Source organism: Microcebus murinus, chromosome 10, assembly GCF_040939455.1.
Source record: "Microcebus murinus isolate Inina chromosome 10, M.murinus_Inina_mat1.0, whole genome shotgun sequence".
NCBI classification, from domain to species: domain Eukaryota; kingdom Metazoa; phylum Chordata; class Mammalia; order Primates; family Cheirogaleidae; genus Microcebus; species Microcebus murinus.
In genome coordinates, this window is record NC_134113.1 from 67,234,521 (window position 1) to 67,356,416 (window position 121,896).

The following is a 121,896-nucleotide window of genomic DNA, read 5'->3' on the forward strand; positions in this document are numbered from 1 at the left end:
GTACAGATCTTTCCACATTCTCTTTTAGATATCATACAATGTTATATATGCTCAGTACCAACTTCGCAGGTAGGTCTAAAAGTTGTTGGCTTTTTCTTTTCAGTAACTTTACTAATATCATTCTTAAGTGGCCAATTCAGTAACTATACTAGGTTCAGTCATTAACTAAAGATAAAAGGTGAAGTCATTTTGTGTACTGAAACTGGTGGAGCAGTAAACAGGAAGCACCACACCCAAAGAACTGCAAGAACCGGACCATGAGGGTTTCCAGTACTGGGGCGGGGTGGCTAGGATATCCCTGATCTTGGGTGAGCAAGGGTTGAAAGGGTAGCGTTAGGGAAAGTTGTGGTATTCATAAATTCCTGCTAAGAAATTTAGAACTTTTATTTAAAATTACAGTTAGATAGGTGTTTCAGGAGAATATGTTCTTCACAAAGAGAAATATGCCATTTGGGATCAAAACACATTTGATGCACTGTCAAGGCCACAGAATCACCAAATCTCAGAAGGGGAGGAGATCTTGTATGTCAGTCAACCTGACTTTCTTTCTAGTCAGGCTTACTACAAGCAACAGGTGACATCCAGCCTCTGCTAAACATTTCCTCTGAAGGGAAGTGTATTAATTCAAGAAGTTGCCCGGGACTTAGTTAGGACTGTAGACTTTCTGATACTGAGCATATATACATCTCCGTGTGGTTTTAGCCTGTTGGCCCAATCTCTGATCCAGGGGAAAAAAGCAGAACATGTTCTTCTCTTTTCGGACCACGGACCATCTCACACTTCTCTAGATCATTGTCCTCTTAAAATGTGATGAAAACAGAGATGTAGGGTCAAAACGCAGATGGGATCTTGTGCAAAGCCTTGGTTAAGTACAGAACTCTGGCAAACATAAAAACAGAAGTGAGCAGGTTCAAGGAGGTATCATGACAAAGTGTGTGTTAAGAGTAGCCAATAAGCTGGCAATTTCTTGAGAACCATTCTTAGGAGATGGATGGCCCAGCCTCCGACTCAATTCAACAATATTGATTGCATCTCCAATCTGCCTAGGGCCCTGATGATACAGACACAGGCCTGTCTTCAAGGAGCTCATAGTCTAGGGAGGGCCCATTCTAACGGCCCCTCACCTCAGCTCTCACCTGGACAGTTCTCAGTGACTTACTGTGTGACCAAAACCATCATTCCTGAGAGCTTGCGTTCTTGCCCTTTTGAGACTGGGGGTTGCTACATATGTTCATACACAGTTACAGTGGGGCAACGGAGTACCAGGAGGTGCCCAAGAGGATCACACAGGTTCCACATAAATTCTTCCCTGGCCCCATGTGCAAGCATAGCCCTACCTCCTCCTGCTGACAAGCATCTGCTCCTGCTGCCACAGTGCTGACTCTTCTTCTCACCTGCTGGTCCTTAGACACACGAGTCCACAGTGTCCTGGCAATAGCTGAAGCTTTTGATTCAGTATTCCCTTTGGAGACCAGGACCTCCAACTCTGCAGAGCCCAGCGTGTAAGGATGGGAAGCACAAAGCCCCGAGTGGGTCATTGGGAGTGATGGTGAGTAGGGCCACTCCTGCTGCCATCCCTTGGTTCCCAGACCCACGTACTCTTTCTGTGGGAAACACAGCATCGTAGAGACATCTTTGATTTATGCATATTCCTCATCCCAAGGACTGGCACCTCATATTTGCATAATGTGGCCTCTGAGCTGGTACATTAGCTGTCTTTAGGACGTTCTATTGCATCTGATTGCTTCTGGATGGTGTGATACATGGTATAACCGGTGGATCCCATGGTTATAGGTCCCCTCCTTGCACCTCCTTTGTTATAAGTGGGTCTCCTGGTCAGGTGCTGTGTTCCATGCTTGTGGATCAGGCATTTTATAAGACCCTAGAAAGTGATGCTGGGTAAGGTTCTTTGGCCAGAAAGGCAAACACCTATGTGAACCTGTCTCTTTTGAGGATGAACCAATTCTAGGATGCTCAATGCAGTAGACTTGCCAAAAAGTGACCAGCTGTCTTTCTCAAGGATTAGTTGAGGGCTCATTGTCAGTCTCTTTTGCTGACAGTTGGACATTCAAAAGTCAGCATTCACTAAATCAGCCTTGATAAGTGAGAGTTCGCACTGTTGGGACCACAGACAGACTCCATTTCTGCCACTGTGGTTGCTCCATTCATGTGCCCCAGTTGTGTGTGTGTGGGGGGGCATGGCTGTTGATAAAGGCTGGCTAATGTCACCTGGCTAAGTCATTTTGCCTACTTGTTTGATCATTTCCATGGCAGATGCGTTCTGGTAGCTTTCGACATGTGAAATAGAATCTTCATACTCCATGCCCATTCCTGTTTGTCCAGCCACATGCCTCTGTTCCTACTTTATGACTGGTGGATCTGACAGAACTCAGTCATAAGGGACACTTCAGGGGTGTGGTTACTTGCTGCACCATGGTCAAGCATTCTCTCTCCGCCAGAGCTCAGTAAGATTCAAGCAAGAGGCTGGCATACCTCCAGGAATCAAGGCAATTTAGATCTTATGGCCAATGGTCCTTGAAATGGCTGAGTATTCCCCTTTCCCTAGTTTACAGTTACCAAAGTAAATGGCCAAAGGTCCCTTTGAGGAATGGCTGCAAGACTTATTACAGTACATATTTACTGCAGTGTTTCCAGATGCTTCCTCCTAGGAACCCCACCACCTCTTCAGTCAATGGGTTCTGGATCTGAAAATTGGCTCAATCGTGGAAACTTTGAAGGGATTGTAGCTTTCCCTGGAGTGACCACTCAGCCTCCTGCTGCTCCATCCCTGACTTCTGCACCCTCCTGGCCACCCATCACTTTTGCCCCTGTGGGCACGACGCTCTGTCAACTATCTCACAACCCCCTGAGGTCAAGCCCCTTGGCTGCCCCTCTGACCTTGCTAACCATTATCGTCATTGAGGCCTCCTGGCTCCTGACACTTAAGCACCACCCACTAGTCTCTATTAGTCTGGGGGCTTCATCATCCCCATGGGTATTAACAAGCCCAGTTCTGTCACGGTCACTTCTGCCATCGGCCCTGACCTGCAGAGGAGGGCCACCACCAAACTCCTAGTGATGCCAGTGCCACTCTGAAGTCCTGAGGGTTTTGGTGAATGGCGTCCCCGCTGGATCTTTGTAAGTCCATTTGCCCCAGATCCTTTATTTTTTCCTCTACCATTTGCCAGGCCAACTCAAGCATTTCTACTTTTCTGCATTGCCTGTCATTTCTCCAGGCCTCTAAGAGCCACCTTAGCAGCAAGTTTGGCTCATCCTCTTTGGTCCTTATCAGGGTGTTCAATCCTATGTCTGAACAAAAGTGTCCCCTAGTCAATAAGTCCTGCTTTCCTAGTCTTACATTCTAGCCTCCTTGATCAAGTGCTTTCAGATCTGATTCTAAGGCTATCCCCTGGCTCCTGCTGGTACACACTAGCTAGTTCTTTTTTTTTTTTTTTTTCTTTTTGAGACAGATTTTTGCTTTGTTGCCCAGGCTAGAGTGAGTGCCATGGCCTCAGCTTAGCTCACAGCAACCTCAAACTCTTGGGCTCAAGCCATCCTGCTGCGTCAGCCTCCCAAGTAACTGGGACTACCGGCATGCACCACCATGCCTGGCTCATTTTTTCTACATATATATTAGTTGACCAATTAATTTCTTTCTATTTATAGTAGAGACGGGGTCTTGCTCTTGCTCAGGCTGGTTTCAAACTCCTGACCTTGAGCGATCCTCCCGCCTCGGCCTCCCAGAGTGCTAGGATTTCAGGCGTGAGCCACCGTGCCCAGCTGCTAGCTAGTTCTAACAGGTCGCTGGATATAGAATCTCTTTCCTCCCTATCAGGTCCAGCACATTCCCATCTTGATCATATTTGGTTTAGTTATTGGCCCGGCAGCCAATAGAAGAGTCAGAGGTAAGAGGCTGGGCACGGTGGCTCGGGCCTGTAATCCTACCACTTTGGGAGGCCAAGGCAGGAGGATCCTTTGAGGCCAGGAGTGTGAGTTGGAGGCAGCTCCTGAGAAGGTGTCTGTCTGGCTGGGGGAAGATCTCTGCTGTGTCTTCTACCATGGTGAAAGTGCTAGCTCTTACCATGAAATGGTGGGCCAGCCCTGCAAGCTTGTAGGGTTCAGGGGATCTGCCAAGCCAACATTCTGAAGGGCATCCCTTCAAGTGTCCCCATCCTATCTCAGAGTCCCAGATTTCTCCAAATAGGGACCTGACCTTAGCCTAGCAGACTTACCTTAGCCGAGCACGTAAACATCTCTGGAGCTCTATGACTTTATCAGATCCTCAGTCTGCTGCTGTGTCACTTTTTCCACTGCAGGAGATAAAGGCCTCTTTGTAAGCTACCAAAGAGGTTCTCTGGCTCTCATACTTAGTCTTTACTGCTTGTTATCCCTTCATAGGGCATCCATGCAACTTAGCAGTAGCCAGCCAACTCTGCTCTCCTTGTACCCATTTCCTCCATATCTCTAATGGCTGGAACACTACACCTGCCATAGCATTCTCTTCCACCAAGACCTTTGCCCAGGTCGCCATTGGTGAAATCTTTTTTTTTTTTTTTTTTTTTTTTACAGTCGATTCCATGGTGCCACTAACACATTGGTGAAATCTTTAGCAATTGTTCCATCACCTTGTCACGGGGACTATCCCTGCCCTGCATCCTACTCAGAATAGCATGCTCTAAGCCTCCTGGGCAATGAGTGAGCCCAGTGTCCAAATCCTGTCTCACCTCTTGTTTTCTCAGACCACTGCTGGTACCACTGGGTTAGTTCAAGCTCTTTGAGAAGCAGTAGCTAAGATGGGATTAAGCGTGCAAGAAATTTATGGGGGGAACACTGTGAAAGGTAAGGGGGCGGAAGCCAGAGGAGGTAGGGAGAGCCTTCAGACTCAGGACAGGCCTGACCCCTGGCTGAGGGGGAGGAGGGAAGGGGGTGATAGGAGAGTCTCACGCTGTAGTCACAAGAAGGGTTCAGCCTGGCTGATGGGGAGTCCTTAAGCCAAAGTCGCTCAGGAATTCTGCATTTTGTAGGCGTGGGCCTGCATTAGGACCCCCTCCTTGCTCAGCATTGGCTAGGAGTATCCCACAGGAAGGGTGGTTTCCAAGGGAGCGTCTGGGTGGGTGGAGAAGGTCTGCAGCCAGGGCCATCACTCAACCACGCTCCATAGCAGGGGAGCTGAGGGATGCGTGTTCACGGCCGCAACTTCCCACCACGTCCCCTAAAGCCTACTTACATCATTACTGTTTGTGTATCTTGTGAGTCATAGAATAAGGAGGCTGGATCTAACCTCAGAGATGATCTCATCTAATGTCTTCCTTTTAAAGATGAAGTAAGAGAGACTTGGAAATTCTAAATAAACTTTCCCAAGGTACACGCATGTGGAATCGGAACTTTGTTACTTCGTGTGAAGGTATTCCACGCTTAACAGCACATTCCTGGCCGAAGGGACTAGATGCCAGTAGTCCCCCATCGCCACCCCCACCCCCGCATGGTGACAAACCAAAATCGCTCCCCCAACCCTATTGCTAAAAGCTCCCTGGAGGCTGTAAAGTCCCAAGTAGTTACCACTGAACAGCTCATTGACATCAGAGTCAGAATCACGCCCAGATAAGCCCCCCCGTGTAATGCACGTCCCTAACCTCAAGAGAACCATGAAAACACAAAATGCCTCAGGAAGCCTCAACCATCCTGACTTCAGAGTGGTCTGCACCGTGATCGCATTAGTCTTGCGTATCTAAGCTCCTCGGCAGCCTGGTTAGGAGAACCATCGCAGGCGGTTCTGTCACAGTGCAGATTGCCTCCTGGTACCTACCTCCACCTGAGCAAATGAACGCACCCTGACACCAAACTGTTGCCCTTCTAGCCTTCCTCACACCGCTCCTCGCACCCCTACCCCATCTTCCCCTTCTAAATGACACCTCTCTGCAGCTGCTTGCTCGCACTAAAAGCCCTGGAACCTTGCTGCAGTCTTCTTTTGTTCTTACCCCCCACATCCAATCCATGAGCCAATCCAGTTGGCTCTGGCTCCAAAATCTAACCAAGGTCTCCTCCTCTCCATGTCCACGGCCACTGTCTCGTCCAAGGCCACCGTCTCTCGCCCGCACCACCGGAACAGCCTCGAGTCTGTGTTCCCTGCTGCCTTGACACACAGCAGAGAATATTTTTTAAAATGTAAATCAGATTACATCACACACCTGTTTAAACCCTTACTTCCCCTAAAATAAAGTACTTTCTTTACCAAGCCTGACAAGGCCCTGCGTGATCTAGCCCTGCCTCCCTCACGGATCTGGGCTCATACCACTGCTGCACTCGGGCACTGTTTACCAGCTCTGCTCACTCCTGCCTTGTCCCTTAAACATGCCACGCTCAGCCCTGAGGTCTTTTGCTGTTCACTCTGGCTGGAATGTTCTCCCAAATTCTCTCTCAGTTGGCTTCTTTTTTTTTTTTTTTTTTTTTTTTTTTGAGGCAGCGTCTCACTTTGTTGCCCAGGCTAGAGTGAGTGCCATGGTGTCAGCCTAGCTCACAGCAACCTCAAACTCCTGGGCTCAAGTAATCCTGTTGCCTTAGCCTCCCGGGTAGCTGGGACTACAGGCATGCACCACCATGCCCAGCTAATTTTTTCTATATATATTAGTTGGCCAATTAATTTCTTTCTATTTATAGTAGAGACGGGGTCTCGCTCTTGCTCAGGCTGGTTTCGAACTCCTGACCTCGAGCAATCCACCCGCCTCGGCCTCCCAGAGTGCTAGGATTACAGGCGTGAGCCACCACGCCCGGCCTCAGTTGGCTTCTTGATTCACGTCTTATTTCAAATGACATCTCTCAATGAGGACTTCTCTGCCAGCTCAACTAAAGCAGCTCTCACCCCACAACATCCTCTAACATATTATATACCCTGTTTTATGTTCTGTTTTTGTTTTGGATTTTTTGTTTGTTTTTTAGAGACAAGTTCTCGCTCTGTCACCCAGGCTGGAGTACAGGGGTGGGATCATAGCTCACTGCAGCCTCGCTCGAACTCCTGGGCTCAAGCAATCCTCCAGCATCAGCCTCCCAACTAGCTAAGAATACAGGCAAATGCCACCACACTGGGTTAATTTTTTATTTTTATTTTTTAATTTTTGTAGAGACAGCATCTTGTTATACTGCCCATGAACTCCTAGCCCTAAGGGATCCTCTGCCTCAGCCTCCCAAAGTGCTGGGATTATAGGCATGAGCCATCACACCTAGCCTGTTTTACTTTCTTCATGTCACTTACCATTATCCAACATTGTTTTCTTAATTTCTTGTCTCCCTCATCTAGAATACAAGTTTCATCAGAGAAGGGGCTATGTCTATTTTGGTCATGGCCCCACCCCTAACACCTATCCCAGCCTGGCACAGAGTGGGTGCTCAAACATAAGTGTTCAATGAAGCCAGGCATGGTGGCATACACCTATAGTCCCAGTTCTTCAGACATCTGAGGCAAGAGAATCTCTTGAGTCCTGGAGTTCAAGGCCAGCCTGGGCAACATAGCAAGACTCTGTCTCTAAAAAATAAAAATAAATGTTTAAAATATGTTAAATGAATGAGTAGTACCTTTGATGTACATCATCTCTTTATATCTAATGTCATTGCAGGTTTTGATTGTTGACTTAGATCTTTTGGCTTTCAATATACAGCATGCCAGATGCTGGTGGTGTTTTTTTCATGCACTATCAATTTTAAGTATTGACTTTAACTTTCTACCGATAGACAGTATTTGCTGTTTGACAATGGAGTATGTATAATTTCAAAAAAGAGTCTTTCTAAACAAAAAACTGAGAGGCTTTGGCACTCTGATAACTACTATCTTAATCTATTGGATTGCGGGCTGATTCTTCTTTGTTAAACCCCTAAATTCAGTAAATGCTTCTTCTCCCCATCACATTTCTACAAGCTGCCATCTCTAACAGAGGAACAAACATGATCTTCGACAAAACAGTTTGGTTATGTCTTAACACTTTTTGCATAAATTTTTAACAGCCTCAAAGTAAGCTCTGCATAGATAAGTAGTAGATGGTAAACTACAAGTATATTGGGAGCCATAAATAAAAGTCTGGTCCATGAATAGAGAAAAAGTTCTTGCTTCAATTTGCAGACTATGTTAGGAAGGCACTGGGGGGACATCTTTTTGCACCAATTACCAAAGAGTCTTGCCAATAGAACTCTATCCAGAATAAGAGATGAGGGAAGCTTTTCTAAGAATGCTAGCCATTCTAGACATTTCTGCTTTTTTTTTTTCCTCCAAGGAATGTAAACCATCTTGTTTTACATTTTTTTATTTTATCATTTAATCCATTTGCATGGAACTGTTGCAAAGCATTTGAAAAACACATTCCAAAGCAGAATTCATTGGAAGCAATGCCATTGGCTTCAAAATTTGCTGTCTCTCAGTGACTTGCACCTAGTAGGCACTTGGTAAATACACTAAACAGACCCAGGAAATGGAAAGGGTCCTGACAAAAGACAGAGTTCCCATTTGCAATGACCGAGTCCTGAGGCTTGTTGCTAAAATGATCAAGACTATACTTGAAAAGGGAGGGGGCTGAGACGGGAGTGAATGCATCCTAAAATGACCACACTGAGAGGTCTAAACAAATATGAATTTGGGGTTCCCCACATGGGCATTCAGGAATTTTCTCTGACAGAGACTAAGAGACCACAGGCTGTCACCGACAGAGGCCACAGTGAGACTTAACTTAAAGGGCAGGTTTCCTGCTGATGAAGAAGGCATCTACTTTTCTAACATTCTATATGCATTGCGTCTGCAAAATAGAAACGATCATGCGTGCCTATCCCTATCTCCCCTAAGGGAGACTCTTGAAACTCGGAGGTGGTGTTTTCATTGTTGCCAGGTGGGGACCGAGGGCAAAAAGCAGTTGTTCGAGTGATTAGGTGCAGATTAAGCACAGCTTTATGGGCCGAGGCTGAGACCTTGAATCCTATCCTTTGGCAGATCAGCCAAGGCTGCAGTTCACGGAGGGCAGGGATAATTGATTCTCTTGCTACAGGCTGAAGGAGTCAAGGAGCAGCTGGGGTTCGCAACTGTTGGGGCAGATCGATTTCAAAAGAGGCCTAGTTAGAGGAAACCTGTTGTAGGGACCAGGCTAGGAGACAAAGGCGTGGGTGATCACAGCAATGCCCCGTGGGAGGAACCTGGGTGACATTTTGTCTGAACCTAAGAGGGTGATAGTCACACCCTGGCTCTTGGCTCTGCCTTTATCAGTTGCAGCTACAGAAGCAGCTCTCTTGCCTGAGCAAGTGCAGACACAACGAAATGGAAGGAATCTCCTCCCCATGGTCACAAACAAGCATTTTGAGAGGACACTATCAGCACTCACTAAAGCCAGCTTCTCCTACGTTCCTTTCCCCAGCCTCCCTTGTGTTCAGTGTGGCCAGGTGACTGAGTTCCAGCCAATGAAATGTGAGTGGAAGGGCTGTAGGCCACTCTCATGATTGTCCCCCCAAAACCTTCCAGGCACAATCATCACTCTCACTCCACTGGCTGAATGGAGGTGATTTGGGGAAGTTGAGGCACGGTGGGGCTATGGAATGGAAGGACCCTGGGCCCTGAATGACTGCACCCCCACATTGGGCTATGGCATGACCACTAGGCTTTGGGGGTTCCCTATGCCAGTTAAGGTGCCCAGAATAAAACACTTTTGGAACAGCAACTGCGAAAACCCCAATCCTGGAAAGAGTCCCACAGAGTCTCACTGAGGGAGCTGCTGGCCTGGGAGAGGTGGCTCCACACACCAGAGCTGCCTCTGCAAACGCTGGCACTGCCGGGCTGCGGGCTCCGCCTCCGCCCCTGCTGCCTGGGTGCACCGTGGAGGAGGCAGCTCTGCGCCCGGAGGGGTGGGGCTGCTGCTCTTGCTCTAACTCGGGCTGGGCGCTGGAAGGGAGTCCTCGCATGGACTCCCCTGCCTTTCCCCTCACACCCCGAGGCGTGTACCTGTGTCTGTGTTTGCTTGTGTGTGTGTGGTTTTTTTTTAACTTTTGTGTGTGTGGTACGATTTATATATCAGAAATTTCCTGCTTCGACCATTTGCTTGTTTTTCTTCTTTCTATTACAACAGAGGGCCTCAGGCCTCGGTAAGGATCAGTCACCCCCATTCAAGTAGAGTGGGGCCACTTTCCACAGCTACCTCTCCTCATGTCCCTGCACGTGGTCTGGTGGCCATGCCTTCTTCTTCCTCCTTCTCTTTTTTCAGAACAGCCTCTGGACCCCACCAGAGCAGGCGCTGTAGAGGGGCACCCCCCATCTGTTCGGGGGCCCACTCTCCTGAAAACGCCACGAGGTATCTTGTTCTCATTCGTCCACCAGCACCAGCCCTAAGGTGTAAGGAGCCTTTTCTGAGTTCAGTTTTAACTGCCATCCCCTCACTCAAGTAGCCAGGTCAGTTAGGGGGTCTCAAAGTGGCATAAGAGAAGAGTTGGTGAGGACTAGGCTTTGCTCCCAGAAGAGGTTTGGGCCGGGGCAGGTGTTTAGTGATCCTACCCGGTCAAGTGTTCAGTGATCCAGATATACAAATGTGTATGTACATGGCAGCTTCTCTCTTGCCTCTCCCCTGCTGCTATCCTCTTCTGCCAAAATTACTCTCACTCTTGATTCCCCCTTCTAGAAAACTACCCTTTGCTGTTGCTACTGGAGCCTCTAGAGCAGGCGTCCTCAAAGTACGGCCCGCAGGCCACATGTGGGTGTTTTTGCCCATTTGTTTTTTTACTTCAAAATAAGATATGTGCAGTGTGCATAGGAATTTGTTCATAGTTTTGTTTAAACTATAGTCCAGCCCTCCAACGGTCTGAGGGACAGTGAACTGGCCCCTGTTTAAAAAGTTTGAGGACCCCTGCTCAAGAGGCTCTAGAGTTAGAGTTGGCACAAATTAGCAAACGCCACCCCCTCTGGCAGACACAGCCCTGCCCTGGAGCCCCTGTTTGGCTGGTGGAGGGCAGGCTTAGCCTCCCTCCAGCTGCTTTGTGCAGTGCACAAACTGCACACCCGTGGCGCCGGCCCCCTTCCCAGATGGCTGTTGAAGCCTCCCCACCATGTCACCATGAGTTACTGCCAGTTCCTCCCACCTCTGTCTCATCACTGTCCCCTCGGGGCTCTAAGGCACAGACTTGGGGATCTTAGGATGATCGGAGGCGATATTTAATTATACTGTGCCAAATGGGATTCTGTGGACTGATCCAGGAACACGAGTATCTTAATATTATTGCTCCTGGGAGGAAATGTGTTCCTAGGTCTCAAACAACCAATCTACAAGTATGTCTTTAGGGGACAACTTGCCCATTAAAAATACAGGGCCTGCCCAGAATGTGTTTGACTTCCCTCTCCTCGCCCCTCAGGCTTGGGAACATCTGTAGCTCACTCTAACTCTGGCCTCGGCTGGCTCACATTTGACCTTGGCTCTCCCAGACTTCGCCCTACAAGCTTTAGAGAGTAGATTTCTGGATGTGGCACTTCCTTTGAAACCTGACCCCCAGCAGAGGATGTGTCTTTGTAAATGATTGATTTAATTAAAAAGCAGGCAGATGCTGATTATATGTATTTATTCTCTTGGAGTGCTTATTTCGGTCGCGTCCTAAAACTGATGTTTAGTGGCTGGTGGATGAGGAGGACAGATGTTTTAGCTTGGCCTTCTCTCCTTTATATTCCTCATCTGGGTGTAATAATAATAATACTATCAAGGGATAAACAAAGCTAAACTCAACACCATCACTTGACCTTATTTCTGATTTAGGGATTCTCCCTGCAACCATGCGATTTGAGGAGAAGGCTGTCTCTGAACTGTGTTTTGAATTTTAATATCTTTTCATACTGGCCTCTTTCTTTGTCAAACCGTGATGTATGCAGCTGGCTTAACTTGCTGACTAGAAAACTGAAATATACTTCTATCCAGCAGCCAGAAACAAACAGAAAAATTGTCTTTCTCAGAGCCATTTAGCTGCCTGCATTTCCCCCTAACCCCATGCCCTCTGTTGTAGATGAACAACCCCCACAAGAATCCAAGCTGCTTTTGTATTGATGTCGGTCATGGTATTTCTGGTGTACCATTGAAAACGTGAGGGTTCTGTCATTCCAGCGTGGTTTGTCACAGCCCCGAGAAGTGTTCTGCCCTGCTCCAGATGATGAACTTGAGACACTTCTTAACCTTGGGGGGTGGTTCTCAAGTCATCTGACAAACCAAATTTCGGGTTAAAAAGTATCTAGAAAGGCCGGACATGGTGGCTCACGCCTATGATCCTGGCACTCTGGGAGGCCGAGGTGGGTGGATCGTTTGAGCTCAGGAGTTCAAGACCAGCCTGAGCAACAGCGAGGCTCCGTCCCTACTAAAAATAGAAAGAAATTAATCAGCCAACTAAAAAAAAATCTATATATAAAAAAATTAGCCAGACATGGTGGCGCATGCCTGTAGTTCCAGCTACTCGGGAGGCTGAGGCAGGAGGATCGTTTGAGCCCAAGAGTTTGAGGTTGCTGTGAGCTAGGCTGACGCCATGGCACTCTAGCCCGGGCAACAGAGTGAGACTCTGTCTCAAAAAAAAAAAAGTATCTAGAAAACCTAGCTCAAGGTTATGTCCTTTAGACTCTGCCTGTTTCCTGGTTCCTTAGAAGCCAACCAATCAACACGGCTTCAAGGAATTGGCAGTGACTTCATCTGGAAGCATTTTCCTGAACCATGTAAATATTTGTGCCTCGAGAGACTCTCTGACTTCAGAACGGCTCACATACCTCATGGACACTGCAAGGGGAGACCAAATTTTACCAAATTTTGAATTCCGACCACAGAAATAACCCACCGCAGGAGGGGTGCATAAGAATAGAGAAGCAGGGTGAGCGTGAAACAGGCAGCACGTGAAAGTCAGCCTTCCAGATATTGACCCACTTGTGGAAGTGGCCCCTGGGGAACGTTGTTAAGAATGACAGTTTGTCCTTGAGCTGTCCTGCCTGCTCTGTGCTTCACAATGACATGCTGCAGACGCAGGGCCCTGACTCCCTGGACAAAGAGGCAGGGGCTGTCGGGTTTTTGAGGCATGAGCTTCGGAGAACTGCGAGGCCACTGGCGACAGGAAATGAGCACATTCTCCTTGAGCCCACGCCAGGGGACACAGCCTTGAAGCCTGATTGTCACAGCCCGGCAGTGGAGGAGAAAGTGAGTTCAGTGAGTTCCGTCTGGAGGATCCACCGGGCTGGGCTGAGGCTTCAGCATAAATGAGCTTCCTGATCATTCAGCACTCTCCTCTGCACTTTCTTTTCTTTAAAGACACCTGTGGTTTTTGGCTGCCACGAAGGTGGCGGGGAAGCCAAGCTTGGCAGCCGCCTCTAGTCTGGCACGAACAGCATCATACCAGTCATTTCCAGTAATTATCTCTCCATCGCAGTGGTTCTGTGGAGACATTCGTGACACTTTCTTTGTGCAGTTCCATACATTTAAATGGGAAGATGGATTCTGCCCATACAGTCTCCCTGATCTCTTCCCGGTTCCCGAGTGCTTGGCCAGCCCAGCTATAAATGGCCCCATACGCAAACCAAGGCGTGCTGGCAAGGACAGGGGGCAAGCAGGGATTTCTGAGATTCTGCTGGTGCTAGAACCATTCACTTTATTCTTCCTAACAGAGGGCAAAGATCCTGCCACCAACTGTGGAATTCCTAGGTTATGACATTTATAGGCTTCTCTTTACCTTGGATTAGGCCCAGTTCCCCTGTTAACTTCTCCTGTGGTCCCAGGAACTTTTCCTTCATGGTGTCAATCACAGTTTGTAATTGTAGATTTGTGTGTTTATTTATTTTATGTCTTCTTCCCATTAGATTGTGCTATGGGCTGAATTGTGTCCCCCCAAAATTCATACGTTGAAACCCTAAGCCTCCCGATGTAATGGTGTTTGGAGATGGGGCCTTCGGGACATAATTAGGGTTAGATGAGGTCACAGGGGTGAGGGCTTCATGATGGGATTAGTGTCCTTGTAAAATGAGATACCAGAGAGCTTGCTCTGGCTTCCACAGTCTCTCCCCCTCTCCCTCTGCCATGTGAGGACACAGTGATAAGGTGGCCTTCTGTGAGCCAGAGGAAAGCCCTTACCTGAACCTGACCCTGTGGGTTCCCTGATCTTGGACCCTGATCTTCCAGCCTCCAGAGCTGTGAGACAATAATTTCTGTTGTTTAAGCCACCCAATGTATGGTGTTTTAGCAAGACCCTATCTCTAAAAAAGTTAATAAATCAATAAATATATCAGACCGGGCGCAGTGGCTCACACCTGTACTCCTAGCACTCTGGGAGGCCAAGGCTGGCGGATCACTCCAGGTCAGGAGTTCAAGACCAGCCTGAGCAAGAGCGAGACCCCGTCTCTACTAAAAATAGAAACAAATTAATTAGCCAACTAAAAATATATAGAAAAATTAGCCTGGCGTGGTGGCGCATGCCTGTAGTCCCAGCTACTTTAGAGGCTGAGGCAGAAGGATTGCTTGAGCCCAGGAGTTTGAGGTTGCTGTGAGCGAGGCTGTTACCATGGCACTCTAGCCCAGGCAACAGAGTGAGACTCTGTCTCAATAAATAAATAAAGTTAAAAATCATGAAGAGATATCAGTACACACTCACTGGAAGGCTAAAGTTAAAAAGACTGAAAAGATCAAGTGATGACAAGCATATGAAGTAACTGGAACTCTCATATACTGCTGGTGGGAATATAAATTAGCACAACTACTTTGAAAAACTGACAGTATCTACTAAAGGTGAACATGTGCATGTACTATATAACCCATTACCTCCACCCCTAGATACATACTAAGCAGGTAAGCATATGTTCATCAAAAATAAAAGACAAGAATATTGATAATGACATAATTCATAATAGCCAAAAACTTGTAACAACCTGGATGTTTATCAGTACTCAAATGGATAAGTAAATTGTGCTAGCATCATACAATGGAATACTATACAGCAATAAAAATAAATGAACAAGGCTGGGCGCGGTGGCTCATGCCAGTAATCCTAGCACTCTGGGAGGCTGAGGCGGGCAGATCACGTGAGGTCAGGAGTTTTAAACCAGCCTGAGCAAGAGAGAGACCCCATATCTCCTAAAAAATGGAAACAAATTAATTGGCCAACTAAAAATATATAGAAAAAATTAGCCGTGCATGGTGGCACATGCCTGTAGTCCCAGCTACTTGGGAGGCTGAGGCAGGAGAATTGCTTGAGTCCAGGAGTCTGAGGTTGCTGTGAGCTAGGCTGATGCCACAGCACTCTAGCCCAGGCAACAGAGTGAGACTCTGTCTCATAAATAAATAAAAAATGAACAGCTACACTGAACAATATGGACAAACCTGAGTGCTGAGTCATAGAAGCAGACTCAAAAGAACACATACCATATGATTCCATTTATATAACGTTTGAAACCAGGCAAGACAAATCTATGCTGTTAGAAGTCTAGGAAGTGGTTTCCTTTGGGGAGGAAAGAAGGAATTGTGACTGAGGGAGGAGCTGAGTGGCTAGATTCTGCCAATGTTCTATTTTTTTTTTTACTTTAAAATATGAAGGGGGTACAAGTGTTTTTGTTATAAAGATAACTTGTATTAATATAATGCTGAAGTCAGGGCTTTTAGTGTCCCTGTCACCAAATAGTGTTCATTGTACCTGATGGGTAATATTTATCCCTCACCCCCTCCTGCCCTTCCCCTTTCCAGTGTTCTATTTTTTAGTCTAGGTGGTTACCTGCATGTGCTTCTTTTGTGATGTTGTATTGAGCTGTACACTTAAGAGTTATGCACTTTTATGTAACTTTAATTAAAAGTCTTCTGATTTGAGTTGCTGGGACTATACTCAGGGGAATACCAAAATCTAAATGACTAAAGATTGCCCACCTCAACCTATCACTGTGGCAATGAGAATATTTTGACTGATTTTGGACAAGCCTTCTTCAACAAGGTGCTGTTGCATTTTGAGAAGACAATTCTGCATTGTGCGACTGTCCCACACCTTCCCCAGGTCCCCAAGCACTAAATATGCCAGTAGACCCCTACCTCCCATTTTCCAATATCCTCTGGGGACATTCTGCTGTGTTTGGAAACAGTTCCTTTGGACTAATCTCAACCAATATTCTGAGCTGGGGGCAAACCCACCAAAGCCACAAATCTGCTACATAATAAGGAGGTGCAGAATGGCTCTGGGGAGAAAACCACTAAGGCCACTGCACACCTATGAAAAAAAATGGGGCCAAGAAAACCACCAATCACTCCCTTCTGTCTACCTCTATTCTTTCATTTCTTTAAAAGGAAATTCAATCTTCTGAGTAATGTAGTGTGTTCAGTCAGTGAAAATACTGATTTAATTGCTTTGATTGTAAGAAGTAGGTAGATAGAAAATTGGTAAGCTGGCAAGCTTTTCCCTTTTTGCAAGATAGCCTAGCATCTTAAATGCCCATGAACTCACTTTTGCTCACATAAAAAAGGGAGTCAATTTGACACACATGCTTTTACGAAAGTATAAGTAACTCCTGAAAACAAAATTAGATGACTTAAAACAGACAGTGCTTAGTAGTATCTTCACACAGTGGTCTAAGATTCGGCCTCAAGGATGACCTTGATGATGAAGTATAGGAACGATATCATGCAAAGTAAAGGACACAGGATGCACAGGGACATGCACACTATAATAGCAACTATAGAAAATATGAAACCTAAGGTATGAAACTATTAGAACTCTAGAGGAAAAAGTTGCAAACACTCTCCTAGACATCGGCCTGGGCAAAGAGTTTATGAAGAAGTCCCCAAAGGCAATCACAGCAGCAATAAAAATAAATAAATGGGACGTGATCAAACTACAAAGCTTCTGCACAGCCAAAGAAATAGTCATGAAAGTAAACAGATAACCTACAGAATGGGAGAAAATTTTTGCATCCTATACATCCGATAAGGGACTGATAACTAGAATATACTTAGAACTCACGAAAATCAGGAAGAAAAAATCAAATAACCCCATTAAAAAGTGGGCAAAGGACTTGAACAGAAACTTTTCTAAAGAAGACAGAAGAATGGCCAACAAACATATGAAAAAATGCTCAACATCTCTAATCATCAGGGAAATGCAAATCAAAACCACAATGAGATATCACTTAACCCCAGTGAGAATGGCCTTTATCAAAAAATCTCCAAACAATAAATGCTGGCGTGGTTGCGGAGAGAGAGGAACACTCCTACACTGCTGGTGGGACTGCAAACTAGTTCAACCTCTGTGGAAAGCAATATGGAGATACCTTAAAGCGATACAAGTGAATCTACCATTTGATCCAGCAATCCCATTGCTGGGCATCTACCCAAATGATCCAGTGACACTCTACAAAAAAGACACCTGCACTCGAATGTTTATAGCAGCACAATTCATAATTGCAAGGCTGTGGAAACAGCCCAAGTGCCCATCAATCCAAGAATGGATTAATAAAATGTGGTATATGTATACCATGGAGTACTATTCAGCTCTAAGAAACAATGGTGATATAGCACATCTTATATTTTCCTGGTTAGAGCTGGAACCCATACTACTAAGTGAAGTATCCCAAGAATGGAAAAACAAGCACCAGATATATTCTCCAGCAAACTGGTATTAACTGAGTAGCACCTAAGTGGACACATAGGTACTACAGTAATAGGGTATTGGGCAGGTGGGAGGGGGGAGGGGGGTGGGTACATACATACATAATGAGTGAGATGTGCACCATCTGGGGGATGGTCATGATGGAGACTCAGACTTTTGGGGGGAGGGGGGAAATGGGCATTTATTGAAACCTTAAAATCTGTACCCCCATAATATGCCGAAATAAAAAATAAAAAAATAAAAAAAAAAAAGAAAAAAAAAAAAGAAAATATGAGTGCATCTGACCAAGGACTGAAAAGTGTTTTGCAAAAATACAAAATAGATGTCTAGAGTGATTTTTTTTTCTCAAAAATTCTTCCATGATTGTTACATGAATGACAAACTAAAAAAGAAGGGAAAGACTCTCATCCCTTTGAGAAATCCCATCTTCTCCACAAATGTACCATAGGTTGTTAAGCTCTACTGTGATGAGGTTCTTGAAAGAAGACTACCATGCCCCATTAGGGTTGTTATGTCAGGAATTCTGGTTTCTATTTCCAGCCCTGCTGACAGACTGATCATGGGCCTCATGCATGTCCTTTAAGCTTTTCCCATCTTTGAAGCTGGGAGCAATTCCACTTGCTGCTGCCATTTATTGCTGTAATGTTTTAAAGATTAATGAGGTGCATTTACTGCCCATGATGTTCATTAGGCATTTCAGGTGATTGACTTTCTTTGAGAAATCAGTGTTGTTTGTGAAGCAGAAAAAAAGAGTAGGAGTGCTGTCATGTTATTTTATTGAATTCCTTCAACCAACACTTATTATTAGGCACCTACTGTGTGCAAGACATTGGATTCAGAGTTATACGTCTATGCAAAGATGTGTAAATCATGGTTTCTGATTTCAAGGAACTTACAGTCAGGTAATGATAAAAATATCTAAAGTTTACTGAGGATTTTACAATGCAACAGGCACTATGCTAAGTGCTTTATGAACATTAATTTATTTAATTCCAACAACATCCCAGGGAAGTAGAGGCTATTATTATCATTTTAAGAGATAAGTAAATTGAAGCTGTGAGAGGCTAAATAAGTACCCAAGGTCAACATCAAATGACCTCATCCCTATGGGTGCCTGACAGAAAAATCCGTGCTTTTGGCCACTGTCATGTACTATCTCCCAAACATCAGCTAAACTGAGAAGCAACTGCCTCCTTCAGCCGGCTTGCAATTAATACGCTCAATTAATAAACCCTGTAAATAGTCTGGGTGTGGTGGCTCACGCCTGTAATCCTAGCACTCTGGGAGGCTGAGGCAGGCGGATTGCTAGAGGTCAGGAGTTCCAAACCAGCCTGAGCAAGAGCAAGACCCCGTCACTACTATAAATAGAAAGAAATTAATTGGCCAACTGTCCCGGCCCGCGGGACCTTCTGTTACTGGCGGGGGTCAAGGGGGACCTTGCCTGAAAGAGATGGGCGAGAGAAAGGAACGAGACCAAGCAAAGGGTTGTCAAGGTCTGCTTTACTTAGATTCTTAGTAGGTTTTATAAGCATACAGAAACAAGGAAGTAGAAACAAAAAATGCAGTGGGGTGACGGTGAGTCTTGGGTTTGGGCTAATCAGCCCCAATCAGTATCTTATCGGTATCGAGGTTTGTGACTGATTACTCGACCCCAACCTGGCAGGTGGTTGAGAACAATTGCAGTTAGCACACCCTGGAGCATTTTGGAACGCATTCTTTTTGGAGCTATAGCTGGAGGGTGGGGTGTTGTTTTTGTCCTAGGAATTTTTCTAGGGCGAGGCCCGTGCGTAGGACAAGTCATAGGGGAGTTGAGGGTCTTTGAGGGTCCTTGCCTCTAACATCTCCCCCTCTCTTTATTAACATGAGGGAGATTTATATAGGTTGGTGGAGAGCCTGTCTTAGGCTACTCGATGGGCTTCCGCGACCAGCACCCCAAATATAAGATTGGGCGATAAACGTGAAGGTGAGGCCTCTGTCTTAGGCTATGTAGGTGGCATCCAGCTCCGGCACTTCTGATTATGAAGTGTGCCCCCGGGCATGGACCTACAATATTCCCGTCATGGAGTCACCTCACTGTCGGCGGGGTGTGCATCTGGTACACGGCATCACGATAATCCCGTCATGGGTGTCTCCACAGCTTTTGGAACCAACTGCGTTCCATGTCTGCGGCAAGGTCTGAGAAATTTAGACCTTCAGTGGGTGTGTTGGGAGACTCTTCATGGAGGTCTTCTCTGGAGCCTCTTAGTTCTAGCCGTTGGTAAAACACGGAGACCGATTTTTGTGTGGCTGCGTCTACCTGTGACTTGACAAAATCAGTTAGTTTTTTGAATGCCCAAGGCCCAAAGGTGAGGAGCAACAGAAAACCTACAAGCGGCCCTAAGACACTGGGAAGCAATGTGGATAGCCAGGGGGATGTAGAAAACCAATTTTGATACCATGCCTCACTTTGTTCTCTCTGTTTTTTTCTATCTTCTAGGCTCTAACTCTCTCAATGCTATCTTCTACCAGACCTGTTTTGTCTGCGTAAAAGCAACATTCTTCCTTAAGTGCTGCGCACAAACCTCCCTCTTGGAGGAACACTAAGTCTAGACCTCTTCTATTTTGCAACACTACCTCAGAAAGCGAAGCAAGGGATTCTTTGAGATATTTTAGGCCCTGCTGTAGCTCTCGGAGGTGGTTATCGATGGCAGCAGAGAGCTGCAGGTACTGCTGGTTGGAGGTGACTAGAGAGGCTATGCCTGTTCCAGCCACTGTGGCACCAAGGCCTAGAACAACTGCGAGTGTTATGGCCGTGATGGGCTCTCTCTTTTCTCAGGGCATTGTGGTGCCACGCTCCCAAAATATAAGCAATTCGTCAGCAGGACGTATAGTGAGTCTGGGGAAGAGCATGACTAACACGCAATATTCTCTATGCTCAAGGAACGTTGCAGTGACCACATACGGGGTAAGGCCGGAAGAACAAGCAAAATAAGAGGTGTTAGATGCCTGAATATACTGAAAAGTGGAGTTGACAGTAATTGACTGATTGCATATTTTCTCTAAGGGTGCGGGAGGGAGCATTTTTGGGCCAAGAAGGCAAAGGCCTAGGCCTGTGACTTGGCTGAGTGTCAGGCCATCATGGGTTTCTAGGCCCCATCTGAGTTTGCTGGTGTCGTTAGTAAATAATAGTTTACCAAATGTAGCGACACCCTCATAGAAGGGAGGCCGGGGGGAGTAGCATACCCAACACTCCTGATATTCTGAATTATTGGCCTCTCTGATGGTCCTGACAGAGGCATTAACTAAGGTGAGAATTAGTTCTGCAGAGGAGGGGGGCCCCTCGGGCAGGGTAGGTCGGTATAGGGAGGTGCTAAACGGAAAAGGGGACACAGCTGGGGAGGAGGGTAGGGCTGTTGGCCACGCCTTGAGGCAATACTCGCCATTGGAAGCGCGGAGAGGGTCCTATACAGTTTACTACCGGGAGACTGAACGCGAAGCGTTTGCAGTCATCTGAGTGCAATGGTATGGAGAAGAAGCAGTCTTTTAGGTCAATGACTATCTTATAGTAGCCTTTGGAGATAGCTACGGACGAAGGCAAACCAGGCTGGAGTGCCCGCATGGGAACCATTGTTTGGTTAACAGCCCGTAAATCTTGTAGCAGCCGCCATTTGCCAGTCCTTTTTTGGATGACGAAAATGGGGGTGTTCCATGGTGAAGTAGAGGGCTCTATGTGTCTGGCAGCTAATTGTTCCTGCACTAACGCTGTAGCTGTGGCTAGTTTGTTACACGGGAGGGGCCACTGATTGATCCAGACAGGGGAGTCACTTTTCCAAGTGATTTTATCTGCCTGAAGTGCAGGGGGATCAATGGCCCTTACGAAAAATGGTCTTTGAACCCTAGTCCTGATCTGTCTGACTTAGGGAGGGTGGTCAAGGCTGCTCTTAGTCCCTGACCCTCTTTGCCTAAACCCTGTAATCCCTGTTTAAGCATTTAACAGGTAGGCTCGGGACTATGAAGGGTTGAGTGGTACCTCTGTTTCCCTCAGGGTCTTCCCATGTTAAAATTTTTGAGCTCTGGAGAGTATTTTTAGACTGTCCTATACCTTGTAAGTGCATAAGGGAGGGCTGCAGTGGCCATGAATCAGGCCAGGCGTCTTGGGCAATAACCGTGGAATCGGTGCCTGAATCAAGAAGGCCCTCAAAAAGTTTACCATCTAATTTTAGCCGCAGGGTGGGCCGTTCCTTGGTGATAGCTTGGACCCAATAGAGATCAGAAGAGCCAGGGCAAGAAGCACCTCGGTTAGAGGCGATGGCTGGGAAGGATGTATTAAGGGGCAAGGGTAATGCCTGAGCTAAGCGCTGTCCCTTGGAGACTCACACAGGGCCGGTAAGCGCACTGGCTAAGATGTTAATTTCCCCGGTAAAGTCACTATCTACTATGGAGGGGTGGACTATGAGCCCTGCAAGAGTGGAGGAGGCTCAGCCCAGAATAAAAAAGAACATATTAGCCGGTGGAGGTCCAAATGAGCCAGTGGGCAAAATTTGAACACCATCCTCAGGTCTTAATATTGTGTCGGAGGAGGCACACAAGTCCACTCCTGCGCTCCCTGTGGTTGCTCGGAGAAGTCTACAGTCTGAGGGCTCTCTTGTCGGCTGTTCCCTGAGGCCGACTGAAATTGAATAGGACGGGGGACCCGGGGCTGGCCCCTCAGGCCGTTTCCCGAAAGGGGGGGCAAGGGGTTTCCAAAGACATCAGTCTTGGAGTGGCACTGATTGGCCCAATGCTTTCCCCTCTTACAGCGAGGACAGAGGGAGGGGGGCTGGGCTGGCCTGCCTGGCGGCTCACTGAGGTTAGGGGCAGCAGAGGAGACGGCTAGGGGGCACTGCCTCGCAAAGTGCCCTCGTTGACCGCATTTAAAGCAGTCCCTCTGTGCAGCGGTCCCTTGGATGGCGGCCCCAACCACAAGCTGCACGGCCTGCGATACCTTATGGGCGAAGGGGTCAACATCATTACACATTCTAATCATGTCATTAAGGTCTTTATTTTTGAGTTTGCCCCTGAGGATGGCCCTACAGGTGCTGTTGGCATTTTCATAGGCTAATTGTTTAATAAGCCTATTATTCTCATCCTCGTGTCCGAGGGTTCGTTCAGCAGACTCTAAAAGCCTGCCCACAAATTCACTAAAACCCTCTTGAGCTCCCTGGGTGATTTTTGTCAGGGGAGTAAGGACAGATCCCGTAGAGGGAAGTGTTCGCCAAGCGCCGAAGGCGGCTGCGGCGGTCTGAGACAAAAGTCCAATTGGGAGTCTCCTTTGGCGCTGTTCAGTGGCAAATTTCCCTTGTCCGCTAAGCTTTTCAAGGGTCCAAGATGCAGAATTGGGGTTTTTTAAAATTATTAGCAGCCGTGATCTGGCAGCGGTCGAGAAAGTCCAAGAGAGGAACTGCCCGCGAGAAAGGACCGCCTGTCTGTATCCTCATTATCTGAATCTTGGGGCAGGGACTGGCTCGAAGAAGGGGCGGCAAGGTCTCCTCGCCTATTAGACCGGGTAACTACTGGGAATGCTAGGGTTTTATGGGAGGACTTTAAGGATTTCTTATTTAAGTTGGCATATGATTGGGCGGTCTCATGATGTGGGTGGCTAATGAAAACCGAATCTTTAAGTGTATCTTGGAGGGAGGACAAGTCATTGGAAAGCTGGGCAAACTCTTTTTGAAGTTGTAAGACATCCTTTAATTGCGTAACCCTTTGACTTAAGTCTTTTTTGGCACGCAAAAGCAAGGGCATTGTAAGGGGAGGCATGAATGAAGGTGCGCAAATCTGGGGCGAGTAAGGAGGCGGCCATTCGGGATTGTGATATCGGGCCACTTCCTCTCCGAGGGTTGCCTCTTCTCCGGGGTTGAGAGACTCTCGGAGGGGTTGTTTCTTGAACACCGGGTAATTAAATGCATGAGGGGCTGTACCCTCGGGTAAGGGAGGATAGAGGGTCTTGGTGTCTGGCCTACTAATTGGGGGCTCGTCCCTAGATGTCTGGAGCTCAGCCAAGGGGTCCTGAGGGGGCATATTAATACAAACTGAGGGGCAAGGGGAAGGGCATGTTAGTCCCTCAAGATTATTAGGAGAAGCTGGCCCTTCGGCCGTCTTTAAAGACGTTCTCAAAGCAGACCCCGACACAGGTCGGAGGGAGAATTCTGCTACTGAGAGCAGCTGCTTTTTATTGGGGTCTGAATCTGCTCCCTCAACAATATCTCTGATTAGTCCCCAGTACGAGAAAACGAATACAGGGACGGCATCTGGGCCCTGATTCAGAAGTAAATTGTTTAAATCTCTGCCTACCTTTTGCCACTTGCGTGGGTGAATCTCAGGTCCACCAACAATAAACCAAGGACAAGCACGATCAATGAACACAAAAAACTTTACTAGATCCTTTTTCTTAACTCTAATTCCTCTCTCTCTGAGTGAGGCCTTGAGATCCTTGATAAAAATGGCCTCTTTAGACAATGAATGGCCCATCTTGATGGGGTGACAATGTAAAAATTTACTCACCAGACCGTCGACTCTGTGAGCGGCAGAACGAGGGTCTCTGTAGGGTTTCCTTCTGCCGAAGAGCGCACGGCAGCGTCACCCGACAAAGGTCCGTACCTCCGGCCCCACGTTGGGCGCCACTTGTCCCGGCCCGCGGGACCTTCTGTTACTGGAGGGGGTCAAGGGGGACCTTGCCTGAAAGAGATGGGCGAGAGAAAGGAACGAGACCAAGCAAAGGGTTGTCAAGGTCTGCTTTACTTAGATTCTTAGTAGGTTTTATAAGCATACAGAAACAAGGAAGTAGGAACAAAAAATGCAGTGGGGTGACGGTGAGTCTTGGGTTTGGGCTAATCAGCCCCAATCAGTATCTTATCTGTATCGAGGTTTGTGACTGATTACTCGACCCCAACCTGGCAGGTGGTTGGGAACAATTGCAGTTAGCACACCCTGGAGCATTTTGGAACGCATTCTTTTCAGAGCTATAGCTGGAGGGTGGGGTGTTGTTTTTGTCCTAGGAATTTTTCTAGGGCGAGGCCCGTGCGTAGGACAAGTCATAGGGGAGTTGAGGGTCTTTGAGGGTCCTTGCCTCTAACAGCCAACTAATATATATATATATAAAATTAGCTGGGCATGGTGGCACATGCCTATAGTCCCAGCTACTCGGGAGGCTGAGGCAGCAGGATTGCTTGAGCCCAGGAGTTTGAGGTTGCTGTGAGCTAGGCTGACGCCATGGCACTCACTCTAGCCTAGGCAACAAGCGAGACTCTGTCTCAAAAAAAAAAAAAAAAAAAAAAAAAAATAGGCCGAGCGCGGTGGCTCACGCTTGTAATCCTAGCACTCTGGGAGGCCGAGGCGGGCGGATTGCTCAAGGTCAGGAGTTCAAAACCAGCCTGAGCGAGACCCCGTCTCTACTATAAAAATAGAAATCAATTGGCCAACTAATATATATATATAAAAAGTTAGCCGGGCATGGTGGCTCGTGCCTGTAGTCCCAGCAACTCGGGAGGCTGAGGCAGTAGGATTGCTTGAGCCCAGGAGTTTGAGGTTGCTGTGAGCTAGGCTGACGCCACGGCACTCACTCTAGCCTAGGCAAGAAAGCGAGACTCTGTCTCAAAAAAAAAAAAAATAAATAAATAAATAAATAAACCCTGTAAATAATGTCTTTGGGGTTACCAGTAGAACCTACTAGTCACACAACTACATCCGGAAGCCTGCACCCCTACTCAGCTTCTAAGAGTTTCTAATAGGGCAGGAGTTGTCAGTTAATCTAGGCATAGAAATCATCATATCTTGGTTACAATTAAGTGTTTTAAATATCTATTGGCTATGCTGAGAATAGGGTAAAAACTAGGTCTAATTTGTGTTCTGATCCTTCTGATCTATGCCCCATTTAGGTCCCATGGAGTCATATGGGACTCAAGTTTGGAAAGAACCTTCAAAGGGTATTTCTGGTCCAATTGATTTTTCACACTTTGCATTACAACCCATTAGTGGATTGTGAAATCCGTGAACTGAGTTATAACAAGCATTTTAAAAAATAGAATGGACTAAAACTATACATGTTAAAGGTATCATTTAGCAAAACTTCTGTTTTAATTGTTATGTTTATTTTCTAGGGCTACCATAACAAAAGTACCACAAACTGGGTGGGTGCAAAGAACAGGAATTTATTCTCTCACAATTCTGGAGGCTGGAAGCCTCAAATCACAGTGTCTGTAAGGGGATGTTGCTTCTGTAACTCTGGTAGGATCCTCCTTGCCTCTTCCTAGCTTCCGATGGTGGCCTGCGGTCCTTGGCGTTCCGCGGCTTGCAGCTGCATCAGTCCATGTGTCTTTTTGTCACACAGTATTCTTTTTCTGTGTGTGTCCATGTCCAAAGTTCCCTCTTCCACAAAGACCACATCAGTCATACTGGATTGGGGCCCATCCTAGTGACCTCATCATAACTTGTTTATATCTGCAAAGATCCTATTTCCAAATTAAGCTCCATTCACAAGTACCAGGGGTTAGGACTTCGACATATCTTTTGCCTGGGGGGAGGGTTCGCCCCATTGAACCCATAAGATATATATACATATACACATACTCAACATACGTATACATATATATGTATATTTACACATAGATGTAAAACCTATGTATTGAGTCACAGTGTAAAATGTGTTTAATATTAGTTGTGGTTTAAAAAAGAGAGAGAGGGCCAGGTGAGGTGGCTCACGCCTGTGATCCTAGCTCTCTGGGAGGCCGAGGCGGGTAGATCATGTGAGATCAGGAGTTCAAGGCCAACCTGAGCAAGTGTGAGACCCCATCTCTACTTAAAAAAATAGAAAGAAATTAACTGGCCAGCTAAAAATATATAGAAAAAAAATTAGCTGTGCATGGTGGCACATGCCTGTGGTCCCAGCTACTAGGGAGGCTGAGGCAGGAGGATCGCTTGAGCCCAGGAGGTTGAGGTCACCAGCCTGTGAACCAGGCTGACTCCACGGCACTGTAGCCCAGGCAACAGAGTGAGAACTCTGTTCAAAAAAAAAATAAAAATAAGAAAATAAAAAACAAGAGAGAGAGCTTATAAATACTGGTTTAATCTAATCACCTGTCCAATTCTTGACTTCTTTCTCTAATAACTTAACAATAGTCATTCTGTATAGACTGAGCCAACTGACAAGCAGCTATCTCTATAGATACTCCATGGCCCCATGGACAATTCTTGACAATTCTTTTTTTTTTTTTTCCAAACAAGTCAGTTGTCTGATATTGACAATTCTTGGACTCTTTTTGAGCCAGAGTCTCACTCTGTTGCCCAGGCTAGAGTGCCATGGCATCAGCCTAGCTCACAGCAACCTCAAACTCCTGGGCTCAAGCGATCTTTCTGCCTCAGCCTCCTGAGTAGCTGGGACTACAGGCATGCGCCACCATGCCCAGCTAATTTTTTTCTATATATTTTTAGTTGGTCAATTCATTTCTTTCTATTTTTAGTAGAGACGGGGTCTCACTCTTGCTCAGGCTGGTTTCAAACTCCTGACCTTGAGCGATCCTCTGGCCTTGGCCTCCCAGAGAGCTAGGATTCCAGGCGTGAGCCCCGGCACCCGGCCTCCATGGACAATTCTGACCGTTGGCAGGGCTTTTATCAGGGAACAATTAATTAGGACTGTATGCATAGCTCACAAGAGATCTAACCAAGTATCTTAAACTATCAGGTTAGTTTTTTATTAATAGCAGCAGTGGTTACAGGTAAATGCTCTTTTGGAACAAAATATAATACAACTTGAAAGTAGTCATACCTGGTGATGGAAATGAGGTTTTTTTTTTAATTTATAGGCTTTTTTTTTTTGAGCAGAATCTCCCTCTGTCACCTTGGCTAGAGTGCCATGGCATCATCACAGCTCACTGCAACCTCAAACTCCTGGGCTCAAGTGATCTTCCTGCCTCAGCCTCCCGAGGAGCTGGGGCTACAAGCATGCACCACCATATCCAGCTAATTATTTCTATTTTTAGTAGAGACAGGGTCTCAATCTTGCTCAGGCTGGTCTTGAACTCCTGAGTTTAAACGATCCTCCTGCCTTGGTCTCCCATAGTGCTAGGATTACAGGCTTGAGCCACCACGTCCGGCCTAAGTTACAGGCAAATTTTAAGTGTTACATATAATGAAGACCTCATTGCCAAAACCCAAAGAAGGATGCATAATTTTGCTGTTTGTTTTTGTTTTAATCTGAAAGCCTTTCAAAAGAGATCAAGATATTTAGGCAGGCGCAGTGGCTTATGTCTGTAATCACAGCACTGTGGGAGGTGGGAGGATTGCTTGAGCCCAGGGTTCGAGACCAGCCTGGACAGCATAGGGAGACCTTGTCTCTACCAAAATTTAGCCAGGTAGGGTGGTGTACACCTGTAATCCCAGCTACTCAGGAAGCTGAGGCAGGAGGATCACTTGAGCCCAGGAGTTGGAGGTGGCAGTGAACTATAATGACACCATTGCACTCTAGCTGGAGCAACAGAGCGAGACCCTGTCTCTGAAAAAAAAAAAAAAAGAAAGAGAGATCAAGATTTTTTTTATTGTAGAAGACAGAAAAATGAACAAGGTCAAAGAGCCCCCAACCAATAGATCAGAGTTCATTGTAAAATCATGAAACCTTGCCCTTCTAGATCTCCTAGTACATTGCCTCCACCCCGCCCAGCTCTCTGAAATTTGCCAAGTTTTCCTTCTCTACTCAGAAACTTTGCTGCTAGCACCAGCCTGCTCATGCTAGTGAGAACATTTTCTCCTCAAAATATTTATTAGATTTATCTGTAGGTGATTGCCAAATAAATCATAGTTCCTGTTTTTACATTGAAAAGCTTTACTTTTTTCATCATAGAAGATAATTTAGAGCTGGAAAGACACTTTAGGTAACTGAACCCTTTTCTGTTGTCTCCAAGACATTCGGATTGGAAACAAAGCCATCAATCACAACCTGTTACTCTGCAGAGATTCTCTGAGGCGGGACTTTGAGGGGCACGGGAGAGGCGCATCTTAGAATGAGAAAAGTCGTGGTGTCCGAAAAACATTTCGTTCTGAAACAGCCTCCCTCCCAACACCCACCTTTGAGCTGACTTAGGATTCAGTAGCACCTAGTGTGCTTCTTGAAGGAGGAATCAGGCCTGGGGTAATTCATAGCTCCTGGCTGTTTTGGCTTCACACCATATGAGAGACATGGAGGGTTGAGCCAGAGTTCTGATTTGGCTGTTACTGATTTTCCCACAATTTTGGACAATTTGTATGTCCATTTATTTTCTTACTCACACATGGAAAGGCTAGAAGTGTAGAAGGAGCTTTAATACACTACTTATTTTGAAGTGCCTTATCAGTGCTTGTGCACAGTGGCATAAACCTGCAAGACAAGCATCTCTCACCCCTGGAGAGATCTTCCCTAACCCCCCACCCCCACCCCTGGTCTCTACCCAACGCAATGGGAGGTCCCTGAGGAAGCTACACATGGTACAAAATATTGAGGCTTTGTCCCAGAGTAGAAACAAAATGATCTCCACCCTCTGACACAGTTAATATAGCTGCTTTGTTTGGTGTCTTTCTGAAATTAAAAGGAATCTCCTTTTCTATTCACTGTTAATGGGGTGACAAGCTCAAGTGCTCCATGTCAGGTAAGAGAAGTCAGATTAGTGTTTCATATAAAATCGACATTTTAGTCATTCACATGATTTTTGCTGGCACCAGGCACAACCTGGTTGCAACCTCTCTGCCTCAATTTCCCTCCAACTCCTCCATCCTATCAATCCGCACTGGATTAGAAGAAACCAAGGATCCTGGCGGTGGAGTTTACTGTACTTCTTGTCCCCCAATCATGTCCACTTCCTGTTTTCTTTTAGAGCTCACTGGCAAGATCTTGTTTTACATGACAAATATGGTGTGGCTTTATCTGTGCTGTCAATTTCTGATCAATTTACATTTTAATCTGTCGGCCAATATTCCAGGCACTAATGTTAGTGAAATGTAGCTGCACAGCTCTTGCCCAGAAACGGTGGTGCCCGCCAATTAAGACCGTATATTCAGGCAGCTGATTGCAGACACTGACCTTGAGCTATGTTCCCTGTGCTATAATCCAAACCATCTGCCCTCAACAACAATTAAAACCTTCAGATCTCTCAGGCGTTTCCTTCCTCTGATTATAACTTACGAGTTGCAGCAAAACTCAGAAAGAGTTAGAAAGAGTTGGCTGGCTTTGGTGCCAGCTTGATTTCTGCAGAGCAGTTCTAAACAGAGAAATCTCCCCTTTATGGAATAGCTCTTTCCTCAGCTGAAATGCAAGTACTTAGCATCTAACAAACCCTGAACATTTAATATTCTGATTCTCTTTTTTGCCCATAGGGAAAGAGGGACCTTCTGTTTGCAGGGCCAGGGGCAGGTAAAAGTATGAGATAAAGTTTGTCCTAGGGATCTTCTCTCTCTCCTGTTTCTCACACCTCCCTCTCTGCCTCTCTTACCCACTTTACATACCATCGGAGAGGTCGTGCTGCCTTCTACTAAAGAGGTCCAGACTAAAAACAGCAAAAGAAAGTCAATGTTCCATTCCTTACCTCCTTTCTCTCCCCTCAAAAATCACACATCTTCATAATTGTGACCTTTCCTATAAATACAATAAATACAATACTTACAATAAATACATTCAGCCACAGTGTCCAAGAAGGATATAACTGTCACCCTGGGGAGGTGGAGGTGAGGAGTGGTGAGGGAAAGTCCTTACAGAGAATGGAAGTCTACAGGAAAGCACCCAACCCTTAGCAAATCCCTGGGGAGAGTGAAGGTTTGGTTGGCTGAAGCACAGCAGGTCACATTATACCTGCAAGTTTGTTCTCAGGAGCTTTCTGGAAAAGCACAGAGGATTCTTTGAACTCAGGCTCTTCAGCAGGATGGAGGCTGCCAACCTCACCCTAGGGACACCAATGGAGATTTCTTGGGTGACCACTGAAAAATCCAAAACCATAAAGATTTCTCTCCCTGATTGCGCACCAGGCTGGGGAGAGAACTCTGGGGATGTATTGTGTTTTCTTAAGCACTAAGATTTGACAGAATAACTCCTAACTCAGATGCCAGTAAGTGAGGAAGGAGAAAAATGAGAAGTTTCTTTCCCCAGTCTTCCATCCACACTCTTACTGAGTTTTGCTAGACAGGTCTTTAACAACAGTCAGGGTAGGCAGCGTCTACAAAAACTTTAACGTTCACTCGATCCTCTTTAGAATCTTATGAACTAAGCATTTTCATTCTCTTAGAAAATTAGAAAGTGAAAATCTCCCATAAATTCACTCTCCAGAGATAATCACTGATTTACATTACAAGTCATATTATTATCCTCATTTTGCAGATGAGAAAACTAAGATCAAAAATAGTAAAATAATTTTCCCAAAGCCACACAGCTAATAAGTTATATGTTCTAGCTCCAAATTCATATGTTCTTTGAAGTCCATATTTTCCATATTTCCATATTCTCTTCCCCCCTTTTTTTGTGGAGTGGTAGTAGTTGTGTGTGCATGTGGGTTTTAAAATGTTCTTTTTTTAAGGCCGGGCACGGTGGCTCACACCTGTAATCCTAGCATTCTGGGAGGCTGAGGTGGGCAGATTGCTCGAGGTCAGGAGTTCGAAACCAGCCTGAGCAAGAGCGAGACCCCGTCTCTACTATAAACAGAAAGAAATTAATTGGCTGACTAATATATATAGAAAAAATTAGCCGGGCATGGTGGTGCATGCCTGTAGTCCCAGCTACTCGGGAGGCTGAGGCAGCAGGATTGCTTGAGCTCCAGGAGTTTGAGGTGGCTGTGAGCTAGACTGACGCCACAGCACTCACTCTAGCCTGGGCAACAAAGCGAGACTCTGTCTCAAAAAAATAAATATAAAATATATAAAAAATAAATATATAGACCAGGCATGGTGGCTCACGCCTATAATCCTAGCTCTCTGGGAGGCCAAGGTGGGCAGATTGCTCGAGGTCAGGAGTTCAAAACCAGCCTGAGCAAGAGTGAGACCCCGTCTCTACTATAAATAGAAATAAATTAATTGGCCAACTAATATATATAGAAAAAATTTTCCCCAAGGAAACTGGTGGCTAGTAGTTCAAGAACAAAATTAGTGTGCTGTTTTATCTATAAGACCATTATGCTGCCTGGCTAGAGTATTTCCAAGTAGAATGTAAAATACATCATTTAATTTAAAAGGCCTTCCTTTTGATAGTGGGTCCCCATCCACAGGCTCAACATGTCTGAAGCCTCGTGGTGTCACAGTATTCCTCTCCTTTTCACTTGTGGGCTCAGGGACAGATGCACCCGTATAGAGAGTGGTATTTGGTTGGTATTTGCCAGGCTGTTGAGCTTCCACAGGTGTGGCTTCTATACCAGGATGCAAGGTCCTGTTGGTCTTTATGATTCCAACCCCTTCCAACAAGTAGCTGCTTGAAGAAAATAGAAACTGTAGCAGTTCTATTTTTGTTTCTAATAAAAATACTGCAACATAGACAATAGTACCTCAAGGCACATTTTTTTCAAGATCATGCTAGTTGGTGGGTTAATGATATTAACTAAATGAACACCACCCCCTAGCTGCATCTTTAGGTTTCCATATTTATCAAAATATATTTATTTACTAAATTAGCACATCAGGAAAGAGCAAGTTATTCCAAGTTTTGCTCACATGGTGACTGAGAATAAGGAGAGGGAAAAGAGGGAAAATGCCATAAGGTAATATTTCTTTGCCTTTGGGCTTTTGCTGCTGTGATAAATGGAAGATTATAAAAATGAATCATTGAATTCTCCAGCCAACTGTACATTTTGTAGGCCATTCTGCATGGCACAGAGTTGCTAGGAGCTGGATATAAACACTATTAATAATATTCATTATTGTTGTAGATTACAATCTGGCATAGAAAAGACTTCAAAATATTTTTTCTTATCATAAATATATACAATAAATAAAAATATTTATTATAGAAGATTTAGTAAATGTAGAAAAACACTAAAATAATATTCATGAACATTATGGTGTATTTCCATCTATCATTTTTTTCTATGCATAAATTATCTTTAAACAAAATTAGGATATTTTATATTTAGTTTTGGATCCTATTTTTTGACTTAAGATTAAGTCATGAACACCTCTGCATGACTTTAAATGGTTTTAAACACGATCCTTTTAATGTCTATATAATATAAACATGTAAAAATCATGTTTATATAACTTTTAATGTAGTTGAATATTTTTAATGGAGTCAAAATGCATACCTTCTATTCCTATAATTTTTTACATAATTTCTTTTTTGTTTATAATTTTCAAAGAGCTGTTATGACCCAATTATAAGAAAACCTGAAGGAAGAAATAAGAAATCATTACACTACCTTTTGAAAACTCATAAAAAATAATACCAAATGTGCTACATAAATCAAAGAACAAGGCTAATGTGGGAATTTAAGTTGGAAGCCAATTCTCTTTTTTACATTAAAAATGTCAGGTTAACCAAGTAGTTAAAGATGATACTTGACGATTAAAGACTAAAGCTAGCCTTCCCACATGCTAGTATTTCTTCCACAAACATAAGCATAATTTTAAAACATTTAGATGTGCTGTTTAAAATCAACAACTTTTTTTACATAAAGTAAAAGTTTCAAGACTTAAGCTTGTTTGCCCAGTAACAATATGTTCTGTGACTATTTGATGAACATTAACTTAGCTCAATTCTTCTCTATAGGAAGGAATGGGGCCAAAAAACAGTACAAACACAGTAGAACCACTGCGTTCTACCATAATTACTTTGGAGACACCAGCCCATGAACCTGACTTTCAAATAAAGGGGAAAATACACTCTTCCTTTCACAGTCATGTTGAAAAAGGAAAAAGATGAACACACATACACACACACACACAAAGGTTTTTAACTAGTCCTAGACTATCTATTACATATGAAATCTAGGGTTTAAAAGTGATCCTTCTAATACATAAACTATTTAACCAGAGTGCTGGAATAAAAGCTAAATGTTATGAATTCAAATCTCATTTCTTGATGTTACTTTTCTCTATAGTGTGTATATGATAGATGATAGCCAAGTACCAACTATCAACTATGAACTGACTGCCAGGTTGGCTGAAAGGAAACCTGAGTTTTATCATCAGTTCAACTATGATCATGGACCCAACACTTAACTTCTCCAAGACTCAGTTTCTCATCTGTGAAGTGGCAGTAATTACAGACCCTTTAGATGGAGATAAGATAACTACCTACGTGAGAAAGTGCCATAAGCATTTAAAAATGCATCGCGCAAGACACATCAAGCTATTATTATTATACCCCTGTTATTTAATTTCTCCAAGTAGAAATACAACTATTAATTGAAATACATCTCAATGACACAGTGAAGTTTCACCTTTAAGATTTTTAAAGAGCTTTGAAGATGAAAGGATGCTAAGAAATTTTTTCACATGAATTTCTGATACCACCTGAATTTGTGTTGAATGGCATGAGGGGATAGTGATTGGGTTCCAGGGCAGTTACTAAAAATGAATATCTTCTGCCTCTTTTAAAACTTTGTATCATAGGCCGGGTGCAGGTGCATTGGCTCAGATCTGTAATCCTAGCACTCTGGGAGGCCAAGGCGGGCGGATCGCTAAAGGTCAGGAGTTCGAAACCAGCCTGAGCAAGAGTGACACCCTGTCTCTATTGAAAAAAAAAAAAATAGAAAGAATTGGCCAACTAAAAATATATATATATAAAAAAAATTAGCTGGGCATGGTGGCACATGCCTATAGTCCCATCTACTTGAGAGGCTGAGGCAGGAGATTCACTTGAGCCCAGGAGTTTGAGGTTGCTGAGCTATGCTGATGCCACAGCACTCTGGCCCTAGCAACAAAGTGAGACTCTGTCTCAAAAAATAAAATAAAATAAAAAAATAATAGTACAGCCATAACCTTGACCATGAGGCATTTTTTTTTTTTTTTTTTTTTTTTTGAGACAGAGTCTCACTTTGTTGCCCAGGCTAGAGTGAGTGCCGTGGCGTCAGCCTGGCTCACAGCAACCTCAATCTCCGGGGCTCAGCGATCCTACGGCCTCAGCCTCCCGAGTAGCTGGGACTACAGGCATGCGCCACCATGCCCGGCTAATTTTTTGTATATATATTTTTAGTTGGTCAATTAATTTATTTCTATTTTTGGTAGAGATGGGGTCTCGCTCAGGCTGGTTTCGAACTCCTGACCTTGAGCAATCCGCCTGCCTCGGCCTCCCAAAGTGCTAGGATTACAGGCGTGAGCCACGACGCCTGGCCGACCATGAGGCATTTTATATTTTTGTCAGTGTCTTTGAGATTGTTTCCCACAAGAGGAATCCATATGTCATTTTGCTAGATACTGCTGGGTTATCCTCTCTTGAAATTGTACCATTTTGCATTCCAAACAACCATATGTGAGAATGCCTGTTTCCCTGCAAGCTCAGTAATAATGTTGTCTAATTTGGGGATTTTTGCAAATTTGATAGGAAAGAAGTATTATCTCCCAATACTTTTTATTTGCATTTTTATGTGAGTGAGATTGAGGATATTTTTGTATGTTTGGGATCTATTTTCATTTAATTTTCCATAAACTATCTGACCTTACCTTTTACCCATTTTTCTATTGGGTCATTGCTCTTCTTGATGTTTGGGAGTGTTACGTGGATTGTGGATATTTGCTGTTTGTAACACAAGAGACAAAGAGCAAATACCTTTTCCTAGTTTGTTAATTACCTTCCCCCATTTGAAAAATTAAGGTGCATGTCAAAACTTGTTGAACTGTGCACTAAAAAGGGTAAATTCTATTGTATATAAACTATACATGTATCTTAATTTTACATGGTGTAACCCACCGTGACCACAATCAAGAGTAGATCAGTTCCTGTCATTTGCCTTTTGAGTCTCCTATTGTGTTCTATTTTGCCATGAAGTTATGTTTTTTTTTTTTAGCTACTACAGCCATGATTTAATGAAAACAGGTTCTTTCAACAAATAATCTCATAATTCTCTTCTATGTTTTAAACAAACAGATCACAGCCTGAATGTATATTCTACCTGTGGATGTGAGCACACATTGTTATAAGTATTATAAATGCATGTTTTTCTATTAAAGAAACCTTTAAATTTAAATTTAGAAAATCCTACAGCAAAGCTGAATAGGATTGTTCTTTTTTATTTAATGGGTTATGGGGTAAGCAGTAGGTTAAGGCAGCAAACAAAAAGGAATGTGTCAGCCTCTAAAAGACTTTTGGTAGTTTCGATATTTCCAACATGCTACTGTATGGAATCAGAGTATGCCATCCCAAAATACGCCACCTAAGTATAAGGATGATTTTTGAGCCAAAGGTAACTGAGGAACAGCAGACTCAGGAAAAGCTCTAAAAACAGAGCTTAAATCTCCCATTTGCAAAGAAGATTTACATTTATAAAGGAAATTTCCATTTGTAAAGATGTCCTCTCTGGTACTAGAAAGAAGAGAATGACTCCACACACACACACACACACACACACACACACACACACCTCTTATCTTCTGAGATGACTTGAATCGGCATAACAAATCTTACCAAACAATCCTTATATACCATACATTTCCTAGTCACTGTCCCACAATCAACTTCCCTCCTACTCCTAGAAGTCCAAAACAGCCTTCTCCATAATTTGTTAAAATAGTAATATGATTCCTGGAGAATATCTGCCTCTTTATGCTTTTGTTCTTTTTCTGTGAAGCTCCTATATGCATATGTAATAGCCCTTCTTCTCCTGTTAATATGTCTTTTGTCAGTTTAATTGGTAGGGTCCCTCCACCCACCTCCCAGAACCTAAGAGGGTAGAGGGAAATGTTTCTTCCTCCTCTACTCTATCCACCTCACAGGAAGCTATAGTGGGAGATTGAATTTGGTTTGATTGTTTTTGAACGATTAGCCAAGTTCCAGGATTTGGAGTTACATTTCCCAATGCCCTGCAATCACTCATCCTCTGTATTCACTTGAGTCCCTCGCTAAACCACAAGAAGTTTCACAACGGTCAGAGCTTGTTTGTCTGCTCCTTTTCAGCGGGTGTTACAACACACCCTCCTCTCCCCAACACTCTTCCTGTCATGCCCTGACTCAGGTAGTTCCCAAATTCCTTGCTGTGGAAGTCTTAACTCCTCAATTTATCTTTTAAGACCTTGGCCTTCACCTATCTGGTCAACTTTTCTCAATTTGAAGTATTTGATTCCGCCTGCTTGAGTTTTTGCTAGTGACCTTTCTTCTCCCTGAACTTTCTATTCTCTTCCTCTCAACTTTCTCCTCCAAGATTCAAAACTAGGCCGGGCGTGGTGGCTCATGCCTGTAATCCTAGCTCTCTGGGAGGCCGAGGCGGGTGGATCACTGGAGGTCAGGAAAACAGCCTGAGCAAGAGCAAGACCCCCGTCTCTACTAATAATAAAAAGAAATTAATTGGCCAACTAAAAATATATAGAAAAAATTAGCCAGGCATGGTGGTGCATGCCTATAGTCCCAGCTACTCAGGAGGCTGAGGCAGAAGGATGGCTTGAGCCCAGGAGTTTGAGGTTGCTGTGAGCTAGGCTGACGCCATGGCACTCTAGCCAGGGCAACAGCGAGACTCTGTCTCAAAAAAAAAAAGACTCAAAACTAAATTCCACTTCCTTTGAAGGCTTTCCTGACCAAATCTTATCACATTCTTCTGACCTTTATCTTATTTTTTTTTTTTTTTTTTTTTAGGGAAACTATATTTTATGTATAGAAATACTGATGGCATATATTAACAAAATATTTTACATGTAGGAAAGGATATAAGATAATTTTTTAAAGCATGAAATACAGTATATTCAAATGTGTTGGCAATGCCTATCAAATTTCAAATATGCCAAGAGTATATATAAATTAAGGAAAAGAAATATTTAAGTATACACTCTACATGGTAAAAACAAAAACCAAAGACCTGGTTAAAAATATCTATGAACCTCTAGTGTATAACCTTAAACCATTAGTGTATCATAAAAGAAAAACTGATCTTGAAGTAAAATTTAGGGCAGGCTTATTTTAGACTCCACTGCCTTTGTAGAAAAATGTAAAGTGGAATAATAAGAAAAATATTAAATGAAAATATGTATACGATCATTCCCATGTTCCTACCCTTATCCTAGCATTGTTGTTCTGGTGCATCAATCCTGAGTACTCTAACTTTTGATTTATAATGATATTCCTTCAGATATAATTTCATAGAAGAAGGAATTGGAAGGGCATCAATGCCATCGTAAGTTGTACAGTTACAAATAACTGTTCTGCATATATGCTGCAGGGAAAAGGGGAAAGTCCGAATTAAAGGAGTGGATAGAAGTGGTTCGAAGAACATACAAGCGCTCGGGTCCTTATAATGTTCTAGAAGCCCAGTAATATCAGGAGAATGGAAGACACTGACCTTTATCTTATATTTTAACACATTCTTCATAGATTTATTGATCAGCTAACCAGAGTCTGTCATTATTATGTAATTGTTCCATGGAGTATATTTTTCTCATCAAGTGATTATAAACATGGGGTATGATTTTCTCATCAACGAAATTACAAATTTGTAGAGGGCAGAAACCTATCTTACTACTCTTCTTTTATGTCTTATCCAGCTTCCATGGTTGCTACCCATATAGTAAGGTCTCAGTACTTAATGTAGTGAAAGAAAAGGATATCTTACAGCACTGACACAGCAAGGCAGGGAACAAGGGATAACAATTGCTGAGCTATGTCCATTAGCGATTCTCCTCTTCTTTGATATGGACAATTTATGCTGCCCAGTTTAGCCGTCCCTAAGGCCTCCATAGAAATTCTGAAGCCACCTTTAGATTTCTATTTGTATTTAGTAAGAAGGATCAATATCTCCCTAGAATGCTTTTCTTGAACAGAAAAGCATTTCTATTTACCTAAAGCTGTTGTCATAAGACACAGATTTCAAAGTCAGATATGGTCATCAGATCTCTGCCTTGTGTTTGTGACAAACGGCCTACATCAACCGCACTATTTCTTTCCTTCCTGCATTTCCCAACTCTGCAGAGATTAGTTAAATCTTAAGCAAAAATTTCAAAAAATGTCCTTTTATTCTTCCTAGGTTACAAAATGAATATGTCTGCAGAGGGGACACCACCTGAGAAGTGGTGGTGATTCCTCACGTTGAGGATAGCATTCAAAATAAGGAGTTGAGATCTGAAAGCTCTTAGCAGAAAGCCCAGGTTTGGCATGGGGACTTAAATTAGTTGGAAGAATTGATCAAAATAAATGTTAGAAAGTTCAATGTCCCAGTCAACTGAATAAAAATAATCTTTTCTTTCACTTAAAAACCTCCAATAGCAAATATCTGTCACACAAACACACTCTCCTATAACACATTTTAGAGTAATTTACTGCAAGTCATTTGTGGCTGACAAAGCTTTCTGGTTGTTCTCTGAGGCAGCCTGACTCTAGGCTCCCTCTAGGTCAGCTGGGCCCTGAAGGCAGTGTAGAGCAGTGGGTAGCACAGTGATTAGGAAGGGGGACTTGGGAGCTGAGACTGCTTTGCCACTTGCAGCTGTTAACTTCTACTCCACACTTCCCTTGCCTCAGGGGAAAGTGAGGGGTGTTAGGAGGATTCAATGAGTTCATACAGAGTGTCAGGGCTCAGAAAGCAAAACCTCAAAATGAAAGCCTCAGAAGCAGCCTCAGAAGCAAAAGTTTTACCCTGACCTCCTGCTTGTCCGTCTCTCAGTCCCATTCTCTAGAATCCTTCTTTCCTAAGGCGGGTCTTAGAAACCACAACTCCTTTTCCCCAAAGCCTGCCATAGAATCTAAAAATATTACTCTAACTTTCCCTCTGCCTTTCTGTGTAAAAGCTGGCCATAAAGAAATTATCTGACCTACTTTGTTGGATTGTAGGTGATAAGACCCCCATTCCAGAAAGGATCCTGCCCCATACTGGAAGGAAGGAATGCGGGCTCATAGAGGCCAAGAAGAATCTAGAGAGACAGGCCTTGCTGGACTTCCCCATTCTGTCTATTTTTTTTTTGAGACAGAGTCTCACTTTGTTGCCCAGGCTAGAGTGAGTTCCGAGGCGTCAGCCTAGCTCACAGCAACCTCAAACTCCTGGGCTCAAGCAATCCTACTGCCTCAGCCTCCCAAGTAGCTGGGACTACAGGCACGCGCCACAATGCGTGGCTAATTTTTCTATATATATTAGTTGGCCAATTAATTTCTTTCTATTTATAGTAGAGACGGGTCTCGCTCTTGCTCAGGCTGGTTTCGAACTCCTGACCTCGAACAATCTGCCCGCCTCGGCCTCCCAGAGTGCTAGGATTACAGGCCTGAGCCACTGCGCCCGGCCCATTCTGTCTATTAACATTATTAGATGGTACCTATTTCATCCAATCATATTTCCACATGGCTATCCATACTCTGTTCAACCTAAGCATAAAAATGGACAATTTCCCCTGTATCTTTAGGTCTTCATTCTGAAGGATCCTGTTTATGCATGTTAAATAAATTTGTATGCCTTTTCTCCAATTAATCTGCCTTTTTAGAGTCGATTTTTCAGCAAACCTTCAGAGAGCCAAGGGGAACTCTCCTCTTGTCCTTTATAAGACCAACACTCAGAATAGCACCTGGTATACAGTAAGAGCGCAATAAATGTTCAGTGAATTAATTTTTTCCTTGTCTGAGGGGTCTTCTTAGAAATAATATCCCAGAAATTAAAAAAACCACAGCAAATGTTTCAGTTTTTTTCCCTCCATGGTATTTCTTTCATTGGACATGAATAAACTAGTACTTTAATGAGGGCAAACAAAGTGTGTTTACTCAGTAGAATTCCCAACTATTTGAGGAACAACCCACCTAATTAAGTTTTAGTTTCAAATGCCCTTTGGGATTCCTGTCTCTTTGCCAAAAAGATCAAAATGTTAATTTTGTTGTTGTTGTATGTCCTCATTTGGGGGAAGCTAGAATTCTCCACTGCTTTCATTCAGCCTATATGCATCCATCTTTTTAGCGTGGCTTAAATCATAAGAATAAAATTTTAACTGTGACCTACATGTAGATAATAGTAAGTGGAAATTACCAATAAACACCTTAGACCCAGTGGTTTTGTGTGGTATTGGATTTTTTAAAAATTTATGAAGCTACAACTTAAATTTTTAACTATTCTTACTATCTTTAGTTTCTCAATCTTAAACTGATTTTTGCTCTGAAATATTTCTGCTCTTTTTCTGTTTAGATTTCTAGGGGAAAATAAATTTTTAGATATAGAAGTGCTATATTTTTTTCCTTTCTTCACAATCTTTTCTTAATACTACTGTAACCCTCAAAACACCAAAATCAAGATCATATTAGATTTGTATTCACCAAGGCCTTATTGAAACTATTGTAATAGTTATTTCCATTTTAAAATAAAGTATTTTTCACAAAATTGTTAGTGAGAGTGGGCTTTACTACCATGACTTAAGTTTTCAGAAATTTTAGGTCTGAGGCCTCTTACTCTTATTCCATAATCTATGCATTGATGAAGCTCCTTGTAGTATTAAAATGAAATTGTTTAAAAAACTCCAATTATCATCTGCCCTTCAGTTTCTTTTTACTATAAAACTAATAAATATTCTACACATACAAAAATACAGATAAATCTATTTAAAAAACTACATTTTCAATACTCAGATAAAATATACATTATAATTTTGCCATATTTGCTTTAGCCTTTTTCTTTTCTTTTTCCCCTTAAAGGTTAGTCAAATGAAGCAGTGGTTGTGGAGAAGGAAACTTTTTCTTTTTGTGTTTTTTTTTTGAGACAGAGTCTCACTTTGTTGCCCAGGCTAGGAGTGAGTGCCGTGGCGTCAGCCCAGCTCACAGCAACCTCAATCTCCTGGGCTCAAGCGATCCTCCTGCCTCGGCCTCCCGAGTAGCTGGGACTACAGGAATGTGCCACCATGCCCGGCTCATTTTTTCTATATATATTAGTTGGCCAATTAATTCCTTTCTATTTATAGTAGAGACGGGTCTCGCTCTTGCTCAGGCTGGTTTTGAACTCCTGACCTCGAGCAATCCACCTGCCTCGGCCTCCCAGAGTGCTAGGATTACAGGCGTGAGCCACCGCGCCCGGCCAACTTTTTCTTTTTAAAGATGTAAAATGTCAACTGCATACAGTGGCACACACCTGCTACTCAGGAAGCTGAGCCTAGGAGTTCAAGGCCAGCCTGGGCAACATAGGGAGATACAGTCTCTAAAAAAAGGAAAGAAAGAAAAGAAAGAAAGAAAGAAAGAAAGAAAGAAAGAAAGAAAGAAAGAAAGAAAGAAAGAAAGAAAGAAAGAAAGCAAGCCAGCCTCATGACAAAATAAAGACTGTTCCCTATTTTTCTTCTTCCTTCATTCTCCCAAATTAGAGGTGTAGCTCTCCCTTCTCTTCGTTTTGTTTCTTTATCTTTTAAAGGTGATGAGTAATTGTCACTTGATGAGAGTTAATATTAATGTCAAAGGCTTTGAGGGTCTGAGAAGATACTATGATTAGGTATTATAATGATCAAAGACTTTTTCATCAGATATGTAATTTCCCTTGGCCAGTTCTAGCACAGTAATGAGGTAATGCAGAAGCCTATGATGAAATTTACTTGGACACAGCCATTTAACTATGGGATTCATCTTGGAGTATTCACACCAGCTCGTGTCCCTTGGACAAAATATTTCAGCTCATTCCAGTAGGTCCTAGATATGTTGGATTGGCAAATCTAGTGACAGGAAAAACCATTTGTTGTTCTCCTCCACCTTGTCCTATAAACCTGGGTAACTTCCAGGTTCACAGGTAGCATATAATTTCCATGGTTATTGAGGATGTGCCCAAGCATGGAAATACTATCCTTATATGTAATCATATTAATATTAGCTAACACTAATGACCTTTTATGTGTCAGGCATAGTGTTTTACATGCCTTATTTTATTTAATCCCAGTAAGAATCCTACAAGGTGAGTATATGCTATTATTCGCCATTTTCCAGACATAGAATTGAGGTTTAACTAGATTAGATAATTTGTTGTGGATCACACCATCTTAGCTCACAGTTGAACATAAGCCGTCTGATTTCCTTTTTTTTTTTTTTTTTGAGACAAAGTCTCACTCTGTTGCCTGGGCTAGAGTACCATGGCGTCAGCCTAGCTCACAGCAACCTCAAACTCCTGGGCTCAAGCGATCCTTCTGCCTCAGCCTCCCGAGTAGCTGGGACTACAGGCATGTGCCATGCCCGGCTAATTGTTCTATATATTTTTAGTTGGCCAATTAATTTCTTTCTATTTTTAGTAGAGACGGGGGTCTCACTCTTGCTCAGGCTGGTTTCAAACTCCTGACCTTGAGCGATCCACCCGCCTGGGCCTCCCAGAGTACTATGATTACACGAGTGAGCCACCGGGCCTGGCCAGATTTTACCAATGTTGACGGAGAAGAACAGAACATGGCAGAAAGATGACTCTTCCAGCAGGAAAACACGATGATGGGAACATAGCTGTTAGGATGATAAGAGCTGATTCAACTGGCTTAAACAATAAAGAAAATAGATTGTTTCACATAACAAGCCGTCCTAATTAGGGCAGCTTTGAAGTTGGTTAATTCAAAGACCTATGGAGTCTCCTTTTATCGTTCTGCTTTGCCACATCTGCGTGGTACCAGTTTGTCCATAACATGGCTACAGAATTCCCAGGTACCACATCCAGGCACGCAAACTCCAGTGGAGGAGGAGATGGTCTTTTTTTGTGGGTCTCTTTTCAAGATAAGGAACGTTTTCCCAAAAGCTACCTAACCAACTTTCTCTCTCGTCTCAATGGCCGGGTCCATGAGCCCTGTCCACGCATAAAGCAATCCTTGGCAAGGGGCATGGGACCACCACAACTGACTCTGAACATCAGGCCTTACCCCCGAGCTGAGATTGGACCTCTTTCCCTCAGGGAGGGATTCTTGAACTAAAGTCCTTGTTTAATTAACAAGGAAGAAGTATGCAAAGGATGCTAAGTACGCAACAAAGTCTAATATTTAGGGCAAGAAAGACTAATATTTACTTGGCCCTATTATATGCCTAGGACTTTACATGGATTCTCTCACTTAACCCTTACAGTAAGCCCAAGAGAATAAAATGAAGACTTTGTTATCCCCATTTTACTGATGATGAACTAGAGGCCCAGAGAAGCTAATTAAATTGCTAAAAGTCACTGAAAAGTCAGTGACAGTGTTATCATACGAATTCAGGTCTGCCTGACCTCCAAGAACATGCTTTTTCCATATCGCACAGGTACCAAGGTAATAGTTGTCTGTCAATGTCACCTTTTTATAAATCTCTCTGATAAATTATCTTAGTTCCTGGCACATCTTAAGAATATTACCTATCATTCTAATTACACAAATGTAATCCTATTATGCATGCTGTTTCATGACCTGCTTTAAGAAATATTTGCCAACCTCATGAGTTAAAAATGGGCCTCATTGTTTTCCTTTGCCTGAGTTTTCATAAGCCTTAACAATCTATTCTCCACCCAGCAACCAAAGAGATCCTTTAAAAGGGTAGGTCAAATATTGTCATTCTTTTGCTCAAAATCTCCTGTGGTTTCTCATCTCAGAGTAAAAACCAAAGGTAAAGTCCATATAAATTGCTTTCAAGGGACTATAGCAACAGTAACCTCTCTGTTCCTCTTACCTTTCTGATGGAAATTCCTACTACTCTCCCCTCCACTTGCCCACTTCAGAAACACTGCCTTCTTTGGTTTTCTTTGAGCATGCCAAGCATACTCCTGCCTCAGGGCCTTTGCACTTGCTGTTCTTTCTGCCCGAAGTGCTTTTCCCACAGATATCTGCATGACCAGCTCCCTCATCTCGTATACATCATTGCTCAGATGTGATCTCAGAGACACTTTCAATAATCAGTCTATGTAAAACATTCTTTATCTTTCTTCCATGATTTATGTGAGAGTACTTATTATCTTCTAAAATACTGTACAATTCCCTTATTCATTTTGACTGCCTCCCTCCAACACCTAAGAAACTATAAGCTCCATTAGAATAAGGGTTTTTGTCTGTTTTGTCCAGGTATCCTTTGTGCTGAGGTATCCTTTGTGCTGAGATCAGTATCTGGCAGATAGTGTGTGCTCAATAAATATTTGTTGACTGAGTGAATGTTTTAATATATGCATGACTGATAACTTATTTGTATTTCTACTTTTATGAACTGCTTGTCATGTCCTCTGCTTATTTTTCTATTAGGTGTTCAAAATTTTTATTGATTTGTATGAGTTCCTTATATTTTGTGTGTATCAGCCCTGTCATTTATATTACAAACATTTCCCCCAGTTTTTTCCTTGTCTTTTAACATTTTATATATGTGTGTGTGGTAAAACTATTTAAATTTTTACATAGTCAAATCTAGAAATCTTTTCTTTTGTGATGTGTGTTATCTTTATTAAGACAAGTTGACAAAAGATAAATTTTACTTCTAAATGTATTTAGTCATAGGGTGAGCTGTGTTTAAAATTTTCTTTACATTTATTATATTTGTGTTTCTACTATTAGTGGATTTGGATATATAGTATTAATACTTAAAGAATATAATTAAACTTTTTTTTTTGAGACAGAGTCTCACTTTGATGCCCAGGCTAAAGTGAGTGCCGTGGTGTCAGCCTAGCTCACAGCAACCTGAAACTCCTGGGCTCAAGCGATCCTTCTGCCTCAGCCTCCCGAGTAGCTGGGACTACAGGCATGCGCCACCATGCCCGGCTAATTTTTTCTATATATTTTTTTAGTTGGTCAATTAATTTCTTTCTATTTTTAGTAGAGGTGGGGTCTCGCTCAGGTTGGTTTTGAACTCCTGACCTAGAGCAATCCGCCTGCCTCGGCCTCCCAGAGTGCTAGGATTATAGGCGTGGAGCCACCGCGCCCGGCCTAATTAAACTTTTTGATTGATAGTAACATATATAGAATCATTTTAGTCATGATCATTTATCTGGTGAACAAGAAGGATTAACATGTTATTAAAGCCTTCCTTTTATATTAATTTAAGGGAAATAATTTGATATACATGATAATTAAAAAATTAAAAAATTATGTACATGTTTATAATATTTGCATATATGTATGCACTTCAGCCTGGGTGACAAAGCAAGACCCTGTCTCTTAAAAAACAAGTTTTAAATATACTTCCCATTTGATATAGAAGTAAAAGATTACTAGGCTATCAATCTAAATCACTGGAATCTTGTATTATGGGACTATTTATGGTGATAGAGCCCATTTATAAATTCAATTGTGTGTTTGACAATAAGTCCTTTCAAAATTGAACTTGGTTGCATATATTTTATTTTATTTATTCCACCCCCTTCCCTGAATTTTAAATGTTAAAAATGCCAGTTGCTTATGACATTTTGAGTTTTTACGAATATTATTTTCACCAGCCAAGTTTTAAATTCATAATATATTTTTTAAAAATGCTATCAGAGATCGGGCATAGTGGTACCTGTAATCCCAGCTACTTTGGAGGCTGAGTTGGGAGGACTGCTTGAGCCCATGAGTTCAAGACAAGCCTGGGCAACATAGGGAAACCTCTTGTCTTTAAAAACAAAAACAATGAGAAAAATATAGAAATATGATTATTATTCTGCTTTTAGGAAACAAAATGCCAATTCTTCCTTCTTTTACTTATAGTTTTTGCTTTTTGTTGCTTAAAAGCAGTGTTTCTACTTCATTATTCAATCATGCCTTTTTATTATGACTGATTCTGATGGTGCTGACAGATATAAAATTAATTCAGTCCTTTGGAGCTAAAAAATACAACTATGAAAAAATTGTTTTTATGGTATAGTCACTGCAGGGTGGGGACTTGGGGCCACATGTGGTCTTCTGGATCCTTGAGTTCAGCCTTTTGACTGAATCTAAATTTTATAGAACAAATCCTTTTAATAAAGGGATTTTGTTCTGTGAAATTTGGAACCTGTCAAGGGGCCACACTTGGGGATCTAGAAGGCCACAGGTTCTCCACCCCTGCATGGATCATAAAACATTTTAATGTATTTTTCCTCAAAATATTCAGAAACTTTAAAATAATTTGTTCTGGGTGAGATTATTTCCCACTTTCCACAATAAAACAAATTATTTTAATTCTTTAACCTATACATTACTCTAAAATTGGAATGTTTAATAAGGACTGTGTTAATGAAATATAATATTTGAATAATGAAATAATGAAAACTATATAAGAAAAATCTTTCATAAAGTAAGTAAATTGTCCTACTCCCTTACATTAGGTTATGGGCATGGCACACACAAGGGGTCAGCTTAAGCTGGGCAAAACAATATGGAGTTAGAATTCCAGGCTTCCTTTTTTTTTTTTTTTTTTTTTTTGAGACAGAGTCTCGCTTTGTTGCCCAGGCTAGAGTGAGTGCCTTGGAGTCAGCCTAGCTCACAGCAGCCTCAAACTCCTGGGCTCAAGCAATCCTCCTGTCTCAGCCTCCCGAGTAGCTGGGACTACAGGCATGTGCCACCATGCCCGGCTAATTTTTTCTATGTATATTAGTCAGCCAATTAATTCCTTTCTATTTATAGTAGAGACGGGGGTCTCGCTCTTGCTCAGGCTGGTTTGGAACTCCTGACCTCAAGCAATCCGCCCGCCTAGGCCTCCCAGGCTTCCTATTATTCAGTAGCTGTGTGGCTGGGAAGAGGCCTTTAATGTTATAGGACCTTTAAAATGGGCTGTAACTCTAAGGTCTGCCTTCTGGAGTTGTGACTCACTCGGAGTAATATATTATTTTGCCAGCTGGATGTGTAAGCCTGAACAGGTTTACAAGCCTTCTTTCTGCAAGAGGATAGAAGGATGACTCACTCACAAGCCAATTCTTCTCTTTCCCCCCCCTGGTCATCTCTGGTTCAGTTCTCCCTCCCACTAGTCCACAAACGGGCATGGCTGACCAGGACCAAGCAGAGAATCAGGAAGGGGATGTGACAACATTCATGTCAGCAGAAGGCAGGGCTGAGTGGTCCCAGCCACTTCACCCCCACACAGCTGGCTGCTACCTTCCTCCCTCTCAGCCTGGGAGGCTGCTCTAGTGTAAAGCCCGCATAAAATAGTACCACAGGGAGGGGGGCATGGGCAATACATGGAACCTTAACACGTGTACCCCCATAATACACTAAAAAAATAGTTCTACGCCTCACAGAGTTGCTCTGAGGATTGAGGGAGATCTCGTAAGAAAGTTTAGCTATAACAGGTGAAATTTTTCTCTTTTCTAACCTTTCCCTTCCTCTCCTAATGAAACCTCTGCTGAAGCCTGCTCACCAGCTGAAGCAGTGCCGAAGCTTCAAAACAACTTCTCAGTCAAGATCTATGCAAGCAAATCAGTACCATTTAAATCATTCCAATGACACCAAGGTGTAAAAGACTGGTACCCACAGACGGCTTATAAAAGAGGATTAGCTGACTGGAAGGATTTATGGAAACTTTGGTACGTGGGTGAACAGGATTCCCTGGTCCCCTGACCCCACCATTTAAGCCATTCCTTGTGAGTGACCGTACAAAGCCGACTGTGGACAGGGGCATTCATTAAGCACGTTTAATTAACAAGTACTGTATTAATGAGACTGGTCTGTAGCTATAGCACCAGTTCGCCCCCCTTGTGCAGTAAGCGGCGTCTAAGATCATAAGGACACTTGCCGTCCTTATTTGGGAATGAGCCCTCGCTAGAGAGAAGGGGGCAAGGGTAAGACCGGAGCTCAAATGAATGACCAGAAAGGAAGTTTTCATTCGAATAGACTTAACCCAGTTGCTACCTCCCCACCCATCTCGGCTAACTTTTAACGCTCCAGGAGGGGCGGGCTGCGGGGGGCTCCGGGCGGGGCGTTACGTCTGCAGGCCGCCCGCGGGCCTGGGGGCCTCTCGGCCGGGCAACCCCCACCGCCCCCGACAGGACCCCGGGAGGGGCGGGGAGGGCGGGGACCGCGGAGAAAGCTCCCAGCTCCGCTCCCGCCCGCTCCCAAACTCGAGCTAGCGGAGCAGGGGGAGGGCGGACGGATCGCAGAGGAATTTGCAGTTTCCGGGAGGCTGGGGAAGCGACCCCGAGCACGGCCCCACCAGGACGCAGCCCTCCAACACGGCTTTCCGGGTTCCGCAACTCCGCGAGGACAGACCGCGCGCCAGCCAGGGGGTGGCGGCGCCTCCCCCACCTGCGGCCCCGCGGGGAGGGGCTCAGCCGGGCCGGCGGGCCGGGGCGGGGCCGCGGGAGGCGGGGTCGCGGGCGCACACGGGCCGGGCCGGGCCGGGCAGGGAGGCGGCGGGCGGGGCCCGGACGGCCGGGTTGAGCGGCGGCCGCAGCTGCAGCAGGACGGCCCGCCGGCGGCTCAGAGCCGCACGCCGGGAACCTCGCGGGGCGGGCGGGCGCGGCACCCCTGCCTGGCCGCCTGCGCCCCGGGGAGGCCGCCCGCGCGCGACGGGGCCAGCAGCATGAGCAGCGGCTACAGCAGCCTGGAGGAGGACGCCGAGGACTTCTTCTTTACCGCCAGGACCTCCTTCTTCAGGAGAGCGCCCCAGGGCAAGCCCCGCGCTGGCCAGCAAGTGAGTAGCACGCGGCGGGCGCTGCAGCCTGCGCCCCAGAGCTCCGGGGGTCCCGCCGCCCGGGCCCCGACGCTGCGTGTCTCGGCGGGGCGCTGCGGGGATGCTCGTCGGGGAGGAGGAGGGGGCCGAGCTGTGGCTTCTGCTTTTTTTGGGTCCCGGGAACGTGCCTGGAGCTAGTGCATGTGGGCGTGGGGCTTTCTGAGCGAGGGAAGGAGGAGGAAGGGCGGGGAGGCTGAGGGCCGGCTCCTGCCTTCCGCGCCAGATGGCCTCTGCTGCTCCGCCTCGGGCCGCCGGCTGCGGGGAGCAGTTCTGAGCGCCAGCAGGCGTCCCCGGGCCACTCCCCGCGTTTCCCCCTTGGCGCCCCGCGGGGTCAACGGTCGGGTCCTCGCGCCCGGCCTCCCCGGTAGTCGGCTCAGTGGCCTGTGGCCCCCTGAGTGGTTCGGGCGCCATATGATGTCGGGGTGGCAGCGATGACCTGGCCTCCCCGCTTCCCGGCCCGGGCGCTCTGGAGGGGAAGGGGCGCCGGGGGCCACGGGCCCGACCGTAGTAGGCGCTCGCTAAAACCGAGTGGTTGCGGGATTCACGGCTGCGCGTTTCCTGTACAGTTGAGGTGCCCAAATGTTTTGCAAACAAGCTCCAGTGCTGGGTAAAATACTAGTCGGCGGGGACGAACCTTTAGCCGGTTTCTTCCTTTTTTGGAGGTAGCACGCCGTGGGAAGCACGGCTTGAGAAAAGCTGGGAAGGGAACTTGTGCCAGTTTCGCCGACCCGACCCGGGCAGAGTGTTTGAGGGAGGCCTTCCCGCAGCGGCGCGCGTCGGCGGGGCGAAGTCTGGCCCCCTGGCCCGGGAGCCGCACCGGGGAGCCGGGCCAAGCCGGCCACGCTCACATCAGATTACCCAGGGCTGTAATGGAACAAATTTGCTGCTCTTAGAAAACAACAGGCGCGCACCAAACATTTCTTATCAGACTTTATCCTGGAGACCAGAAGGAAGAAAAATCGTTCAGGGGATGAATGATGAGATTTTGTGTGTGTGAGTGGTAATCTGTCAGGGTGTCCTTGCCAGACCTCTTAAGATTAACCATTTCTGAGGTAAAATTTCTAAGATTCTGGAGTTCTTCTAGTCTTTTCATCCTCTTAAGTCCCAAACCAGAAGGGGGAGAGGGGATGGTGAAGGGTAAACTGAAGTCAAGTGCCATTATTCAGTAGCCACAGTTAATCTTGAGTGAAGTCCTGGTGCAGGAGTTGTCCAGTCTGTATTGTGTTGAAGGCTTAAAGCCGCCCTATTTACTAGTCACTTTGGGGGATCTCTTATTTTCAATAGAATGTGCTCTTATGGCTTGAGGTGTCTCTGAAGTTTGGAAGTCGTAAATACCTCTTCACCCCCGCCCCCATCACTTATGGGAAAATTGCATTTCCCTGCGCTTTTTTCACTTTTCTTTTCTTTCTTTCTTGGACTTCCCTTTTTTTTCCTTCTCCACTTGTATTTTCTCTTTCCATCTATGTTGCTGTTACCATGTGATGTGAAACTCGTCTGTTTCCAGAGGTGTCTACTAATGTACAGAAAACTTGCTGGTTTTTGGATTCTCTAGGTGTAAGATGCTCCTTCACAAGAGCCAAAGTATCCAAATTGGAATTGTATGAGAATCCTTCAATGCTTTAAAAAGTAAAGACATCATTTGTTTTCTAGGTTTATTCACATATAGTGTCTCTATGTTATGTGCATTAATTTATGTAGTATTCATTTAGAATGTATGTATTATACTCATGTACTATTGCTTATTTAGCATTTAGAACTAATCTAACATTAATGTATATTTTCAAGTGTTGTGTTAGAAATCAGGACAGTCAGACATAGTTCCTTGCCTGAAGAGTTGTATTCTGAAGCTTTATTGCCTATATATTTCTCCTTCTAATATAACACATGTAAGGTGCTGAGTTATGAGAGTTATTTGCCAGGTGGAGAAAGTGTTCTAAATTCTGAATTTTAGCGGGCATTTTCATTTATTTAAAGAAATGATGTTGAGTGTTTACAATTCTTTTTTTTTTTTTTTGTTTTTTTTTTTTTGAGACAGAGTGTCACTCTGTTGCTCAGACTAGAGTGCCATGGCGTCAGCTTAGCTCACAGCAACCTTAAACTCCTGGGCTCAAGCAATCCTTCTGCCTCAGCCTCCCAAGTAGCTGGGACTACAGGCATGCATCACCATGCCTGGCTAATTTTTTCTGTATATATTTTTTAGTTGTCCAGCTAATTTTCTTTCTATTTTTAGTAGAGACGGGGTCTCGCTTTTGCTCAGGCTGGTCTTGAACTCCTGAGCTCAAACCATTCACCTGCCTTGGCCTCCCAGAGTGCTAGGATTACAGGCGTGAGCCACCATGCCTGGCCTATAAATCTTGATAATATTTGCGAACTAAGTAAAACTTATCATAACTAAGTAGTATTAAAAAACTAAGTAGTAGTATATAAAAACTAAGTAAAACTTATCATAAATGTAAAAGCAAACCACTATTAATATAGGACATTTTTTACCCAAGGTTAGTAAGCCTTGTTTTCTTCATTTTATTATGCTGATTGTAAGAACAGGGTAAGCACTTCTGACATACAGTGTAGTAGTAGTGAAATTTATCTTTTCTCTAGAGAGGTGGAAATAGAGGTGTTGCCATAAGGATAATAGTGATTTTTGTTTTCTTTTGATATTGTAACACCCAATAGAAAAGCTAGGAAAATGAGATTTCTAGGACTCTTGAAAATATCCGGAGAAATCAAAGTGTTTGTAGTTCATGCAGGATGGGGAAAAAGGGGCTGGGGGAGGACTAGATATTTCTTTCTTCTCTTGCCAGACAAGGGAACATAGCCCAACTTCTTTTCATCCTCCACAATAACAAAAACCTTATAGATATAAAGGTTTATTTTGTACCCTGTTCTCTTTCTGGGGAAAAAAAAAAGGAGGAAAAGGGTTAAAAACCTGCATAAGGGATGTAAAGGGAATGGACATATGGCCTTTTTGTGGCAGTTTGAATGTCATGTGTATTACGGTATCGCCAGGGCCTGGACCAGTACCTGACACACAGTAATTGCCCAATGAATACTAGTTGAATGAATGAATGCTTTCCTGGTTTGATAATAATTCGACTTTTCTTTCTTTCCTTTCTTTTCTTTTCTTTCTTTCCTTCCTTCCTTTCCTTTCTTTCTTTTTTTTTTCTTTTCCTTTCTTTCTTTCGATGGGTCTCGTTCTGTCTCCCAGGCTGGAGTGCAGTAGTGCCATTGTAGCTCATAGCAGCCTGGAACTCTTCGGTTTAAGCAATCCTCCCTCCTCAGCCTCTGGAGTAGCTGAGATTATAGGCATATGCCACCATTGCCCAGCTCTTTTTTTTTTTTTTTAAGAGATGGGGTCTTACTGTGTTGCCCAGGCTGGTCTCAAACTCCTGGCCTCAAGTGATTGATTTTCCTGCCTCAGCCTCCCAAGGTGCTGGGTTTATAGGCACACACCACCATACTTGGCCAATAATTGGATCTTTACAGTTTTCAAATATATCATATCTTACAATTCTCCCAAGAACCGTCTAAAGCATTAACCTAATGAAAGGTGAGTTCTTGTTTAGTGATTGTCTACGCCCCACACTTAGCAGGAAGGCTGGAACTCGGGTTTTCTGACTCAGATTCCATTCTCCTTTTTGTTACTTCTCAGCTATAAAAATAATTTTAAAATTCCATTTTCCATTTGCAAATATGGACATCTATAATTTAGGAGTTTCTTAAAATTTCACCTCCCTGAAATGCATATATTGTCATTACAGCATTCATAATTCATGTTTGTGGAATTACTGTGTTTCAAAGGATCTACCTAATTGTTCTGCCAGAAATGTAGACAGTTCTGTAATTCAGAATTTGCCTTTTTTGATTTCCCAACAAAATCAAATTACCTGTAAATACAGGATACATTCAGATTGCCAAAGAGTACAAATGTCCTAAAATTATAGAGCATGTCTTCTCACTTCTTAGCTACGGTGATTACTTTTCTTCCTGAGCCTTTGGCAGTTAATAGGAATAAGGATATGAGACACTGTTTTCGCTTTAGAGATAGAATAGACAAAGAAGTCTTGAAAAACTTGAAAATGTCTTCTGAATCACCCACACTTTTTAAAATCTTAAAGCCTGTGTGACTCCAAACAACAGGCTTCAAATTCTCCCTTTGGGTTTTCTCTTTATTGTTTAGATATTTTTGTGGCTCTTTATTTGGTTGTATCTTATTGCTAGAATCAACGGTAATGAGTTGTATTTTTTTATTTGCATTTCCATTAGAAGTTTTGAAGGCAGATCACTGGGGTAAAAGAATAATAGCGGTTTATAACATCAAAGGTATTTTGGTTATATTAGCTTTTTATACTAATGTTTAATCCCCATAATATTGGATATAAACATTCCCATCAGCCATTTTGACTAGTGCAAGGTGATTTGTACATCTTGTCTGCATGTCTGATAGATTCTTTTCTTACACAGTATTAATCCATTGGAATCTTGTGTTTGTGTGAGCAAAACTCACAAAGGCATATTCCTTTAACTGAATTTCAGAAGAAAATTAGTCTCCAGTCTTCTGTAATCTCATATATGAGCAATACACTCGTTATTCCGTTTCTTCTTCTGGCTAACTTGCAAGATTTGGAATTATTTGGATAGCAGTGACACAAAACATTTTTGAAAAGAAAGGCTAAAAATATCCAATAATGTGGTTATTCTGTTTAGACTTCCTTTGGCAGTCAGTGCATGTCATACTGTTAACATTCTTTTTCTGGGAGAAAAAAACTCAAGCTGACCAAATGCTTTCTAGTTTGGCCTGATCACCAGCTCTTAGCCCTGGGCACAGCCCTTGCTTCCCCCACCAACCCAGCGTAAATAGCTGTGTTTCCATCAAGGCCCCAGTTTGAGACTCGCTTTTCACTCCTAATTTGGCCCAAGGCCATTAGCTAGCAGTCCCTCTTCCAAAGGGATGGTGAAAAGACAAAGTAGGATGTATGATAGATGCATGCAAAAGAGCTTCTCTTATGTGACATGTCTTGGAAAACTTTGCCTGTTTGCATCCTCATCTCACTGAAGAGCTTCATTGCTTAGCAGGACATTTTTATTCTCATGGTAAGCAAGCATTACTGATATTACAAGGCCCAGCTTGTTGTTTACCCTCTGATGTAATGGTCTTTATTTTTATTTATTTTTGTAATAGCCTTTAGATAATAGTGTATCACTGGGACTGTAGTCATATTAGCCTTCTCTCAATTCCTTTCAGGATGCAAGTTTTTTCCCCATCTCAGAACTGTGGCCTGGAGTTACTTCCCTCCATTCTCCTTCATATATCAATGTAAATGTCATCTTCTCAGAGAACCACCAATCTGAAATAGGCACCCCTCCCCTCTTAAAGCCCTCAGTTCCTTCTGTTTATAGCAAAAATTATAATTTGTTATATTTTGTTTAATGAGGACAGACATTAGCATGTTAAACTAGCACATAAAATAAATGCCTGAGTTTTAATAGGTGCTTTACTGAATGAAAGCCTCATTTTGGATGGATGTCTCAGTATCTGGTACTTTTAGTTTTTTGTTATATATATATATATATATATATATATATATATATATATATATATGTATATACACACGTATACACAGTTTCTTTCCTTCCTTCCTTCCTCCCCTCCCCTCCCCTCCCCTCCCCTCCCCTCCCCTCCCTCTCCCCCCTCTTTCTTTCTTTCTTTCTTTCTTTCTTTCTTTCTTTCTTTCTTTCTTTCTTTCTTTCTTTCTTTCTTTCTTCCTTTCTTCCTTTCTTCCTTTCTTCCTTTCTTCCTTTCTTCCTTTCTTTCCTTTCTTTCCTTTCTTTCCTTTCTTTCCTTTCTTTCCTTTCTTTCCTTTCTTTCCTTTCTTTCTTCTTTTTAAGTGATAAGGTCTCACTTTGTCACCAGGCTGGAATGCAGTGGTGTGATCATAGATCACTGCAGCCTCCAACTCCTGAGATCTAGTAATCCTCCACCCTCAACTTCTTGAGTAGCTAGGACTATAGGTTTGCACCACCATGCCCAGATAATTTAAAAAAAAAAATTTTGTAGAGACAGGGTCTATGTTGCTTAGGCTGGTCTCGAACTCCTGGCTTTAAGCAATCTTCCTACCTTGGCCTCCCAGAGTGCTGGGATTACAGGCATGAGGCACTGTACTGCACCAAGTCCCATTTTCCAAGCTAGATCATAGCCTTCACAACATCTTACAGGTAATAATCATTTAAAATTGGATCATACTGGTAATATCTGTTGTTACGAGTTTGGCATAACTCAGTTTGTGTATTTTCCCCTTCATTTAAGAAAGCTCATCATTTATTCACTTATCCATTTTGTTGATTGCCTATTATCTGCCAGACACTGTTCTATGCTCTGTGGATAGGGCTATGAACAAAACAAAGCCCCTGGCCTCATTCAGTAATATTTTTAAAAAGCTTACCCAATAGACAAAATATCTCTTTAATTTTCCTTTAAAGGGTTTGTTTCTTTATTGTATTTAAGGAACTTTGAACTGTTGATGGTTTTTTAGGAACACATCTATTGTGTAAAATGTGGTAAAGCCATGCATCTATTGAGATGAAAATGTTTGATATGTAAGTGTATCCCTGTAAAACAATTATAATTTCTTTATTGCCGTCTCTGCTAAAATATAGCCCATTTCTCTAGCATAAACTCAGAGGGTAAAAAATAAATAAATAAATAAAATGTAGCCCATTTAGTCATTGGTAGATGACTGCCTTCCAACAGAAACATAATCATCTTCAAGGATAGAAAATGCATCAAACGCCGGGCGTGGTGGATCACGCCTGTAATCCTAGCATTCTGGGAGGCCGAGGTGGGCGGATTGCTCGAGGTCAGGAGTTCAAAGCCAGGAGTTCACTTGAGCCAGGAGATTGAGGTTGCTGTGAGCTAGGCTGATGCCATGGCACTCTAGCCTGGGCAACAAAGTGAGACTCTGTCTCAAAAAAAAAAAAAAAGAAAATGCATCAAACCAATTTAATAACTCTCATGAAAGTTAACCAGAAAATTTTCAAATCTGGTTTATTTTCCAGGTCCCCCCCCCCTTTTTTTGAAGGTATGGAGGGGATCTCAGGGTCTCACTATATTGGTCAGGCTGGAGTACAGTGGCTATTCATAGGCATGCTCATAGTGCACTACAGCCTCTAGCTCCTGGGCTCAGGTGATCCTCTGGCCTCAGCCTCCTGAGTAGTCCAGATTTTTCTTAATAACTTAACAGTTCTGATGTGGCTAGCAGTACTAGTCAATGGCTTTCATTTGCTTGTTAATTTTTTTAATGGAAAGGGCCAGATAATGCTCTAAGAAGGATATCAGAGCCCATAAAAATGATTACATTTTGAAATATATGTAAAAATATTACAGTTGGTTTTGAGATAGAAGTGACCATCCTAAAGATGTTCTGTCTATCCATAATTAAAGTGAAAAAATAAAAAAGAAGAAAAATAAAATAGTTAATATTATAAAATTATAAATTTCATTTTTAAATTCTTAATTATATAGTTGTCACTAGCCACATGTAGTTATTGAACACTCAAAATGTAGCTAGTCTGAGTTCAGATGTACTGTAAGTGTAAAATATATGCTGGATTTTTAAGACCTAACTACAGAAGAAAGAAAGAATGTAAAATATATGACACTAATTTAAAAATACCAATTATGTGTTGAAATGGTAACATTTTAGATATATAGGGTTAAATAAAATTAATTTTACCTATTTATTTATTTATTTATTTATTTATTTATTTATTTATTTATTTTGAGACAGAGTCTCACTTGTTGACCAGGCTAGAGTGAGTGCCGTGGCATCAGCCTAGCTCACAGCAACCTCAAACTCCTGGGCTCAAGCAATCCTTCTGCCTCAGCCTCCCGAGTAGCTGGGACTAAGGGCATGCGTCACCATACCCGGCTAATTTTCTATATATATTAGTTGGCCAATTAATTTCTTTCTATTTATAGTAGAGACGGGGTCTTGCTCTTGCTCAGGCTGGTTTCGAACTCCTGACCTCGAGCAATCCGGCCCGCCTCAGCCTCCCAGAGTGCTAGGATTACAGGCGTGAGCCACCGCGCCCGGCTTCCTATTTATTTTTTAACATAGCTATTAGAAAAGTTAAAATTATACACATGGCTTGCATTATGTTTCTGTTGAACAATGCTGCTTGCTACACAGAGCAGGTAGTCCTTGCCAAGCCTTTGAATCTCCATTGACTTGGTGGCTGCAGATGGATGGATTGAGGGGGGGGTGTCAGGCAGGCAGGCTAGAAAGATGTGTGTGTGTGTGTGTGTGTGAAGAGGAACTTGCCCTTTACTGTTGGGAATCTTTTCTTCTTAGCCTATCTTGGGTCACACATACCAGCACTTAAAGGTTGTGAAATTTGTGTGGGGAACTTCCCTCTTTCACATGTGGGCCAATAGGATAAATCTGACCTAATGGCATTGTCAGTGCAATTCTACCTTCAGTTTACAGAGAGAATCGGGCTCATACTTCATAGATTATTAAAACAGCAAGCTTAATACGCATTTTATAGACTGTAATTGCTAACTGCTGCTACATGGTTCAGTCAGCTAAGAATAATTTAGTAATTATATATTGCAGCACTCAGTTCTCTCTCCAGATGCTAAACAAAGTGAGATAATTAGAGGAGGAAAAGGATAAATTTGGGAATTGGAGACCAGAAGAATAGATCTAGAAGATCTTAGCTTCAACAGATTTAGAAGATAATCAACAAAGTGTTCACTTGAAATTAGTACAGGTTGAGTGTGTATGTATGCGTGGGTGTGTCTTAAGATTGATGAGGGTAGTTTTCTTCATTTCTCAAGTATTTATTGAATATTAGCAATGTGCTAGGCTAGGTGCTAGGGATTCGGTGGTGAACAAAAGATATTGAAATCTGCCCTCATGGAATTTGGTGTTCTGTATAGGTTCATCTGAGTTTGATTACTCTAGATATCTTATATAAGTGAAATCATACAGTATTTGTCTTTCTGTGACTGGCTTAGTTTACTTAGCATAATGTCCTCAAGATTTATCCATTTTGTAGCATGTGTCAAACTTTCCTTTTTAAGGCTGAATAATGTGCGTGTGTGTGTGTGTGTGTGTATCACTCTTTATTCATCCTTCCATGGACATTTGGGTTGCTTCTACCTTTTGGCTATTGTTAATAATGCTGCTATGAACGTGAGTGTACAAGTACCTTTTAGAGACCTTTCTTAGAATCATTTGGGATATATAAGCAGAAGTGGTTTGCTGGATCCCATGGTAATTCTATTTTTGATTTTTTTAAGGAATACTGTACTGACAAATTTGAATCTCGTATTTAAACCTAGAATTATGGGATACTGTTGCATGATTTCAGCTATTATTCTGATGTCTACATCGTATTTTATTGAATAGGCATCATCCCCCAAATATTGGAAAATTTGGATGTTTCTAATTTTTGCTACTATAAATAACACTCTAGTGAACATCTTGAGCAGAAAACCTTTTCAATTATGGATTAATTTTTTAGGGTAGATATACAAAAATGGAATTTTACTGATTATGAAGGTGTGACCATTTTTGTGGCTCTAGTTACATATTGCCAATTTATGTCTATACTTTTAATCAGTTTCATCATACTTCCATTGGATATAGTTGTTAAAATAAAGAAGAAAACTTCAATGAGTAAATTCACCTCTTATTTAATTTGCATTCTTTTCTTTTAATCAACAGTGAATTCAATATTTTTCTACACTTCTAAGTAGATTTTCCTCTGTGTGAGAATTATTCATGCATGGCCTTTGACCATTTGTCTATTAGGTGGAAGTCTTGAGAGAGCACTGCTCTTGAGTCCTATGCATATTTAACTGGGTAGATGGTTCTCCTTTTTTGTGGTCAGCCGAACTTCATGTTATTTTTTGACTTGCACTGTTTGTACCAAAGGGACATTACATACTCTGGCATTTTGAAATACTTCAGAATATGTTTCAGGCTGACATCACTGAAACTCAGCAAAATGCTTTGCTTGTTAGTCCTGTAGTTACAGCATAGGAAAGGCATTCCTAATACAGCATCACCGTGAATAAACGGTGGAATACAGAGGGTGGGGAATTGGATGGTGTGTCTTTTATTAATCATGTAAAATAAAAAAGGGTGACTGGAAGTTCCTGTTTATCTTTGAATTTCAGTAAATTTAGGGCCAGTTTTCTAACTGCTCTGGTAGAGTTCAGGGGGAACCTAACTTTTATCTCATAAATACACTAGGTATTGAAGAAGAACAGTAGGACAAACTGCTAGAAACCCCACCCACCAAGAGAATTTATGCTGTTTACTTATAGGCTTATCGTCTTTTGTTGAAAAATTACAGTTAGGAAAGAATCTGGCATTAACATCTACTTTAAGCTTTGTTGGTGCCTTTGTAGAAATTGTTGCTTATTATTATTCTTATACTCATTAACTTCTAATTTGCCTGGTTTAATTTTTTTCTTCTTTCAGAATATTTTTGTCAAGTGAATTTTTTAAAAAGATGTGAAGACTTATTTCTGACTTTATGATAAATTATGAACCCTCCTTAATATTCACATTCTTTGTTTTTATTTTTTTAAATAGGATCTTTCTGTGTTGCCCAGGCTAGAGTGCAATGTGGTGGGATTCATAGCTCACTGCAGCCTTGAACTTGTGGGCTCAAGCAATCCTTCTGCCTTGGCCTCCTGAGTGGCATCCTGCCTATAGACACGTACCGCCACACCTGGTTAATTTTTCTTATTTTTTGTAGAGATGGGGGTCTTGCTGTGTTCCTGAGGCTTATCTTAACTCCTGGCCTCCCAAAGTGCTGGGATTGCAGACCTAACCCACTGTGCCCAAACAAGCTTACTCTGAAGATTTCCCACAAATGCTTGTTTTGAGGAATCTTTTTTGACATTTTGCCAGCAATATCATAGAAATTGATGTGTACGTGATATTGTTCTCAAACAGCAAGACAAAAACAAAAGGTTTTATGAAATTAGAAAACAATATAGATAAATGTATTACACAGGAGGAAAAGTACCAATACTTTTAACTACCAATACTTTTAGCATTCCTTAGTGTTTTACAGTTAATGGAGCATTTCAAGGGAATTAAAATTCAGTTGATTTTATTGGACTTTAATGCCAGTGAAACTTTGAGATGAGGAATCAACAAGTTTTGTCTACTTAGTCCATAAGCAGCTGCAGGTTTCATGGCATGTAAGAGGTAGATTCAGGGGTACTTTGACTGCAGTGAGTAATTTCCTAGCTACGGGAAAATGTAAACATTATGTAGATGGTTTAAAGAAACAATAATATTTTATCCATTTAAGGTCTGTTTCTGTTTGCTTAAACAGGCTTGTGGATTGCTTTTTTCTTGCCAGTATTCCTTTGGTGGGAAGGTACTGCCCTTCTAGATCTTTGTGAAGTTGAAAATTGCTTTCTTACTTTTCCTGTGACCAGCTTTCTTACTTTCATGTGGCACAGTCGGTTAGCGTGAGTGAGGTGCTACTGCCTGGCTGAGGTTAGATCCTTGGCTGTCCTTTTGGTCTCTGCTAGAAATTTGTTCTATGAACTGTACCCAGATAGGTATTCCTGACATTTGAGAGACAGGATTTGGACTGGTCATATAGGGGAAGGAGTACCTCTCAAAAAGGCAAACCTAGCACCAATATCAGCAAGTTAACTTAAAATTCGTTCCTAATAGGTGTAGCTCTGTTACATTTTTTAAAAATTAACGTTACATCTGATCTTCTTCAGTTGAGGTGAGGGCTACAACTTAATTAATATTGGAAAAGGAGGGGGATTAGGTTTTGTTAGGGGCTTAAAGGATGTGTGTATTCTTAATTTCTTCATTGATTAATTGTAAACAGCTATGTAGGGCAGCCTTAGTTTAAATCAGTGGTAGATATGTTATTTTGGGCAAGTCATTGTACCTCTTTAAGCCTAGTTTCCTCTGCTGTAAACTAGCTGCGTGTCTGGCAGGTAATATGCTTTAATAAATGTTAACAATGGTTATTTTTAAAAGATCCTACTATCTATGAACATATACCTCTTTTCATGTGAGGGGAGTATGCCATCTGGAGAACTGACTGTGGTTGAGAGATTTTTAAGTATACTAATGCATAGACCAGCTAAAGAAAGATGGCGGGAAATTAGGTGTGTCTCTTTGGCTTTACTAACCAAAATGAATTGGGAGTCTCAGTATAATTGATCTGGAAGGAGCTTCAGTCATTCCTGGAGGCTTAATTTTTTTTTTTTTTTTTTTAACTACTTGCCATATCACTGTGGTGCCTTTGTTTTCAGGTAAAGGAACTGACGAAGCCTGAGGCCACCTAATCACAAATCTTTACCAACTTCTTTTCCCTTTAAAGCAAGCTGCCCCAGTTGAAAAATAGTGGTCAGGCATATGAAAGTGTGGTTCTTTTTGCCCAAGAGTTTATGTGTAAGTTAATGCATTGTACACTGGGTTTTTTTTGTTTTTTTTTTTTAATTTTTAACTTCCTCTTCTCTTCGTCTCTTATCTGCCTCTGACCACAGGATCTTGGCTGTTGAGTTCTGCTCACTGCTCACTTGACCCAGTGACAAATCCTGCGTCTTCCTGGGGGCTTTCCTTTTTCCTCCAGATGGTCTTGTGCTCATTGTTTAGGGACTTAGTCACTGTCTTCTTCCTAGTTTTCTTGAGATCCAATCAAATAAGGAGATACATGCAAACTTTACAACATGCTGCTGCTGCCCTTAGAGTCCAGTTCCACGTGCTGTGGCCGGGTTCCCAGCCCCTCCCATCTCCCACCCACAGTGTCTGTCCCAGCTCCGAGGGATTTCAGGGTTGCTGGATGCTTCCACAGTTGTGAAACAAGCTTGCTTATGCTTGAATGCAGGCATTAAAAAAGCTCAGTGAGTCATGTGATCTGTTTGGCCAACTCTTCAGAGTTCATTTATACTCTATAAACTGGTATGAGGTTTGGAATCTGGTGGGAAACCTCTTCCTGTGGGCCAGATAAGCCTTCTGGGCAGCTTCCCCTTGGTTTGACTGTGTGTTTTGCTATTGTGAGTATTTTTAATAGCCTTTTAAAATTTTTAATTTGAACTGTAGTGTTATTTATATATTCTTATATAAATAATACTGTCATTATCTAGTTAATTCATATAAAAGGGTTGGAATAGTACCTGGCATATAAGTACATGTTCAATAAAGATGAACTTATTTCTGATGGTATTAAAATTATTAATTAAAACAATTGGGTAGGAATTTTTACTAAGGAAATACGGTTTAGTAGAAAGGGCTGGGGATCTAGAATTGGGAGACTCTTAGTTTTGGATCTGTCACTTACCACGCTGTGGGAGTTAGAGCAGGTTCCTTAATTAACTTCCTTGAGTATCAGCTTCTTAAACTTTAAGACAGGTACTGTGGAGAGGTTAAATGAGAAATGTGTGGGGAAAGTATTCCTAGGTTATAAATTGTCACATATGGACAGGTGCGATAGCTCATACCTGTAATCCCAGCATTTTGGGGGGCCAAGGCAGGAGCATCTCTTGAGGCCAAAAGTTCAAAACCAGCTTGGGAAACACAGTGAGATGCTGTCTCTAAAAATAAAAATAAAAAACAAATCAAAAGTTTGTTATATAATCATAAGCATGACAGCATCACAGGTATGTTTAGAGACTAATGTAAAATTGTTTTCTACTTTTAATCCTGTTGCATTTAAATTGATTATAAATTCTCAGCCTATTGTGGTGTTGGAGGTGATGCTTGATAAATAGTTGTTGAAAGTGAATTTATTCCCCTGTCTCTTCTTCACCTGTTTTTATCCGTGAAGTGGTGATTTGTGTTTGGGGATTTGAAAAATTGATATCTAAGCATCAAGTTTAAATTACTTTATGAATCGATTGTTGTGTTGACAAAGCACTCTGATGCTTTGGAGAAAGGTGACATTCCAGCTCATTGTTGGTTGCATCAGGGAACTTGAATAAATTTTGTTTGAAGTATTCTAGATTATCCAATCTGTGAGCTTCACAAGGGCAGACCACATCTCTAGTTCACCATGATATTTTCAGCACTAGCTTGGTACTTGGCACAGGTGATAGAGGGGGCCACGTTTGATATTTGTTAATTGACCACGCCTGGTTTTCATTTGATCAGATTTATAATCAAGAAAAAGGCAGTTGAGTGAAGGCAGTGAAACAGGTTTCTTTTGGTTTCCAGGGAGTAATAATGAAACAATGGTAATAGCTTCTGTATTCATGTGGAATTAAGGTATGTAGGTGAAATAGCAGGTATATTGGGCCGGGGTTATGGAGACCTGAGACTTAGGCCTAGTCCCTTATTAATTAGCAGAGGTAACTTTGGGAGAGACGCTTAAGCACATTTGGCTTCAGTTTCTTCCTTAAAAGCCCTGTCCAGTTCTGTGACAAATGATTAATTTATTCTGGAGCTGAATTACTGATTGGAAGGAAAGTAACATTGGTAAGACTTGACAGGGATTCAGGAATGTATTGAGATACCAAATGAATTAGTTTAGACACAGCTGTATTATTGAGTCATATCTGCTTGAGTGGGGAGAACCCAAGTGAATTGGTGTTTAAGAAATGAGTAGATCACTTTCCAAATCCTATTAAAAAGAAAAAAAAAAAAAAAAAAAAAAAAAAAAAAGAAATGAGTAGAATATGTAGAATTCTTTCTTTTCCAAAAGAGGGGGCCATGGGTGATATATTTAATTCATCCATACATAGTGCCAACAAGAATGGGTTTCATGCAAGCCAAAAGGAACACTTAATTGTTCTGAACTTTGCATATTGCAGGGTTTATAAGTACTGCATCAAGAACTATTTAAGAAAGAGTCCCCCAGCAGTGTCACATTTATCAAAGCCTGGGCAGGAGGAATGTATGAGAATCATTTGCTTACTGAAAATACTAGGACAGTAGGGGTTGTTTAGACACTATGCTTCCTCTAAGGGTCAGTACTTGTGGATTGATGCACATTTGGGAGTAAGGAAGTATGTTCATTTCCTTTGGATGGTTTAGTTTTTTCATTTGCTTCTAATGTCTTCTTTATTCCAACTGGTCTGCACATACTCTTTTTGGTAAATGTTCCCAGTAAACTTCTTTTGTGAAGTTTTCAAGTTAAATTCTATTATAAAATGCCATAGTCTATTGTCTAATATGACATATCCAAACATGAGGCTTCCAGAGACTTCTGTTACCCCTTGCACATACTGTCTAGAGTTGCCTTACCCAGCATCTCCATTCACTAGTTCGAGAATACCCTGTTCAAGGCTCATTTCTCATAATGTTTTGTCCTCTGATTGCTACAGTTTTACTTAAGTATTGCCTTCCTGAAGAATGAAAACTCTTGAAGACCAGAGACTTTTGCCTTTAGGGGCATGTCAAATGATTCATGAGTGTGATGATTAACTTGATTCATTCTTGAGTTATCATCTTTCCAGAGGAGAATTATATTTCATTTGGGCACTTTATTTACAACATTTCTTCTCATGTTTCTAACTTCGTATTTACTTCAGGGGGTATTTTAACAAGACCCTATGGAGAAAAGTGGTTCTTTAAAATTGGACTTTTAAACATTTAAGGGATTATTGATATTTGGAATGATGTAACTCCAAAAGAATAAACTAGATAGAATAGTTCCTTTTAACCTGAAGAGTCTGACATTCCCTGCTGTTCTTCTAGCTAGAAAGACTATGCTTAGGCCGGGCGCAGGCGCTGTGGCTCACGCCTGTAATCCTAGCACTCTGGGAGGCCGAGGCAGGCGGATTGCTCGAGGTCAGGAGTTCTAAACCACCCTGAGCAAGAGCGAGACCCCGTCTCTACTATAAATAGAAACAAATTAATTGGCCAACTAATATATATAGAAAAAATTAGCCGGGCATGGTGGCGCATGCCTGTAGTCCCAGCTACTGGGGAGGCTGAGGCAGGAGGATTGCTTGAGCCCAGCAGTTTGAGGTTGCTGTGAGCTAGGCTGACGCCATGGCACTCACTCTAGCCTGGGCAACAAAGCAAGACTCTGTCTAAAAAAAAAAAAAAAAGACTATGCTTAAATGCATGATTTTTTTTTTTTTTTTTTTTTAAGAGACAGTGTCTTGCTCTGTCACGCAGGCTGTAGTACAGTGGCATGATCTTAGCTTACTGTAACCTCGAACTCCTGGGCTCAAGTGATTCTCCTGCCTTGGCCTCCCAAATTTTTGTTTTTAGCTATGAAAATCATAAAAAGTTATTTTTCTAGCAACTCCTGCTCTTTTCATTAAACACATCCTACTATTTCTGGAATTTTGTGGTATATTTTGGATGTGTGATGTGGTAATGTGAAGAGATGGATGACTTAGGTACCTGCTCATATTTTGTATTTGTTTTAATTTGAAAAGTTGGTCTTTGAAAATGAATATCATATAAAAATGGTTTATCTGAACTAAAAGATTGTTAGCATTTTGTGGTAAGTAAAAGCACCAAATTTCCAGATCCTAAATGTTGCAGTTATGAAACATTTGAAGAATCTCTGAATTTACATATAGGCATGCCATTCATTTAGGTACTTGTTGATTTTTTGTTTTTTTTTTTTTTTTTTTTTGTTTTTTGAGACAGAGTCTCGCTTTGTTGCCCAGGCTAGAGTGAGTGCCGTGGCATCAGCCTAGCTCACAGCAACCTCAAACTCCTGGGCTCAAGTGATCCTTCTGCCTCAGCCTCCCGGGTAGCTGGGACTACAGGCATGCGCCACCATGCCCGGCTAATTTTTTTTATATATATATCAGTTGGCCAATTAATTTCTTTCTATTTATAGTAGAGACGGGGTCTCGCTCTTGCTCAGGCTGGTTTTGAACTCCTGACCTTGAGCAATCCGCCCGCCTCGGCCTCCCAAGAGCTAGGATTACAGGCGTGAGCCACAGCGCCCGGCCGGTACTTGTTGATTTTTAACAATTTTCATCATCAAAGGGAAAATGTGGGCTGAACTACAGAAGTAATAGATTCCGTTATATGTATAATTTATGTCAACAAAAAATGATAGAAATATGAAGTTAAAAAGCTGCTTATGAATACTGAACTGTCCTTTCTACTCTCAGGATATGTGATATCCAATCATGTGTCCATCTCAGGAGTAAGTTCTAGCCAGTCCCCAGCTGCCAGTTAGTTGTTAAGTTGGAGTGAAGGCAGTGAGAGTGGGGATAAAGTGGAGGAGGGGCTGGGTTGGAGATACTAGTGAATTAGGAGGATTTAGTAACACAGAAGGTGGGCATAGGGGTGGTGAGGGAGTGAACTGTGGGTTTCTGATTTGGGTGCTTGGGAAGATGATGCTAGCTAGCAGTCACTCGCCAAGAAAGGAAATAAGAAGAAAGATCAGATTTAGGAGGGAGGGGACATTCAGGCTATGAATGTGTGGCAGACACCAGGCAGTCAGTAATCTTTGAATGAATAAATCTGGGCTCGTTTCTTGTCAAGAAGGTAGACCTGATCTACAGGGAGAGCTTTGGGATTTGTTGAAGCCATGGGCTTCAAGAACAAAGCCTTTGTCATGGGATAAGTGCTGCAGAAAAGTCAAGAAGGACTGGTGTTGAGCCATTAGCAGGTTTCTGGAGACCTTGAGGAGAGTCTTTTCAGTGAGCCGAAAGTGCAGTGGAGGAATGAATGAATAGTACAGCGGAAATGAGGAAGCTGAGTGTAGGCTGCTCTTCCGTGAGGCTTGGCTGGCAAGGAAGGGGCAGTGTGTAATACAAGGAGGAGGCCACAGGTCAAGGAAGGTGGTAGGGTTGTTGTCATCATTTTTGTTTATTTTTAGTTGAGAGCCACTAGAATGGAAAGCCAGGCTGAGTGTCAGGAGAGTGAGGATACAGGTGGACGGAGGGAGTTGTTGAAAGAAGTATCTGCATTTGCACTGGAAAGGGTGGCATTTGGACTCCAGCTGAAAGAGGACTGCTTAGAAAGAAGACAGCTCCTTTGTGGTTGGGCAGAGGGGGCATTCAGTCTGGAAATGTGTATATGATACAAGAAGGGGGTGATAGGAGTTTGAGTTGGTGGCACATGGGTATTGGTGGAGGAGGTGGGCATGCCCGTGGTGGGGGGTGCTTGGAGAGAAAGCCACAAAGGCACCAGGTAGAAGGTGTAGTGCTGGGGTATCTGGAGAACCAGCTGATGCTGTGGCTGGAGCAGAGGGGTGACACCCCTTGGGTGTGGTGGGAAACTAGGGTGGAAAGGGAGGATTGGTAGACTCCAAAGGTCCTTGCTTGCCAGCTGGAGGACTTGAGATTTTATTTTCTGAGTAAGGAGGAGCCATTTAAGGAGAAGTAAAGTGGTCAGACCTATGATTTTAAAACCAACAGCAGTTTATGGCAGAATTGAGGGGTTGGGGAGAGAGAGAGAGGCAGGGATACTGTTTGGGAGGCTATTGCAGTAACCTGGGTAAAGGTAATTAGGGCTAGAAATGGGGTAGTTGCAATGGGAGAGATGAGGTAAGGATTGCAGAAGCTGAGTTGGCATGTTGGCACCTGATTAGCCAGGTTGGGGCAAGGGACGGAAGGAGAGAAAGGAGAGGAAGAAGGAAAAAGGCAGCTGAGAGGATGGCCATGCCACTGTGGAAATAGGGAGCACAGGAGGAAGAGAAGCAGGTTTTAGTGAGATGGTAAAACAGTTCGGTTTTAGGCCATACACTGAACATTTGTGTAACTTCCAGCTGGCAACCAGAATTAGGATCTGAAGCTCAGGACAGACCTCAGATCTCATGGAAGCGTGAGATCATCACTGGATTTGGAAGTGGTTAAGATTTATTTGAAGGAACAAGAGAAAAGTAAATCTTGATGAAGATATGGACTAGAAGAATAAACTTTGCAGACCATTTTGAGTATATTTTTAACTTTCTTAGAAAAAGCCGTTGATGTCAGAATGTAGTCATATCCCCCAAATAGCTCAAAATTAACATGATAAAAATAAGTTAGAAAATAAATTTAAGAAGTTTCAATAGAAATGCTGTTTTCTTGATCAGGCTCTGAGCTTTCTCTTATCAGGTTAAAATCTGTTTCTGCCATTATTTTATTTATTTTATTTTTTTATTTTAAGAGACTGCAGAAGACTGATAGGGACTAGCTGGTTGTATTTTTGAAAAGTCTTTGAAGATGAAACATTTTGAGTATGGTGACATTGCATTTTATTCCCTGGTTTTGACACCAATGGATGGGTACCTAATTATTAGATACTCAAATGCAATGTCTAGGGGATGGATTAAAAATCTATCTCTTTGGGGGGAAATAGGCTGATTACAATATATCTTACTTAGCTAAATAATGATTTGTAGGGCCTTGCTTTGGATTGGCCATAAAATCTACATTTTTCTGCTTTCCTTCCCAAAGTGTATCAAAAAATAATACTGCTATTCTGTGGAAATGTTAATTAAACAGAGTAAATTCTTTAAATCTTCTGGAGTTTCCAACAATGTGGTGAATGTTCTAGAATTTGTGTAGGCATGTGTAATTTGGTTTGTTCTCCCCAACCCATGCTACTTTCTGTTGAACTAAGGGAACTTCAAAAAGTTCATGGAAAAATGGAATTAAAAGATAAAGATAAAAAACAGGAACTTTATTTCTTAACATAAGCTCCATCAAGTTCTAGACACTCTTGTAAGCAATGATATCAGCCATTTGGTCTATCCTTAAAGAACTGAGGGGCCTGGGAGTTTAACCACATCGATGCAGTCTTTTTATATTATTAACTGAAGAAAAATGGATGCCCTTCACAGATTTTTTAAGATTAGGAAGCAAAAAGAAGTCAGAAGGAACCAAATCAGGACTGTAAGTAGGATGCCTAATGGTTTCCCATCACTACTCTTACAAAGTTTCCATTGTTTGATGAGAGGAGTGAGCAGGAGTCTTATAGTGGAGGACTCTCCGGTGAGGCATTCCTGGCATTTTTCTGCTAAAGCTTTGGCTAGCTTTCTCAAAACTCTCTCATAATAAGCAGATGTTACTGTTCTTTGCCTCTCCAGAAAATGAGCAAGCACAATGCCTTGAGCATCCCCTAAAAGTGTTGCCATGACATTTGCTCTTGACCAGTCAGCTTTTGCTTTGATGGGACCACTTCCACCACTTGGTAGCCATTATTTTGATTGTGCTTTGCCTTCAGGATTGTCCTGGTAAAGCCATGTTTCATCTCCTGTTACAATTCTTCAAAGAAGTGCTTTAGGATCTTGATCCCACTTGTTTAAAATTTTCACTGAAAGCTCTGCTCCTGTCTGCAGCTAATATGGGCACAATGGTTTTGACACCTATTGTGTGGAAAGTTTGCTCAACTTTAATTTTTCAGTCAGAATTGGTGTAAGCTGGACCCATTGAGATGTCTATGGTGTTGGCTACTATTTCTGCTGTTAATCAAACCTCTTAAGTTAGGGCACGAACAAGATGAATTTTTTTCCTTGATAATTCATGTGGATGGTCTGTTGCTACAGACTTTGTCTCCAACATCTTGTCCTTTCTTAAAAGGAGTGATCCATTTGTAAACTGCCGATTTCTTTGGGGCATTGTCCCCATAAACTTTTCATAAAGTATCAACTGTGTCTCCATTTTTCCACCAAAGCTTCACCATAAATTTGTTCTTGCTTCAATTTTAGCAGAGCTCGTGTTGCTCTGGTAGGGGCTCTTTTCAAATTGATGTCTTACCCTTCTTAGTGCCTCCAACTAGATCCTGTTCTGCCATGTTGTAACAATTTAGTACAAGTTTATTTTGGCCCCCCCAAAGTTTTGAAATCCATGCACAGTTTTTCATTATATACATTTTCCATGAAGTTTTTGAAGACCCCTCATATCTGTTTTCCTGCTTTTATGATACCAACAAACTATTATGTGCCTGCTTTATAACTACTGCTGTGCTTGGCTGTGGGAATTCAAAGAGGAATAAATAAGCCAGTATCTCTGACCTTAAGAGCATGTGGCCCCGTGTAGAGTCATAAAGAGCCATTTTATTACCATTGTCAGGCTGTGGAAGAGTAGTGAAGAGGACACTGTTGATAACAATGTGGCTCGCATTAATGGCACATTTACAGTGTTTTTTACATATACCCATTCGTTTCATTCTAACACCAACCCAGTGGAGTGGGACACTTGTTTTCTTTGTACAGGAGAGGCCGAGAGAAGTTAAATAGTAGCTGGTAGGCGGGACATGGTGGCTCATCCCTGTAATCCTAGCACTCTGGGGGGCTGAGGCGGGAGAATCGCTCAAGGTCAGGAGTTCAAGACCAGTCTGAGCAAGAGTGAGATCTGTCTCTACTAAAAATAGAAAGAAATTAGCTGGACAACTAAAAATATATGTATAAAAAATTAGCCAGGCACGGTAGCACATGCCTGTAGTCCCAGCTACTTGAGAGGCTGAGGCAGGAGGATTGCTTGAGCCCAGGAGTTTGGGTTGCTGTGTGCTAGGCTGACACCATGGCACTCTAGCCCAGGCAACAGAGTGAGACTCTGTCTCAAGAAAAAAAAAAAGTAGCTGGTAATAAGAGGAACCAGAGTAAGACCCCATCTCTACTAAAAATAGAAAGAAATTAATTGGCCAACTAAAAATATATATAGAAAAAATTAGCCAGACATGGTGGTGCATGCCTGTAGTCTCAGCTACTCAGGAGGCTGAGGCCGGAAGATCACTTGAGTCCAGGAGCTTGAGGTTGCTGTGAGCTAGGCTGATGCCATGGCACTCACTCTAGCCTGGGCAACGGAGTGAGACTCTGTCTCAAAAAAAAAAAGAGGAAGTCTAGTGCAAGAACCCACAATTTTAAAAAGTGGTGAACAGTTAGGGAAGCCCCAGTCTAGTTTGGGTGACTGTCACATTAGCAGAGATCAGGGGATGAGGACTCACTTTGGGTTGTGGGGGTTGAGAGAACAATTGGGAGGGGAATTCACAGGGTCATGGTTAAATTAAGCATGGATGGACTAGTCTGAAATCGAGTAGTAGAAGGTAAGACGGAAAGGGGCATAGAGACCAGATTATGAAAATAGACAGTGTATCCTTTTATATCAAGGATTACCATGAAATTCCTGAAACTATATTTATAGTTTTACACATATTAACATTTACTGTGGACATTCAAAGAAGCCTAGGACTTTTTGAGTTTTCAGAATTCTTATTTCTATACTGATTACATTCATTGTTATCCAAAAAATATCCATGTATATGATATGGGTGGAAATTGTAATGATTATAACGAGAGTTGCTCACAACCGCAAAGAAGTTGGGGATTTCTGCAAGGTTTATTATAATTTAAAGAGCAGTCTGTAATTAGTAAGCTTTGGAAATTTGTTTAAGGAATGGTAAGCCAAGGCATCACGATAGAGGCTGGTTGTACAAACTTTGCATGTTTGTTTTCCTCTCAGATCAGAAAGAAAATTTAAAGGACCTGGGTGAGTTCCAAAAATCGAAGTAAGTCTCACACACACTTATTGGCACACTGGGATTGCTCAGATGTTTGCAGTGAGCATTACTGAGCACAGACAATGCACAGAACTTTGTACTAGATACAGTTGGTTTATAAGAGAGTCTTGCTTCCTGCCTGTAAGGAATGCTCCAGATTTATATGAGGAGACCAACATAATATGATGCAACTTGTGAGAAGTAACAGCTGTGTAAATGAGCATAGGGCAACCCAGCAGAAGTTAAAATAAATACATTAAAAGAGACCCAAGGTTGGGCGCGGTGGCTCACACCTGTAATCCTAGCACTCTGGGAGGTCAGAGTGGATGGATCACTCAAGATCAGGAGTTTGAAATCAGCCTGAGCAAGAGCGAGACCATGTCTCTACTATAAATAGAAAGAAATTAATTGGCCAACTAACATATATATAGAAAAAAGTAGCCGGGCATGGTGGCGCATGCCCGTACAGGAGGATTGCTTGAGCCCAGGAGTTTGAGGAAGCTGTGAGCGAGGCTGATGCCACGGCACTCACTCTGGCCTGGGCAACAAAGCAAGACTCTGTCTCAAAAAAAAAAAAAGAAAAGAAAAGAAAAGGTAGACCTAATTAGGAATGCCTCCTGAAGGTGGGAGAAGCTTGGATTTGGGTTTTGGAAGGATAGAAGCTCAGTGACTGAGTGGGTGTATTTTATTTTTCTGTAGAAAAGTACTGGTGTATGTTTTGAAAAGGGCAGGATTGCCTCAAAAGCAAATGTCATGTGTCTCTAATTGGGATTATTTCCAAGGATAGGTGGGTTGTATGAGTAGTTACTTTCTGGAAATACTGCAAAGTGTATGTATGATTAGGATAGTTCTAAAATTAGGATGTTCCTTTCTACTCTTTTCTGTAGTTATCAAATCAGATATTTCTACGAGAGAATCCAAGATTGTAATGGAAAGGAAATTATGCTTGAACTACTATATTGTTAAGGTTTCTTGAAGTAGGTCAAAATGTTAGGAAAGAGAATTTTCTTTTTGCCTATTATAAAGTACGAAACGAAACTTATTATAAAGTCATTCAGTCATACATTAATTATATAAAAGTAGTATGAATACCTTTTAGCTACTCTCTAGCTTAAAAGATAAAGCATTGCACACACAGTTGAAGCTCATAGATGTCTCACTTCCTGGCCCCATTTTCTGTTTCCTTCTCTTTCCCCCAGTTCATTTTTATCATTGCCATTCATGTACTTTATACTTTTACTACAGGTATCTGTATAAGTATTCATCATTAATAGTGTTATGTGCTTTTAAATCTTGTAGAAGTGGTGTTACATTGCATGCTTTCTTTTGTAGGTTGCTTCTATTGTTCAATCTTGTTTTTGAGATTGGTCCTTGTTATTCTAGTTCATTCTTTTGAACTGCTCAACATGCCATGGTGTATCCATTTTCCTGTCGATAGCCATTTAATTATTATTTCCTCTCATTTTTCTCTGTTACAAATGATATTGCAATAAACATCTTTATGTGTGTGAGTGGAGTTGAATTGCTTAGTCACAGGGAAGGGAATGTATCTTTGTGTTCATAGGCTACAGCCTTAGGCATGTTCTTCAGTTCCATCGTTGAAATGGGAAGCTTTGAGGATTAAGAAATTATCTTTTAAACTTGGATCCTGATATTTTCTTGAAGCTGTAATGGAACTACGAATACTGTGGTTTAGGGGGAAAAATAGAGTCTAGAATAGGTAATATTAATTGTGTGTTAATGGTGTATAACTTGTGACTTGTGTTAAGTTCCATTTAATTTAAATAATATCCATTGCATATCTTCTCCAAGGACCACAACGAGAGACTCTGTAAAAAAGAAACTCCCAAACTGTGTTTCTTTGGTTTATCAGTGCCCACTTGAAATTTGACTTATAGTGAATATGGCTTAAGTGGGGCAGGGGAGACTTTTGAACAGATAATAACATTTTTTGTGGCCTTTAAAATTTTTTTTGTTTTGTTTTGTTTTTTTTTTTTGTTCTTTTGAGACTTTTTTTTTTTATTTTGGCATATTATGGGGGTACAGATTTTATAAAATTTTTATACCTTAATAGTGGTGACATATTTCTGTAGTGCCAGCTACTTGGGAGACTGAAGCAGGGGGATTGTTTGAGCCCAGGAGTTCAAGACCAATGTGGGCAACATAGTGTGACCTTGTCTCATAAAAAAAAAAATTACATAATTTATTTGAAACTCTCTTTTTAAATCCTCATATCTCAAAGTGATCAGGTAGAAGGGAACAGGTGCCTGAATTATGAAGAATGGCATAAATCATGACTGGGTCTTTTTGAAATCACCTGGAATGCTCCCCTTGGGTGAAAGAAGGTTCTGTTTTCTTATCATATCCTTCTGCTCAAGTTGCCCAGGTGTAGTTTGTGGTTTCCAAGATACCTGTTGGACTGGCTTTAGGCTGATAATATCAGTTCTTTCATATTTCCCCACATCATTTTTAGAACTTTTATGTAACTGCCCTCTTTAATAAGATCCTAAAACAATTTTGCTATTATGATGTAGTTGCTTCTCCAAACATTTGTTAGTTACTGGAAGGAATCAATAAGAGAGCTACTTTTCTTGGCTCTTGGCCACATATAGTGTTGGAAGAAATCTTTTGAGGGAATGTCACATGAAAGATTCCCTAGCCATTCTATGATGAAGAAATGAGAAGTAAACTGAATTTATGCAGATTTAATGTAGGTGACTTATTTGATTCATCTGAGGGTCCTTCCAGCTAGTTTGACTTAGAACCTTTTTAAAAAAAATGGACCACATTACTTTCACTTTAATCTTTTTTTTACAACTTTATTGACTATAACTCATATACAAGAAGCCTGCACATATTTAATGTATACAGTTTGATAAAGTTGGACATATGCATACACCTGTGATATCATCACCACAATCAAAGTAGTAAACATATCTATCGCCTCCAGAAGTTTCCTTGTGTCACTTTTTTTGGGGATAAGAGCACTTAACATGAAATCAAGCCACTTAACAAATTTTTAGTGTACAAGCCGTATTGTTAACTATAGGCACTATGTTGTATAGCATATCTCTAGGGCTTATTCATCCTGTGTAACTGTAACTTTATACCTGTTGAACAATAACTCCTTATTTCCCCCTCCACCCATCCCCAGGCAAACCACCTTTTGATTTTCTGCTTCTCTAAATTTGACTATTTTAGATACCTCATGTAAGTGAAATTATGCACTTGTCCTTCTGTGACTGACTTTATTTCACTTATACTAATGTCCTTAAGGCTCATCTAAGTTGTTGCAAATGGTAGGGTTTCCTTTTTTAAGGCCAAATAATCTACTGTTTATGTACAGTATGCACACACACACACACGCACACACACTTTCTGTATCATTCTTTTTAATGTCTTTGAGTAAAACCTTCTTAATATCAGTGATCATTTGGGTTGTTTCCGTGTAGTTTAGAGCTTTAAAGCAGGTGATGTTAAAGTTGCAAGTAGATGGGAAACCCTATGGGTGTGGGGTCTAGTGGATCTGCACAGTTGTCAAGACTGGATTTGAGAAGTTACTGACTCCAAGGGACATTTAAGCAGTTAATGTGTTCTTGAATATCAGCATTTCTTCAGTTGTCTGTAGCCTCCCTTATGATTCTTTAAAGTATCTAGTTATCCTTATCCCTATACTTGGAGCCATCTATAATAATTACAATTATTTGTTACAAATCATCTTTTCTACTATCTTAGGCTCCCTTGTAAGCAAATGTTCTAGTTCACAGATCACCTGGCTATTTAAATTGTTTGCTTTATCCTCTGTCCTAGCAAGTCTACTTCTAAAAATTTATCCTAAGGAAAGAAGTCAAGAACATATACAAATATTAAATACCTCTTACAAAGAAGGCTTATCAAAGCATCATTTTTAATAGTGGGACATCTGGAAATAATTTAAAGGCCCTGCCTCAAATATGAACCTGTCAGATATACAGGCATTCAACTATTTAAGATTATTTGTAGAGTATAGTGGTTTCTGTATCTAGACTATCTACGTGAATTCTTCTTCTTCTTCTTCTTCTTTTTTTTTTTTTTTTTTTTTGCTTTGTTTTTAGAGACAGGGTCCTGCTCTATTGCCCAGGCTGGAGTGCAGTGGTGTAATTATAGCTCATAGCAACCTCAAACTCCTGGGCTCAAGCGATCCTCCTGCCTCAGCCTCCTGAATAGGTGGGTCTACAGGTGCACACCACCACACCTGGCTAATTTTATATTTTGTAGAGATGGGGTCTCACCTGTGTTGCCCAGGCTGGTGTCGAACTCCTGGCCTCAAGTGATCTCCTGTCTTGGCCTCCCAAAGTGCTGAGATGACAGGCATGAGCCACCGCGAATGATCTTAGACTATGTGAATTCTAATACATATCCCCATATCCTTAGGGTTTCCCATTTGTTTTCAACTTTGACATCACCTGCTTTAAAGCTCTGAGTCACATGGAAACAACCCAAGTGATCATTGACATTAAATAAGAATATCTTATTTAATAACATTAAATAAGAATGATAAAGAAAATGTGGCACCTACATATGGAAAATGTGGTACATGTATGTGTATGTGTGGGTGTACATATACACACACAGTAGAATATTGTTTGGCCTTAAAAAAGGAAACCCTATAGCCACTTACAGCTTTGTGACCTTGGGTTAAGTTTCTTCATGCAATTGATAATTATAATTGTTTTCTCTTTGCTTGGGTGATTTTGAATATCAAAGAGGTTATTAATACATGTGAAATGCTTAGAACATGTCTGGTCCATAGTAAATGCTCTGTAAGCATTAGCTGCTGTTATTATTAAACTATTCTATGTACAGATATTCACAAAATTTTTTAAATGGAAAAGATTTTTAAAACAGCATGTATAGTGTATCATTAAATATAAGAATAAAAAAAGTGGAAGGATCTGCCTCTTGGGTGAGAGGATAGTCTCTTTTTGATTCTGTGTTTTTTCTCTCCTATAATGGTCCTAGTTTGCTTTTGTAATGGAGAAAAATTTGCATATGGATTTTATTCTGGAGTCTTTGGGTAAAAACACCCAGAGGTTTCTGGCAGGTTAATCCTAAAAAGGACAATTTGGTTTTTCACTTTATCTCAGAGTCTAATTTGTTCCTCAGTGATTGACTAATTATTTAAATAAAGATTCATTGTGGCGTGTATACAGTTGTGTCAAAAATATTTTCACACAAAGACAACTTCCTACGGGTAACCTTAAATTGTATATAGTTTGTTAATCTTATTGTGGTATATTGTTTTTCTTAAATACAGTTTCCTGTTCTTTTGCTTTTTGCATGTCAGCGTTGCTGAAAATAAATATTTTGTTCTGCAGGGCTAGCAAGCCAAACAAGGTGGTATTTATAATTTGAGGAAATAGCCTAAACTATCATCAGTTAAAATTGCATTAAAAGTCTGGAGCACTTTGACTAGAGTTTTATAAGGTAGGGAACCAGGGATATTCTAAATAGTCTGTGCCTATGCTGTTAACATTGTTCCTGATGGTAAAGGTGGAGCGGGGAAAAAAGAGTACCAGAGGGGCTGGGGGAAGCCCTCAAGTGAACAGCAGCTGGAAGCTCAAGATTTCTCGGGAGCATCCTGTGCTATCTTAGCACAGTTTGTAGTCTTCTTAATATCTGTTTACATAGAAATATGTTTCCCTCTAAATTTTTTTTTTTTTTTTTTTTTTTTTTTTTTTTTGAGACAGAGTCTCGCTTTGTTGTCCAGGCTAGAGTGAGTGCCGTGGCGTCAGCCTAGCTCACAGCAACCTCAAACTCCTGGGCTCAAGCAATCCTTCTGCCTCAGCCTCCCGAGTAGCTGGGACTACAGGCATGAGCCACCATGCCCGGCTAATTTTTTATATATATATATCAGTTGGCCAATTAGTTTCTTTCTATTTATAGTAGAGACGGGGTCTCGCTCTTGCTCAGGCTGGTTTTGAACTCCTGACCTTGAGCAATCCGCCCGCCTCGGCCTCCCAAGAGCTAGGATTACAGGCGTGAGCCACCGCGCCCGGCCTCCCTCTAAATTTTTAAATAAGATGACCTCGGATACATATGTCACACTTATCCTGTGACTTCCTGTGTCCCTGGGAATGCCCAGAGGTTTGTGATATGCTAGAGTGGGAAACCAGGGCCTACGACTGGGGTGAGGATTTTTATAGGGATTAAGGTGGGAATTGTTCATGGTTTGCATGCTGTGAGAGAGGTTCTCTGAATTTTTTTTGATAAATATTGAACAAATTCATATCCTTGCCAGCAAATTCTCTGCTGGGTTGAACATTTTTGTGGGGTGGACTGAAAGAGGGAGTGAAGGAAATGAACAAATAATTATGGCAAACCATTATGAAGTGACAAGTATGTGCCAGGTTCTGTATTAAGTGCTTAATTATGTCATCTCTGTTAATTACCATCATAGTAATAACTCTACGAGATAGCTTCTGTTTATCACTGTAGTTTATAGGAGGAAGTACCTAAGAGATGAATTTTTCCTTTCTTTAAAAATATTTTCTGGCCAGGCGTGGTGGCTCACGCCTGTAATCCTAGCACTCTGGGAGGCTGAGGCGGGCCGGATTGCTCAAGGTCAGGAGTTCGAAACCAGCCTGAGCAAGAGCAAGACCTCGTCTCTACTATAAATAAAAAAGAAATTAATTGGCCAACTAATATACATAGAAAAAATTGGCCGGGCATGGTGGTGCATGCCTGTAGTCCCAGCTACTCGGGAGGCTGAGGCAGGAGGATCGCTTGAGCCCAGGAGTTTGAGGTTGCTGTGAGCTAGGCTGATGCCACGGCACTCACTCTAGCCTGGCAACAAAGTGAGACTCTGTCTCAAAAAAAAAAAAAAAAAAATTTCTTTTTGGGAAGGTTGTATGCTTTAGGCATATATTCTGCCTCATTAAGCCAAGCCTATTAGCCTTCTGTCCTGCCTTCCCATCTCTTACAAAAAACAAGATAGGAAAAGGTTTTACTCCTGAGTTTAAGAATGGGGAATGTTGTATCTTCACAGATTCTTTATCTTTATTTGTGTAAATATTTGAATTTTTTAAATTGAGGTGTAACTTATATACAGTAAAACGCACAGATCTTAATTGTACAACTTAGTGAACCTCTCGCTGTCTGTATAACTACCACCCAGATAAAAATACTGTACATTTTTGTCGCCCCAGAAGGTTTCCATGTGTTCGTTCCCGATCAGTCATCTTCCTAATGGTTAGCACCGCTGCTCTGACTTTTATCACTGTAAATTAATGTTGCCTTATCTTGAATTTCATATAAATGAAATCATACAGTATGTGCTCTTTTGCAGCTGACGTCTTTCGCCCAGTGCGGTGTCATGCGGCTCATCCGTGACGTGGATGTTGCACGTATCAGTTATTCTTTGTTGCTGTGTGGTATTCTGTTGCATGAATATACCATCATTTATCCATTCCCTTGATGGACATTTGTATTATTTTCAGCTGCTCTGAACATTCTTGAGGTTCGTGTCTTTTGGTGGCCATAGGTCCTCATTTCTCTTGGATATATACCTAAGAATGGGATTGCTGCACCGTAGAGTAGGTGTACGTTTGGCTTTAGTAGATATTACCAGTTTTCCAGCCCAGCTAGACTGATGTACATGCCCACCAGCAGTGTATGAGAGTCCCGTTTGCTCCACATGGTTGCCAGCAGTCTTTTTAGATGTTCATTTCAATTGTGTCTTCAAGTAGGGAGTGTGAGACGTTGCTGCTTAGTGCAGCTTAGATGGGATGAAGATAAATTGCCAATATACAGCATAAAGTTTTGCTCAGCCACTTATTCAGGCAGCAGTTGTTTCAATGACAACCAAAAAAAAAAAAAAAAACCAAAACAAAACAAACCTGGTTGGATCCATCTACTTTTATTTAAGCCACACTTGTCAAAATTCTAGTGTAATTCTGCTTATGTTTTTCTTTTGGTATAAGAGACTTATCATTTTCCCCCCTTACATTCATGCTGAAATTAAAAAATCACTGTACTTCAGATTGCCGTAGGAAACCTAATACTTCAAATGGGGTGAACGTTTGGTTTCTCCCCTCTCCATTTCTTCTTTCGAAATGGAATGAAAGACCATTTCAGGAAAAATACGCCTGTGCGCACATTTTGAATATCCAGTAACAATAATGACAACAACTATAAGGTTTACTGAGGGCCTCCTCTGGGTTGGGCTCTGTGCTAAGTGATAGGTATTCTTTAACTCATTTACTTTCCATCACAACCCAGTGAGGTATTAGATACTATTACTATTCCCATCTTAACAGATGAGAAAGCTAAAGCTTTGAGAGGTTAAGTAATTTGCCCAAGTTTATCTAGCTAGTAAGTGCAGAAGCTGGAATTTTCATCTAGGTCTCTCTAACTACAAAGGATGAAATTAGGCTCCCTCTTTATGATTATTAGTTCCTGTACATAATTATAATTTACCAACCCAATTTCTTTTCTTTTTAACTGAATCCCTCCTCCCCTTCCCAATTCTGGTAAAAGATAAATGAAACCCATCTTTGTTTTTTCCCAGGGTTATTTTTTGTCCCTTGGAGGAGTATAAAACAGAACAGATGAGAAATAGGCCCAGTCTTCACAGTGCTGTCTGGCCAGCCGTGATATAGAACATGCAGAGAAAAGGTCCTGAGGACGTGCTGGGGGCTGTTGGTGGTACCAGGCTGTGTGGAGGAGGTATTCGAGCTGTGCTTTACAGAGTAGCTGGATCTCAGACAAGTGGGCACTAGAGGTTGGATCAGGGAAAGGAGGTGAAATCTGTGCATCAAACAAATACTTGTGTTTGATGGGTGCATATGTGGCAGGCATAAACTTGGTGAGTAGGTGGCCCCCCATCTGGACTAGGTCAAGGAGACTGTTGAATGTCTGACCATGTGGCTTTTGAGGCATTTCCCACTTTGGAGAGGTTAGTTGGGCAGTGGCGTGGCAGCATGTGGCGGTGGGGAGGCAGGTGGAGAGTTTGCAGTAGAGTATCGGTCATGTGGGACTGAAGGTCAGGAGGTGGATCTGGGCTGGAGAAAATAGATGTGGCAATCACAAAACTGGTTGTAGGAGCCATGGGAGTGCACAGAGGCTCCCAGCTAGAGCTCTGTGGTAGTGGATTAACCAAGGGTAGGTGTCAGAATCACTCGTAAAGCTCTGGAAAATACTCTGGCCTGGTCTGACCTTGGAACTTCTGGTTGGTGGTTCTGGGGGCACAGGAGCCATCTGGATTTTACAGGCACTTTGCCTCCTTCTAATGCACTTTCCCTGCCCACCCTGCAGGTCACAAGCAGTCAGGAAAATGGGTCTAGGACACACTCATATCTCAGGGTCAGGACTCAGAAGAAGTTCTGCCATCTTGATAGCCAAGGTAGCAGTGTTTAGTGTCTCGAAGAGGTTTTGTTTCCAAAGTTGTCAGGCCATCCTTACTTAAACACTTCCAGAAAAAAGAGCTTGTCACTTCCAGGGCAGCTATTTTTGGGTGATGGTGAAAATCAGCATGGCTTTCACAGGGTGGGCCTTGCAGGGAGCCCAGGCTAGTCCACCCTGCACATGGTCTGTCTGTCTTTGCTTCTTTTCTTTCTTTATTTTCTCACAGGGTCTTTCTCTTTTGCCTAGGCTACAGTGCAGTGGTGCCATCATAGCTCACTGTAACCTCAAACTCCTGGGCTCAAGTGAATCCTCCTGCCTCAGCCTCCCCGCAGGTGCACACCATCACACCCAGCTAATTTTTCTTATTTTTTATAGAGACGGGTGTTGCTATTGCTCAGGCTGGAGTGAAGTGGTGCAATCATAGCTCACTGTAACCTCAAACTCCTGGGTTCCAGGGATCTTCCTGCTTCAGCCTCCCAAGTAGCTAGGACTACAGGTGTTGTCAGCATGCCCTGCTAATTTTTTAAAAAAATATTTGGTAGAGGTGAGGTCTCACTATGTTGCCCAGGCTGGTCTTGAACTCCTGGCTTCAGCAGTCTTCCCACCTCATCCTCCCAGTGTTGGGATTATAGGAGCGAGCCACTATTCCTGGCAATATTCTTTATGGCTATAAAGACAGTTACTGCTTTTTCTTCCCATTTTTCCCCTTTCCCCTACACTAAACATCCCCATTGTACTCTTGTGTGTTTTTCAGAGCCTTCATTGTGATTCCCTCTGAACTGTTCCTCTTTACTAGTATTGCTTTACAAATAAGGCACCCTCAAATTTAGGTGTTTTGATCAGCACTAAGTTGAATAGGACCATTTATTCCTCTCCTGTTATGTAGATAATACACCTCTGAAATTTTGGGGAGGGGTTGGGTGAGGGATCCTAAGTGCAGACCTTAAGTGTACCTTTAATTTCATCTTGGGTTCACCCTTATTTGAGCCTGTGTCATCTGGCTCACTCTCTTAGGTGTCGTTTGCCAATTTGATAAGAAAATTTGATCAACTCCGTGCAGAAGAGGAAGCAGTGCCTCAAAGCCAGACTGAGGCTGCTCTGCCATGATGTCTCCATCACATGACTCCTGTACTGTGCTCAGTGATGATGAGCTTATTATAAAGCCAGAGTCCCATATTTTGTCAAAATCTCACTAATGGGTTGTCCTCAGCATGCTAAAATAAAAATTGGGTTGTTTTTTTTGTTGTTTTTTTTTACTGCAGGAGATGTTTATTTGTAAAGGAATTGTAGGAGTCTTGCAAAAAGCCTTTCCTGGACCTTATAGAATAGTTTTGATAAACTGATTTGCTGTTTTAGATGTTTCATGTTATTCTTAACACATTTTTGCTTAAAACATATCACACTCGTTGGAAAATCCTTGCACTGAGTATTTACTTTTAGTCACACTTTCCTGTGAACTTTATGACTTGTGCATGTGAGATTGTGCGGCTGGCTCTTTGCCTTTTGCCTGTTCCACCACTAACACTGATTCCTTACATGCTTATGAAGTAGTTTCCAAGAGGTGTTTGCTATGTGTGCTCTGCTGCATTTGATAAAAATAGTTTTGATGTTGGTGTTTGAAAGTGCCATATAACCATATACGGAGCTAACTTACTAAGGATACTAGTGCATTGCAGACACTTAAATCTAATAATAGAAAAACCAGTGTCTTAATAGGCTGTACCTCTTTGTCATGCTACCCTCCCCCCTTTTAACTTTTATTTTCAAATTATTTATTTTTTAGAGAGAGGTCAGTTTCTGTCACCCAGACTGAAGTGCAGTGGCACAATCATAGTTCATTACAGCCTTGAACTCCTGGTCTCGAGTGATCTTCTCATCTCAGCCTCCCAAGTAGCTGGGACTACAGATGTACACTACCAGGCCTGGCTCAAGGACTTTGATTTTATAGACATTACATCCATCTTTTAGAGGAAACAGATGGGTTAATTTATTTGCTCAGCTCGTACTTGAGAGACTCTGGGAGTATCCAATGCAGAGATTGATGAGGACTTCTTGCTCTTCGTTCATTGTTGTTTTTTGCTTTACATTACTTCTAGGAGAGTTCCTTGAATGTATGATGGAATTATGTTGTTATTACCACAGTAATCACATAATCTTATTATTTTCTTTAAAATAATCTTCTTTAAATAATTTTCTTTAAAACAATTTTCTTTAAAATAATCTTATTATTTTCTAATCGTGTAGAACATAGAAAAGTTTGGTTTCAGTATGTAATGCACAGTATAATTTTATTTATGAAGTCTTGATGGCTCTGTTGCTTTCCAGGGGCTGCCATAACAAAGTACCACCAGCTAGGTGACTCAACACAACAGAAATTTATTGTCATAGCTCTGGAGGCTAAAAGTCCTAGATTGAGGTATTGGCAGCGTTGCTTTCTTCGGAGAGTGTGAGGGAAGGATCTGTTCCATGCCTTTCTCATTGGTTTATGTATAGATGGGTGTCTTCTACCAGTGTCTTCCCATCATCTTCCCTCTGTGCATGTCTGTGTTCAAATTTCCCCTTCTTTATTTTTTTTTATTTTATTTTTTTACTTTTTTAGAGACAGAGTCTCATTCTGCTGCCCAGGGTGGTGTGCAGTGGCACAATGATCATAGCTCACTGTAACCTCACTGGACTAAAGTGATCCCTTGTGCCTCAGCCTCCCAAGTAGCTGGAACTACAGGTGTGCACCACCATGCCTGGCTGATTTAAAAAATTTTTTGTATACATAGAGTATTGTTGTGTTGCCCAACTGGTCTTTTTTTTTTTTTTTTTTTTTTTGAGACAGAGTCTCGCTTTGTTGCTCAGGCTAGAGTGAGTGCCGTGGCATCAGCCTAGCTCACAGCAACCTCAAACTCCCGGGCTTAAGCAATCCTGCTGCCTCAGCCTCCCAAGTAGCTGGGACTACAGGCATGCGCCACCATGCCTGGCTTATTTTTTCTATATATATCTTAGTTAGCCAGTAAATTTCTTTCTATTTATAGTAGAGATGGGGGGTCTCACTCTTGCTCAGGCTGGTTTCGAACTCCTGACCTCGAGCAATCCGCCTGCCTCGGCCTCCCAGAGTGCTAGGATTACAGGCGCGAGCCACTGAGCCCTGCCTGCCCAGCTGGTCTTGAACTCCTGGTTAACTAAAGTGATCCTCCTAGCATGGCCTCCCAAAGTGCTGGGAATACAGGTTTGAGCCACCATGCCTGGCCAAAATTCCTCTTATATAAGCGTACCAGTTGTATTGGATTAGGGACCATCCTAATGGCCTCATTTTAACTTGATGACCTCTGTAAAGACCTTATCTTCCAATAAGGTCACATTCTGAATCACTGGGGCTTAGGACTTCAACATAAAAATTTGGGGGGTGGGTACAAATCAGTCCTTAACAATCTTTAACAACCCACCAGTAGCATATCTACAGAGCACTGTCTGCAGGGTGAAGGCCATGTATCCCAGCTCAGAGGTTGGCCCTCAAGGATCACATGGTTGGTGGAGGGCATTTGTTAGTGGGTCCCCTCCATGGGTCACAAGCAAGTCCATTTCAGAGAGGATAATGCCGTTCCAGTGTCAGCTTGCCAGTTCTCTCTCTGTTCTCCCTGCTCTCATTCTGACTAAAATCACTTTGGTAGCACTGGGAAGAGTCATTTTCTACTTCGCACAGTAATCTTGCCGGTTGTCTTAATTCACTGATGAGGCTCACTTCTCTCATCTCTAAGTAAATGATGTCAGTCGTTTTTATCCTTTGTTCTTTGCGCTAACTTGTGAGAATACTATCTAAAAAACTGCTCATATGCTATGATTTACTGGCTGTCAAGAACTAATTACAACAGTACCTGTCCTGAGGGAAATCAGCTCCAAAGGGAAGTGAGAGCAAGGGAATTTAATTAAAAACTGGTTTATGGATGTAGTACAGGCTTCCTCTAAGCTGCACTGGTATAAATCTGTAGGGGTTTTCAAATCTATGTAATGCTCACAAGTTTTTTATTTAGTATTTAGCTCTCTGTGATAAGTAAATAATTTACTTTTTTGAAAAGCTTGTGATGTCTCATTTCTTCATTGCTTACAGCATCACAGTTTTTAGCAACACATATTACTAAGTGAAGTGTTGTTTAGGAGCCTGTACATACTGCATTGAGGGAGAGAGGCAGGAATCTGCATAGAACAGGTCCGTAGATCTACCCTGCCCCATGGGACAGCAAAGAACCTTGATGCCCTGAAGAGGAGCCCTCTCCTGAAATGCATATTTTAGCCACTGTTATTTATTTTAATTTTTTTAATTGTATAAAACAAAACTCATAAAACAAAAAATGTCACTGTTTTAAGAACTTCTATTTTTTAAAAAATCATAAATTATTTTTTTCCTACCTGGGATCTTAATTTAATTGGCATACGCCTGGTAACAAAATTTCTGAACACAACATTTACTGGAAAGAATTGTTCTTGAGGTTTTTGTGATAATATGTATGTATGCATTTGATGGTAGTGGACAGGTATTTATTGTATTCTTAAGTACTTGCTAGATACTGCTGGATTATAGAAGGAGTATAAGAGTACCTGTGAACTAGATTATAACGTGTAAGATTGTATTAATGGTAAGGAGTGTGCTGTGACTGGGGTTTGGGGTTTATTTTGGATTGATGAAAATGTAAACTGAGATTGTGGTGATGATTGTACAACTTTGTGAATATACTAAGACCATTGAATTGTAGGCTTATGGCCAAATTTTATGGTGTGTGAGTTAAATCTAAACAATGACGTTTTTTAAAAAAAAGATCTTAATGAATTTGTAGTGCTGAAAAGATTTTAGAATTGTTTGTGATTCCCAGTTTTCCTTTTTCCAGTTTTCCAGCTTTCCCAAAGCAGTTGTAGTCAAAGACACAGAACAGCAAACATTCTTATCTTCTGGTGGTGGGGAAATGCTGAGTAGCCCCGAATTTGTGCAGTGAAAGTTGTTTACACAGCCTGAGTCTGTAAGCTCAGAGATAAGAAAATCACACCAAGCTGAAGGCCCACTCAGGGAACATCCTACCAGAGAAATGGCCCTGCCTGCCTGATGGAAAATCCAGGATTTCCTGATTTGGGTCCCTTAATTTGTGGACCATTCTAGGCCATCATCAAAGTAGTAGTCTTAAGTAAGAGTCAAATTCTGGCACACACAACAATATGGATGATCCCTGAGGACATTATGCTACGTGACATGAGCCAGTCACAGAAGGACAAGTAGTATATGATTCCAGTTACATGAGGCACCTAGAGTAGGCAAATTCATAGAGAGAGAAAGCAGAACGGTGGTTAAGGGGAAGGGGAGGTAGTGTTTCAAGGGTACAGAGTTTCACATGGGGAAGATGAAAACGTTCTGGAGATGGACGGTCCTGATGGTTGGCGCAACATTGTGGCACTTAATGCCTCAGAGCAATACACCTAAAAATGGTTAAAATTGTAAATTTATTTTGTGTGTATTTAACCACAATAAAATAAAAATTTAAAAAGTAAGAGTAAAATCACGTAGAGGAAAAGAGAGGGCGGGACTAGGGTACTTGGATTCCCGCCAGACTGGGCAAAGGTGGCTTTGCCTCTGCTGCTGCCCCCTGGGCATCACAGGGACGATGAGGATGCCCAGTGCCCAGGCTAGTCCTCCGCCAGCACCACCCCCACGCTAGTCCTTCCTCCAGTCACTCTCGGGCATCGGCTGTATTCCACATGCTAGAGTGCATGGGCACTGGGGCAGGATGAGAGTGTACCCCCGAGGCTCTTGTAGTCCAGAGGGAGTTTGGGAAAAACAAATTTGCTTAAAAAATACAGTTAGGTTGCATTGTGCTCCTCTGTCGTTAGAAATGCAAGTGGTGTTATTTGGGTGATACTTGGGGAGTGACCGTCAGATGTCTGGAAACCTAATGTAAAATAGTAAAGTCAGCATGTGGTTGAGACTTGATACCTGCAGACATACTCTTTTTTTTTTTTTTTTTTGGAGACAGAGTCTTACTCTGTTGCCTGGGCTAGAGTGTCGTGGGGTCAGCCTAGCTCACAGCAACTTCAAACTCCTGGGTTTGAGTGATCCTCCTCCTGCCTCAGCCTCTCAAGTAGCTGGGACTACAGGCATGGGCCACCATGCCACTAATTATTTTATATATATATATATATATATTTTTTTTTTTTTTAGTTGTCCAGCTCATTTCTTTCCTTTTTTTTTTTTTAGTAGAGATGGGGTCTTGCTCTTGCTCAGGCTGGTCTCGAACTCCTGAGCTCAAACGATCCTCCCGCCTCAGCCTCTCAGAGTGCTAGGATTACAGGCGTGAGCCACCACTCCCGACCAGACATATTCTCTTAAAAGACAGAGCATCTCGGCCGGGCGCGGTGGCTCACGCCTGTAATCCTAGCTCTTGGGAGGCCGAGGCGGGCGGATTGCTCAAGGTCAGGAGTTCAAAACCAGCCTGAGCAAGAGCGAGACCCCGTCTCTACTATAAATAGAAAGAAACTAATTGGCCAACTGATATATATATATAAAAAATTAGCCGGGCATGGTGGCGCATGCCTGTAGTCCCAGCTACCCGGGAGGCTGAGGCAGAAGGATTGCTTGAGCCCAGGAGTTTGAGGTTGCTGTGAGCTAGGCTGACGCCACGGCACTCACTCTAGCCTGGACAACAAAGCGAGACTCTGTCTCAAAAAAAAAAAAAAAAAAAGACAGAGCATCTCTAGAAGAACGAGACTTGTCTGTAGTAAAAATTGTTCATGGGCTGAAGATCCTTCTGGTGTCAGAAGAACTGTGCAGTTTTGGTGAGGAGCCACCAGCTCCTCTGAGCTTCTCTGCTGGCTATGGTTTTCTGTGGCAGCATGCAAAGACACAGCCAGTTCCTTAAGGAATTGATGGAAAAGTCATGGAAGAGATTAAAATACAAACGTGAAACAAAACATGCACATAGAGCGTTGTATAAACATGTGAAAGTGAATTTACTAAGAACAAATTATGGAAAAGAATCATGAAAATCTGGTGGGCCAGGGACCAAGAGCCCAGAGACATTAGTTTCAAACACATTCCTTGGCCCCATCAGTGTTTTTAGAGAGAGATCATTCTCTCTAGATGAAGGATGCAGCCTTCATCTGTTAAATAAGTTCTTTACTGTGGGATTGGGGGGCAGTGAGAGAGAGGTGGAGTCAGAGGTGAAATGGGGTAAGGATGTAATATTTTTAGAACAGTTTGACATACAAAGTAATTTCCTGAAAAGATTAGTTTCTTCCTAAATGAAACCTGAAGTGTCTGTGGTCATTTTCTACTAATGAAAAAGTCAAAGCAAACAGGACAAGTTTGGAAGAGCTGTGTCCTGAGCACACTGGAAAAAGTTGGCTTTAGGATGAGGAGGGATCCATTTTTGTGGACTACCTTATTTTGTTTTGTTTTGTTTTGTTTTTAGAGATGTGAGTAGGGGAGTGGGGTGTAGTCTTGTTCTGTCACCCAGGCTGGAGTGCAGCGGTGCAATCACAGCTCACTGTAGCTTCAAACTCCTAGGTCCAGGTGACCCTCAGCCTCCTGAGTAGCTCCTGAGTAGTTGGAACTACAGGTGTGCCATCACATTTGGCTAATTTTTCTTATTTTGTTTTGTAGGGATGGGGTCTCACTGTGTTGCCCAGGCTGGTCTCAAACTCCTGGCTTCAAGTGATCCTCCCGCCTTGGCCTCCCACCGTGGTGGGAGCAACAATCCAGAATATAGGAAATTTTGAAAGGAAATTGAGAAAAATCAAGTGCTAACAATTATTAACCTAATGTTGCTGGGAACAAATCCCATGTTTTTTCAAGAAGAGAAAAACTAGACAGTAATGACACTAAAAGTAATACTTCTTTCTTTTCACTTGTTCACAATTCCATTATCATTAACTCAGGAGCCATTGTAATAGGCACTTTAAAGGAAACTATTAAAGAGTGACCTAATAGTGTCTAAGGGTGTGTATACTGAGGAGTTTATATTGGCTAGTATTGTGAGAAAACTGCTGCTTGAACCTGGCTTGGTGCTATTAGGGACAAATACAACTTTGTGTTTCATAAGGAAGGCTAATACTTTGTCATGCTTCTAATTTCTTGGCCTTTAAGGAGAAGACGGTCACAAAATCTTAAAAAAAAAAAAGGTAGTGATTATCATTTGCCTTTTCCCTATAAAAGCAGAGAAATTTCTTTTTAACATATATTCCCCCCAAATGACTAAAATAATATATACTCGATACGGAAGATTTGGAAATTAGAGAAAATGGAGAAGTTTCTGAAAAAAATGTCTGTCTTTCAGGATGACTTGTAGGTTTTGCTTTGAGGTGAGAAGTCCCTGCTGACTTATCTCATCCTTAGCAGACCTTCCCCTGCCTCCTCTCTGATCTCTTGAATTTAGAGGATTTGAGAGACAGCCACCTGGCCAGCTCTCCCCATCAACTTCCGGTCTTTTCCATAGGAACACCAGGAGCTTTCCTTTGATTTCATTGTTAGACACTGACTTCAGTGGTTCTGGTTAATAGAATGCCTGCCTGCAGCTCCTTACTTGTGAACCTGTGCTCCCAGGGTTTGTTTCCAAGTCTGAGGCTTGACAGAACACATTTGGAGAGGGAAAGAACCTTTGTTCTGGAAGCATCTTTGGGTTCAGATCCTGGCCTCAGTTGAATGCTAGCTGTGAACAAGTTAAACTTGGTTTGCGCATATGTATAGTAAGTGATAATCTTAGATAAAATTAACTGATTTACCTGGTGCACAGCAGGTTCTCAGAAAGAGTTTTTTCTTCAGGGATGCAATACCCACAAAAACCTCTTTGTTCCTTTCATTCACAAATGTCTATTGGAGGCTAAGGTGGGAGGATCACTTGAGCCCAGGAGCTCATGTGTCCAGCCTGGGCAACATAGTGAGACCTGGCTCTTAAAAAAAATATATATATATATATATTGAGCACCAACTGTTTGCCAGGCCTTGCTTTAAATGCTGGAGACCAAAATGAAAGGAAAAAAATCCCTTCCTTTGCAGAGTTCAGATTCTTACAGGGAAGTGTTACCCAAGATAAATGTCTAAATATATGTATGATATGTTAGATTAGTGGTAAGTGCCAAGAAAAAAGTAAAGCTTTGGGGGGAGGGAATGTGGGGAGTGTGTGTGTGTGTGTGTGGTCTTTGGATATACATAAAGAGTGCTTAGAATAGTGTCAAGCATTCAATAAATTTTAGCTGTTATATGTGTTAACACTGTATTATATCTTTTGTTATAAAACTCAGAGCTTTAAATAGAAACTGGAGGGGCCACCTTCTTGGAAAAAGTGTTCAGTGCTAGAAGCAGTAATTATGTAAGTGCCATATTTGGAGCGGGCATGTAATAATGTTGACCCCCATCCTTCCCACGTTGAGCTTTTCCAAATCTCCCATTTCCTTCCTCCTCGCCCTTTTGTTCCCTGGGGCCATTTTGGAGGAATAGGTTTTAAGGCAGGAACCACAGATTTCTGTGTAACAGAGGCTTTCTTGTGTTGTTATCTAGTGAATCAATAGGCAAAAGGAAGACACATTCTTAAAGCATGGTCAGGTTTCTAAGAATGTACTTGGATAATCGGAAAAGGATAAGAAATCTAATTAAGGTGTGGTGCCTACTGATTGATGGGGAAAAAAAGGGGTATAGTGCTTTCCCAAACTCTCGTTAGTGACTAAACTTGGGTTTTGGAAAAAGAAATCGGTTTAGGGATGAGGGCTATTGTATGTGGTTTACACCTGCAATTTCTTATTACTTCTTAGTGGTGCATTTTAGCTTAAGGAATAGAGATTCTGTTATCAGCATTAAAAAATATATTAATGCTTCTAAAACACTACCAAAGGCTACTGCTAATTATCTCAGTTCACTATACAGTATTTGTACCTTGGTTTAACAGTAATTACTATTAATAAGTCATTTTAATAGATCTCTTTTGAAAATACTAGAATTGTCCTTCCTCCCACCTCTAAAAAATCGGAGGTCTAGAATTAAAAGGTACAATGTTCTCTGTTGGTTTCAGTATTTGGTGGGCTAAGTCATCTTCTAAAATCAGAAAAGCAATGTAGTGGAAAGTTCTAGGAGTTGGGTGGATCTGGGGCAGATCAGTCTCTCCATCTCAGTTTTCTCATGTGTGAAGCAATTATTATTTCACAGGGTTCTTGTGATGATTGAAATGGATTAGTATATGGGTGTCTAGCACAAGGTAGATGCTGAAATTAAATCTGATTGATTTGGTGTCTGTCAGAAACAGTTTGTTCAATTTTAATATTGATTTTGAGAGCCTCTAGTAAGTTGGCCCAATTGACACACATTAATTTTTTGAGACAGTCTCACTTTGTTGCCCAGGCTAGAGTGAGTGCCGTGGCATCAGCCTAGCTCACAGCAACCTCAATCTCCTGGGCTCAAGCAATCCTACTGCGTCAGCCTCCCAAGTAGCTGGGACTACAGGCATGCACCGCCATGCCCAGCTAATTTTTTCTATATATATTAGTTGGCCAGTTAATTTGTTTCTATTTATAGTAGAGACGGGGTCTCGCTCTTGCTCAGGCTGGTTTCGAACTCCTGACCTCGAGCAATCCGCCATCTCGGCCTCCCAGAGAGCTAGGATTACAGGTGTGAGCCACCATGCCTGGCCTTACTGTTAGATTTTTAACTTAACATTATTATTAAACACCAAGTTTAATAATACTAATAGTAGTTGTAGTAACAGTGATGATGATGGTAGCCAGCCAGCCTTTATAAAGTATTATGTGTGTATAATCTCAGTTACTCTGAACAAGGGCCCTCAGAGGGCAGGAATTTTTATGTGCATTTTACTGACAAGAAACTGAGGGTTAGCTAGATTAGGAGTTTAGAAAATAGTGAAAGAAAAAAGTTATGTTAAAAGATCACTTTTTTTGGTCAAGATAACATGAGTTGGAAAGACGTGGGGAGTTGTTCATAAAAGGTTGCAGTCAAAGCTTTGTTTTTTAAAAGAGTCACATTTTTTGTGCCAGAAGCCTATTCTCATTCTCTTGTCACTACAGCACCTAAGGGCTCTCTGAATGCTGATGGAATGGAATCCTACAGGTCTGATGTATTTGCTTAGTCTTCCTGAAAATTCCTGGGGAGTTTCTAACTGCCTTTTTCAAGTCAAGCTGTTTACCTGGGAAATAACTGGATTACTACTGGTTATTCTTAGTTCCCACAGGAATGAGAATCCAGCCTGTAAACTGTGTTTTGCAGGGAAGGAAATAGGCTGGCAAACCACAACAGTTTGGTCAGCATACACCCAGGGCAGGCCTGCAATTGTTTGTGTCACAGGCCTCTTTCTTTGGGATCCCTGATGTCAAGAGGCTCTCCTGGCAGCTGGTAACTTGCAGCGAGTCAGCAATTTAGACCTTTTGACACACCCAATACTCCAGTTATCTGGAAGTAAAAAATTTTAAGTTCTAGAATGCAACATTATGGTTATATTTGTGCTTATTTCTCTTTTTGAATGTTGACTTGTTTGTGAATATGGAAAAAAGATTACTGATTTCACAGTGCTTTAAAATAAGACCAAAGAGAAGTAGCAAACTAATATGAGAACCTTGATTGGATCAAAAAAACCTATCAAAGATATTTCAGGGACATATAGGAAACTCTGAATATGTGATGGATGTTGGATCATATTAAGGAATTAATATTTGATTTTCTTAGGTATAATAAGCATGTTTTGATTATATAGGAGAATGGCCTTATTCTTAAGAGATTCATGTTTTAAGTAGGTAGGGAAAGAGTGTCATCATGTCTGCAATTTAGAATATGGTTCTGCAAAAATGAAGCTTGCCCCCTACACAGGGGGTACTAAACCCAGTCAGGGACCACACTTGGCCCAGTGCCTAGCATATAACATAGCAGTGCACACAAGTAAGCTTTTGCTGAGGGGCAGGAGGAGTCACTCCAGAGAAACCAGCCAGCACTGTCACCCTGTCCTTCCTCTACGCTGAGCTCCTCAAGGGTAGGGTCTCATATTTGAATTTCCCAAAGCACCTTGTACAGGGCTGGACACTCATTAATCTCTGTGGAATGAACAACAACAAAAAAAATGTGAATAGCACAGGTAGTATAATAGCAGTGACTATTTGAAAGGAGCTGTGTTATTTTCCTTGCAGAATTGCCAACTGGCAGGAATCTGAGAATGAGGGGCAATCTGTCAGGGGGGCATTTTCAGGAAAATGAGGCTGAGTTAGTTACATATCTGAAACAGGCACAGCAGGGCACTGGGAGATCCAGCCTAAATCTCCAAGGCCATTGTATTTCTACAGAAAATAAGGAGGTGCCATTGTGCATAGAGAAGGTTGAGCTTTGTGGAAGATCCCATCATATACCCTGGAATTTGGTTTGGTCTCTGGTTGGGCCAATCAGAGAAATTTTTTTTTTTTAATTTTTTTTTTATTTTGGCATATTATGGGGGTACAGATTTTAAGGTTTCAATAAATGCCCATTTCCCCCCCTCCCCCCAAAAGTCTGAGTCTCCATCTAATCAGAGAAATTTTAAGAGGTAGGCTTGGGGTTGCTCTCAGGTTATGAAATGTTGTTTAAGCCTATTCTTAGGTGGTATTGTGAAGGAAAAGAAAACTTTTGTGCTTAATTTATTGCCTATTGCTCATATGTATTTTACATTGTTCAATGTTTTCTCCAGATAATGCATTGAGATATAATAGCTGTAGCCAACTTTCTTCCCCTAGTACTAAGCATATAATAGGGTGTTTAGGCATAGAACGGAATTATTTATGGAATGCTGATTGCTTATTTTCTGTTTTAGGATGAAAGAAATGGGGCACAAAGAAGGAAAATAATTTTTTACTTGCTATGGATTTGAGATAGTTTTCTTTCTCTTTCTTTTTTTTTGGCTTGTTCGCTTTTTTTTGAACTTCTGAGTTCAGACTGGTTAACTGAAACAGACTCTAAAAATACCCGTTAGCAGCATGCTAAAGTATTTTCTCTTTGTCTAAAATTAGTCAATTTGCGCTGTGTACTCTAGTTTTCCAAAACTTTTCTTTAGGTGCCCTGGCTGCCTCTTGCTATAGTGTTGGCATGCTCTGGGTAACATGTTTGATGGGGAAGTGAGCTGGGAGTGGCTTTAATCTTTCATAGAAGAATTTATAAAGCTGTTTCCAGCTTAGACACCACCTCCTCCAGGGAGCCTTCCAAAGGCATCGTGTTTCCCCGAAAATAAGACCTACCCATAAAATAAGCCCTAGCAGGATTTCTAAGCATTTGCACAATATAAGCCATACCCCGAATATAAGACCTAGTGGTGGGCGTGGCTATACAGCGTATCTGCACAACCCATGCATATCGTAGTGGCGGAGTGGTAAAGAAGACGAGCAGCCCTTCTCATCAGCCCCATCGTGACAGCTACTGTCCCAGAGGTGACCAGAAAGGTGGGGCAGCCCCACCAACAAGGTCGGCTCCCCCTGTCAGGTCCTGGCTATCCTGTGCGTGCTGCAGGCTGAGGCTTGAGGGGAAAATAACACATCCCCTGAAAATAAGCCCTAGGGTGTCTTCTTGAGGAAAAATAAATATAGGACCCTGTCTTATTTTCGGGGAAATGCAGTATTTCCTTCCTGTGCTCTCTTCTCTGTCACCTGTCACTTTGTCTTCTGTTAGTGCCACTTTTCATGTCCCACCCTAGCCCTGAAGGGCAGACCTGTTCTCTGTTCACTGTTGTATCCCAGTGCCTCACACAGCTATTTACTAAATATTTAGGTGCTTAAAACAAATATTTGTCGAATGCCAAAATAGGTCCATTTGCTAAGCAGAAGGAGGGGAAAATCTTATTTTCCTGTTGGTGTCTGTAAAGAGATTTGTCTTTTCACATGAAAATTATGGAAGTGGAGGCAGAAAAATCAAGAAAGTGGGAGCAAAGTAGTAGAGAACATAGTGGCTCAGAAGTGTTGACAGGGCTTGTTGTGCTAGAAGCCCCTCCTTGCTGGGTAGGAGAGCCAGATAAGGAGGCTGCACTGGGCTGGGGGGTGGGTCTGGAGGAAATGAGGGGTGGAGTGGAGAAGGTAACTAGCTGCTACTTGTGTTTTCCTCTGCACCAGGCGTTTCTAAGGAGTGTTTTTGTTTTTGAAATGATATCTGTGCTTTCAAAAATGTGGTTTATTTGCTGCATTTGGGGAACAGATTTATTTTGTGAAAGTAGGTGTACTTAGTTAACAGTTTTATTTGTTAATTTCCGGAATAGTTTCTCAGTTATTTGGTGTGTTTTCTATTACAAGTTCTTTGAGAGAAAGGGTGGGGGGAGGTCATAGCTTATATTTTAGACTAATAGAATTTCTCTTAGAAATGTTCCCATTTTATAGGTGTCAGAGTATTCAAGGAGAACCAAATTTCATCTACTTCCCTGCCTGTGTCCTGAATCATTTGAGAAGGAAGATGGGAGTAAGACAGACAGAGATCAAAATTTTCCTTTAGCACCGATAACAGATAGAGGTGATGTTGGGGAATGTGGCTCATCCCTGTGGGCAAGTGGCCCTCCCCAGGCTCATCGCCTCCTGGAGTGGGTAGGGGAGAGGTTTGGCCATGCAAGCCCACTTTCTCCTTCCAGACTCACTGTTCCTGTTAGTTCTCCTTCCCTATCGAGAAGAAAGTGACACCTGGGGATTGTGCACTTTCCCAAGGTCACACAGCTGGCTGGCAACTGATTCTTCTCCTGCACTCTAAAGGCCATGTGGTATGAGTAGAAAGGGTGTGTTTTTGGAGTTGGCCTTGTCTTGTGTTAACATCCTACCTCTGTGACCTTTGGCCTTGGTTTATGCATTTATACAATGGTGATAAAATTTCTTCCCCAGGCGTTCCTAGGAGGGTTATGTAAGATACAAAATGTGTTGAATAATCTGAACCAGTGCTGAGCACTCCATTTCCTCAGAATCAGCAGTGCAGTACCACCCAGGCCAGCGTGGGAGCATGTTCCTCTGTACCAAACCATTACCAATCCTTTTGTTCTTTCTTTTAATCACCCTTGTTTGGCACCTCAGAAAACTTGGTGATTGGGGGGGTTGGTTCTCAGCAGAGTGGGACTTGGATGTTGACTGTTTTAATTTTGATCTTTTGGGAGGGGAAACAAAAGTTTCTAAGAAAGTAAAGTCATAAATTGAAAGAATTATATATAATACACAGACTCTAGAAAAATTCGGGGTTATGCCTGGAACTGATTTTGCAGTCAGGCGTTGAACTATGTGGCCTGTTTAACCTTAAGGAACAAATGCCTTTCAATTCTAAATTGTTAGGTGTGTGAGAGGACTCATTCTGAACGAGCTCCTAGGGGAGGAAATTGACCACTCAGGTGAAAGGGTGAAAAAAGTGAAGCCTTTGCATCTTTCTGTAAGGGATTGGCCCAGAATGTGTAAAACACGATGCAGGCCTTCTTGTCTTCGTGTTTCCTCAGACGTCCTGCATGAAACAGTTCCCGTGTCCTCAGGGACACTCACTCAGGCCATGCCACATGTGGGGGCGAGGATGTGGTTCTAAGCAGCGCATATCCTGTGTTTAAGGCTGTGTGTGTTGACCCTCCTTTTTCAGCGTCTGCTGCTTGCTTCCTGTCCAGCTCTGCAGCTTAGAGTGTGTACGACCGTGAAGCCCTGGTCCACACCACTGCGACCCGCATGGTTGTTTCAGACCCCTAATGCTAACTCATTCATTAAACTAGCTTCTCTTTTTTTCCCCTCCACTTCCACTTAGCCTTTTACTGTTAGTTTCCAGTCCAGCCTTGGTAGCTTGGCTGCAGCTCTCCTTCCCCCTTCCCCTGGCTGCTGCAGGGTGACCTCACCCCCGGTGAGGGGGGCGTGGGGGGCTGGCTGCGCCGCTGACCCCCCCCCCCCCCAGCACAGAGGAAAGGTGGAGCGGGAGGGCGCTTCCTCCTGGCCGTGGACTTCCTGTGCACACCACTGGGGAGGAAAAGGAGCTGGAGGGCGTGTGAACTCTCAGGTTACACAAGCAACACTCTGCACAACAAAGAAAACGTAAATTGCTGTAGATGACCACCCCCAACACCCCTCCCCCCCAATAATGCTGGCAGTTCAGTTCCAGGGCAGCTGTTATTTACAGATTGGTCAACTGATTGATGTTTAAAAACCTACCTTTCCTTTTTCCACTTATATATTTTTTATGGCTTAGAGAAGCCATTTTTTTTTTTTTTTGAGACAGAGTCTCGCTTTGTTGCCTAGGCTAGAGTGAGTGCCATGGCGTCAGCCTAGCTCACAGCAACCTCAAACTCCTGGGCTCAAGCAATCCTTCTGCCTCAGCCTCCCGAGTAGCTGGGACTACAGGCATGTGCCACCATGCCTGGCTGATTTTTTCTATATATATTAGTTGGCCAATTAATTTCTTTCTATTTATAGTAGAGACGGGGTCTCGCTCTTGCTCAGGGTAGTTTCGAACTCCTGACCTAGAGCAATCCGCCCGCCTCGACCTCCCAGAGTGCTAGGATTACAGGCGTGAGCCGAGAAGCCATTTTTATTTCACAGATTACAATAGTTTATCTCTATCTAAGGAAGCGCTGGTTTGCTCCTTATAACAACTTTCATAGGTCAGTTTCTGTAAGTGCATCTCGTGTCAGTGTTAAGGAAAACAGGTGGCTTTGCAGCATTAGTGCCTCTGTTCTCCGTGCTATAGCTGCTTGTTTGTGGGTGGTGCTCACCCTGCAAGCCACAACGGCACTTCAAAGTGGTGTTCAGTTATGCTGGCAAAGTACTGAATTGCATGTGTTTATTTTTGTTTCCAAGGCTGTTTTGTTTTTTTGATACATGAAAGCCTTTCCCCCTCATAGATTTTACTTTTTTTTTCTGATTAATGAAGTTGTACAGACTCTGGGAAAGTTTTTGAAAATTTTGTAAAAATTCTGAATTTTTTTTTTTGAGACAGAGTCTCGCTTGTTGCCCAGGCTATAGTGAGTGCCGTGGCGTCAGCCTAGCTCACAGCAACCTCAAACTCCTGGGCTCAAGTAATCCTTCTGCCTCAGCCTCCCGAGTAGCTGGGACTACAAGCATGTGCCACCATGCCCGGCTAATTTATATATATATATATATTAGTTGGCCAATTAATTTCTTTCTATTTATAGTAGAGACGGGGTCTTGTTCTTGCTCAGGCTGGTTTCGAACTCCTGACCTCGAGCAATCCGCCTGCCTCAGCCTCCCAGAGTGCTAGGATTACAGGCTTGAGCCACCGCGCCCGGCCCCTGAATTTTTTTTATAGAAAGAGAAAAGGGGGACCCATTCCAGATCTCACTGATCAGGCATAAACACTTAACATTTTGGCACATTTTCTTCTAGTCTTTAGGCATTCTTTTTTTCTTTACATTGTTTGTCATACTGGATATAGTTTCTCTTCTTTTTTTCCCCCTTTTCATTAAAAACTCTTCTGTAGGGTTCGTGTTAACAGTCCTTGTATGGTCCTTAGGATATGAAGATGTTTAACCATTTCCTTAAGGCTGCACAGAATAGTTTTCTAATTTTTAAGTTAATTTCTTGTGGTCCCGGCTAGATTACTAATTCCCTAGTAAATTGCCAGTTGTGTTAGTTCCTCGCCCTTCAAAATTCAAATTGAATATACTGTGTCAATACTATAGCAAAACGTCTAAGACTCCAGAAGCTATCAGTGGGCATACGTGAGGGTTTTTCAGTATACGTTCAGTGTCCTTGTCCATGGTTCTTCCTTCTTTTATTTTACTTGCTTGGCTTTATTGGCTTTCAATCAGACAGACCTGGGTAGGAACCTCACTTAGCCCCCTCTGCTAACTGCATGTCCTCAGGCAAATGAATCCTTCTAAACCTCCATTTTCCTTTTTGCAAAATAGGGATGCTAGTATACCCATTTCCTGGGTTATTGCAAGAATCCAGAGGCAGGTTGCAAAGGGTGTGGTGTGGTGTCTAGAATTCAGGGATGAGAAGATTCCCCAAGGGAGCTGCTGCTACCCTCTCGCCTCCTCCGCCCCCTCCCAGGAGTTTGGGTTGGCTAAGCCTGCCCTCTCTGGTTTGGACAGGGACCAGGAAAGAAAAGGAAACAGAATAGGGGAGGCATAGTTAAGAGGACTCTTTTTTTTCTCCTTCTAGGTATAGAAAGTTCATGTGTTTCAGGCAATGCCTGCACCCTCAAAGACAAGTGTGGGTTGGTACTGGGCCACCTGGCTGGGCTCAGTGAGGTAGGCAAAGGGCACTAGGCCCTCAGCATTCTCCCTACCAGGAATCTGCCCCCACTGGTCCCTCCTCTACTCGTCTTCCTGTGAGTGTGCCTGACTCACCCCAGGCCTTCTGACTCTGATCACCCTATGTTCCTGACCTTCTCCCGATGACTTACATGTTTCTCACCCAATCTGCAACTGAGTGGTGAGGAATGGAGAGAGGATTTCTGTAGAAAAGAATATCTTCAGAAATTGCTTTTATGAGAGTCTTCCATGCACTAATTGATCTGCTTTTTTTTTTTTTTGAGACAGAGTCTTGCTCTGTTGCCCCAGCTAGAGTGCTGTGGGGTCAGCCTAGCTCACAGCAACCTCAAGCTCCTGGGCTTAAGTGATCCTCCTGCCTCAGCCTCCCAAGTAGCTTGGGCTATCGGCATGCACTAGCATGCCTGGCTAATTTTTCTATTTTTCATTGTCCAGCTAATTTCTTTCTATTTTTAGTAGAGACTGGGTCTTTTTTTTTTTTTTTTTGAGGCAGAGTCTCACTCTGTTGCCCAGGCTGGAGTACGGTGGCGTCAGCCTAGCTCACAGCAACCTCAAGCTCCTGGGCTCAAGGGATCCTCCAGCCTCAGCCTCCCGAGTAGTTGGGACTACAGGCATGTACCACCATTTTTTCTATTTTTTTATAGAATATAAATATTTTATAGAATGTAAATATATGGCTAATTTTTTCTATATTTTTAGTTGGCCAATTAATTTCTTTCTATTTTTAGTAGAGATGGGGTCTCTCTCTTGCTCAAACTGGTCTCGAACTCCTGAGCTCGAATGATCCGCCCGCCTCGGCCTCCCAGAGTGCTAGGATTACAGGTGTGTGAGCCACCGTGCCCAGCCTGAGACTGGGTCTTGCTCTTGCTGAGTCTGTGCTCGAACTCCTGACCTCAAGAGATCCTCCAGCCTTGGCCTCTCAAAATCCACCTGGTTTTTATTTGAATTGCTCTGACTTATCTTTTTTTTTTTGAGACAGAGTCTCGCTTTGTTGTCCAGGCTAGAGTGAGTGCCGTAGCGTTGGCCTAGCTCACAGCAACCTCAAACTCCAGGGCTCGAGCGATCCTTCTGTCTCAGCCTCCCGAGTAGCTGGGACTACAGGCATGCGCTACCATGCCTGGCTAATTTTTTTATATATATATCAGTTGGCCAATTAATTTCTTTCTATTTATAGTAGAGACGGGGTCTCGCTCTTGCTCAGGCTGGTTTTGAACTCCTGACCTTGAGCAATCCGCCCGCCTCTGCCTCCCAGAGAGCTAGGATTACAGGCGTGAGCCACCACGCCCGGCTGACTTATCTTTTAATTACTCCAGAGTACTTTTACCTCCTTGATAGGAAGGAGGAAGGTGATTCTGTTATCGAATTTGACACTTGTCCCTAAGGCTGCATCAGAAGAATGAGGACAAGTGGCTTGAGGAGAAGGAAAGGGAAGTTTATAATTTGCTGGCAAATGAGGAAGATGGCAGATTCTAGTCTCAAAGTACTAACGTTCTATCTATAAGCAGAAATACAGAGCTTTTAACCTGAGTTTTCTGCTTGAGGTTATTGCTGTTTAACTACACATTAATAGCTGCTGGTCCAGATCTCCGGCAAAGACAAATCTGGTGACCTCTGCCATTTCCTGTGGTACAAAGAAGCAAAGAACACTCCCCTTCCCTTCTGATTGCTGGCGTCTGGGCAGAGATGCAGGTTTTCATTCCCAAAAATAATTGAGGGGGGTTTTGAAGACACAGCTCATAAGATGTTTTACCCCTCTTCCGGCATTCCAATCTCTGTTACAATTCCTCAGCTAAAACCAACACCTGGATTTGCACTTCTGAAAGAAATGGCTGCTGAGGTAGAGCTGGATGTGCAGATGTTCTCTGTCGACTGTTTTGTGCATGTATCAGTGTCTTCCTGAGAATGGAGGGCAGCAGCGGAGTACCTTTCTTTGTTCTTCATCACAGATTGCCCCAGGCAAAGGAATGAGTACTTATACACTTGGTACTTCAGCCAGGCCCCTTAAGGGCTATGAACAGCCTCATCAAAAGAGCCATCTTGAGTGGATCGTGGGGCCGAGGGAAGGAGAATTCAGGACTAGAGGAGGATAATTGAGTTAATGGGGTCTAGAGTGATATAAAACACTTTAACCCCTTGTAGCCCTCTTCAGACTTGCAAATTTGTCTGTTTTTTTAAAAAAAGCAGTCAGTCTGGACATCTGGCTTGGAAGGACTGCTAGTTCTCTCCCCTACTCTGTGATGCTAACTGTACCTCAGATGGTATGAGAGGGAGCTGTATAAATGTGTTTGGACTGGTGTATTCAGGAGGCTGCAGTGAGTAAGAATTGAAGATTTACAAATCCAGGCCTCAAAAGAGTTCAGTGTGACTCTCTCCCTGGACATTGTCGTCCCATTCAAGTTGTTGTCATCTACATTGCAACTCTGAACCCTGTTGCCTGAAAACAGAATCTAAGTACGTTTTAAATCTCCTTTTATAATGTAGTGGCAACTTAGACCCCTGTTATAATTGGCAAGGAAGAAGACACCAAGTATCTTTCAGATAAGCTCGTTACAGTTTTTTCCTGGAGTGCTGGTCTACAGAAATTTCAAATTTTCTGGAGTTTCTGTTCTCTCTTCAAATTGGGTTTCAGCTGGCAAAGTGGCCGCTCCGTTTGTTTGCAGGCCTCTGCCCTTGATTTTCAGATTCCTGCTGTTGGTGGAGCTGGAGCAACCTGGAGCCTGCTGAAAGTTTCCCAGATGGGCTCCACCTGCCTCCTCCTTGGTCGCTGCAGCATTCCTTCACGCTTCCTGTCTGGTTCTTCTCCAAATGAGCCTGTTCATTTCCTCTCTCCGGAACCTACCCATATCACCAAGGTTCAAAGGTTCCATAAAGGATATGGCAGTCTCGAGACCTGACCTCCTAACTTTGACCTTAGTAAAAACCCCTAGTTTTTTAAACCTAATTAATGAACTGCAGCTCCGGAGCCATAGTTGTAATTGCTGTGAGTAGAAGGAAATATATGGCTTCTGGATGACCCTTAGGGGGTGAACAATGAGATGTTTTAATCGAGAATTTGGGATGTGCATTGTGTCACCACTCGGCATTGTCTTGTCAGTCTCATTTCCCTCCTGGCTTCAGTGTTCTCTTATATTAACTTTTTCAGTTAATTTTCCTAATATCTGGTGGACTTACTTTGTAGGTACTTGATCCAAGGTAGTGTTGTAGATGGTATGGAATATTAGGAAACTTACTGTTAAAAGGGACCATAGTCCAGTATCCTCTTAATAATCAGGGAAACTGAGTCCTGTTGTAGATGGTATGGAATATTAGGAAACTTACTGTTAAAAGGGACCATAGTCCAGTATCCTCTTAATAATCAGGGAAACTGAGTCCTGTTGTAGATGGTATGGAATATTAGGAAACTTACTGTTAAAAGGGACCATAGTCCAGTATCCTCTTAATAATCAGGGAAACTGAGTCCTTGAGGACTCACCTTCCTTTGACAAACCTAGGGACCCACTGGTTCCACTGCAATAGAGACCTCAGAGGTTGGTGTGGCATGAGTCGACCCACATGTGACCACATTCCTTTTCTAATGATCAGAGCTGATTAGCTGGATTTGGATGTGCCAGGCTCTGAGGCCTCTAATCTTTCCTTTCTTACCTGGCTCACCTAGAGTTTGAGGAAAGTCAAACCAGTTGTGAAATGTATCACCTTTCAGAAATGAATAGCATCTTAATTGACTCCCTTTGAAAACATGTGAAGCTGGGATCTCTAAGTCTGAGTGTAATCTGGTATGCCTGGAGGTTGGGACCTCTGGCTGGGGCACTCTGGGAGACTGGTCTACCTCCAAGTTTGTTTTCTGGCTCCAAACAAATGAGTGGCTGTTTGACTATTGGCACACTACCCAGTTTTAAAAGTACAACCATATAGGGTATGGCGGACTGGTAACCAGGGGGTTTAAAAAGTGAGGTCATGGAAGGCCCAGATGAAACTCTTTTAATGTGTATCACAGCCGCAATTAATCTTATTAACGTGCTGGGCCAGTGCCTGCTTCGCTGCCTCGGGTGTGCGAGAGTGTTTAAGGGGCATGCTTTGAAGGACTCTTGCTCTTTGATGATGCACATGGATAACAGAAGCGTATAAAACTTTGTGTCTGGTATTATAAAGGCCTTTTGTATGCCTCTGTAGATCCATTCAGTTTGGAGAAGCGAGCAAAAGACTTCTTGCGGATTGATATGATGTACAAAAGAGGGTGGATCGCGATTGCAGTCTTGAAGCAGTGGGCTCTGTGGGCAGATTGGAATCAGTTGGATAGGAACGGAGCCCTCCTCTGTGCCCAGCACTGGGCTAGCTCCAGCACAGTATTCTAGTTGGGAAGCAAGGGCACACAGGAAACAGCAAACCTTAGACGGTACCTTGCTGCTAAATCTGAATCATTCGGGGGTAGCATGGGAGTTCCGAGGGTTTGTTGTGGTTAGGACGGCTTCCTGGGTGGGGTGGGTACTGAATTCGAAGGATCACAAGGTGAGGAACAGGGTGGGGAATGCATTTGGTGCTCTTAGTGGGGGAGGGTGCTGACTGGTAGGGCGGTACAGTGGTGATAGGTTAAGTTGGGAAGAGTTTACCAGCAGTGGATGGTACTCTTTGGTTTCCTGTGCGTTTTCTTGCTGTCTTGGTTTTCTTTCTTACAAGTGTATTTAAGAGAAGGCTAGCACAGTACTTCATCCTTATAAGGTTGCTGCCTAGTTCTATTTTTGTAGTCCATTTTTTATAAGTCATCTAAAATACTCACCTAGACTCCCCTCTGCTGTTCTTTTTGTTGTTGTTTAACAAGTGACCTTGGGGACAAAGAGGTTAGTTAAAATTGTCAAGTTCCATAGATAAGTTTTGGGGTGCTGTTAATCCCCTAATGAATATAGAATCTGCCACTTAAGTGAATAACAGAAAAAAAAATTATCTGTTCCTTTATAATGTACTCATTTGCTCATGAATAATGAATGTCACGCTCATAACATTAGAAGTCTGTTTTCTTAAGATTCTTTCACTGGTTTCTTAACTGTAGGATTTCGCAGAGCCTTTAGCATTCTAAAGAACACTGGGAATCTCTGAGGGAGGTGAGGGAGGAGGAGGACCAGATGTACCATCTCTGTCCCGAGAACATGTCTGAGGATTGGTGTTCCATGGAGCACACCGGGAAACGTGGCTCCCTGCTGTTTTGCAGCGCTATAGGCATTGCTCTTGTTCATTCCAGCTGCCCAATATTTTCCCACTTTTTTACCCTGAGAAAATAGTGATTCATCTGTTGCTACAGGATTGCGGTGGGGGTTTACATCCCTCTCAAATCTTTTCTTTGCTATTGGAAGCATGATCAGAGTGATCATATACATACACAAACGAATGTATGGCTGCATTCGAACAGTTGGCTGCCTACAAGCTGAAGTAGGGCAAGATGAGTTGCTGAGTCCTCACATAAATGGACATATAGAGCTCCAGCTCTGTATCTTGCTGTTTTAAAAAAATACTCCCATCTGTCAGGGGAAAAAAAATCCCAGCCCCAGAGCAGCCAAAGTGAATCAGCATGCCAGGGCCCTATACCAAGATAAGCGTTGAGTCTCTAGATGTGGCACCCTGGTGGACTATCCACACTGGTGACGCCAGAACATTGCAGCAAGCAGCACACTGTACTTTTAAGGTCCAGAATAGCAGGGCTGGGCGCCGTGGCTCACGCCTGTAATCCTAGCACTCTGGGAGGCTGAGGCGGGCAGATTGCTCAAGGTCAGGAGTTCGAAACCAGCCTGAGCAAGAGCAAGACCCCGTCTCTACTACAAATAGAAAGAAATTAATTGGCCAATTAATATATAATGTAATTAGCCGGGCATGGTGGCGAATGCCTATAGTCCCAGCTACTCGGGAGGCTGAGGCAGGAGGATCGCCTGAGCCCAGGAGTTTGAGGTTGCTGTGAGCTAGGCTGAGGCCACGGCAACTCACTCTAGCCTGGGCAACAAAGTGAGACTCTGTCTCAAAAAAAAAAGAATAGCATCACTGAGCACCCCAGAAAAAACTGTTGTGATTCTTTCATTCAGGAACAGAATTCATTCTGTTATACGCTGTTTTCTTGTGGGTTTTTTCCTTCCTTGTTCTTCATTTACACCCCTGTCCATTATAGTCTAGATTTGTGCTGACCAATAGAGTAATTAGATGCAGTTAAAAATTCGTTTCATCATTTCAAGTGTTCAGAAGTCGCATGTGGCTTGTGGCAGCTCTGATGGACAGCACAGATACAGGGACATTTCCATCATTGCAGAAAATACTGTCGGATAGTGTGTGTGTGTGTGTGTGTGTGTGTGTGTGTATGTGTGTGTGTGTGTATATATATATATATTTCCAATAGTGCTGGTCGTGTCCAACAATGCTAGTCATAATTTGAGAATACTGGGCTCCTGCAGCACCTCTGCCTACTTTAATATCTTAGAGGTTGTAGTACTGATAGTGAGGACCATTGGACAAACATCAAATGTAAAACTCCCCTGTGGCCCTTCTCATGCATATTTATTAGGGTTGAACAAGACATGCTCCCCACCTGGAAGATCCTCTAAAGCAATGGTCCTCAACATTTTTGGCACCAGGGATCAGTTTCATGGAAGACAATTTTTGCACAGATTGGGGGGCTTGAAGGATTGGGAGGGATGGCGAGCTATGGGGAGGGGCTCTAGATATAGATGAAGCTTTGCTCACCTCCTGCTATCTTCTGGTTCCCAACAGGCCACTGACGGGGGAGGGGTGGTGGTGGTTGGGGACCACAGCTCTAAACACTTTGCAGATTTAGCTCTGTGTGACAACCCTTTCTATATTTACCACAGAATCTCCATTTTGCACAACTAAAAGAGGTCTCAGAACAGTGTTTTTTTCTGCTGTTAATCATACTTTAAAATTTAGTTCAGGAGCATCTCACTTGACATGTTCAAAATTTCCTTTGAGATTTTCTTTTGAAGCCCCCAAACTGCTTGTTCTCTAGCTCCTGGAAATCACTTGTTTACTTAATACCATGCTTCAGTGCAAACCTGCTTTGGTTTATAGGTCCCTCCCTAATTGTGCTTGGAATGATCTCACCCAGAGAACGTTTTTTTCTCTCTTGGTGAGCCCCACAGTAATTTATTTTGATGTCCTTATTGGAACGGGGCCTGGAAGGAAGACATCTAAAGGAGTCAGTACCTAGACTTGATTCAGCCTGAGCCATTTTCAACAGGGACTCACTCCTCCAAGAAATGTGCTGCTTTAGGTGAGAAGGGTGCTCGACATTTTGTCTAGTACACAATTACAAGGCTGGAACTTGTTCTGTTTGTTTTGCACTGGGTGCCCCAGTCAGTTGGAACATTAGTAGGTGACTGCCTGTTTCCAAAACTGGAGGTGAGATGAAAAGTAGGAATTTGTGATGTTGGAATCTAGTCTCATTTGGAGAAAGCACTGGCTGGCCTGGCAAACTTATCCTTTTCCACTGATACAGGCTGGACCCCAGAACCTGGCCAGGTGTTGGAGCAGCTCCACATGAGAGCTGTGAGACCTCCCAGTGGAGGGGTGATGGCACCATTTATTGAGTGTCTGTCATGCTCTGGGATCAATAAAATCTGGGATGCACATAAAATCAGAGAATCAACAAAATCAGAGAATCTGTGCTGTTTGTTTTTTGGGGGTGGTCAATAGCTTTATTTCTCAAAAGAGGCCTGTGATGAGAGAAAAAGAAAAAAGCAAACAAAAAAACACTAAACCCACAAGGGGGTGGGGCGGGGCGGGGCGGGGCTGGGGGAGTAAGGCAAAGTGTACTAGGCTGTCAGCCAAGAAAAGGTAGAAAGGCAGAGGCCACAGCTCTCTGTCTGCCAGTTTTAAGTGCTTGGCACTGAGCCTGGCCCCAGTAGGCATTCAATAAATAGTTGTTAAATAATGGCATGTATTATATTTTTATAACAGTTGCATTAAATAGATACTGTTTTGCACATTTTACAGAGATAAAAATACTGAGTCTCAGAGTGGTTAAGTAACTTGCCTTTGGTCGCACAGCTGGAATGTGGCAGAGCCGGGATTTTAGACTTACATGTGTCTAAATTTAAGTCCATGTGCCTCACTAGGCTAAAATGGAGGGAATGGTAGGAACATATTAATATTTATCTTCTCATTCTCTTTTGAATAGTCACTCTCAATTGCATTATATTTGGGGTTTTTTTGGGTGGTTATATTCATATTTTTAATTTTGATATAATTTCAGAGTGACAGAAAAGAGTATGAACAGTTCTCAGACCCTTTACCTAGATTTGTAGGAGTGTATTCTTGGAAAGTGTGGTTTGTGAGCCTGTGGATCAGGCCACACTCATTTAGCACATTCTGGGCCACTCTGGCGAGGACTCCTGAGTACCCGTGAGGTCGGGTGTGTCCCTTCTGAGAAAGTTCACTGGTGACAAAACAGTGATGTGGCCCCACCCAGGCACTGAAGCTGACCCAAGAGCCGCTCTCCAGGGCTCGCTGGTTGGAAACATGATGGAGTCGTCTAGGATTTATAATTTTGCGTGGAAGAACTCTCCCTTTGAGAAACTGCTGGAGGGTTTGGGGAATATAAAATAAAATTGACTTATAAAAAGATGACTTTCAACTTGCCGAACAGATACTCAGGCGTGGCATCATACCTGCACTGGCTGCCAAGAACAACCACCAAGGCATTATTCACAGACGGCTGCTCCCCGTGCCATTTCCTCTCCTCCCATCACAGCGAAAGGCTACTGTTTACTCTTCCACACCTGCCACACCATTTTTAAAAAACACTTCCTTCTTGCTTTCACCTTTTTACCTGTTGCAGCTACTTCGCCCCTTCTGGGGTTCCTGGTCTTCTCTCCCTCCCTTTCCCCTGCTATAATTCCCAGGGACTGTGGTTCTTACTCATATTCAGTGTATTTGGAGGAAGGAGGCGAATTCTTACCTGTGAGAGGGGAAAGGAAGGTCTCTTTTTTTTTGAGACAGAGTCTCACTTTGTTGCCCAGGCTAGAGTGAGTGCCGTGGCATCAGCCTAGCTCACAGCAACCTCAAACTCCTGGGCTCAAGCAATCCTCCTGCCTCAGCCTCCCGAGTAGCTGGGACTATAGGCATGCGCCACCATGCCCGGCTAATTTTTTCTATATATATTAATTGGCCAATTAATTTCTTTCTATTTATAGTAGAGACGGGGTCTCGCTCTTGCTCAGGCTGGTTTCGAACTCCTGACCTGGAGCAATCCGCCCGCCTCGGCCTCCCAGAGTGCTGGGATTATAGGCGTGAGCCACCGTGAGCCACCGCGCCCGGCCAGGAAGGTCTCTTTTAAGGCAGTAAACAATTTGAAAGTTTTCAAAGTTGGGAGTCTTTCTCTGCTTCCAGGGCTTTGTGACTTCTCCCCTGCTGCCAGACTCAGAGAAACAGTGTTCAGTTACCAGTTTGGAAACATTTTGTTCTTTGAGACGTTCCTCACTCCACCTGTGTAGATAGGAAGCACCGTGAAGGTGGGGTGGGGCTGATTTCCCCACACTCAGGTGAGGGCCTGGCGCACAGTTGAAGCCCAGCAAATGAATGGTCAGGCCTTGGCGTATGATTGCTACATTAGTTGACTTAAAAAATATAGCTTCACAGCCCTTTAGGTAGGTTTTAGCTGCTTTTCTGGTATTTACTTTCCAGGTGATCTTTTAATAATGAGATGATTAACCTGAAAGGGATTTTGGAGATCCCTGGGTCCAACTCTTTTCTGTTACTGCTGTTGCCTTGGTTTTTAATCTCTGAGAAGGAAAGATAATTGCTAACGTAATGTCTCAATTATCAATGTGTGGATGAGCCAGGGAAAATTTCTCTCTCCAGACTGACTTGGTCTTATGATTTTCAAAAAAAATCAAAATAAAATAAAAAAAAAAAAGCAAGGCCGTGGCCTGCTGATGTGAAGGGGCCCTAGGATGAGCGTTAAAGCACCAGCAAAACCTACAATTAAGAATTGACCAGCTTTCCTTAACTTTGTTCTTTGCTCTGAATCACTTCATTCTTGGGAGTCTCACTTAAGTGCCAAGCCCCTAGGATGTATATACGCAATTGGCCGTTCCTGTGTTTTTAGTGGTGAGTCTTTGGTGATCCCTCAGATGGAACTATTTTGCCACCCTTGGTCCACACCAGCAGGATCAGATCTTTGCAATCAGATCTTGCTAGGCCAGGCAGCACCTAGAAGTGATCTGTTCTAGTACCTTCATCTGGTAGAAAATGAGGGAATAGGCTCAGAAAGGTTAGTAAGCCCAGGGCATGGGGTTAGTTGGTGACAGACTCAGGAAGAGCCTGGGTGTGGCTGGAGTGGTGCACTTTCCACAACACCCTTTTGCCCTGCCTACTTCCCATCCCACATCTATGAAGTTGTGAGTCCCTTAGTATATACTTTTTAATGTATGCTTTGAGGAGTCATTGGACACTTAATACAAAAATGAATGAAGAGGCCGGGCGAGGTGGCTCACACCTGTAATCCTAGCACTCTGGGAGGCCAAGGCGGGCAGATCGCTCAAGGTCAGGAGTTCAAAACCAGTCTGAGCAAGAGCGAGACCCCCGTCTCTACTAAAAATAGAAAGAAATTAATTGGCCCACTAAAAATATATAGAAAAAATTAGCCGGGTATGGTGGTGTGTGCCTGTAGTCCCAGCTACTCGGGAGGCTGAGGCAGAAGGATCGCTTGAGCCCAGGAGTTTGAGGTTGCTGGGAGCTAGGCTGATGCCACAGCACTCTAGCCAGGGCAATAGAGTGAGACTGTCTTAAAAAAAAAAAAAGAATGAAGAAACCAAGACTGCTTCATTTTCTACTTCAGCTATGACCAGGATGCAGTTGTGGATTGGAGAGAGCAGGGCAAGCAGAGAGACACGATGCGTGTTTAAAAGAAAATAGAAAAGTTATTTTAATTCACAGCCTTTTCCCCCTAACCAGTAATACCAAAAATAAGATTGCTTTGGGGTTTTACATTGGCAAATTAGAATGTTCCCAAGAGACTTTGAGGCCCCCGAATCTAGTAAATGAAAATGTTATCTTGAGCTGATATTTCTCCAGTTTGACCCAAAACACTGACCCACCAGACTTCGCCAGGACAGTGCTGAAATTGAAAAGTTACTGAGATAATTTATGGTCAGCACACCCCTTTGTAGGAGCTAACATCAAAGACGGTGAGTCTCGAATGGATCAAGATACGTTCTATACGCTTCTGTGGTGTGCGTGCAAACTGTGTCGTAGCCATTCCTGGTGTACGTATGTCTAGCACTGGCTCATAGTGATAGGGAAAGTGCCTGCTTGGTGAATATCCAGCTGTGAGGGTGGTGTGATGTGTGCAGCTGGAAGAGACATGTTTTCAAAGGCTTTATTTTGGGGGGATAAATCATCAAGTTTTAATTACTTTTCCTCTCTTTGTCTTGAAGATTTTTAGGATCCTTCATCTTTTCTGAGTTGCTACCTAGGTTAGAATATGATTATGCAGTTTCCCCCCCCCCCTTTTTAAAGTTTTTAAATGTTTACCCATATCAGAACCTTGGGTTACAAATTCAGTGTATTCATTTGTTTTTTTTGTAGAGATGGGGTCTTGCAGTATTGCCCAGGCTGGTTTTGAACTTCTGGCCTCAAGCAGTCCTCCTGCCTTGGCTTCCCAAAGAGCTAGGCCTGGCTCCGGCCAGGGCCCCAGTTGAATTAGTGAAAACAATGCAAAGGACCTGGATTAAATGGAGCTTGGTCTTTTAACTACTTGGATTGTCCTTGGACAAACCACTTGACTTCTGTAAATCTTGATGTCATCTGTAACTTGGGGATGCTAACTAGCATCAATTAGCTCATTGTTGGGAGGATTAAGTGAGAACTTGAATGAGTACTTGGAGGTCTCAGTGAACTGTGGATGTTAAGCGGGTTGGCAGGCTTTGGGATCAGGCATCAGGTGAGTTCATTTGCTTCCACGGAACAGTTAAGATTCTTTTGGCAGGTTAATTTAGTTCTTAGAGCTTAATCTCATCTGGAACCTGCAGTAGTAATGCCTACTTGGTTAGGTTGTTGGGAGAATTAAATGCTAGCAGTACAAGCTAGGTGCTTGGTCAGGGTTATGAAGCACTGCAGTTTGGCCTTTTGTGATCCTGTGTTAGATACTGCATAATGTCTTGCACTAGTCCAGCGCTTCAGACAATAAATTATTGGTGAATTCTTCACAGCGATAAGAGGATTTAACCAATATTTTCCTGTCCAGGATGTGGGGAGGCAGAGAGGTGGGGTGAGACCAGAGTGGGTGGGCAGGGGAAGTCTGGCTACTTGTATCGTGACATGGGGATTAGTTGGGAAGATAAATTGCCCTCTGGTAGTTGTGTATAATGTGATAGGTCAGTGATTAGTGCCAGTCAGTAAGCAGTGCCAGTTAATGTTTATTAACTACTGTACTTTTTGCTGATAAATATTGTAAAGCTATAAAGACCATACAGTTAATATAATTTGCTAAAGAGAAACTTTTGATTTGTCTTTAAATATTGTTTAAAATAGACATGGCCAATTTAGCAGGCACTCTGAGGGGATATTTTTACAGAAGGGAAATTTAGCAAAGACCATTTTGCAAAATAATACTTAATGAAGTATTGCTTCTAGCTGCTGACAAATTAGTTGTATTTGCTATATCCCTAGAAAGACTGTAAGTCTGAAAGAATGAGAACCATAATAGGTGAATGAGCTGGGAGAGTTTGAAAATGGGAGAGGGAGAGTTCAAGATAATGTGCATCTGGTTGTTTTGTATGGAATGTGAAAAGAATCCTGGCTTATCTGCACTTTTTTCTATGATTGCTCAAGTGTGGCATGGCTTATTTTTCTTCTAGGATGTGGAGAAAGAGAAGGAAACCCACAATTACCTCAGCAAAGAGGAAATCAAAGAGAAAGTTCATAAATACAATTTAGCAGTTACAGACAAGTTGAAGATGACCTTGGTAAGTATCCATAGTGTTATTTAGGCTGACATCTGTCAAAAGACAAATATAAGTTGTTAGTGCTACAATCTGGGTATTTTTTGGTCTCTGAATAACATTTGCAGAAGTTCAGTGGTCAGGGTATGCAGGAAAATAGGATATTTCTGCAGCTTGCAAATCAAATGTGTATTTTGTCTCAAAATCAGTTACTGGGTTAGCCTTAAAAAAGTGAAACACTTTAAAATTTTATTTTAAAAGATTTTCTTTGACATCCTCCTCAAAGGATTTTTAGCATTATTGCCTGACATATAGATGGTAACTCTAACAAAACCTCAGGTAAGTTTTACCTTGTGTAAAATAGATATGGAAGTTATCAGGGAAAGGTCTCTGTAGCCATGGCTTGGAATATGGATATATGTAAAAGAAAAAGAAAAATATATATATATGGCTAAGACTTTTCTCTGCTAGTTGCCAGGGTGAGATGAGGTAGTAGTTAGTATTCAGCATCCTATGTGTTGTTGTCCCACATGGTTTGGAGCTCAGTAGGGAGAGGGGTGTGGGAGGAAGAAGGGCTTGGCAGAAATGAAACAAGAGCCGACAACAAAGCTGGAGTATTCATGCTTCTCTAAACTGAACTGACGTCTAGGTCTCGCCCACTTGTTTGGTGGCCTTCCTCACAGCACGTGTCACCCTTGGTGCCAGTTTCCAGGGTCCTTGGGCCCCTGCTTCTCAGTCTCTCGACTGTGAACTGACGCAATTTAGTAAAGGACAGGGTCACCCATTTAAAACAGGCCCTACTGGATTCTGTGACCCTTGGGGAGGAACTTGTAAATATACACCCTTGTGATAAAGGATCCCTTCCCAGTGGGACTATGCCAAAAGGGGGAGAGAGGGCAGATGACCCCAAGATGATGATTTCTTATTTCACCAGTGATATTTCTTTTTCAAAAATGTTTTTCATCAAAGGGGGGAAATTCCACTATGTTTTTTTTTTCCTTTCCCTATGGAGATTAAAACAGATAACACGTTTTCCTATTGTTTTAAAGATGACAATTTTTAGTGCAAAATACTTTGTTATAGGAATGAACATGTGAATTAGTATTGTAAATCTTGTGGAAAGGAAGAAAAATAATAGACCATAAAGGAGGTTTTTAATGTTCTACTTTAATTGTGGCATTTACATATAAAACACCTGACAATTTGTTTTAATAAAACATTATAGTAAATCTTTTCTAAATGTACTGAACGCAAAAATAAATAAATAAATAAAGGTGAAGACAAGACCATTATTACGGCCGGGCGCTGTGGCTCACGCCTGTAATCCTAGCTCTTGGGAGGCCGAGGCGGGCGGATTGCTCAAGGTCAGGAGTTCAAAACCAGCCTGAGCAAGAGCGAGACCCCGTCTCTACTATAAATAGAAAGAAATTAATTGGCCAACTGATATATATATATAAAAAATTAGCCGGGCATGGTGGCGCATGCCTGTAGTCCCAGCTACTCGGGAGGCTGAGGCAGAAGGATCACTCAAGCCCAGGAGTTTGAGGTTGCTGTGAGCTAGGCTGACGCCACGGCACTCACTCTAGCCTGGACAACAAAGTGAGACTCTGTCGCAAAAAAAAAAAAAAAATGCTAAAAAAGACCATTATTACTATTTTGGGCAACTAAGAAATGGTAATTCTACCATAAATTGTTTATAATATCTGTAGTTTACAAAGTAGCTTGAACTTGTTTTCATCCCATATTATGTGGTATGTATGCTGTTTGAAAAAGTTTAAACAGAAATGGTAATCTGGTGCGTATTGCAGTGACCACCAGGAATGAAAATAGCCTGTTTCCTTACTGTCAGCTCATTGTTGACTTAGGTATTTCACAGTCCTAGGTATTTCACATTCCTAATTATGACTTTCTCGGGTTTTTTTGTATATAAGTCATCAGTTGTGGATATTGTTTCCTTTGAGCATTTGGCCTAGCCATTCCCCCAAGCTTTAATGAGTTTTGTAGTTTTGCTAGGATCTGCACCACTGGATTGTAACCTCACAAACGGGCCCTGACCTTTTACTTGTAGCTTCAGGGGCTTCTTCAGTCGCCACATCTGCGGGGCAGACCTTCCTTGCCTCTGGAAGCACTTTGCCAGGGGTGTGTTAACCTCCCTCTGAGGTCATTCCCTTGGGGAAACTTTTTTTAGTGAAGTTACTCCACCACAAAGCTCTAAGAGAAAAAAAAACAAGAGAGTGTTTCACTTCCCTGTTTTGTTTTGATACACGCCTTCCCTAAAATGCCTGTGTCCACTTGGCTAAGTGTGTGCTTTTCTCCCTGCTTCAGAATTCAAATGGGATTTACACTGGCTTCATTAAAGTACAGATGGAACTCTGCAAACCTCCCCAGACTTCTCCGAAGCCTGGAAAACTCGCTCCCAGTAGCAATGGCTGTATGAACACACTTCATATCAGCAGCACAAACACTGTCGGGGAAGTGATCGAGGCCCTGCTCAAAAAGTTTCTCGTGACCGAGAGCCCTGCCAAGTTTGCACTTTATAAGCGTTGTCACAGGGAAGACCAAGGTATGCTGCCGCCACACTTAGAATGACAATGGGCTCTGCCTCTGCTTGTATCTGGTGTCCTCATTAGCAGAAGGAAGACTGGTGGGTGTATCTGTGTCCGTTGTGTCAGAACCTGGAGTCAAATTCTGGAATCATGGCCTGCACTTAATGCTTCCTGGCTGTCCCTGTTTCTAGTTGGACAGTCATGGGTCTGAGGAGCTTAGAGGTGTCCACATGTGATGGGCATCTATGGAGGATTTTGTGGTGGGGGCGCTTTTTATTTTTTTAAGAGGAGTGGCTTTGAGTTTACTGCTCTTCAGGACACACAAAAGAATGCCTCTATGCTTGAAGTTTTTAGTAGTATATTCCACATTCGATGTACCTCTGTGCATCTGATGTGCATGGTGTGCATCTGACAGGCTTCGTGGACCTGGGCCCTGTCAGAACTTGAGGACAGGGAGGTACATGTGTGTCACAGCCCATTTCAACTTACTGATGGAAATGACCCAGCCCTGTGCTCTCCTGTTTCCTTGGCTTCTCTCACTTGGCATTACACTGGGACATTTTGGCCTCCTTGTCCCCCAGAGGCAAATAAAATGAGTGAATAACACTTTGATCTAGGTTCTGTCTGTCTGAACTTCCTACCCACATTCAAGGGATAGAAAGAGAATATTAATTACTGCATGAAACTGAATAAGATATTCCAGATCGGGAAGTTGAGCAGAAATTGATATGAATGGTGGACAACAGTGATTTAGTGATTCAGTATGTGCAATTTGAAAATGGTGTGTGTATGAGAGCAATAAACTGTTTTAAGGTTTTTCTAGCTTTTCTGGAGAAAGCCTTAAACAGCTATAAAAGAAAATATATTGACTTTGACATGATAATATTACTCTTTAATTATACAGAATGAAACCCAGCTAGTTGCTGAGTGTGCATACATTTTTTTGAACACACACCATGGGGCTGGATCCTGTGGAATACAAAGATGAATAGGCTAGAGTTCCCATCTTCCAGAGCCCACAGGCTTAGCAGTGTGGGGGAAGTTTATATCTTCAGGGAAATTGGCGCCTACAACACAGTTGCATCTGGAAGTGTCAAAATAACAAGCCCAGGTGGCATTTTTATCTTGGAAGCTGCTTTGCCTACTCACCTGGATTTCAGCTGTACAATCTGAAAGTAATAGCATCCTATTGAAATATTACCCCTATGACTGGCAAATCTTTCAACACCATAGGCAGTGCCAGTACACTCTGTGTGTGCGTGTGTGTGTGTGTGTGGCATGAGACATATAGCCACCAAAGCTTGTATTCCTTTAGAACTCTGATTTCATGTTCTTTGGATGATGTATTTTGTTGTTTTTAAAGGGGTTATAGATCCTTTTTTAGGTTTCTTATCTTGCTTTGTAAAAGGTAGAGCAGGCCTAATTATGAGCATATTTTGGGACTAATACCCATTTAAATTTATTTTGAAAATGATTTTCTCCTTAATCAAGGCATAGTTTATATTGATCAGAACAGAAATAGAGTAGATTTCATTCCACTGTGGGCTGCTCATAGTAAGATGAAGAGGTTGGTGACTTGGAGGCTGGGGTAAGGTGGACAGTTACCTTGATCTGGAGGAAGGGTCCTATTTGGGGGGGTTGGTCTCAGGAATGACTATAAATACTCTGCAACATGCTGCTTGTTTTCTTACCCAGTCTACGCCTGCAAGCTCTCTGAACGGGAACATCCACTCTACCTGCGTTTGGTAGCAGGGCCCAGAACAGACACGCTGAGTTTTGTTCTTCGTGAACATGAAATTGGAGAGGTAAGTGATCGTTCATTAAATTCCATGGAACAGCTGGCCTTGTTTTATTGCTATCGGGACTTGACCACTGAGGGGGAGGGAGACAGATTTTGAATCAGAAATGAACCCAAAGTTAGCCTATAGTATAATTCTCTTACAGCATTATATTGGTCTGTAATTCTCAGAGGTGGGAGAAAATGAAATTTTTTACTTGATCTCCATCCAAAGAGTCATTTTCACCCCTTCCTACCTCCAAATTACTCTAATCCAGCTGAACTTTGAAAGTTGACGCTCTCCATATGTTTGCTACTAACAAAAGTCTCCAGGCTAATTCCCTTCTAAAGAGAAATAAAAGGAAATCTGATCTCTTTACCACGAAAGACATTTAACTTTCTAGAATCTTTTTTTTTTCCCTTTTGTCCAGTCAGATGATTAAGAAATTATGTTTCCATATGCATCGTTTGCCATGGTCTCTCCAGGGAGGATTGTATTTAGCCAGTTCAGTAGAAGAAAAAAGCACTTGGGACTGCCCTCTAGATCAAATGTCAACTTTAAAATGACACTTGAGCAAATCTCTAAAGCTCTATGTCAGTCTTCTGTCTGGAGCAGGAAATGGTTTGTAATATCCCTGTAGGACATTTCGTAGTATGGTGAGAATAGGGTTTCTAGGTTAAAAGTTAGGAAACCAGGACTCTGCCTCTTTCTGTTTGTTAGATTGGAAGCATGACCGTGGGTAAATCTAATCTTTCAGCCCTCAGTATTAAAATCTGTAAAGTGGGACTAAACAATTTAAAAGGCAGTTTTGAGTTACAATTAGAAAGCATGTGAACATGCTTTGTAAGTAGTATGTTTATATATAAACGTTTATTTAGGGAGTTTTAGGAAGACACTTACTTTAAACATTTTTGAGGTTTCTTTTGATCTTGGTATTTCGAAGCTTTTGAAGAGATTCAGACCCTCATTTTGGGGAGAAAGTTACTGCACAAATCTACTTTGGCTTTGCATCTCTGCGGCTTTTGCTCTGAAAGCTTAAGTCAGACACATTAGTGTAATCTAGTCAATGCTTTATTTTTTTTGTTCTTGGTATTTTAAGTATTTCATATAGCTTAGTGCTACTTGAGCTACATTGTCTGGGAAGGAATAAATGTCAAGTTAGTTTTGAAATTTACTTTGCATTGTGTTTTAATGTTCTAGGCTGTGGTATGGGACCTCTGTATGGTGTTCTTGTTTCTTAGTTATTTAAGGAAGACTGAACTGAGGGAAGAGACTTTCCACAGCTGTTACAGGGTGGGAGAGAGAAGATATTTTTAACAGAATATTCTAATGTAGAAAGTTTTGCTCCCCCATCCATGTTCCTCAGTTTCTTTAATAACCATCCTCAAACTCCACTCCAGGAGATCTTCTTCATTGTGACCGCTTGGTGTTTTAGTCATTGTCCTCTGTTCATTGGTATTAAGTTGTCCCATCAGACAGTGATTCTCAGCTGGGACCTAGGGTCCCCTTTGGGAGAGAAGGATGTATTTGAAAAATCCTCCCAGATAATACCAAATACCCTGCTTGTCGTTCACTGCTTTAATTTTTTTTTTTTTTTTTTTGAGACAGAGTGTCACTCTGTTGCCTGGGCTAGAGTGCCTTGGCATCAGCCTTGCTCACAACAACCTCAAACTCCTGGGCTCAGGCGATCCTTCTACTTCAGCCTCCTGAGTGGCTGGGACTACAGGCATGTACCACCATGCCTGGCTAATTTTTTCTATATATTTTTAGCTGTCCCATTAACTTCTTTCTATTTTTGGTAGAGATGGGGTCTCACTCTTGCTCAGGCTGGTCTCAAACTCCTGAACTCAAACGATCCACCCGCCTCAGCCTCCCAGAGTGCTAGGATTACAGGCGTGAGCCACTGCGCCCGGCTGCCACTGCGTTAATTTTTAAAAAGTTTTTTTAAAAAAACTTATTTTGTGCCTGCTAAGTACCAGGTGCTCTTGGGGAAATGGAACTCAGAGCCTCAAGGGCAAGAGACAAACCCCAAAGAGTGAGAAGTACAGCAGCTGCAGTGTAGGTTAAGGTGTGGGTGAAATGATACTGAGCAAATAATTTTTTTGTTTTCTTAAAAGAGATAAGAGTCTTACTCTGTTGCCTACGCTGGAGTGTAGTGGTGTGATCACAGCTCACTGTAACCTTGATCTCCTGGCCTCAAGTGACCCTCCTGCCTCAGCCTCCCAAGTTGCTGGGACTACAAGAGTGTGTCAGAGCACCTGGCTAATTTATTTTATTTTACTTTTTTAGGGACTGGGGGCCTTGCTATGTCACCCAGGCTGGTCTTGAACTCTTGGCCTCAAGCAGTTCTTCCACCTTGGCCTGGGAATACAGGCATGAGCAGCTGCACCCAGCCTATAATTCTTTTAAAATTTTGGTTGTCTTCAGGGCTGCCAGTGCTCCATGAGGGCTTCTAAGAGACTAAGTCCTGGGTCGGAAAAGAGGGGAGAAAGTGGCGGAAGGCTTCTTAGAGAAGGTGGCATTTAAGCTGAAATGTGAAGGATGAGTAAGAGTTCACAGCCAGGCAGAATGTAGGAAGGGAGAACATGTGCCCGGCCCCCCGGGGTGGAGAGTGAGGCTCAGTGTAGGAGAGACAGGGCTGGAGAGGTTAGGATCTTTCACACTTTCCCTAAACAACTAGGGGAAGCCATTGGATGGTTCTAAGCAGAGCAAAGTCTTGACCAGATTTGCATTTTACACAGGGTACCATGTTTGGGGAAACAGATTGGGGAGTTGAAGAGTGGAATGAGGAAGCCAGCTGGGAGGCTGTCTCAGGGGTACAGGAAGAGATGATGGCAGTAAGCCCTAGAGGGCGTTAGAGAGAAAAGCAGGCTGAATGGAGAGCTGTTCAAGAGGTGGTAACATTGACTGTGGGAGGTGAGCAAGAGGCCAGTGACAATGAGGGCTCTCAAGGTAAGATGGGAGGAGTGTGGAGTTGTTTCTATGCCTTTGGGGGTCACATCAGGTGAAGAAGGAAGGTGTCTAATGGACTTAGGGAGAGCCAGCTTGGAGGGTGGTGGGAGGAGCAGGCTGGAGGGTGGAGGGGTGACTGGAGCTGGCTGGGCTGGACCGCGCCTTCTGAGGCTCTGGGCTGGGAGGGAAGGGCAGCCACACCTCCATGTGCGCGGTCAGCATTCCTAAGTCCTGCCTCTGAGTGAGACACCTGGCGTTTTTCTGTTTGTGGTTCTCTCACAGTGGGAAGCTTTCAGCCTTCCAGAGCTGCAGAACTTCTTGCGCATCTTGGACAAGGAGGAAGATGAGCAGCTACAGAACCTGAAGAGGCGCTACTCGGCCTACAGACACAAGCTGGAAGAAGCCCTCAGCGAGGTGTGGAAACCTGATTAAAGGGCGGGCTCTCTGCCAGTGAGGCGCAGTGCAGGACCCGTGTACAAAACAGCAGCAAGTGCCTCACCTCTCTCATGGGGCTGCCTTCTTGCCCTGTGACGCTAGGGTCTTGCCCTTTGATCTCTAGATGTAGTTCTCCAAACCTGGTCACACAGCATCCTGCACCTTCAGCATCCCACGTAAGGGAGCCTGCAAGCTTGTTCTGTTACAGCACCGCGGCGTTACCTCTGCAAGCTGTGAACCTGTAGTCTCTCCAGGAGCATTCTAGAGTGCTTGGAAGCATGAACTCGGGGTGTTTTTCTTTGTTTTGTTTTGTTTTTTGGTTTTTGTCCTCAATTTTCTTTTGGTTATTTTAATTATGTGATGATGATGTTAAGCTTAAGGTTGTGCAAATGATTTTTTAAAGGCTTAACTAGGAATCTCTCTGAATACTTGTCCCATTTTGAAACTACCTGTCTGTTTTATTTTTTTAAATGTCAGAGGAATCTATCCATGTGAGTTGAAAGGCACAGGAATCTAGGAGCTCTTAAGAAATTTGTGAAGGATTTTGTAGCATTTCGGCAAAGAAAGTAAAAGCAAGTTTGGAAGAAGGCATGCGTCGTGGTGGAGCGCTCGGGGCTGGGGAAGGTGGCTTGGCTAATAAGCTGAGGGTGGAGGAGAAAGGGGTAGTTGCTTAAAAATGAATTAAAAGCGTTCAGTGTTGAGATGTTAAACCCATTTTAGGATTGCTTGATTTCCTGGTTAAAATGTGGGAACAGAGCCAAAGAGGCAGGAGCTAAACCAAAAGGAGGGACCCCTGAACTCTGCGGTTGACCAGAGAATCAAACAGGTGCATCTTCAAAGTCTAGGTGGAGGTGGCCTCGCGCTGCCGGATCTGCCCCGATTATGCCCTCTTGGAGCAGAAGGTTGAATTGTTGTAGCTTCTCTGCATAGGCAGGGTAATGGCCATGTGCTAATAACCCCTGTCAAGTTACATACAGTATATAGTTTTTCCCCTAGAGGTTGTTTTCAAAGTTGAAAAGCAATTTGGGCAGGAGCAGCTGTTTTTTCCCTTGATTGTTAGCTAGGAGATTTATCAAGGAAAGGGCTCACAGCAAACTTTTTGGACAATCACTCCCTTCCCTTTTATTTCTCTTTTTTCTTATCCTTGTCTTCCCTTTTTTCTTTAGTTGCCTACCTACCCAATTCCATTCCATTTCCTTGCCTTTCCCTCCCTCCCTTCCTCCCTCTCACTGCTTTTCTTTCTCCCTTTCTCTTATACATTGGAGGCCAGTCTTACCTAATATAGACCAAGGATGTTGAATAAAGACCCAGTCCTTTCAGATCTGAAGGTCAGCTTGACTGTGAGTCGGAGGGGCCCAAGAAAGGGAGGAAGGTTTATACCTGGCTGAGGACAACAACAGGGGTTCGTTATGGAGATATGTTAACAAAAGTACATGTTCCTACCATCCAAAGAAACGCATGTGCAATAGAAGCCTTGCCTAAAAGAGGCTTAAACAACCTTGTTTTGTGCAGCCATTGGTCTGAGAACAGAGGGAAAGGGGTGCTGTGGTTCCAGAGGAGCCTTACATTCTATTTTTAGTCTAGATATTTTTTTGTTTATAAATTCCCAAGGAATTGTTAACACTTTGGTGACACCTAATGGATTCTTTTTGAAATTCCAAGGTGCTTCAGTTCTTTGCCTCTTAAGTGAACTGTGCCTTTTATTGCATTTCTGTTCCTCTCTTGGTGGTTCTTCTGACTTTTCAGAGAATGCCCATCTTGTTGGAGGCAGATTTAAGTGTCGGTTATGCTGCGCCACACACTTTACTGAGACAATCATATCTTCATAAGCTTTTGAGGAACGTTGGGGGAAAAAAAGTAGAGCTAGCTTATAAAATATGTATGGCACATCTTGTTTAATTTTGCATGTAACTTCTTTTTAGTGCATTGATGAGGTTTTAGTGACATTGTTATCCAACACTTTACCTTTATTGTTCAGGGAATGCCTTTGTGATTTTTATAATGGTTTTACTATCCAGACTATGGCTTGGGT

General features: G+C 42.6%; 1 protein-coding gene across 1 annotated transcript; it reads left to right on the top strand.

Moving 5' to 3' along the window:
* The first annotated feature begins 48,908 nt into the window (after positions 1–48,908).
* RASSF3 (Ras association domain family member 3) lies at positions 48,909–121,172 on the top strand. Its single transcript, XM_012782391.2, has 5 exons — positions 48,909–49,201; positions 112,070–112,177; positions 114,479–114,716; positions 116,395–116,504; positions 119,712–121,172. The coding sequence occupies exons 1-5, from the start codon at positions 49,091–49,093 to the stop codon at positions 119,859–119,861; spliced, it is 717 nt and encodes a 238-aa protein (XP_012637845.2). The 5' UTR covers positions 48,909–49,090; the 3' UTR covers positions 119,862–121,172.
* Positions 121,173–121,896: the final 724 nt, after the last annotated feature.

Coding starts and splice junctions, on each gene's coding strand:
- RASSF3 (XM_012782391.2), top strand. CDS start 49,091: ATGAGCAGCGGCTACAGCAGCCTGGAGGAGGACGCCGAGGACTTCTTC. Junction 114,717..116,394: donor TTGTCACAGGGAAGACCAAG/GTATGCTGCCGC, acceptor TTTCTTACCCAG/TCTACGCCTGCAAGCTCTCT. Junction 116,505..119,711: donor GTGAACATGAAATTGGAGAG/GTAAGTGATCGT, acceptor GTTCTCTCACAG/TGGGAAGCTTTCAGCCTTCC.